Source organism: Trachurus japonicus, chromosome 4, assembly GCF_045865225.1.
Source record: "Trachurus japonicus isolate A0001 chromosome 4, Traja_1.0".
Taxonomy (NCBI): domain Eukaryota; kingdom Metazoa; phylum Chordata; class Actinopteri; order Carangiformes; family Carangidae; genus Trachurus; species Trachurus japonicus.
This window is the reverse complement of record NC_140910.1, coordinates 17,019,763-17,155,958: the sequence shown is the minus strand read 5'-3', so window position 1 is coordinate 17,155,958 and position 136,196 is coordinate 17,019,763. Positions and strand designations below refer to the sequence as shown.

The 136,196-nt window shown below is 41.5% G+C and overlaps 6 protein-coding genes and 1 long non-coding RNA gene across 8 annotated transcripts; 5 read left to right on the top strand and 2 right to left on the bottom strand.

Annotated features, from left to right (window-relative positions):
* The first annotated feature begins 6,055 nt into the window (after positions 1 to 6,055).
* On the top strand, positions 6,056 to 13,546 carry LOC146988762 (uncharacterized). The gene is made up of 3 exons (XR_015035764.1): positions 6,056 to 6,173; positions 6,432 to 6,515; positions 13,473 to 13,546. It is a non-coding gene; the product is annotated as an uncharacterized LOC146988762 (long non-coding RNA).
* Positions 13,547 to 20,812: 7,266 nt separating this feature from the next.
* On the top strand, positions 20,813 to 31,852 carry LOC146988760 (uncharacterized; the record flags this gene model as incomplete). The annotated part of the gene is made up of 7 exons (XM_085775328.1): positions 20,813 to 21,034; positions 26,878 to 27,063; positions 28,924 to 28,980; positions 29,812 to 29,949; positions 30,053 to 30,184; positions 30,294 to 30,336; positions 31,554 to 31,852. Coding segments are annotated over 6 exons (774 nt in total), but the record flags the coding sequence as incomplete, so codon positions are not given.
* On the bottom strand, positions 22,797 to 24,562 carry LOC146988761 (E3 SUMO-protein ligase ZBED1-like). Its single transcript, XM_085775281.1, has 2 exons — positions 23,465 to 24,562; positions 22,797 to 23,258 (listed from the first exon to the last, which is right to left on the bottom strand). Exons 1-2 carry the CDS (start codon positions 24,560 to 24,562, stop codon positions 22,797 to 22,799), a joined length of 1,560 nt encoding a protein of 519 aa, XP_085631407.1.
* A 7,340-nt stretch (positions 31,853 to 39,192) lies between the features above and the next one.
* Positions 39,193 to 59,891, top strand: ccdc50a (coiled-coil domain containing 50a). 2 transcript variants are annotated; one of them, XM_085774415.1, is made up of 12 exons: positions 39,209 to 39,485; positions 44,000 to 44,062; positions 46,716 to 46,845; positions 49,019 to 49,109; positions 49,596 to 49,698; positions 52,323 to 53,207; positions 53,910 to 54,061; positions 55,785 to 55,829; positions 56,147 to 56,290; positions 56,438 to 56,520; positions 56,619 to 56,728; positions 58,026 to 59,891. In XM_085774415.1, the coding sequence occupies exons 1-12, from the start codon at positions 39,431 to 39,433 to the stop codon at positions 58,043 to 58,045; spliced, it is 1,881 nt and encodes a 626-aa protein (XP_085630541.1). In that variant the 5' UTR covers positions 39,209 to 39,430; the 3' UTR covers positions 58,046 to 59,891. The 2 variants fall into 2 exon arrangements, with proteins under 2 accessions (XP_085630542.1, XP_085630541.1); XM_085774416.1 differs by lacking the exon at positions 52,323 to 53,207 and having other exon boundaries at positions 39,193 to 39,485.
* Positions 59,892 to 70,776: 10,885 nt separating this feature from the next.
* On the top strand, positions 70,777 to 72,314 carry LOC146988758 (claudin-19). Its single transcript, XM_085774417.1, has 4 exons — positions 70,777 to 71,076; positions 71,395 to 71,559; positions 71,859 to 71,940; positions 72,052 to 72,314. The coding sequence occupies exons 1-4, from the start codon at positions 70,875 to 70,877 to the stop codon at positions 72,215 to 72,217; spliced, it is 615 nt and encodes a 204-aa protein (XP_085630543.1). The 5' UTR covers positions 70,777 to 70,874; the 3' UTR covers positions 72,218 to 72,314.
* A 3,182-nt stretch (positions 72,315 to 75,496) lies between these two features.
* Positions 75,497 to 131,422, top strand: p3h2 (prolyl 3-hydroxylase 2). Its single transcript, XM_085774414.1, has 15 exons — positions 75,497 to 76,132; positions 115,956 to 116,108; positions 116,979 to 117,168; positions 121,470 to 121,601; positions 123,631 to 123,758; positions 126,786 to 126,875; positions 127,351 to 127,391; positions 127,702 to 127,793; positions 127,944 to 128,071; positions 128,163 to 128,258; positions 128,408 to 128,558; positions 128,801 to 128,918; positions 129,068 to 129,143; positions 129,328 to 129,468; positions 130,086 to 131,422. Exons 1-15 carry the CDS (start codon positions 75,707 to 75,709, stop codon positions 130,176 to 130,178), a joined length of 2,055 nt encoding a protein of 684 aa, XP_085630540.1. The 5' UTR covers positions 75,497 to 75,706; the 3' UTR covers positions 130,179 to 131,422.
* Positions 131,423 to 131,437: 15 nt separating this feature from the next.
* ccdc181 (coiled-coil domain containing 181) lies at positions 131,438 to 135,249 on the bottom strand. The gene is made up of 5 exons (XM_085774413.1): positions 135,145 to 135,249; positions 133,725 to 134,735; positions 133,459 to 133,605; positions 132,693 to 132,856; positions 131,438 to 132,189 (listed from the first exon to the last, which is right to left on the bottom strand). The coding sequence occupies exons 1-5, from the start codon at positions 135,244 to 135,246 to the stop codon at positions 132,018 to 132,020; spliced, it is 1,596 nt and encodes a 531-aa protein (XP_085630539.1). The 5' UTR covers positions 135,247 to 135,249; the 3' UTR covers positions 131,438 to 132,017.
* Positions 135,250 to 136,196: the final 947 nt, after the last annotated feature.

Below are 136,196 nucleotides of genomic sequence, written 5' to 3'. Positions count from 1 at the left end.
TTCATACTGAACCACAGGAAGATGCTTTAGTGTAGAAACATGCACAATAAACTTACATAGATGGGTTTTTTTTTTGGTTTGGTCTCAGTTTTTAGTTTTTAATCTCACTGGTTGTGTTACAACCTCTGGTAGTGGGGCAGGTTGTTGTAACAGTGAAACTTCTTGCATTTGACATTGAATAATGAATTTGTGATATAGTTTGAGAAGTTTAGCTCGTTGCTATTTGTAGCAACAGAAAGAAGAGACTTCATGGTCTTTTACATCTACAGTCGTGTTCAGGAGCTGAGTCTGTGGCGCCACCTGCTGGTCACATGACCTCACTGCAGGAGTGAGTCTGAGTGTGTGTTTCTGTCTGATCTCTTTGATTCAGTTCATTTATATCAGACTAATATAAATTTTAATCAATATTAAAGGGATAGTTCAACATTTTGGCAAATTGGCCCATTGCCATAATCGCTATAGTCATAGCAGTAGGTTCATTACCTTTAATTGTAGGTGTAAGCTGTTTTTAGTACAGCGGAGCGCAGCAGCTGGCTGCTCAGAGCTACGCTATGGAGGCTAAGGGAATTTCTTGGTTTCCCTCATTAAACTCATCAAATTCAACATGACGGAACGATACGAAACGGAGCCGTTTTCGAGGTAAATACAGGGTAAATACGGAGACTGCTTGCTGAAAAACTGTCCCTGAACGCAACGCGCATCAGCGGTTTTGTATGAATTTACCTCGAAAACGGCTCCGTTTCGTATCGTTCCGTCATTATCTCATAGCGTGGTGGTTGTGCAGCTCACAACTTGTCTACAAAAGCGCTGTGGAGTTTTGGGATTTTGTATTTGATGAGTTTAATGAGGGAAACCAAGAAATTCCCTTAGCCTCCATAGCGTAGCTCTGAGCAGCCTGCTGCTGCGCTCCGCTGTACTAAAAACAGCTTACACCTACAATTAAAGGTAACGAACCTACTGCTATGACTATAGCGATTATGGCAATGGGCCAATTTGCCAAAATGTTGAACTATCCCTTTAAACTTGGTTTCATCAGTTTTCACTCATTTGGTGTTGTGTTAAAGTGCTCTGTTGAATATAACGGGATCAGTTGTTACACTGCAAAAACTCAAAATCTTACCAAGAATATTTGTCTTATTTCTAGTCAAAACAAATCTCATTAACTACTTAAAATAAGACTTATCACATTAAAAAGTAGCTTGTTTTTGACACTTGTTACTTCTTTCAAGCATATATTAACTTGAAATCATCTGATAGTGGAGCAAGTTTTTCTTTCTTATTATAAGCACAAAGAACTTGCTTTCCCTGGTAGATTTTTCTACTTATTTCAAGTGAAAATGATCTAAAAACAAGTAAATTTTTGGGTGATGAGTCTTATTTCAAGTGGAAAGAGTTTAGTTTTGACTAGAAATTAGACATTTTGACAAGAAATAAGATAGGCTAAATATTCTTGGAAAGATTTTGAGTTTCTGCAGTGTAAATCTGTTTACACAAAACAGACAGATCATAAAGTTAAAGTTTAATTTGTAAGGAATAAAATTAGTTTGTTCTTTAGATCATAACACATTTAAAATGAATCCAGTTTTAATATCTGAACATTAAACTTTCACTTTTTGTTTTCTTTATATTGGAAATTTCAAAATAAAACCTCATTCTGCAGTTGGGGGGTTTGTTAAAGCTGAAGAACTGGAGTTTCCTTTGATTTTATTTAAAGCAGAAGTAAGCGATATTTTTGTATTAATATAAGTCTTAAATAGTTATATCTTCGGACAGCAATCACTTACATAGAGTGTTTGGACCGAAACACGGGTCTGTCAGTCACTCTGCTCTGCGCCGAGGAGAAAACTTTTCTCGTATCCTACAAGTTTTATCAGAGAACGGCATGCAGGGCTGTGTGTGCAGCCAAGGGATATGCCTGAATGTGGTGACGTAGGGACGAGGACGCTATGGTGTGTTCAAGGCAACTCGTAACTCGTGTTTTTCCAACCTGTGAAGTCGTACCAGTTCGATCTGGTACGAGTTCACGGGTCGGAAGTTACGAGTGGCCGTTATAGTGACTTTCACCGGTAAAACAGGTCGGAGAAACACGAGTGGGTTGCCTGAAACGCTACAAAGTCGTAAGTTGTGACTTGAAGCTGTAATTTACGATTTCAAAAGCCTGCCTGGAACGCAGCATTAGCCAAAACGACCGGATCGCTTACTTCTGCTTTAATCCACATGAGTCGTTTAATGAACTTTTCTTAACTAGTCTTTTCACACATCATTATTAATATTGATTACTGATGATTAGATGATTATGGCTCTTTAGCAGCCAATCACAGCCGTTGTTAATGGGGCAGTGACTTCATCACATGACCTGTGGCGGCTGTGATGTCATTAATCAGTGATGTCGCTGATGAAGTGTCGACGGTTTATTGATGACTGCTCACGAGGATTACTGGTCGTTGATTTATTAAAAGAACAGAAACTGCAGCTGGTTAATGGACGTGATTCAGATCTTTAAGGTTTTTTCAACAGCAGATTAAAGTTTTATCACATCGTCGACTTCAAAGGTTTTAACGACTTCACTTAACTGAAATAAACTAAACTAAATGAGAAACAGAGAAGTAAACTCAGAGTTTAAAGGGTGAAGCTTTGTTGTCTTGTTTTTTCCTTTCTTCCTTCTTTTTCTTTTTCATTGTGTTATTTGCTTGTTTCTTTCCCTTTTCTGCTTTTTCCCCCTCTTTTCTCTTCCTGTTGTTTGATTTGTTTTGGTGATTTTTATATTAAAGGGGAGGATTTTATATTCTTTTCCTCTCCTGTACAGTTATTTGCCTTTTGTACTATGAAATATAGTGTTTGTTTTTATCATTGTTCATATAAATGAATACATGGATGAATAAAATGGTCTTATATTCAAACAATGCAGATGTTAAATGAATAAGTCAAAGTTTTAAGCAGCCACACAATTACATGACAATGACATTTTCAGGTGTATCTAATAATCAGTCTAAGAGGTTTTAATGTTTATAATTAAAGTCAAAGTTGCTTTTCAGGAATAACACTTTAGTTGAACCGGTTTGAATGAATAAAATTAAAGTAAAGTCGAATAAAAAGTTTAACAGGTTTAAGTTGAATCAAGTTTAAAATGTAATGTTAATTCAAACTCAAACTTAAACTTAACCAACAAACTGAATCCACACACTGATGGCACCTCTGACTTTACAATCCACACATCAGTGTGTGTGTGTGTGAGTGTGAGAGTGTGTGTGTGTGTGTGTGTGTGTGTGTGTGTGTGTGTGTGTGGTGAGTCTGCAGTCTTTCCTGCAGCTCCGTTTGCTCTGCAGCTTCATTAACAGTTGTGATGTCGTTTACATCTTCATCAGCTCCTCCCTCACTTTTTTGTTTACAAAAGACAAACAGCAGCTCACACCGGCCGTGATGATGAAGGATCAGACCGGTAAAGAAACGTGTTTCTAATTAATTTCCTTGTGCTAATTAATCACTTGATGAACGAATCAACTCATCTTCATGATGGACGGTTGGGTGGTGGGGAGTGGGGGGGGGGGGGGGGGGCGAAGGCGGCTTCACACCTGGACCGTTGAGCTCCTGCTGCTCCGGTCAGTGACTGAATGAGTCAATGAAGTGACTTGATGTGATGGAAACGACCTCTGACCCGGTCTGTCAGTTTAATATGGTCACAGGCCACAGTCACCACGGCGACAGTGATGAACACTTTGATGTCATAGTGAAGTTGACCTTTGACTTTTCAGATGTTGCCACCTCATCCTCTTATTCTATTGGATATTATTGTTGAATTGAGTCTTGAAAAATTATATCTTAAGCTTATTTTAACTTCACTTAATTTATCTCATACTCATTTAATTTTACTTATTTTAACTTAACTTGTGCCAAAAACACATTATTACGAGTTAAATGAACTAAAATCCCAATGGCAGAGGTAGAAGAATCAGATTAAAGCAGAAGTAAGTGATATATTTGTGTTAATATAAGTCTTAAATAGTTATATCTTCCGACAGCAATCACTTACATAGAGTGTTTGGTCTGAAACACGGGTCTCTCAGTCCCTCTGCGCTGCTCTGAGCCGAAGAGAAAACATTTATCGTATCCTACAGTTTTTATCCAATGAGGAGAGAGAACGGCATGCAGGGCTGTGTGTGCAGCCAAGGGACGCCGTGAATGTGGTGACGTAGGGACGAGGACTGTTATGGTGCGTTCAAGGAAACTCGTATTTTTCCGACCGTGAAGTGGTATCAGTTCGATCTGGTACGAGTTCACCGGTCGGAAGTTACGAGTGGCCATTATACTGACTTTCACCGGTAAAACAGGTCGGAAAAACACTAGTGGGTTGCCTGAAACGCTACAAAGTCGTAAGTTGTGACTTGAAGCTGTAATTTACGATTTCAAAAGCCTGCCTGGAACGCAGCATTAGCGAAAACGACCGGACCACTTACTTCTGCTTTAAATATGTAATTATTAGTAATAAATACTCAAAGATCACTGGGTAAATACATTTCAATTTATTTTGCTTTTCAAAAAGCAGAAACCCAGGTGGTCTAACAGCGTTATAAAATAACGGCGCTACTTTTTTCAGTGACGAGTACCGTAATCAAAAAAGTTACTGTGTTCCCCGTTATAACGGCGTTACCGTTACTGACGATAAAATCAAATGAAAGAAGTCCCATCACAAAATAATAATACAATTGTTAAAGTGTAGTACGTTGTATAGCCCAGTGATTCTCAAACTTTTTTACATCAAAGACCCCTGAATTGACACAAATTAGACCACGGGCCGACACTGGACAAAATTTTAAAGCAAACACCAGAATTTGCTCTGAGACTGAAGAACGTTACTTTTTTAGTGTACCTTCAAATTCAAAATTAGGGCCAATAGCGTGAAGAATTTCTGGAAAAAAACTGATACAATTTTTCCAAAGACGTTTAAACATTTCTAGAAAAAAGTGGTAAGAAAAAGAAAAAGTCACAGTTAAAATTTTTTATCAAAAACAAGTTTTTCAAAAATGCTAGAAGAAACTGGTAGAATTTCTCAAAGAAAAAGTTAAAAAAAAAGAAGAAATTCTGAAAATAGTGGTAAAATTTCCAAAAAAATAAAAATAAAAATAAAAATAGGGGAAGAAAATCTAGAAAAAAGTAGTAAATATTTTAAGAAAAGGTTGGGGACCCCCTTGAACCCTCTCAATGACCCCTGGGGGTCCCCGGACCACACTTTGGGAACCTACTACACATTTTTTTTTAGTCCATCAACAGTGCAGTTAATATTTGAGAATAATAATGGAGTAATTCAGTTACTAACTCAGTTACTTTTTGGGGACAGTAACTGGTAACTATAACTAGTAATTACGTTTTTAAAGTAAAATGCCCACTGGTCTCTACTGAAGGAATGAAAAACCATAAAGAGCCTTGTTCCAGATAAACGGGAGGTTAGGGGGCATAGTCCAAGTCATTTGACATATTTGAGAATAATAATGGAGAAATTCAGTTGCTAACTCAGTTACTTTTTGGGGACAGTAACGGGTAACTACTTTTTCATTCAGAAATTTTATTTAATAGGATAAACCATAGCATAGACTGTAAAAAAAAAGAGAGGGATAAACCCCTTGAGAGGAATCCTCTCGTTTTCGAGGGGGTCCTAATATACATTACAAACCAGAAAGAGACAAGACACAATCAACAATCTACAAACATACAACAACAAAGACAAAAGACATCAACACAGACATAAAAGAAATGAGTACAAAAATGGACACAACCTCTCGATGGCCGCAAATGGCCATAGCAATAGCCTAAATAAACTAAGAGAAATGTAAAATAATAACATAATATTCAAATTGAAATTGAAATTACAGTGTGTTAAAAAAAACAACTAATTAGCCTACTGAAGGATTGAAAAACCATAAAAAGCAGAACAGAAACCGAGGACACTGGGTGCAGGAGGGAGCTTTTATTTTGAAAGATCCCTCCCAGCCCCACCGGAAGTTGTCTCTTGATATCAGAAGGCACGCAGCTTGATTCGAGTGAGTCACGTGACTGTCGGTGACCGTTATGGCGGTTAAATTGTTTACCTGTCAGGTGTTTGTGTAACCTGTAACGGAAGGACGGCGGCCATGACAGACCCGGTGGAGAGCGGAGCAGTAGACGGAGCTGTGGAGCCGGTACGTTACGTTACGGTTAACGTTAACGGTTTACGGTGCTGCTATCTGTGTTAACGGAAGAGAGAAAAAAAGAGAAAAAACACGAGAGAAAGTGGACACACGTCTGTTAGCTTAGCTTTAGCTTCACCGAGCTAGAGCTACACACGTGTAAAGCTAACGGACGACTTAAATAACGTCGCCGAGGGGAGGTAACGGTAGCTTTAGCTTTAGCTTTAGCTTGTTGGCGGCTAACTGAACTCTCTCTCCCCCCGGCGGCAGGTGGAGGAGTCCGGACCGGAAACCTCCGAAAAACGGGAGACCTCCCTGGAGGAAACGTTTGATAGCGCCTTGGATATTTCACAGGTGAGTTTCTGAACCGTCATAATTGTTCACGCACTGCTGCATGAATTAATTTTCCCGGGCTCAGTGGATGTTGTTTTTGTTTAGCTGCTACCCTAATAGCAAAGTTCCTTTGGCTTGGATGTGGCCCAAATAAACAGCAAAGATCTGGCCCACTTACGGAAGTGAATGACGGCCCATATCTGGCCCAAGTATATGAAAGCTATGCTTAACCATAACATAACCAGACCTCTACCAGAACTGCACCAACTACATATGGCTTATAGCTGGGCTTCATAGGGCCTGCCTGTATGGCTGTGATCAGGTAAAGCCTACTGGCTCTTATGTGGCCCCCATGTGGCTGACAGACCAAAATCCAGATTTTACCCAGAACCTAAACTAATATACACCAAACCTTTCATCTGGCCCACTTTTGGAAGTGAATGATGGGCCACATCTGGCCCTAAGGTATATAAGCCCAAACTGAACCATAACAAAACCAGACTTCTACCAGGAGTAAACTAAATTCAAATAATTATATGGCTCATGGGTCACATACAGAATACGTGTGGCTCAGTTCTGTTGAATCATTGTGGCCCACATGTGGTTGACAGAATAAAACTGGTACTTTTTTTTCATCAGATCTATAACACACCTTCCATCTGCCCCACATTATTAAATTAAAATTAAAAAATGATAATTTTAGTGCAATAGCAGTCCTGATTAAGTTGTTCGATACCTATATAGATCACAAAATCAATATGAGAAATTAAGAAACACACAAGTTTCCCTTTAAAATTGTATTTTTTCATACTTCAAAATTGCCTTCAATGAACTGTACAGAACATGTAGAAATTACATCCATATAAAAACAGAATCAGCAAAAAACTGATCAAATAGGCTACAGTAATACTGTACAAAAATACAAGAACAGTGTAGAAATATTAGAAATGAAGAAAGTTTAATTTGTGCATCAAAACTGTCTGTCTTAACTGTCAGTTTCAGCTTGTATTTTTTGTCTCTCTTCACACCAAGGCCCAGTTTCCCATCACCTCCACCTCCTTGTCTGAAACAGCTGCAGTCAGGGTTTCGTCTACGGCACCTTGAGAACACAGGACATTTTGAAATAGTAGTGTTAAGGCTGTCAAACAATTAAAATTTTAAATCGCGATTAATCTCAAAATTTCATCGTGATTAATCGCATTGTTTTCTTTTTTGCTTGAAATCACAGCAATAATGGATAAGAAACATAAAAATCATAAGAAAAGAAATATCTGGATGTTTCTTATGCTTTCCATTCATGGTATTTAAAAATCAGCTGTCAGAGAGAGAGAGCAGCCTTGTTTGGTGATAAGAAGAACAAGTTCTCTAGTCAACATGCAGCTTTTCTGTAACATTACAAGACGGCAACGTCAATGTCACAGCGTTAACTTAATCGTGCATTTTCTTTTTTCGTGTTATTTTTTTCTTAAAATAAAATTTAAAATTAAAAAAAAAATAGTGCCGTTAAAATCATTTTTGCGTTAACGCGTTTATAAAAAACATTGTGTGAAGTTCCGGTGAATCAAATTAAAATAAATCAGACATTGGAGTAACTTAAATCAAGCTTTTTCATCCCAGGAGCAGTAGCAGTAGGGTTAGCAAAGCTGCTAAAGCTGCTAACACAGTCATAGCCTGTCTCTTTCCACCATGGGCTTCAAACACACGCTTTATTAAATTAAAACCGAGTTCTGTTCGGCTAACTTAGCTTTCTCCTCTAAAGATGTAGGTCTAGTGTGTGCCATTAATTATCAGTAGTTCAACAAAAATGTAAAATGTTTAAAATTCACTTACCCAAAGCAGCAGCCAGTCCAGAAACTGAGTGAGAGAAAATGAAAATGTCCGGAGGGTGTCGCAGAATAAACTCCACCCATGGCCACTTGTGCCAGTTGCATGCCAACTGTAGCCCAAAAGCTAACATCTATCATCTGGGAGAGTGCCTTATTTCAGAACTGTGCCAGAAGAAAAATTCCCTCCAATTTTGAAGGTCTGGCAAAACCAACGTGGTTATGATGTGGACCTCATGTGTTTTGCCATTTTGTCAGTTACATAGGGCCAGGTGCTTCTATTACAGAACTGCCCCAGAAGAGATATTCCCTCCAATTTTACCAGTCACATACCACATGCGGCCCAAAAGAATATTCTATTATCTGGGCCAAGTGCCTCAGTTAAATAAGTGTACCAGAAGAATAATTCCCTCCAAATTTTAATATATGGCAATGCGTATGTGGTTATGATTTGGTCCTCATACATTTTGCCATACCACATTTCAACCAGAGGTGCCAGCTAAATGCCACATGTGGCCCAAAAGTCAATGCTATTGGGGAAATAACTGAACTGAACTGATGTGGGTTTTTTTGGGTTTTTTTTTTCTTTTATTCAAAACTGTGATTCACAATACAAAAACAGTTTTTCATGGTAAAATGCAATTAATAAAGCACATTTATATTATACGCCAGGGGGAATTTATAAGTTTACAACAAAATTTTCAAGTTTTCACATATATTGATAGTCTTAATCGCTTTCTGGTTGTTTGAAAATTTGATGGAGGTTATGTATTGCTTGAGCTCACGGTTAAAAGCAGTAAAGGAAGGTTTTTTTTGAATGAACTTACATTTGTGAATATGAAATTTTGCCATTAAAATAATAAGGTTGATAATAAAAGTTATGTTAGCTTTTTCCTTGTTTTTTTTCAGGTCAGGGAGCCCAAACAGAACATTCCTCAATTTCAATTTTCAATTTTAATTTATTTAAAAGGGACAATGTACAGTTAAAACATAAATGTTGCCATTTGATGCACTATACCAGATTATAGCTTTAAGCTAATTTGCATCTGTAGTCCCTTGGCAGGTCACAAAAATACAACACAGTAACAAGACAGATTAAACAGTATACAGGGATAAAACACCACAACAACATGGCTACACACGTCTGCGTGCAACCCCCCCCCCACCTCCCTCATCCCACCTACGCCCACACACACACACACACACACACACACACACAAATAAACAAAACAAAATAAAATCACCATCAACATTGATAGCAACAAAATTACAAATATCACTCAATAGTTTTTGCACAGTAGGGCAGAGCCAAAACAAATGGGTCACAGTTTCAGCATGTACAGAACAGAAAGTACAATTCACATCAATGTCTTTTTTAAATCTTTAACTGAACTGATGTGTCCAACTGCTTGTTCTTCGGCTGTTACTACGTCACTGAGCTCACATTACAACGGCAGAATAGTGACGTCAATGTTCCAAACGTGGAAACCGAAAATCTAAAAGCTGCAAACTAACTATTGATTATGTATTTGTTGTACATCAATCAGCCATGAGTGTCTTTTAATTAATCACAACAACACAGCGGCTTTTCCCGGTGCGTCAGATTGCTTCACTATGAGGTCCTCTGTTTCACATGGGATAATGCTGCGTTCGACACAACTCGGAACTCGGGATTTTCCGACTTCCCACTTGGAAAACGTGCAATTGAATATGGATAACTTTATTAATCCCCAAAGGGAAATTCATGTCGGAGGGAAAAAAAATCTATCAATTGTCTGGCTTCACACAACAATCTGCAGCTGTGCAGAACAGAACTGTCAATGGTAAAATGTGGATTACAATGCCAAAATACATTAAAAATGTGTTGTTATTTCGCTTTGATTTTAAATAATCTGTTTTACTGTTTTAAATGCTTCTTATGTAATTGTTTTTGTGCCCTTTGTAATTTTTTTTATGCATTTCTAAGAGTGTCTGGTCTGCCATGTTTTCAACTGGGAAATACCAATTTATCTCAGGGTTTTTCCTGGCCAAAATTTAGGCTGAGGCGGTGGCGGGGGGGAGTGGAGTGGAGTGGAGTGGAGTCCCATATTGCTGCGTGACAATGCTTATACAGTAGTTCATGGGATTAAAATTAAATAAAATCACTGGCTCTACAGGAATCACATTATATTCCTCTTAACTGGCCTGTTGCTCACATGTAATTTTGGTATATGAGTTGGTGTGTGAATATCTCACATACACTAGTGTCAAAAAAACAAAAAACTCGGAGCGCTGATCGTGAGAGGAGAGTGTTCAGGGAGCGACAAACTGACAAACCTCTGTTAGATGATTGAACCATGTTGTGCGCTCACTGTCCCGTCATTTTCCAAGAGAACATAACCTGCTCCGGACCAGGTTAGTCGTTCAGCATGTTACCATGGAGATTTATCCCGGTAAGAAGTGAACCACCGTCGTAGTACAGAAGACCCAGAGTTAACCCTTAAGTTACCTGGATAAGCTCAAATCCTGCTTCGTAGCCTCTGTCTTTGACACACAAGCCGTTCAACTTCATACCTCGGATATTTGGGACCGGCGGTAAATTGTGAGTCGGCTTTTACGGGTACCGAGTCCTGTCACCAAGCTGCAAAGGACGTCACCGCTTCACGCTCTGTGCCGGTGTGGTGCGTTCACGCTCAGCACAATGTGTGAACGGAGCGGAGCCCCAATCAGCCCCGCCCCCGCGGGCACACAAGCAGCGCGTCAACGTAACCTTGCGGCCCGGCCCGGAGTTTAAATCAAACGCACCCCTTCTGCTGCGGTCGAGTTGAACCGAGTTGAAAACAGCGCCACTGAGCTTCCATAGAACTACATTGATTTTCAATCAAGATTCAGGCGCGCGGCCGCCTCAAAATTTATAATGCAGAAAAAACCCTGCATATCGCTGGGGGCAGGGTTCAAACTTAACTTTTTTGCTCACTGGCCAACTGGCTAGTAAGCTTTAAAAATCTACTGGCCAGAAAGATTTTTTACTGGCCAAAAATTATGTAGGCCTATAGCTGTTTTGTATATTTTTCATTGTGTTGAACTGTTATAATACACTCATAAGCATTTTTAACACATATCATAGCTATTAGCATATTTTTGTGTGGAATAAAGGAGTCAAGTTTGCCTTTTTTCCCTAAAAGGTTTATTTTAGGGATGCACATGGTCAACCGTTTTACCGTTTAACCATTAACCTATAACAAGAACTTGACCGAATAATACTATCAGTTATTTATATATATTTATTTATTAGCTCCTTATGTCGTCAACTCATGGGGGCGTGTCGACATGTGCAGACTTCCACTGCCTTCAGTCATATTATTTAGTAGGGCCCGACCGATATGGATTTTTTGGGGCCGATGCCGATTATTAGGGGGAAAAAAATCCGATAACCGATTAATCGGCCGATTATTTTTTTTTTATATAAAGTTTTAAAATTTTCTTAATTTAAGTAATATATCTACATATATTATATAATATATAAATTAGGGCTGCCAAATTTTCATTGGTCAATTGGTTGCAGGAAAAAACAACAACATTTGGAGTACTGTCTTGTCAAAATTAAGTCAAAATCAATGACTGAACTGTGAAAGGCTATAGGGCTTTTATTTTGAAGGGCCAGATACAGGAAGTCATGACACGTGACACTTTTTTGTTGTTGTTGTTGTTTTTTTTTTTTTTTGTTTTTTTTTTCGGCTTTTTGCCTTTTTTATTTGATAGTGATGACAGTAGAGATAGACAGGAAATGGGGAGGCAGAGAGAGGGGGAATGACACGCAGGAAAGGTCTGCCCGACGCGGGATTCGAACCGGGGACGCCTGCGGCGAGGACTGTAGCCTCTACATGGGGCGGCCGCTCTACCCACTGCGCCACACACCGCCCCGTTGTTGTTTTTACACGGCACGGCGGTCTCTCTCTCTCTCTCGCTCTCTTTTTTTTTTTTTTTGAAAAGCGACTTTTTCCAGTGTTGTTCCAGACGTTTCTGGTTTGTTGAACTCGACGTGGAAGCACGTATCACCGCTGTTTTCAATGTTTAGCGGGTGCTGCCGCGAGCCCTGGTCCCACAGCGCTCAGTGTGTCACGGAGCAGAGACATGATTGTCCCGCTGCAGTCAGAGACCCGCACCGCCACCCCCCCGCCCCCCACACAGCCTGAGCTCAGTCACTCACCCTCCTCATCCACTGTGTTTATTGATAAACGGGCGTACTGTAGCTACTGTACTGCCGGTAATAACTGTAAAACCCGACCGGCTTGTTGAATCTCGGACCCAACACGGCCGGAGTCACGAGCATTAATTAATTAATTCACAACCCGACCACGGTGTAAAAAAAAGAAAAAAAAGAAAGCAGCAACACTGGTTTTGAGACAGTTAACAGTTAATCAAGTTGTTAATAAGCTGTGTGATGTGTGTGAGTGACAATTACTATTATTTAGTAGCTAAAAGTTTCACAGGAGGACTGACTGTGCACCATGAAGGAAGATCAGACAATAAATGTAGCCTACACGGACATAGATGTGCATCAGCGCACATGTTTATTTAACGGCAAAAAAAGAAAAGAAAATTGGAGCGATGTTTTTTGTGTTCAATGCCACATCCATTGTGCTCTGTCTCTGCTGATCGCGCTCATATGGAACTTTTCTTATTGAAAGTGCAGCCAAACACCAGACTGAAGAGAGAGGAAAACACACGTGCGCCGCGAGCGTTGTAATCGGTCACAAATCATTGCTATACGGCATGTTGTGTGTGTTGTGAGCTTTAAGATCTGCACGACACCGGCTCACAACCCAAGTGTCACGCCGGCTCGGGAGGAACAGTAACAACGAAGTAGTTGGATTTTTTTTCACTCGCCAGAGTGGCCAGTCAGCCGGCTTCCTTTACTCGCCAAAGTATCAAAGTTAGTCGCCACTGGCGACTGGCGACCGCTAATTTTGAACCCTGGCTGGGGGCGGCACAAAATAAGGTGGAGGCGGCCGCCACGCAATTTTGAACGCAGGAAAAACCCCAATCTTGAATGCAGCGTAAGAACTGAACATTGAGGCTGATATCAGAGCTTCATTCAGGTCAGCTCGTATCAGTGTTTAGCTGCTAACTGAACTGGTGTGTGTGTGTGTCTGTGTGTGTGCAGGATGTACAGGATGTGGAGGCAGCAAAGACAGCAGACGGAGCAACGGAGAAGCCATCTGCACCTGCAACCTCCACCACTGAGCCGAAGGTAACGACTCTCAGTCAGGGCAAACTGAACCAGGACCAGTGACCCGGTTCTTTGGTTTAGATCGTGGGTCCATGAGGTCTGTAATAGAACTAGGTCACCTGGAGCGCTGCCGTTAACTTCACTTGAGTGCGGTTTTGAAACTCCCTCCCAGTTTGTTTATTTGACTGCGATGGACCGTCGTAAACCGGAGATATAGAGGGATTATCAGTCTACGCCACTGACGTTGTACTGCACATGTCGCCTGCAGAAAGAGAGCAGTGAGAGCCACGATCATGTCTTATTAGACTTCAGACACTTTATTGTCATTTCACACAAATGTACAAAATACATCGGCTGAAACGAAATATCGTTTCTCACCAGCTACTACTAGCAGTGCTTTATTAAAAAAAAAAAAAAATTAAAACGAGTTAAAATCATATTACATCGTATAAAAATGTAAGAAAAAAAACAACAAAACAAACAAGAATAAAAACCATGGCAATCGTACAGCTGCAGCAGTTTTGGAACGTGTCCATAATAAAGTGCTATAGATGCGGGGTGACTGACCTACTGGGTGTGAGGGTTAGTTGTTCATTGTTTTGACTTTTTCATTCATTTGCAAGTGAAGAAACGTCGCTAGGCATTTACGTCGTCACGGAGCAGAAAGAACGAAACCAGACGACATTCAGTTTCACCGTTTACATGATAGAATTTTTACTTTCTTTCGGTTTAAGAAAATGTTTGTTCCACCTCTCTGGAGCCAAATGCAATTACATTCAGTTTATTCTAGTTGAGCTGTTTATATTGAGCATTTTCATTTAGTTTGAACTCTAAACTGATGCTCTAATTGGAACATTTGACTCCATGTATAAACGTAACGACTGATGAAAAGACCAGAGACGTCTGATGTGGAAAAGGAGGTTCTTTTTTATTTTTTCATTTCGGATTTGATGATTTCTCTGTGTTTTGGGGGCCTCATGTGTTAATAAATTAGGTTAAAGTGAAAAAATAGTTATCAGATCATATAGATGAAGATTTTTCAACATTATTTTTAAAGAACTAATCAATTAATCGTTAGTTGCGGCCCTAGAACAAACAATAACGATACCTGGTTTGAAATGGGGTTGAGTCTAGTGCTGCAAGATTAATCTAATCGCAATCACAATCACGATGTCACGATGTCACGCCGTGCGATTGCGCAATCGCACGAAAGAGTGTGATTGGCGATTTAAAGTACATAAATGTGCGACCGCGTGAGCCTGTAAACGGGACTTTATCTCCTGTAGTGTGTGGAGGAGCCGCTAATGTGTGTTAAGGCTGTCGACGAATATTCTAAATTCGAATATATATTCGAATATTTAAAAAAAACCGAGATTCGAATGTGAAAATTAATATTCGAATATTACATAAACAGTGGGAAAAAAACTGAGTTGGGAAAAAAACGGAAAAAAAAAAAGCCTAAATAAAACAGCGGGTGCACTGTATGATGGCCGGGTTCATCGCTCATTATTTATAATAGCCGACTGCACAACTGAAAATATTGTAGCGACCCCGCAGTAATGTTGTTGTTATGATGTTATGATGTTGATTTCTGACTGACTGTGAATGTGTACGGGCAGGTAGCGTATGGTTGGATGAGGAACGGGGCTGGGGTGAGTGTGAGGAGGACAGAGTCCTGTGTGTGTGTGTGTGTGAGGAGGAGCAGAGGAAGAAGTGAGAGCTGTCAGATAAGTTTGTGTTACGTTGTTGTAGTTACGTCGGGTCGGACGCTACAATATCAATAAAAACGTGTGCTTAACATCGACGTCGGACGCGGAATGGCCACGGAGCGGAGCAGTTTCCTTTCGGTCCCGTTCACCGATTGTGTCAGATGCGCCAGCGCGCACCTCTGTGCCAGGCTCGCGTGGCGATTTGTGTTTATTCATCTTAAACGAGCACGCAAGGGTTACACACATTCACATAGGCTACGCACACAGGAGCTACCCACAGACACACAGCTGAGTGGCCGAGGCGCCCCCCCCCCAGTGGGTGCTCAACCTGGTCAGTGAGTGCTCGTCCACCGGAGCGCCCACGGAATCGGCGCCGCTTCAATCACTGAATGAAGCCTGTCTATACGGACAAGAGTCGGGACCTTTAATTGCTCACACAAGTTAGGGGGGACGGGTGGGCGGGAGAGCAGCGAGCCAGTTCATTTTGTAATGTCCTGGGGTCTCATTTATAAAACTGCGCGTGGGATCGTTACTAAAAGTGTACGTACGCCCAAAAGCCAAGTTTTGCGTGCGCCAGTAAATATTCAGACTTATAAAACTCTGCGTACGCACACTTCTAAGCAAACTTCCCTTTATAAATCCCAGAGTTCCTACGAGTGTGCGCAGCTGAATCCACTTCACGTTCCGCCCTGTACACGCCCTGTTTTAACCCTAGATGGTCAATGCAAACCACCACATGAATGTGATCTGCATGTCAATGAGCCTGACGTGCTCTTGTTCTGTCGCTGTTGAATTAGCTGCAGGTGTGAAAGTGGTGACATGATGTGTTGCCGCAGCTGTTAACGGCGTCAGCGGCTCAGAGCGCACGCGGTGTTGTTTTGGTGTGCTGCCCTCTCTAATGCTGGACCCGGTTCGGCACATAGTTACAACAGTGACAACAGTTCTAATCTGAAACGAGTTATTAACCATTCATCATGGTCTCCCTCTCCCTCCTTTCTCCTCCAGCGGTGCCGTGGTGCAGAATTACGCACGGGGCTCACCGCTGTATATTTACAGTAATTAGACTGATCGATAAAACTTTGAATAATTAGCGGAATCAGTTACATTCTGAGGAACGATCAAACATGACACTTCTCTTGATAACAAGAAAACAGAATGTAACAATTGTGCGAACGATTACTGGATTTTTTTCCCCAGGGTTTGAGAATTAATTGACTCTCGATCATACAGTATGTTCACACAGTATCATAGGAACATATAGTTATTTACACCATGTATTTATCCCATGCAGCCGCACCGTCCTCTCCTCCTCCTGCGCTCTGGGAGTGGACAATATGACGGAGAGATGGTGGTGATTAAATATAGAGAAGAAATTTTGATTTTAAGTTAGATTCTAAGAAGATGTTTCTGAAACATCAGTCCGATGCAAAGTAAGGGCGCTGTTGAATTAAATCACCGTGGCAACATGGATCTAAGGCATACGGGTTGAAATAATGTGTGACGGCCGATAATAAAAACATAATTGTTCTTCTCAATCATCATTTCCTGAGTCTGACTTCAGTTCACCACCACACCGTCTGTGTCGCCAATTCCCCTTTTCCTCCAAACCATGCGTACGCATGGCTCAGAGTTTGCTTAGAGCTGCGCACATTCTCCCGTCAAGTTTGTTTTTTATACATCACAACCTTGGTGTGAAAAGTCACGTACGCCACTTTCAGCCCCGTTTTGTGCGTACGCAACGGTTATAAATGAGACCCCTGGGCATTGTCAAAGATGTTAAAATTGGAAGAAAAAAAAAACCTATACAAGTAGTACTAGTTTGTCCTCCTGTTGGCATAATGCGCAATTACAGTGGGGCAAAAAAGTATTTAGTCAGCCACCAATTGTGCAAGTTCTCCCACTTAAAAAGATGAGAGAGGCCTGTAATTTTCATCATAGGTATACCTCAGCTATGAGAGACAAAATGAGAAAAAAAAATCCAGAAAATCACATTGTCTTCTTCTTCTTCTTCTTCCAAGGAAGTCATACTTCTATATTTTTGATTAAGCAAAAATTGAGCCTACAGTGCATGAAAACGTTTGACTGTAAACATATACCATCAAATTCTTGCTAAATACATTTTCAAACTTCCTGAAAAAAATGACAATATTTTGGAGTCATGGTTGATGAAGTTTAGCAAATATCAGAATTTTAATCCAAAAACTTAATTTTCTAGAACATTTTGAATTCTGCTCTCATGGGAACAACTGCAGTCAATGTGAGACTGGAATTTATAAACATCATATTTTCTCTTATGAAGCAAAACACTTATCGTTAAAAACAAATCACCAACATTTCCATGCTGTCAAGATGCAATTTATGTATTATCAGATTTTTGTTTAGATGACTGAATTTCTGACATTTTGAGCATTTCATCACAACAGCTGCCCGGGCACTGACTCACCTGAGTGGATAAATGAAGCTACACAGCAGGTCTCACTAACGGCCAATTAGCTCAGCGAGTTAAGAGTTGGTTCTTGGTGTCAGAGATTGTGAGTTCGAGACCCAGCAATGGTGATGATGATGATGACAGATCAAAATGTCAGATGTCCTCAAGCTGTTTTGCTGTCTAAATGCAATTTTATGTATTAACAGATTTTTGTTTAGATAACAGAATTTCTGACTTTTTGACCATTTTTGAAATCTGCGTTCACAACTGCTGCCCGGACACTGACTCCCTGAGTCTATTTGAGAAGACACACACCATGTCTCATTTCCAGATAATTAGCTCACTCAGTTAAGCGCTGGTTTGTGGTGCGAGGGGATGTGGGTTCAAGACCCAGCAAGGGTGATGATGATGATGACGATGACAGATCAAAATGTCAGTTGTCCTCAACACGAAACACAAGACAGTTGTCCTAATGGTGGCATCACAGCAAGCTTCTAAATTTAAAAATCCAAATAGCTTGGACTGGACCATATGCGAAGGCTCCTAACATCTTAGAGTCACAGTAGATGTTTAACAAATACATATCATTACCTCAAAAACTGATTTTTCTTTTTACTGTGGTTTCAAATCTGCCTACACGACAGTGAATGGCTTACTCAATTTGTGAAGCCACTGTCGAACCGCCACTTGTCAATTAGCTCAGTGCGATAGACAACGGTCTTTGGTTCCAGAGGTCGTGGGTTCAATCCTCAACTGATGCAAATTGGACATTATAAGGACAACTGTCTTGTCTTCCTATTCTCCTGTTTGTTGCTCAGAATTGCCTAAATTTGCCCAAAAGTGGCCCGGACCCGACCCATCGCTGCGCAGCAGCTATAATTTTTATTTATTTTGCTCCGAGATTTTTTACATCTGGAGTCACGTGCACATGACGTACCACGCTCTTTTTCCGGTCAGTCATCATGGAAACGTGACACTCACGGATCTACTAGAACAAACGTGTGTGATCGCGAACTTTACGAGCTGAAAAATGAAACAATGGATCATTTTCACATCAGGGGAAAGCCCCGTGGCTCACAGGAGTCCGGAGCTCTGACGCTGCAGGGGGCGACGTGCTAACAGCTAACAGCTACCAGCTGCTGATTGAGCCTCTGAAGCTGCGGCTCCGCTCACTACACGTTAACGTCGACTCGGTGCGTTCCTCTCGGTCAGCTGGTGAAGCAGCGGTCTGATGCTGTCTATTGTCTGATGAGCATGATGTCCGTGACGTGTCCTGTTATGTGCGACGAAGTTGTAACGTTGTCAGGTGATGAAAAGACACCTGATCACATGTTTATTGAGTATAAAAACTGATTTAAAAAAATGAACAAACGATGTTTAGCCTGGCGGGGGTCAAGTAAGGCCTGGTGGGCCTTACTTGAGCCGGCGATAAACCTCTAAAAACCTGCTGATAAGTTTTCTTAGTCGTTTTCTCCCCCAATGACGGAGGTTGACCGGCCCGTGAGCTGCTGCAGACGGCTACAGACTGTGGGAAGCACCGCTCCTGCTGCTCGCTGCTACCACATTAGCTCCAAAAACGTCTGAGAAAATCTCCCAACAGGCGATATGTGGATAAACTGACTACAGACTGGGGATCTAAACTGTGACTTTCTCGCATGAAAAAATATTAAAACTTTAAAAAGTGACGTGTTAACAGCGCGGCAGCAAGAATTACGGTAAAATATCTTTTAGCTGCTTAGCTTTACAGCTAGTAGTGTTATCACGATACCAACATTTTGGTACCGGTATCGGTACCAACATGTTTTTCGATACTTTTCGGTACTTTTCCAAATAAAAAGAGAACACAAAAAATGTCATTATTGACTTTATTTTAATAGAAAATCTTAGAACTATAACATATGTATCAGTAATCAGTAAATCAGTAAACAGTTACTGCTGCTGCAGGATTAAATTTCCATCTATATTAATCTGAACTCTTCCTAAATTAAAACATTAGTGGTCTGTTTAAAAATGAATATCAACTTGTTTTCTTTGCATTATTTGAGGTCTGAAAACACTGCATCTTTTTTTGTTTTTTTGACCAGTTGTAATTTTTGGGAGAAATTGTTATCAGTAGTTTATAGAATGAAACACAAACATTCATGTTACTCAAACACACACCTATTGTTTCCCATATGTAGACCAAATTGATTCTGCTCCCCCCCCTCCCCCATCAACGCAATATCGTTCCGTTAATTCATCTCCGCGTAGCGCTGCTTCGCTGTGTTCACTCACTCACAGAGAGAGAGAGAGACAGAGAGAGCATGCCAGTGGTGATCCGCGGTAAAAACGAAACTTATTAACGAGTCTGTGGCGGCCCGTCTCTCTCGCGCGTGCGGCGCACACACACAGATACACACACAAACACAGGCACAGGCACATGGACAGGTGGCGCTGTAACGGTAATAATAAAAGCACCTTGCTTCGTTTGTGGCTCACTCACTCGCCTCGGATCAAATTACAATGCGGCAACTTAACGCGGCGACGTCACCGCTGCCGGCGGCGCAAAATGAAAGTACCGGTCCCATCTAAGCGCAGTATGGTACAGTTTTAAATGCGTCAGTACCCCGGTACCACTCTAGTACCGGTATACCGAACAACCCTAACAGCTAGCGCTGCCGGTTGCTGCCAAATGCATTCTGGGAAACAAAGATCCTGGATGACTGAAAAGAGGGTTCACTCCTTTCATTCTGCTATGAAACAAACGGCCCAGGTGCTGAGACCGATGCACAGAGTGAAGCCTCTTGTCATCCAGCCTGGTTGGAGGCGAGAGACCAGGAAAACAAATACGTGCATGCACATGGCAATTTATCGAGGCCGGAAAAACTATCGAGTTCATTGTCATTAATCGTGTGATTAATTGATTTATTGATTATCGTCCCAGGCCTATTATTTGAGAAATACACTCCTAAAATATGGTTATTTCCTGTGCTGTGCTTGATAATCAAGCAAATAGACTCCTTACAGCATTAATTTACAATATCGTAATCGCAATCGCAATATTTTCCACCATAATCACAATCGCACATTTTTATCAAATCGTGCAGCACTATTTGAGTCTTAATGTGGTCGACTGGCGGCTGCTCTCTGCTCTCTGATTGGCTGTGTGTCAGTGGGAGGTGGGGGCTCGGTGTCGCGCCGTGTGGTCAGAAGACGGGCAGCGGTACCCGGCCACCGTGCTGTGTGTGGACGGGCAGCGCTGCAGAGTCCGCTTCGATCGCTACGGCAACGAGGAGGACGTGGAGCTGAGCGCGCTGCAGAGGCCGACGACACCGCTGCTGCCGCTGCCGCTGCCGGCCTCTGCCACGCCGCAGAGACGGAGCGCCCAGGTAACGATCATGGTTCCCACGGCAACAGAAACACTTACACCTCGTCCTGACATACGGCGAACAAGCGAAGCGGCAACAAAAACTCGTGTGGGGGTGTCCTGATATGCAGCGTGACGATTTTGTCGCAAGTATATTCAATGGGCTCTATGCACAGCTCCACCCACTTCCTGAATTTAAGGCAAGTCCTTCATTTCCTGTCTTACATTATTGGACAAACGGATTAATCCAGGTGTGTCTGAGTAGTCACAATTGTCAGACACACCTGGATTAATCAGTTTGTCCAATAATGTAAGACAGGAAATGAAGGACCTGCCTTAAATTCAGGAAGTGGTGGAGCTGTGCATAGAGCCCATTGGTTAAGAATTCAAACCAATCAAATTATCGAGGGACGTACACAAACTTGCGGCGCTATTTTGAGATTCCTGACATTTCCTGGGGCCTGTTGTTCGAAACCTAGATAATAGGGGTGTGTATTGGCAAGAATCTGGCGATACGATACGTATCACGATACAGGGGCAACGATACGATATATTGCGATATATTGCGATATATTGCGATACTGTAGGAACAACGATATACTGAGTTTCTTTGAAAGAGTTACTTTAATTGTAAGAAAACTGTAGCACATAGCACACACAATGCTGTTACATGCTTAGCATCAACTTGCTGAAGAAATACAAGCAAGGATTTTTGGATAAACAAATGAAAAAAATAAGTTAACAGAGCAGGTTCAAATTTCTTAAGTTGAAAAAGAAAATGCAAAGTCACTGCAACATCTGATCTGCTCTTTATGTGCAGGCTGAAGAAATTAATATCTGCCTTTCAGTAAAAGTCTGAAATACTTACAAATATATGCAGTCCCTGTGTATAATCTAACATAACAATACTTTTTCCGCTATATCAACAGTCATTAGCTTAACATGAAGAAAAAAAATGTAAACAATGTTACATTAAAGGTGTAGATATTTTAAGATATCTGCTTAGAGTTTAACAACCTGTGAGAGGAGTTTTTGATTTCAAAGTTCAAATGTCATAACACTTTTTCTGGCTGTTACCACAAAGAAATTAACATATACTCTCTCTATAATCAAATATGAAAGTGCTTGTAGGATTAAAATATTAACAAAAAATGTAAACTGTTATTGACAAAAATAAAGTACAAAGCCCTGCAACATCCACTTTTTCAGTGTAATCTCAATAAAGGAATTTACCCATCTGCCTGAATAAAAGCTTGCAGGACTCAACAAAATTAAATATGGTAAACAGTCTCAGATACTGGATTGTATGCAGTCCCTGTATAATCTATCATAACTATACTTTTTCTGCTATATCAACAGTCATTAGCTTAACATGAAGAAAAAATATGTAAACAATTTTACATTAAAGCTGTAGATATTTTAAGATATCTGCATAGAGGTTCACAACCAGGAGTTTTTGATTTCAAAGTAGCTATCAAAAGAAAATATGGTCTCTATACCTTCAAACGTCATAACACTTTTTCTGGCTGTTACCACAAATTTCTCTGTAATCAAAAATGAAAGTGCTTGTAGGGTTCTTAAAATATTAACAAAAAATGTAAACTGTCATTGACAAAAATAAAGTACAAAGCCCTGCAACGTCCACTTTTTCAGTGTAATCTCAATAAAAGGAATTTACCCATCTGCCTAAATAAATATAAGCTTGCAGGACTCAACAAAATTAAATATGGTAAACAGTCTCAGATACTGGGTTTTACATGTTGTTCCAGTTTGTATGTCAGTGCTTATTTTTTAATCTCAAGGTTTTTGTGGAGGAATACAAGCTGGTCCACATGCCCAGCTTTCAGGACGCTTCTCTGTGCATTGACAATGTCTCCTGCGGAAGAGAAAACTCTCTCTGCAGAGACGCTTGTTCCAGGAATACACAGGAAACATTTTGCTACTCTGAATAGCTGAGGGTACTCCTGTTCGTGGTCCCTCCACCAACTCAGAGGATTTCCTGTGAGAGGCAAAGGGGTCTCATCTTTAAACCTCTTTATCTCAGCTGCAGCAGCATCATCTGCTGATTTTGGTGCTGTATTGTCACCAGCAGTGGCATATGTTGCACCAAGCAAGTCTGCCAATGCACATGAGGTCCTTGGTCTCTTTTGGGGTGGCTGAGGGGTGGAAGCAGGGCTGTCCTCAAATGGTGGGTGATCAACTTCCTCTGGGACATTCTCCCCTTGTTTGTCAGTGTCCTCTTGCAGCTGAAAAACATCAAATCCAACTAGTATTAATGTCACCGAAAGCCAAAATTCAAATCCTAGATTCATCCTATTCCATACTTATATTTAATACATAATTATCAAAGTGCAACTTAACCATATGTCATTACTTCATTTACTCAGATTTGCACTTAGTTATAACTGCTGTGTATTTTTTCCAACTGTAATATATTAATTTATTTACTTACATTCTGTTGCTTCTTCATCACAGCCACCACAGCGTTGGTCAGTCTGGAGTAGATCTCACTGGCCTCTGCTTCAGACAGGAAGGGAAGATCCTTAAACCTGGGATCAACAGCTGATACCATGTGCAGCACCTCCCTCTCATTGTATCTCTTTCCCAGATCTTGTGCTATAGCAGCCTTGATGTCCTTTACAGTCTGTGTGTCATCAGGGTTTTCTTCTGCACCCATCACAAGCTTGGCATGAAGAGGAGCGATGAGGGACAGTGTTGGCATGCTCTCCTCAGACATAACCAGGGTGGCATCCTTCATGGGCTTGAGTGCACTGAGCACTTCTTCTGCACACGTGATATCAGACTCGCTTAATGTGAAGATATCTTTTTCACTCCTCCTGACCTCTGCTGAAAGCAGAGCTGCGTAGATGGCTGGTTGCTGTTCTAAGAATCGTTCTATCATTTCATAAGAGCTGTTCCATCTTGTAATAACGTCTGTTATCAGCCTATGACTTGGCAGCTGGAGTAGGCGCTGTTTTTGCTTTAACTGTTCACTGGCTAGTGTGCTGCGCCTAAAAAAGGTTGTTACACGTCTGACCCTGCCGAGAAGTCGCGCCACTGACTGTATTTTCAGTGCTCTCTGTGACGCCAGATTGAGGCTGTGTGCAAAGCACTGTATGTGCGTCAAGCCTGCGAGTCTCGCCGCGACAGTCATATTCGAGGCATTATCTGTAACAACAACGGGATCTTTTCCATCCATTCTCCATTCGGTCACAGCCTCATTCAATAACGCTGCTATGTGTTCCCCCGTGTGACTGTCACTCATGGCTCGGGTTTGCAGTACATGGGACTTGAGGTTCCACTGGTCATCTATGTGATGTGCTGTAAGAGTTACATACGATTCAGTGGCCCTCGAAGTCCAAGCGTCGCATGTCATAGCGACTCTCTCCGCTGAGCTGAGCGAGTCCAGCACCGTCGCTTTGACTTTTCTGTACAACTTCGGGAGAGCGATGTCCGTGATGTGTTGTCGGGAAGGGATGGTGTAACGGGGCTCCAGTGTTGTCATCATATTACGGAATCCCTCATTCTCCACAACACTCAGAGGGCGCATGTCTTTACAAATAAAAGAAAGTACTGACTGTGTTATCTTGGTTGCGCGAGTTGAGGTCGCTGGTAGTTTCGAAAAGTTAACATCTTGAATAGTTCGTTGAGCAGGATCCACTCGTTTCACGTTAGCCTGTAATGCTACATTGTCATGGTGTCTCGCCACATGTGCTCGCAAATTTGTAGTATTGCCCGAGTACTTGACTTTGGCGTTGCAGAGTTTACAGACCGCATGGCTCTTGTCGTAGTCGTAACTGCCGTCCTTTGTTTTGAAACCAAAATATGCCCAAACATCAGCTTTAAAAGCTGTGGAGCTGGCTGTAGCCTCTCGTCCTCAGCCATCGCCGGTGAACTGTGCTAAGTTAGCAGTTAGCATGCAGTTTGCCACAGACTAGCACTCTAGCGGGATCTCGGGATCTCGTGGGATTTCATTGTTCCTTTGGCGCGGAGGACATACTGACTGCTGCCAACTAGTGGCCGGAGGTTTAATTGCAACACAAAAATGAACAAACGCCGTGAATATTTGCATGTTAATTGTTAATTAAAAAATCGATACAGTGCCGTTGAGTATCGATACGGTATCGTCAAATAAAATATCGCGATATTTGAGTGTATCGATATTTTCTTACACCCCTACTAGATAAGGGATTAAGCCGGGATATGTTGGTTATCCTGGCTGAATTTAGCCTCAAGTCGGTTGTTCGAAAGCTGGATACCTTTATCCTGTTCAAGTTACTATGGTGATTTATTCTCTGCAGCTAGCCTGCTCCAGACCAGGCTAACAGCCAGGCATAGTTGATTCTGTTGTCTTTATCTGTGAAGTCAGCAGTCACTCTGATCAGAAATCAATGTTTTATACAGTTATTCCATGTTCTTATGTACATATTGGCCTGATTTCTAAACAAACTAAATTCATTTACAATAATCAAAAAACATGAAACATTTACAATATTTATTAGGTTATTTTTCTTTTCTTTTTTTCATAATTAGGCCTATTCATGTGCTTCTCACACTGAGTTGCATCTGCCAGCGCTGCCTGCTTCTTCAAATGCAGGGCATAAAGATGTCTGACAGTTTGTGAAATCTGTAAAACATATTAGAACAGAATTGTGCACACTGTTCTTCAGTCAATACTCACTATTTTATTATCTGTGACCCATCTATGATATTTTCCATGACCACTGGTACTACATGGCTTCTCATAAAAAGCAATGGAGCAAAAATAGCAATAGATTTATTTTTATAAAATATGTTACAAAATACAGTATATTGGCCTAAATATTGGTTGAGGGAAGAAAACAAGAATACAATTGTTTGAGCAGGCACCTACCAAATAATTTATACACCTCATTTGAACATTGTTATTGGCAATTTATTGAAGCACCAGACTGCATAATGTTCTTATATTTAATTAATTTTCACCTGTTGCACTTTTGGCCACTTCTATTTGTGCTGTATGAACTTTACTTTAGATGATAAGAGATTTGTACAATGTATCAACTTCCACTGCTCATCATTAAGGCAAAGTGCACAGCTGTTAATTTGTGAAAGGAACTTAAATTGTGATTATAATTTTGGATTAGGCTACTTCCACATTCAATCAGTCCGCAGTTGTCCGCTCTCTCTGAGCTTTACGACAGCAGCGGTGCTTTTTTTTTTCTTTTTTTCTAAGAGGTGTGTCACCTTACGTCAAGATCCGCTGTTGATTGGAGGAAAGTAGCCACACCTGTCCTCTCATCGGTGAATCTGTGATCAATCTCTGTGGTCTACTGACGAGAGAATTAGTTACACCTGGCTTGACAAAGCCGCTCCTCCTCAGCCTGGCTCAGCAATCGAACAATTAAGCCAGGATGAACTTGGGAGACTTTGTCCAACCTGGCTTTTCCACTTATCCTGGATATCTTTATTCTACTTTCGAACAACAGGCCCTTGCCGTTTTTCACATCTTTGAGTGTTTTTTCCTGTCATGTTCTCCTCTCTCTGATAACTTGCTTGTCAACAGAAAGCAGCGTGTACTTATCAACCAATAAGAAGTGTTTAGGGGCGGGACACCGCCGCGAAATGTCAGATGCCAGATAGAGACAACGCAAGCGATAATTTCAGGGTTGACATCGCTGGACGGCCCGACGTTGCTCGCGGCACGTTAATACAGGCTGATGTATGAATTCTAATCACTTTTCCTCGCTCGCATCGCTGTTGCATCGCTGTCGCATCGCTGTTGCATCGCTGTTGCATCGCTGTTGCATCGCTGTATGTCAGGACGGGGTGTTATAATAAACCCAAAGCTCAGATGTCTCCTCTGACCTCTGACCCGTGTCTCAGGACTGGAGCCCCGGCGCTCGCTGTCGGGCCGTCTACTCGGAGGACGGTCTGGTTTACCCCGCCGTGGTTCTGTGGGTCAAAGGTCAACGGTGCCGCGTCCGATTCGACAACTACAACAACGAGGAGGAGCTGGACGTCAGCGGCCTGCTGCACACGGACGAGCTGCTGGGAGCCGGCAGAGCCAAGGTGAGAGACTGGACCAGGACCAGGACTAGGGACGTGCACGGTTACCCGAGTACCCGGGTACCCGAGTAGGCAATCTGCTATCCAGTTATGAATTTATTATCCGGTTAACCTAGGATTAAAAAAACGGCACGTTAGAGCACAGTCTAGCGTTGGTTCAAACTACATTATCATGCCATGGTTCGGCTTTTTGTAGTGTTAAACAGTTTCGGATCAAGCAACGTGATTTTCCGCTGTGTAAAAGCGTTTTGGATCGAGCCTCTGACTTTTGAAACCTTTTACAAGAATCTGTGGTGGTTCCCTCGGCGTAAACCGTCGGGAGGGAGATGACAGGTGTCATCAAGTCTGTTAGAAAATATGCTTTCAGTTTACAAACATTCTGAAACCTTCCCAGTTATTTTCTGAGACAATGCGAGGCAGAGAGGACCGAAGGCACCAAAATGTAGTGTGGACTAATAAATAAGCACCGCTAATGATTTTTTTAAAAAGAAAAAAAAGTTTTCTCCTCCGAGGCAGCCGCGGCATAAAGATGCACATCTGCCCCATATGTGCAACTTAAACTCCAGTCTTTACTCCTATTATCCACCTGATATTTTGTCTGACGACGCTGTGTGTCAGTAATGCGCTCTGTCTGACGGACAGACTGCATTTATGCACCGGCTGCGCTCTGTCCGTCAGACATGATGTAATTTTATTTTTTATTACAGTATTCGGTTACCCGGGTACGACAAGGTTAGGATACTCGGTTAGAAAATTATTCAAAATGCCCATCCCTAACCAGGACTAGGACAAGTCTGGACCGGTTCTGGTCCCGGTGGCTGAGTTACTGGGTCCAGGTTCTGGTGTAAACCTTCGGTCCAGTTTGTGTTTGTTGTTTGATGTTTGACGCTCGGTTTAGACAGAGTTCAGCTCACTCATCTTTAACAGCCTGGTTCAGGTGTCTCAGATCGGATGTGGGACATGAACGTGTCAGATTCGTCTGCAGTCTAAACAGACAGATCGGATCTTTTACTGGCAATTTGTGTCCTATGTTATCAATAATAATATTAGCGTTTCATTTTCCTTGTGTCTGCGCGTCAGTTTTTTTATCCTCACTAGTTCTTGTTTTAATATAGAATTCATTTATATGAGAAACACCAGATTTCACGTTTTCCTATAGGCTATGGCAAAAACTGAAACGAGACAATTAGAAATCAAGAGAGGAAAAACAAACAATGTCCACGAGGCTTTGTGAGGATCGGGCGGTGGCACAACTTCACCGTCACCGCCAGCTGCTCATCGCACAACAGCTCCTTTCAAAATAAAGTTAGTGAAATGGAGCGGACAGACTAGACGTTGACTTTGTAAACAGAGACATGTTGGATATAAACTCTGAGCACCAGACTCACCTTTGTTTATAGTTACTATGGAATTATAACGTGACCTAATAAATCTCCTGTCTTTAAAAAAAAACATTCACCAGTTTATTTCCTCCTCAGCTTCAGGTTGTTTCAGGTGTAAACGCAGAAATCAGATCTGGATCACTTTTCATAGAGCATCAAGGGCCTTTAGTGTAAAAACAGACTTGTGAATACTGAGGTGCCTTGAACGCCTCGTCACTCAGAAACTCACAACACAACATCTGTTTCAAATATTTTTATTTTGAAGCAGACAGTATATCAAATATATACATCCATCTTGGTTTATGCAATGCTTCAATATTTTGTAATATAAGTGACAAAGGTGTCCTACGAATAAGTAAATAAATGAAAAACAATAGATGGGAGAAAAATTTGAAAAATATACAAAAAATAAGTAAATAAATACATTTATTGAAATACAACACAACATCTGGACTGACCCACATCGCATCACATCCTGCAGGGCAACAGCTGGAAGACCTTTGACCTGCGGAGAGGGAGGAGAGAGGAGGAGAGGAAGGTGAGTGAGTCACTCATAGACCAGAGGCCGGTTGTTCAAAAGGTTTAATCTGATTTAGATTTAGGATCATTGATCGGATCAAATCTTGAAAATGTGTTCAAAACTAAAACCAGATTCTGAGACCAGATTAGATCACGTGATTCAGTCTTGGTTTTAATCCGGATCAAACCCTCAGTTTGTGTTGTTCAGAACTTTTTAGTCGGATCAGGAAAACTTTGATCCAGAACATCAGGATTATTCTGATCTCAGCCAGCAGTTTGGTGGATTCAGGAACAACATGGGATTTAAATTAAATTCAAACCGGTCAAATAAACAATATTTATAATGTAGTATAGTATATACATTTATTGATTTACTTATAGCACCTGATTTTTAAACCATAGTGATAAAGTCTGAGATCAGCCCGAACTGTAAGCACTTTTAAATCCAGGTTAAAAACATTTTTCTTTTCATGTGCTTATAGCTGAGCTTTTTTTAAGTACTTTAAACTTTATCTATTTTCTTTTATTTTACTTTTTTGCTCCTGCTTTTAACTCTGTGTTTATTTGTTTTTATGCTGTTCTTTTTTCTTGTTTTCAAGTATTGTCTTTATGTAAAGCACATTAAGTTCCCTTGGTATGAAATGCGCTATATAAATAAAGATGCTTTGCCTAATGTAAATAAAGTTAAGTTGATTATTCCACAGTGAAGAACTTTTCCCCAACTATCCAATCAATGATCCAAGAATCCGATCAGATTAAACCTTTGAACAACTGGAACTCGGAGGTCATTGATCAATCTATCGATTGTTATTGTTGTGATGTCATAATGATGTGGTCATGATGTCAGCAGGTGAAGGAGCGGCCGATCAAAGAGAGGGAGGAGCAGCGGCGAGGACACCTGCAGAGAGACGAGGCGGCGGAGAAACCGACCAATCACAGCTTCTCGCTCTTCCCCCCGTTCCCCCCTCCCCCTCAGTCCAGCTCCGGGGTGAGACCGCCGACCCGTTAATAAGTGAACGAGCTGTTGTTCATGATGATGATGATGATGATGATGATGTCATGAGTGTGACGGCGTGTGTGTGTGTCTCCAGGACCCGCTGTCCTTCATCACCACCCCTCCTCCTCCTCCTCCTCTCTGGATGTTTGGAGGGAAAGAGTCCGACTCCGCCTCCAGCATGTTGATGCTCTGGTACATGTGCGGCTTCCACACCGGCAGCTTCATGGTCAGTGTGACGTCATCGCACACACACACACACACACACACACACACAGAGTTGTTCAGTTATTTGTTTGTCACAAAGTTGTTGTTTTTTTTGTGTGTGTGTGTTTCAGGCTCAGCAGCTGTCCAGGCCGTCAACCACTAAAGACTGATGAGGTGAGACCAGACCATACACAAGACTATTGTCTCAAACTATTTGATATTTTTTTAATTGAACGACTATTCGAAAGTCATTGTCCATCCCCTTTTAATACGATTATGAAATTAAAGGAGAATTACGGTCATTTTCTAAGTAACGCTGTACCTGAGTGCGACCATAGGAAAAAAATCTGAGAAAAATATGTGCAGACCGGACCTAGCTCTCCTAGTGCTAGTTGCACTACACTTTTTAGATGGGGAAAAAAGCATCAATATGAATACAACTGCTTTTTCCCCATCCAAAATCATTGTTTTCTTCCTGAGAGATGAGATTGTACAGCAGCTAAAAACCCACACAATCCAGCCTCGCTTTCAATAACGCAAACATTCTATAATTGTGATCAGTGAAATATATGAAAACAATATAAAACACAATTTAAAAACAACAGTTGTTGTTGCTCTAGTTTATTTAGCTTAAATGGATGCAGCTTCATATTTAAAAGTAGCTCAATGTTCGGCTGTCAGAAATTAAAAGCAGCCTCCTCTCGTCATATTTGCAGCAACACTGTTGCTTCAGGCTTTTTTGTATCGCTCATACTCTCTCCATTAAAACAACCTGCTCCTCTTGGCTGAAATCAGAGGCCTGTGATTGGTCCATTTTGGCCTCCTTTGATGTGAACACACGGAGAACAAAGCTGAGAGCCGACTGAACAAACCAAGTTGATAACCACCCTCGTAGTACCGTGTTAAGTTGAGCTGAAACATGAACACGAAGCCTGGATCTGTTGAGCCTCCTTTGTGATGATGTCATGAACATTAATTAGATTACATTAGAAAAACTTTATTGTCGGGGCGGTGCGTGGCGCAGTGGTTAAAGCGGCCGTCCCATGTAGAGGCTACAGTCCTCACCGCAGACGTCCCCGGTTCGAATCCCGCATCGGGCAGACCTTTCCTGCATGTCATTCCCCCTCTCTCTGCCTCCCCCTTTCCTGTCTATCTCACTGTGCTATCGAATAAAAGGCCAAAAAGCCAAAAAATATATATATAAAAAAAAAAAGAAAAACTTTATTGTCCCGCCAAGGCAGGAAATTCATCTTTGGTCACATTTACATAAGAAAAACAGACGCTTGCCAGCAAGACTTACATGAGACAAAACAAATCAACAATGATCACATGATAAAAATACATACATACCATACATACAGGTTACAATGTTTGTTCACTTCCTGTTTCAGAGCCAGAGAGGATCATGGGAGGAGACGCTGCTAGACCTTCATCGTTTTCATCTTCCTCCTCAGTGAACTTTTTGTTGGAATCTTTTTTGTTTTGTTTGTTTTGTTTATTTGTTTGTGACGTTTCTGAAGCGAAATGATTGTTTATTCTGAGTTGAATGTTTCCATGGCGACACTGTAGCCGGGTGCAACAGTTTGTTGTTGTTTTTGTTTTGTTTTGTTTTCGTGCGGATCAGTGACGCTGTGATGTCAGAGGAGATGAGATTATTGTTAATAAAGAACAGAGTTTGTCTCAACACGTATCAATAGTTGTATTGATTTGTTTTCTTCCTGAAACACTTTAATTTGATCTCACACGTGTTATTGATAGTAAATGAGTTTGTTGCATCGCTGCGTCACTTCCTGTCTGAAAGGCCGAGGCTCCTCCCCCTCCTGTAATATGAAATGTGTCAATATCTACAGACACACAGACTCACCGGGAGGAGACAAACACCTTTACTTGTTGCCTTGGTAACCAACACTCAATTTACTGACACATTTTAATTCTGTATTACAAGATATTCATGTTTAATGTGACTCAGTCTTTAACAGTTGCTGCTGAGCCACACGTGACTTCGCCCCCTCGCACCAAACACCTGCAGCAAAGGTTTAAACAATATGTAGCTACACCGGTTCAACAAAAGGCCACGCTTCATACTGATGTCTTGATTTTCATTCTTTTATTCTCCTTCTCCACCGACGTTGGTAAAATCATAGAACACCGTGAAAGCAGGAATATTTAGCATTTCACTCAAAACCTCTGTTGCTTACTAGTTAAGCTCTTTCAACCTTTAAAATGTTCATACAGTTGAAGGTTGGTACTCTCAAATCAAAAGATACACTATATTACCAAAAGTATTCGCTCACCTGCCTTTACTCATTCTATGAACTGAAGTGCCATCCCATTCCTAACTCATAGAATTCAATATGATGTCGGTCCACCTTTTGTAGCTATTACAGCTTCAACTCTTCTGGGAAGACTGTCCACAAGGTTGAGGAGAGTGTTTATAGGAATTTTTGACCATTCTTCCAAAAGCGCATTGGTGAGGTCACACACTGATGTTGGTCGAGAAGGCCTGGCTCTCAGTCTCCGCTCTAATTCATCCCAAAGGTGTTCTATCGGGTTCAGGTCAGGACTCTGTGCAGGCCAGTCAAGTTCATCCACACCAGACTCTGTCATCCACGTCTTTATGGACCTTGCTTTGTGCACTGGTGCACAGTCATGTTGGAAGAGGAAGGGGCCCGCTCCAAACTGTTCCCACAAGGTTGGGAGCATGGAATTGTCCAAAATGTTTTGGTATCCTGAAGCATTCAAAGTTCCTTTCACTGGAACTAAGGGGCCAAGCCCAGCTCCTGAAAAACAACCCCATACCATAATTCCTCCTCCACCAAATTTCACAGTCGGCCAAGTGATTAGGACACCTGATTCTGATCATTTGAATGGGTGAGCGAATACTTTTGGTAATATAGTGTATATTGCAGAACTGCTCTGCCTGAAGGCTGGAGACCATGCCAGCTGAAGCCAGGTAAGGATATATGAAGAGCTGTAGCACTCGCTGGTAAACGCTGCCCTGGCATCACCCTGACCCCGAGTACAACTGCGAGGAACCTTGGAGTCATTTTTGACCAGGACCTTTCCTTTAGCTCCCACATAAAACACGTGACTAGGACCGCCTTCTTCCATCTGCGCAGCATCACTAAGATTAGGAATATCCTCTCCCAGAGTGATGCTGAGAAACTAGTACATGCATTTATCACTTCTAGGTTAGACTACTGCAACTCTCCCCTGTCAGGATGTCCGAAAAACTCTCTAAAGAGTCTCCAGCTGGTCCAGAATGCCGCAGCGAGGGTTTTGACAGGAGTTAGGAAGAGAGAGCACATCTCTCCCACCTTAGCTTCTCTCCACTGGCTTCCTGTAGGATTTAGAATAGACTTCAAAATCCTTCTGCTGACTTATAAGGCTCTTAATGATAAAGCTCCAACCTATCTGAAAGAACTAATCATTCCTTACTGTCCTACCAGAGCACTCCGCTCCCAAAACGCAGGTCTGTTAGTGACTCCCAGTATCTCTAAAAACAGACTGGGAGGTAGAGCCTTCAGTTACCGGGCTCCTTTACTGTGGAACCAGCTCTCTCCGTGGGTCAAAGAGGCAGACACTCTAACTACATTTAAGTCTAGACTTAAGACCTTCCTTTATGACAGGGCTTTTAGTTAGGGCTGGTTCAGGTAGCTCTGAACCATTTTATAGCCACGCTGCTATAGGCTTAGACTGCTGGGGACACATCTGGTTACACAGAGCCCTCTCCTTTCCTCTCCCCAACCCTCCTCTCCTCTCCTCCTCTTCCCTCCTCTCCTCTCCTCTCCTCCCCTCTCAACTCCTCTCCTCCCCTCTCAACTCCTCTCCACTCCTCTCCCCAACCCTCCTCTCCTCTCCTCAGTATATTTTTGAACTGTCATTTTCTGTTGTACTTTGTAGTTTGGCCTTGGTGTCTCGCACTCTCTCTGTGTCCGCAGATCCACCGGAGCTCCATCTCTCTGCACCAGCCGCCGCCTGCATCGCCCACCCTTTCCCCTGCTGTTAGACTGGCCTCCCCTTCCTTCCCATGGACCAGTCTGCCACCCAGTCCTCCCATCGAGCTGGCCAGCTCTCCCTGCCCCCCCCCCCCCTCACCAGAGGCTGCCTTCATCAACTCCTGCTAACATTTCCATATTTCGCACATTCTGTGACATAAACTGTAAACTGTTTTCTTGTCTGTAACAACATCTATTGCACGTCTGTCCGTCCTGGGTGAGGGATCCCTCCTCTGTTGCTCACCCTGAGGTTTCTCCGATTTTTCCCTGGTAAAAGGGTTTTCCATGGAGTTTTTCCTCAGTCGATGTGAGGGTCTAAGGACAGAGGATGTTGTTACGATGCCATGTAAAGCCCTTTGAGACAAACTGTTTGTAAAAACGGGCTATACAAATAAAATTGCCTTGCCCTGCCCTCTGTTGGTGAAGTTGCGGTACTTCGCCGTCGACAACGCCGCGGTGCTGCGGTGGCTGACGCTGCCGTCCTCTCTCTCTCTGCAAGCCGTGTTGAAGTCGCGATACTCCGCGGTAGACGCTCTCTCTCTCTAGTCGGCTCCTGGACGTTCCACTCAATGTAAACAAACACATGAAGTGTCCACTGTATGCTCAAAGCATTTTGTACAAAACCACAAATAAAATACATATGACACCAAACCATAATTACCGTTTGCGCCTCTTGAACGCAGTGTACTTATCTCTGAGTGTTCAGTGGCATGACTTCCTGCCTCCATTCTCTGTGGTCCCGCACTTTACTTCTGACCCACGATCCCACAGTTCACCCTCACAACAGACCAGGGGTCATGTGACCACACACTTTCAAAATAAAATGTCCTCGCATGAAGGTTTTTTAAATATCACAACTTTTTATCAACTTATTTATAAACGTAAGCTCTTTTTAACTCTCTTATTATCATGAATTTATATGTCTATTTATTAATCTTTTTAAACACTTCATTAACTTCATGAAATACTGTCTCCAACAGTTACACAATAGTTTAAACATTTTCTTTAGTTTTTATTAGTGTCACTGTCAGTACACTTCCTCCAGCTCTGCTGCTAATTATAAAGAGAATGGGATGTTGTGTAGATGCAGGAGACGTTAAACACGAAGCTGAATATGAATCCAAGTCAAGACAACATTTTATTATGTTGATGACAAACGGGAACGAATGTACATTCAGCTTCTGTGATGAAGTGACACGTTAATACATTTTAGATAATTTCATGTGAACAGATACAAACTTTTTACATCTGTAATTAAACAAGAATCACTTTTCAACTTTTCATGTTTGACATTTTTTCATCTGGAGAAGAACTCCAGATCTTCTGGAGAATCAAAGAATCTAATTAGATTAGATTAGAAAACTTTATTGATCCCCAAGGGGAAACTGCTTTGCCACCAAATAAAAACACATACATCCACTTAACAAACAATACAAACATTTCATTATATATATATTTTTTTATTTTATTTTATTTTAATTTTTTAAGGTAAAAGGGGTAGGGGTATATAAGCTTTGGCTTCAACCTACACCCTTTCGGTTATATAAGCTTGATATACCGAAATAAATAAATTCATTCATTCATTCATTCATTCATTTCCATACCATTGCACAGAACTTATCAACATGATTGAAATATTCAGTAACTGAGTGATAAGAGTGAAAATATTTTAACAAATGAAGAGTAGATACAAAGGAAAAGTGTAATAATGAGGCAGCAGGAGGACAGGTGAAGTTTATCAGGTTCAATTCACTAACTTTTCCCTTTAAGAAATAAACAACATTATGAATATGATCATCCTCTTTATCTCTAACTGCTCTGCTCCACTGTCACTGACACCTTCACTGGCAATAGCTTCACTGGGAGGTTTCTAACAGTGGCAATGAATGGAAACATATTCTGAGTGAAAGTGTGTGTGAGGGTGTGTATGTGTGTGTTAGTATCAGGATCAGAGAACGACAGTTTTCCTCTGTTCAAGTCCAGATTCACTCTGATCCTCTGGAGCTGATGGTGAAACTACTCCATATTCACCTTCATTAAACCCTATTCCCCATAATCCAGACAGTATCTTGTCTCCCTTCCTCAGTTCCCAGTCTGTACTGTCTCCTACCTCGACATCCCAGCTGTGAGTCCCTGAGTTAAAACCCTCAGAGCCCAGGACAGAGCAGAAATAATCAAACCTCTCTGGATTGTCAGGAAGCTGAGACTGTTCATCTCTGTCCCTCACACTGGTCAGATCTTCAGACAGGATGAGATCTGGATGAGCAGTGTTTGGGTCCAGAACCACAGGAATGTAGGAGACCATGTCCAGATGTTGAAGGTCAGGTTGCCCAGGTGTTTGGCCTGGTCTATCAGAGCTCCTGAGTCCAGCTGTGGATCCTCCAGCAGGGGGCGCTGCTGGACTCTTTCCACTGCAGCCTTGTAGCTGAGCAGGGATGAGAAGTCTTCAGCTCTCAGCTCGTCCTCTGTGGCTCTGACTGTGTGTGAAAGAGCTGCTATCTCTCTGCTCAGAGCCTCCATCTTCTCCTTCATCCTCTGGCTCTTCTGCTCCTCTTCCTCTTGTAGAAACTGGTGAAGCTTCTTAAACTGCTCCTTAATCTGCCCCTCTGTGTGTCGGGCCTGGACCTTAATGTGTTCTGCTGTTTGACCAAACTTCACCTGAACTTCTTCAAAACCCTTTAACTTCTTCTTTGAGGGCTCCAGAGTTACCTCAAATTCTTTCCTGAGTTTCGAAGCAGCTTCATCGATGGGTTTGAATCTGTGGTTGGTGTGTTTGTCTGAATCTCTGCAGATGAGACACACTGGCTGCTGATGGTCCCTAGGCTAGCCTACTGCATTTTATGTCCACACTATCAAATAAGGGAAATGGGGGGAAATAATAATAATAGACACAATTTCACTGCACCAGACAATTTATCTACACTAGCCTACACAAGTGTTGTCTACAAGTAAATTATTAGTAATCTGTTAGTATTCTCTAGAAATCATTGTTTCCTTTCATGTCTTGTAAAATAGAACCTTATAATTCCAAGCCGATTTTGAGTTCTTTAGAGTTATAGGTTCTATCTGCATTTAACCTGTTTGAAAAAACACCATTTCCAATTTTTTTTTTTAATATTTTACATTTAGAATACACTTCAGGTGTCTATAATTCCAGTATATAAAACAAACTTGTTCCACATATCAGTTTTGCTATTTAGTATGCAAAAACTTTAAACCTCTATATCTCAAATCTGGTCAGAGTGCAGATAGAACCTTATAATTCCAAGGGGACGTGTTCTTCTTGCACTTAGTTTAAAACAAACAAACGGGGAAAAGAAAGTCATTTGGAGCATGGTGTGGCAGAGATATGCAGGTTGAAATTCTGGACACTAGAGGGCACAGTGATATTATCATAAAACAGATACCAGCTGCTGTCAGATCAGATCACATGACACAGGAGCATTTGTTGTAGTAAATGACAGAGACAGAAGGAGAGAAATAGAGAGAGAGACATAGAAAAAAAGAGAGAGATAGAGATCTGTCCCCTTCATTCAAACCGTCTATGATTCAAACACACAGACGTGTCCTCAGTCGTACTGCTCTGTGTTGAAACTGCAGCTCTGATAATCACTATTCTTTTGGGTGATAGATTTTGATGATCCGAGCAGGTGTGTTCCCTTTCGCCTCGTGGTGCAGACTTCTTGCAGCTGCAGATGTCTACAGTCAGTCACTGACCCTTGCGCAGGGCCGGGTCAAGTTACCCACATGTAGCTAGAGTTATACCGGAAGTTTGATGATTCGGCCTTCAAAATTAAAGTTGAAAGTTGGAGGCCGTTTAACGTGTCATTACAGCTAAACTGGGAGTTATACACTATGCGTATTATGAATATGCATTAAGTTTTTGATGGTAGCCTACTGTTTGGAGTTGCACTTTAAATTCCACTGTATTTGTTTGTATAATAAGAAAAGACTTTGTATTTACATTTATATCGATGTTACCTGTACTGGAGAATAGGCTACTTTCTTCTTTCAAGACCGCAATAAGGGAGTCATAGAAACAATGCATTTTTTTCAATGTCATTAACATCCTAATAAATGTAATTGGAGTCTTATATTTTTCCTTGAGTAGCCTATCTCAATTCTCTCCTAGCTACAGTAGGCTATAAGTGCTGAATTTCAGTTAATTATTTCCATAATTATAAATTTAAACCTTTGATGCTTCATTGCAATATATTACAATGAAGTGGCATCATTAAGTTGGATTTAGCAATATTTACTTATCCCCTGTGAATCATCTCAAGTGAAACCACCCACACAGTCCTTGAAGCAGTTTTTAATAAATCCTATGTTTTGACTGAGTGTTTTTGTTTCAGTTAGGCTATTGGTCAGGCTATGAAGATAGATAGATAGATAGATAGATAGATAGATAGATAGATAGATAGATAGATAGATAGATAGATAGATAGATAGATAGATAGATCAAGAGGGAAATTAAGAAATCCGGTAGCAATAATAGTTGTTATAATAATAATAATAAGTAACTTTTTATTATTATTATTATTATTATTATTATTATTATTGTTTTTCTGCCTGATAAAATCAAATCATTTAATAAATCCTATGTTTTTACTGAGTGTTTTTGTTTCAGTTAGGCTATTGGTCAGGCTATGAATTCTTGATTGATAGATAGATAGATAGATAGATAGATAGATAGATAGATAGATAGATAGATAGATAGATAGATAGATAGATAGATAGATAGATAGATAGATAGATCAAGAGGGAAATTAAGAAATCCGGTAGCAATAATAGTTGTTATAATAATAATAATAATAAGTAACTTTTTCTTATTATTATTATTATTATTATTATTATTATTATTGTTTTTCTGCCTGATAAAATCAAATCATCCATGCGGTGGTTAGGACAAGCTTTTATTTTGCCGTGCCTGGCCGGAAAGCCGTGTGTACTGTGTATGTGTGTGTGTGTTAGCGGGCTGGTTGTAGGGAGGGCCGGGGGAGGGAAGGAGGGGACGGACGCTTGTAGACGGTCTGACGCTAGCTTCAGTAGAGTAGCAACCAGGCAATTACAGCGGCGACGTATCGAGGGAGAGGGAGGCAACCGAAACTAATCAAAAGGACCGTCCAGCACCTGAACCATCAGTCGGGTTTCTGGGTACAGGCGATCAATCAGTCAGCCTGCCGTTAACCCTCGGAGGAAGCGTAATTCAACGTCGGCTTTTTTCCCTTCACCCCTCTTTTTCTTTTTGACTTATTATCGGTGACAACATGGCTGAATGTAACATTAGCATCGACCAGAAAAAACTACCTGGAGTGAAAGAGGGTAATGTCCATGTCACGTCTGGTCGCTAATTGTGAAGCATGCTAGCTGTTTAGCATTGTGAATGTAGCCCGACGTTGAGTGAGTGAACACAGGTGTGTGTTTGTTTGTGTGTGTTTGGTTTCATTACCCCACGGTTATGATGGTTATTAGCACAGCTTGCTAGGAGATGCTAGTAACACTAACGTTGCTCCTGAAGGCTGCTCAGTCACACACCTTAGCCTGGGTACAGGTGTCGTGCCAGATATTGTAGCCTACAGTACACCTGTCTAAATCCCTGCTCTGCCAGTGGGGAAATGTTACACCATCGTAGAAGGCATAATATGGCTGTTTTCATGTGTCATTTGGATTATGGTTAAATGCTGATGTTGTATGTATACTTTGGCATCACACCGATGTGGGTAAATACAGCGTCACAGTAGTCAGGTGACTTGTCAACCTCAATATTGATCACATTGAAGGTGTTACCTGAAGGTACAGTTAGGTATGTGGTTCAGCCAGAGCTAGTAAGTACAAGATGCCTTTGTTTTGCAATGCAGTGGACTGGACGTGTCTAGTTTCATATTTGACATATCTGATTACACAATGCTTTAGGTTGTGAAAAAAAAGTGCTTACTGCTCTGAAACATTACCCTTAGAGACTGGACTACATCGCCAACCTCATCCCATATAACTTTTCTGCACACCCACAACTTTGTGATTGTTGTTACTGGTGTAAAGGTAGGAGGAGAGTTGGACTTTCACATCAAAACAGACTGGTCTGCCATGCTGGTGAAAAGGAGCCGTCCTGTTAGTGTGAAGCAGCTGCTCAGCAGGATGCTTGTTATTCTGGTCAGAGAGAGAGGAGGAACGTGCATCCCCACTGCTTGGCTAGTCTGCAGAGGGAAAGACTGAGAAAGCTGCTGGACAAGTTGCAGATTTGTATTTTTAAAAAAATAGTAGCTATTGTGAGCTGTGTTACGTTTTACTCTGCTGTTACAGAAGGAATGAGCTTCTATTTTGGATATTTCCCTTTTGCACGTGAAACATAGAGACTCGACTCCTGACATCTTTGTGCACTGTGGTGTGAGGTTAAGCTTCTTTGCTGATTCCAGCTCGAAATGATTGAATGTTGGTGAGATTTTAAACCACAACTTGCAGAATACAACGGCTGTGTATTTGCTTGTCGCTTGGTGTGGTTGATTAAAACACAGTTTTACACAGTTAAATACTGCATTTTATGTTGCTTTTACAAGCTATTAAGTCACACTGGCTCAAAGTGCTTGACGAGGAAAAACAAAACAACCAGTGCGTATAGCCATACCAGCCACTATAAATCTAGAGTTTCTTTGCTAAGAAGATTAGGCATATGGTTGAAAAATGGTCTGTGTTAATTTAATCCTATGGGCGATTCCACCAAAAGAGTGCCATTTCTGTCCCCAGCATATTACATGTATAAAAACATGTAATAATATAATATAAATTGCATTTAATTAATAAACAAAGCACCATACACATGAATCACTGTAGAAATTAAAGATATATAATTTTTAATTGCTATAAAAAGGCTTTCAAAGCACTGAAACATAGCCTTTGTTGCATGTCCCCAGAGCCAAACGCTATAGTTTACCACAATGCATTATGAATAAAATCCTTCTAAAATCTCATTGTTTTTGCATATTAGTGTGACTTAATATTATATCTACACTTATATAACATTTTTTAAATTAAAACCTAATTATATTTTGGTTAAAATTCACATTTTAGTCCCGTCCCCAGGTTTTCACTCAGTGCTGTTACCCGGACACATTCTACACTCTAAAAGTTTTGGACCATCCCACCAGTGACATGTTCTGCTGGAAGTGACATCATTTAGGTCTTCTGAAAGTCATGGGAAGACCAACATTAAATTCTGTAATTTATTTTTCCTGAAATTGAATGATATTGTAGCTATGTCAGGGTCCGTCACTCTTAAAACTCATTCCTGTTACCTAAATTATCTCTAGACAGTGTTTGTTGATATCAAAAGTGAAATATTCAGTTAAATCCTCAGAATGTGCTCTGTGTGCTCAGGCTATTAGTAGAGATGCTATTTGGCTAGATTTCACACAATTGCTGATTTTATGCTAAAAACTCATTGCTGTTACCCTCATTGCTGTTACTTTTTCTTCAAAAATGCAATGATAAAAGCAGCAATAAATTAAATAAAGTAGCCTGAGATTGACCAGTACTCATTTTGAATGAGTAAATGTGTATATTAAAAAATTCTATACTGAAATAGGATGAAAAATGAAGTTTAATTTTTAAGAGTTACAATGAGCAAATGGCACTCTTTTGGCGGAATGACCCCTATGCTGATCTGAGGGAGTCGAGAGGGTAGGGGGATAGATGGAGGTCTTGCCCTCCTCTTTCCATCATCAGTTCATTGCATACACTCAGTCTGGCACACACACATGCACACACACTCCCCTTACTTTACAACAAGCAGACAATCTGGACCACCCATTTGTGGTTTGTTTGGGTCCCTGTATGTGTTGTGTTGTCAATACTACGAGAAAGTAGCAGATTTTTTTCCCCTCAGCACTGTCTCCGCTGCACGCCAACTCAGTCATAGTGGATATTAATTTTTTATGTGGATGAAGTCATGTTTGTGAGCAGATGATGGGTGGTGAGTCTGGCAGTGTGAGGTTATTGAGTTTGGCTCGGTTCTGTAAAGACAGCTGTGAGGATGAGAGCTTTTAATATAAGTTGTGTCAAAGAATGGATCGATGAGACTTGATTAAACATCACAATAAGACCAAATGTACAGGATGCATAATATTAGTAATTCTCATTGTAAAACAAATGCTCAAGCGAGTATTTTTTTCTTTATTCTGGTCCTCTCTGAATAGAGCCACCTCTAACTGCAGAGTGGTGCTGCATGGCTTCTTGCAGGATGATATCATGGTTTAAATTAAATTTTCTATGTTTGATGATGTTGTTTGGAAATCTTTGCAGTTGTGTGCTAAACAGGAGGAAGTTGACTGAACTGTAGAAGCAGAGGTTGCACTGTAAGTAAGCAAATACTCTACATCGGATATGCTATAAGTTCCTCATCCATAATTAGCTGAGGTTGTGAGAAAGGCCTGACATGTCCCCATACAGTAGCTTCTACTGTTTCCTACACAGGATGCTTTGAGCTTCTGAAGCCAGGAAGATCCCATATGTTCTAGGGGACAAAAAGAAAGAAGCCGACCGTGTCTCATTTCAGACCACTTAGATGGAAGCATGGCGAGATGGGGTTGGGTTTTTTTTTTTATAAGGGAAAACTTCCCCTCCTACAATGAACTTTACAATAGTTTCCAGAATAAGTGCTCACAAAATTTTGGCATCCGTAATATTGAAACCAAGAGTGGAAACTGCTGCTTACTTGAAATGTGTCCTAAAGATATCTGTGCAACATTCAAAAGGAGGTGTTAGTTGGGCACATGATGGAGATGGATCTAACTGAAATCTTTGTTGTTTCTGTCTACAAGATCTGTTATTGTCAGTGTGAATCATTGAGAAACATGTTCAGATGATTATCAGGCTCTTTCAAGATCTTTGTGCCATCTGTTGGTTTATGTTGTAGCGTCATTGTTGCCTGTTTTGAAGAGTCGAGCTTTAAGATGATTTTGGAAGTACAGCACTCAGGGAACATCACACGATTAAAACGCATATTTCTGTCTCTCAATCTGCGCCTTCCAGAAAACAAAATGTTGTTGGGAGTTTCACTCGTCTACTCATCACATTTTGTCAGCCAGTTCAGACTGACTTGCAACACTTCTAACTCAAAGAAAGATCCTCTTAAATTTAAATAAAAGATGCTCACCAGTTCCTACATCTGTGTTTTTTCCGTCTCCTTTATTGTGCTTTTTGTTGCTTGAATGTGAGCAATAGTTCCTCATTCACAGTTTCACTTCTTGTCTGTGCTGCCAAAAAAGAACCCAAGATAGATAGCCAAGCTGATAAAAACAGAGTGACCCAGTTTCTAATCTGTCACAATATAGACGTACAAGTTGAAATCTTCAGTCATCTTAAACTAGTCATAAATTAGACACAAAAAAAAAGATTATGTTTTTCCTTGTTTTTTCACTAATTTTGCTCTAAATTGTCATATCATAAAGAGCCACAATGTAAAATAATAAGTAATAAATATATATAATGCATTCTCACCTGAATTGCATTGATATCACACTTGATCATCATTTTATGCACTCTATTTAAGCTGTTAAACTTCCTGTCCTTGATTGTTGGTCAGTTTTTGAATATTGTGTCTTTTATAGTGCGTGTGTGTGTGGGCACAGATGGGCCGGATGTTAAAACACCTGCATGAAACCCTGAATGTCATATCTAAACATCTCAACTGCTTCTAGTTTGATTTGTTAGAGCTACAAAGCTCAGTGATTGAATGTACAAAAACAAAAACCTCCAGATGTTGTAGCTAATTTTGATCTTTGCTTTTTTTTGCACAGGCTACAGTTTTTTTCATTGTAATCTGCTTTGTTTTTTTTTTCCAGTGTGCCGAGACTTTGCTGTGCTGGAGGACCACTGCCTGGCCTATAACCTACAAGAGCAAGAAAGTAAGAGACGATAAATTCTCATTTTGAAATATTTGTTCCCCTTAGTCCCCATGTTTTTGTTTGACGGCAGCAGGGACATGTAACTCCTACTTATTTCAAACATCTGCTTTCCTGCTTTTCTGCTTTCACTGCCTTTGATGGTAGAACTGATCTGTGAAGCTCAGCTGCGTTTGAAGGGTCCTGTTCTTTCATAACATGAAAAAAATCCAGGAAGTTCATGCAAAAACGTCCCTTCTCCCTTTCTGGAGTCTGTTTAAATACTTAAGTACTTTATTATTGTGCTATTTTTTTGCATAAATCTGTTCACTTGCAGTCCTTGTAAAGCATTAGAAGCTGAAGATGCTTTAAGATTTTAACATTAAAAAAAACAACTGCACTCCACAATACTCATCTTCTCCGTTTTGGGGCATTTGTCAAGTCGAACAGGCTAAACTGCAGTGTCAGTGGCTGCAGCCTGATTAAGCCTACATAAACCCTGCTTTAGCCACACAGTTCACCGTGTGAATGGTGCAGGATGCCACAACAATACTCTATCACAGCAGGGCTGTGGCAGAGAATACAACGGCCCGGCGTGTGTGTGTGTGATCTGTCTGGATCACATTAATTGTGTGTGCTGCAGCTGTAGCACACAGAGACTCTGCATCTGGAGGTAGACAGTGCAACCAGCTTAGCAAGGGCTTTTATATGAAACACTGTGAGATGCTATTGTCTCTCATTGTGTTGAATGAGTGTGTGTATTTGTAAAGGATTGTGTGTGTACACGATGTACAAATGCACACACTCTCTCTAACTCTTGTTAGCTATGTGTTTGTCCTTGCATGCCTCGTTAGATTAGCTGGTGCTTTCATGTGAGCTCATATGTGTGTAATTAGCCGGCATCTTTTTCACATGATTTTAAGAGGCACTTTGGAGACTCACTGGAGAAGCTTTGTTCCCCTGCTGCACGTCTTTCACCGAGTGCATTCAGACAAATTGTTGGAAACTCATGATGATGACTATTACTGTAAATGTTGAAACTTTTCTCTTATCAAAAGCTTTATTTTGCTTCAGTGTCTTAGTAGAGGTGCTGGTCCTTCGCTGTAGTTTAAGCTCTCTCCTGCTGACTTAGGCTCCAAGGACCTTTTCTGCCAAGGCAGACTCACAAATACAGGCCCAGACATAATAAGCCTGTCTTTTCATCAGACTCAAATGAATGTCTTTTAGAAGGCCAATTGCCACCACACCCCTCATATCACCTGCACTTATACCTAAAGACGTGACAGGAACCAACAGGAGGCTACTGCTCTTGTGTTTAGATTTCTTTTTCTTGGTGAGTTTTTGTTTTGAAGGGATGGATACAGTTGATTATTGGTGAATTTAACCAGCTCTGCCAGATAGAAGGCCAGATGTCACCCAGCCATACGTTAAGTACAGATTAGGGTCTGTTTTATCTGTGTAATGTGGTTTTGGCTGACCTGTCCTTGTGTTGTCATTAACCCTTTAAAAGCCTTAGTGATCCATAGCCTAATGCTCTTCTGCCTTTGCTCCCTTTGTTGTCTCACTAACTGATCTGGTTTGAGCGGGTGAAATGTTTGTTCCACCTTCGACCCTGGAGGTCATCGAGGTGAATGCCGTTCTCTAAATATGCAGTGTCCCTTTTATTTCCTGGTTCACATCGACAGATGGCCATCCCAAACGTGCCTTTTTAGCACATTCACCTCCATGTTAATGTGCAGTTACAGCTGCCTTTTATTCCCATTCAAAATGTTGAGCATGCAAAACGCTGAGGCATTCAAATGTACTATAGCTTGGAAAACATTTCTTTATGGCTATGTCAGCACTTGGCGTCTTTTGTGCCTCAGTTCTGTTTTCTCTGTTCCAGTGAACGGCTCCCCACTGACATATCTGAGGTTCACATAGTGCAGCCCCAAACTCCTTCTTTCTGAATGACCTGGGACCTTCAAGATTCAAGAGTTTGTTGAATGTGTCACAATGCTGGGTCTTTTTTTTTTCTTTAATAATAGAAATCAATGTTCAAGTAGAAAAACGTCACTGTGGATAAATGATAGTATTATTTGGTGCTCTGACATCAGTTTTGCCATCAAATATTTCACATATTTGATCAGCGACATACAAAAAAAAAACAATGTCAGCCTTTTGACTTCAACGTCACCAGTCAAAAAGCAGAAACTTTATAGAGTCTCTCACGGACAAATTGCCAAACGTGATGTGGTCCTTTTCACATGAAAGCTGGCAACAGATCGATAGGTGGGTAACAGAGCTGAACTAGTGAGTGATGCTCTTCATGCTTACAAAGCGCATGGAGTGCGTCAGCAAGCAGGATTAATCATCAGTTAGGGCCCACAACGTGCCATCACACAACCTTGGGATGATAGCCCAGAAGGGAACATTCGTTTCTCAGAGAGCCTGTGTTTGTTACCAAACTGAGGTGTCTGTCCCCTCAACATTGATGTTGTCCTCTGCAGACTGTCTAAACAATGCTACCGCAGCTCAGAGAGGAGATTATCGAGAACGTGTGGATCTGTAAATAAACTCCCCAGCGCTCTACTGTTCCATCTAATTCCTCAGCGGTAGCGCGGCCCAGCCAGCTGACCTACTCTGGTTTGTGTGTACACAGTTTTAAGAGCAGTGCTTATGTGTTTTGTGTCTACAGTTGAGAGCCACTTGGCGTCCAACGTCCATAAGAGCCGTCTGGTGCAGAAGGACCTGCAGGTGGCCAAGAAGCTGCAGGAGGAGGAGGATAAGAGGGCCAAGATCCAAAGCCACAAACAGCATGGTGACCTGTGGGTGTCTCTCTCTTTCCCTATCTCACACACACCATTTGTATAGTCTGTATCTACAGGTGCATCTCAATAAGTTAGAATATCATGGAAAAGTTCATTTATTTCAATAGTAAATAATAAAAAGTAAAAATTGCATATGGAAAAATAAACAATAACACTACACACAAATGTAGACTGACCTGTATGGGAATCTAAATTAGTGCATTGCTTATATGTGTCAGACACATAAAATTACACAGTAAATGACACAAGGTCCAGTGCAAAGACTTATGATCTGAAGTGTGTGGGTTTAATTGTGTCTTAAATGCTGTTTCCCCCTCACATCTTCATGAAGTCATCACATAATTTGCAAATAGCTCTGTTGATATCATCTGTTTCAGATTAGTGTAATGTAGTGTAATTATTTCCAAACCCTTTTACTTAAAAATAGATTTAAGCTTGTCTAGTGCGGCGATCCAGCAGTTTCACCATGTATGTCTCAAAGTACATTTAACATTCATTGAAGGATTAGCCTTTTTTATTTTTAAATAGTAGGTCATGCCATGCATCCATTACCACAAGTAAGCCTGTTTATTCTCTTTCATTCAGTTTGTCCTGACGAGAGTGATGACAGATCACTAGGTCAGAAATAATATACGCCTTCACTCCGCGAAAAACCCACACTGGTAAAAGCTTCGCTAAATGACAAATGTATCTAACTAACATTAATATAAAGGAAGAGATTATCTAGCCAGTTTGATACATATTGTTTTTATTATCAACAATTGTCCCTACCATCTGTAACATGTAGGACAAAACAATAGCAGCCCTAAACGGATCATTCACAACTATTGTGGTCACTGCAGTACGATCCATAGACCTGATGTATAAATATAATTCTTCAGGGGTTTGGGTCAGCTCCAGCTGCACATCCAAAACTATGCAGCATCCACGTGTACTGATCCACAATGGGCTGATGCAGGGACACAAATCAAGCTTCAGTAACTTTACTAAAGATAGCAAGACAGTGTTCTGTGGCCTCTGCTTCGGTCCAGACCAGGAGCTGCAATAGAGCATGCAGTGAGGCACTTTGATTTAAACTACCAGTATCTCAATTTGATCTGCTCTGCAATTTTTTTTCTTACTAAAATCAAAGTGCTGACTCACAGCTCAATGAGGTCGCTGTTTCAAGCACACACAGAAATGAGAGTTTACAGCAGTGGGATTGCACCCACAGGGAGAGGCCAGATGCTCCACCAAGGATGTAGGTGGGCCAATACTGCTTGTCATGCTGGGAGCTCACATTGCCATCCACACTGTTCTTGCCAGTGACACCTCACATACACACGCACTCTCACATTTGACTAAACGCAGGGACACAGGGGAATGCAGCACCCCTTTGCTTCTTAGGGTGCACTGACGAAGGTGCGTACTCGGGTGCTTCTCCTAAGCTGTCAGCTGCTGGGGTCAAATACAGGTGAAGCAAGAGGTATTCAAGCTACAGTCCCTTTTTTTTTTACGTAAAACAATACACATAATTATATTATGTACACCCATCAACAGAGAAATCTGATGATCTTTGCATACCAGCCCTCTAGGCAGATGGTGTTGTTGTCGTTTAAAAATGTGAGCGGACCAAAGTGAGCTGGCGAGCTCAACGTCACAACGGGCGAGAATGCTCCAGTTCTCGCCCGGAGCAGACACTCTATCTCTCCCAGCATGCTGGACAGGTTCAAAGCTGGGCTCTTTGTGTGTTTGCCTTGTTACGTAATGGAACCATTTAATCATAGATGGCACTGTGTGATAAGTCCATGATTAAATTAGGTATTTTCTTGGCAGTGTTGAGGTAGGTGTTTGTATTTACATTTCTTTTGAAAGCCTCTGTTTGCCATCAGTACCGGTCGTGTGAGTTGAGGCAAATTAATCTCCAGCAAATGGTAACAGATGAGTCAGCTGAAAGCACTTGCAAATGTGTGGTATTGAACTATTTTGAATATGGGAATAAATCTTGTTTGTTGTGTCAGAAAACGTGTTTTTATTCAGTGATTCACGAGTGATTTTCAGAGGAACAACACCCTGGTCTTTATCCTCATCCTTACCATTTACAAGTTTTATTACCTGTTATTAATATTTATTTTTGTATTTTTGTCCTGCTCCTTCCCCACATGCACATTACGCTACATGGGAACGTCAGTGAGCGCCAAGACGTTGAGATCGCTCATGAGATACAGGAACAACTGGTCCGACAGGCAGAGCAACAGCGACAGCAAGAAGAAAAGGATGCGGTAAGCACACATGACACACAGACACGAGGTCTGTGTGTCCGAGGTCCGTCAATGACTTGGTATCTGGTACTGATGCACTGTCATGGGTGGGTCGTTCAGTATGAGTTGTTTGAATCATATCCACCTTGTGACAGAGCGTGTGTTTTTTTTCTTAAGTCAGAATCGCAATGTTTAGTATACAACCTATATAAAGAGCAGAGTTTGGGATATTTTTGTAAATGTTTTGTCATGATCTTGTTGATGTGGTCTCATTGCTCTGTGGTACTATGAAAAATGTATTCACTATGCCAAACAACACTTGCGTAACTTATGTGATTTATCTAAAGCATCAGGGACTGATATGTTTTGAAACTGCAATAACTAGTGTAAGGAAAAAACAAAACTCCTTCTCAAAACAAAGTGACATATTTGTTACAGACAAACAGGGACTTTGTCGTATTCATTAATGTGGGACGACATGTTTACTCCTGCCTTGTTTGTTTGTAGGCCATCGCTCGTAAGCTGCAGGAGAAGGAGATGAAGGAGGAGAGGAGGAGACAGAAGCAGCTGGAAGCAAACTTTGAGGAGGAGTACTTTGAGGATCATGGAGGTAGGAGAGAATACAGGCTCATATTAATGCGTGGCTGTTTCCTTGTCTGTGTATATGTCATACAGTATGTATATGTTTCCTATCTGAGCTTTGTTGGCGGTAAAGGACATTGGATATGACGTGATTCTCTTTTTGTGTACTGGAATGTGTTTTTTTTTTTTGGTTTTTTTTTCCAGCTCTGGATTTGTGAGGATGTGCTTTTGATGCTACACTGCTCTGGAGATTGTTGCTGACTTGAGGCAAAGATTTTAGAATGCATTCATAAGCACATAATTAGGCTTGAAGGGAGGCTTACATGTTCCTACAGAGAAAATAATTTGTCATCCCGCTCCCATTGAAGAGCAAACACCACTGCAAATGGGTGCTCCAGTTTTTAAAATGCAGCTTAAATGTGCTTTGATTCTAGATTTAACCTCGGATGTAAAATGAATCTCCAGTCAGTGGGCATCGAATGCATTAACAAAAACATTTATTTAGATGGTTTTAAATACCTTCTTATAACATTTGTTTTATGTGGGTATGCTTTTATACATTCATGCTTTTATAACTAAATCATTTCAAGTATTTTCATGCCAACATCACACTGGAAGGGTGTTCATTTCCTGCTGAAAAAGAGACAGTGACTCAGTCATTTTAATCTTCCTTTTTTATTTTCCTGTTTAAAAAGAACACTTGCTGTCTGTTAAATAACCTGTGAAAGGTTGACCCATACATCTAAGTAATGCAGGGTCAGTGCAGGCTCTCGGTTCATCAGCGTGAAAAGCTTTTCTGCTGAAATGTTGTGTCCATTTCTAATAGTACAGCCACATCTGACTGATCTGAGTAGTAGATCTTAAGCCACAGGTGTGACCTATTAGTTTTCCTGTCTGATCTCACTGTCATGTTGTATGTGGATGACTTTAAGGATCCACTACCACCACACATGCCCCCCTTAACGTTGAGCAGAAAGCAATTTTATATTATATTATATATGATATTTCGTAACGCATATCAGTCCGTCTCTGCCTTCTCTATTCATGATATCTGTATTTCCATTAGACATATACATATATAAGTAACACAAGTGATGCAAACCAGGATAGAGGGAGGTGCTGGCTGTGAACAGAGGCCACAAGAGTAGATTTCCCTGGTGCAGTTTGAAGTGTACACACCGTTCCTCTTTGTTGACATAAACAGCACTGGGCAATTGTCTTCAGCTGCCGGTCGACCTGTCCTGTTGTGTCTGTATGGATCGCTATCTGCCGCTGTTCTTTACATGGCAGGTGGTCAGGACGAAGACACGTTCTTGCTGACTGTGCCACTCTGCCCCGCTCTCCTTTTTATACTAGAATATTTGTGCCACTGCCAGGCTCACTGTGTTTGATATAAAACCTTGTAAGTTACATAACCGCACACCTCTGAAGTACAAGCTTAGAGTGCAAGTGTGTGTTTACCTCCTCCACTTAATACGGCACTGGAATAACATAACAGTTTGTAATCAGGGGCATTTCATACAGGCCACAAGGTTGTCAAAGGTTTTTAGTTTTGAGACTCAATCTTTGAGCATTTTCACCATCTTGCACTTGCATGTGAACTCTTCACAGCAGTGTTACATTTGAAATCTCCATTCCAGTATATTTTTTTGGTATACAGACATTCGCACTAGTCTAATATCATGTAGTTTCTCATTGGGCCATGTAATTGTAATTCTCCTCGCAGGAAATGAGAAGCTGCTGGCTGTGTTTGTCTTAATCCAGTGGATTACAGTTGCACATGAACCCATGTGGGCCCAAAACCTGTCTCCACTTGACAGATACAGAACTCAAGAAAAAGATGGGGGAAGCAGATGGAGAATTTAAAAACTCAGAAGAGAGCAAACACTTTAACCAGCTACGTCATTGAGGCACATATGAAGTAGGCTGTCGTTTGTACTTCCTCTTTGTTTTTTAAGTTTGAAAGTCAACAAAAGTCGCTGAGACGCTGAGCAGCAGGTTAAATAGCTGGAATTCCATCGGGCTGGCTCTCAGGGCAGAGAGGACTTGCCTCTACTGCATGCTTTCCCACTCATTTGTTTTCATTTAAAATGTTGTCAGTCACAGGCCAACTCCCACTAGGATAGTTCAAGTTCAGCTTTTCGGTTTAGGTTAGTCATGCACTGTTTACACTATGGTATTTGCTTGGTTGTCAAGTCTGCCACATTGATTTCCAGCTGTGTCTCTCAGGCAACGCACAACATATTCCAAGGTGTTAATCGCACATAATTGAATGTTTGTTATGTCACATCGAAAGTCTGTGTTGAAAGATTTTCTGTTCTGTAGGACTGCTCTGCATTCATAAAAGTTTTATTTCATTTACATTGCATTCACTAATTGCCACTGACCTCACCAAATTTTTTTTTCCATGTTTCTGGACATTCTGAGTGTAGCCAAGAACCATATTCTTTACAATTATTGCACAAACTATAATTGTAAAGACTGTGAGCATCACTCTCCTCACCGGTGCTGTGTTTTGTTCAGTGCTTACTAACCATCTCAGCTTCTATCATTCTTGTCTGTTATTTTTCACCTCATGCTCTCACCAACCATCGTCATTCTCTCCACTCTGGCCTCCTCACACCCTCGCTCCTTCATCTCTACTCGGCTCAGCTGCAAGACGACCTCTTGATCTGGACAGACAAACTCGTCATAAATCAACCTCCCCGAGCCGATATGATCCACACGCCCCAGTGAGCTCACACCGTGATCACTCCCCAGAGTATAGCTCAACAGAGCCAAAAAGGAGCAGGTATCCAAGACAGGACCCAGCAGCACCCAACAGCCGCTCCAGATACCCCGAGCACTACCTGGCGGCGGAGGGAGGGCGAAGCAGGCATGCCGATCCATACCCAGAGCACCTGCTGCCCTCCAGAGGCAAGCACGGGGACAGGTACCCAGAGTATGAGCCCACAGAGACGGGCAGGGCCACAGGCCACGGAGGGGTGGACACAGAGAGAGTGGTGAGGAGGAAGGAGAGACCAACCAGGCCACCTCCACCACATTTTCCCATAGAGAGAGACAAGGCCCGGGACAGAGAAAGAGACAGGCAACGTGACCGAGACAGGGGCAGGGACCTGGAATGGGAGAGGCATATGGGGAAAGACCAGAGGAGAGACAGGGGTCCGGATGTCAGAGGGGCAAGAGCAGCGGGAAGAGACAGGGAAAGATCCAGAGATAGAGGACAAACCGGGGACAGGCACAGGGAGAGAGACAGGCAGAGACAGAAGGACAAGGACAGATCACAAGCGAGAACCAGGAGCCGGGAGAGAGGACTCGATGAGGACTGGTCGAGGGAGGGCAAGGCTTCCTGGGAGGAGGAAGAGGATGATGGTGAGAGGGAGAGGAGAGCCAGGGGCCGGCAGCGTGTCCACTCTGCCTACGATGACGTGTTTGATGAGCCCAGGAGCGGCGAAGGGAGAGGGGAATTCTGGGACCCTCAGCAGGGCGAGGGTCTTGGCAGGGAACACATTCATACGCAAGCCAACGGAGAGACAGGTACCACCCTGAGCCCCCCTCTGGGCTCCGCGGCGGTGTGTGTGTGGTGTGCTGGAGTTGCTTTTTTTTCGCCGTGGCAATCTCAGGTGGTGGGTTGATCTTCTGTAACATGGCAATCACTAAAGAAGACTCTAATTATCTCTCCTCTTTTGATGACAGCAAGGATTTCATTGTAATTTTGATGACTGATGTGATTCCGATTTCAATGGTTTGAAGTGATTGGTATTGTTGCTGTTGTGCTGTGGGGGTCGCTCAGTCTTGCGTTGTCTCCTGTGTTGAGCGAAGCACCGATGAAGACTGAAATGTGTGCTGTGATTTTCTAGTAGAGTAGCTCCATGGATTTTTTGTTTGGCTAAAATGTTGGCATTCACAAAGGGCTGCACAGCTGAGCTGGTTTTATCCTAAAGATGTGAAGGGCAAAAAACGAAACATAGTGATAAACCCCAGTGATGCACCGCAGCCCTTTTTGGGTGCCTCATGGCTTCAATCTAACTACAGCTGTATCTATTGCAGTCCTGTAATGAGTTACCTGATTGTTGATAAAAAAAATAATTTTGATAATTAATTTTGTGTTAAATTGTACATTGGCTAATTGTGATAATAATTTTGATCTAAGAAAGAAGGAATCAACTATTCCATAATGAAAAGAATTGTTAATTTACTGTTGCAAATCGTTGTTAAACAATGTGTTGACATCCACAGGTCGTATTGTGCACCGAGGGAGTGGCTCAGTTGTTGCAGAAACTGAGTATGGGCTGAGCGAGGCCACCAAGGGGTTGACAAAGCTGGATATCCGAGAGCAGGAGCTAAAGGACATGGAGGTGGCCAGGAAACTGCAGGAGGAGGAGCTCAAGGTGAGGAAGGAAGCTAAAAAAAGGAATTGTCTGTGCACACAGGGGGACCAGTGAACAGTTTTATGTGCAAGATGAAAAGGGAATCAAAGCGTAAACTGATGAAACATGAGTTGAGGGGATCAGATTTTTGTAATGCATGGTTAAAAGAACAGACATTAAGGACCTGGGGTCTCATTTATAAAACTGTGCGTGGGATCTTTACTAAAAGTGTACGTACGCCCAAAAGCCAAGTTTTGCGTGCACCAGTAAATATTCAGACTTATAAAACCCTGCGTACGCACACTTGCAAGCAAACTTCCCTTTATAAATCACAGAGTTCCTACAAGTGTGCGCAGCTGAATCCGCTTCACGTTCCGCTCTGTACACGCCCTGTTTTAACCGTAGATGGTCAATGCAAACCACCACATGAATGCGATCTGCATGTCAATGAGCCTGACGTGCTCTTGTTCTGTCGGTGTTGTGAATTAGCTGCAGGTGTGAAAGTGGCGACGTACCGTGTTGCTGCAGCTGTTAACGGCGGCAGCGGCTCAGAGCGCACGCGGTGTTGTTTTGGTGCGCTGCCTCTAATGCTGGACCCGGTTCGGCACATAGTTACAACAATGACAACAGTTCTAATCTGAAACGTGTTATTAACCATTCATCATGGTCTCCCTCTCCCTCCTTTCTCCTCCAGCGGTGCCGTGGTGCAGAATTACGCACGGGGCTCACCACTGTATTTATACATTACAGTAGACTGATCGATAAAACTTTGAATAATTAGCGGAATCAGTTAGATTCTGAGGAACGATCAAACATGACACTTCTGTTGATAACAAGAAAACAGACTGTAACAATTGTGCGAACGAATACTGGATTTTTTTTTCCAGGGTTTGAGATTTAATTGACTCTCGATCATATGTTCACACAGTATCATAGGAACATATAGTTATTTACACCATGTATTTATCCCATGCAGCCGCACCGTCCTCTCCTCCTCCTGCACTCTGCGAGTGGACAATATGACGGAGAGACGGTGGTGATTAAATATAGATAGGAATTTTTAACCCGTATGTGTTAGATCCATGTTGCCACGGTGATTTAATTAAAATTAAATATGTGACGGCCGATAATAAAAACATAATCGTTCTTCTCAATCATCATTTCCTGAGTCTGACTTCAGTTCACCACCACACCGTCTGTGTCGCCAATTCCCCTTTTCCTCCAAACCAGCGTACGCATGGGTCAGAGTTTGCTTAGGGCTGCGCACATTCTCCTGTCAAGTTTGTTTTTTATAGATTACAACCTTGGCGTGGAAAGTCACGTACGCCACTTTCAGGCCCCGTTTTGTGCGTACACAACGGTTATAAATGAGACCCCTGGTCATAAACACTGTAAGAATCTTTCAATCATTAGTAACAGCTACAAAGAGCAAGAACTAAATAGAAACACTCAGCTACTGGATAACAGTTGCTTGTGAAGTCAGGTCAGATATACAAAGTCAGATTTTGAGCTTATAATAAACCCAATATCAGAAGAGTAGGCATATAATAGGCCCAGTGTAATTCAGTATAGTACAATGTCAATTCTTCACGCCTGCGGAGTTGGTATTTTAGAGACTATTCAGTTTTCTATAAGATTAGGTTTTTTGGCCCCAAGCTCAGTCATTTCCTATGTTATATAAGTGTCAGAACAATGTGCTCCACTGTGGGGAAAATATGACTTTTTGATTGTTTTCTGGTTTCAGGCAAGCAAAGGGCATGTACGTGCAGCTCAAGTGGCACAGGATGAGGTGAGTGGGCATTAAGACTGGAAACTTTTCTTCTGCTGTCTCTCCTCTTTGAATATCAGTCCATTTCCTGAGCCAGTTGAATCAGCTTTGTCATGTAATCTTGTGTGGGTAAAACCATGTCTAAACTAGGCATTATGGAAAAGGAAAAAAAACATGGGGTATCCTCTGATTACTGTTTGAATCCCATAATAGGAATACAACAGAATAGGTGAAACACAATAAGCGTGTTGCCCACACATCCTATCTTGTAGGATATGGAAGTTTTCCTGTGTCTGTGTATATTAACCAGTTGATGTGGACACGTCTCGCTCTGGCAGGAAATCGCCCGACTGCTGATGGAGCAAGAGAAAAAGGAGTACAGGAAGAATAAAGAACGGGAGAAAGACAAGGAGCGGGAGAGGGAGAGGTTGGCCATGGAAAAAATGGCAATGGAGAGAAGGAGGCAAGAGGGAGACTTCAGGGTAAATTTCTGTTAATATACAGTACTCATCTTTGAAGCCTGGGATGACATATCTTTGTAGGCTTTTTGTTTTTTAATAGAAAGTAGAGTTTCCACTGTGGTGCAAGAACCATAATTTCAGGCGCCATAATTTTAATTGGTTTTCCAGCCAAATTCAGAGGAAGTTGTCCGGCCCAGAACACGTGATGAGTATGAACACCAGAGGCAGAGGAACCAGAACAAGCCTGCCAGGTACAAGACTCATTACTTCTCAAGACCAAATGTTTCCAGCCAGCTAGGAAAGAGAAACTCAATCCTCACATTTTGTTTTCTGTCTTGGTTTGTCTCAGGCCTCCTCAGCCTCGTCCCCACGACTATGAGAATGTGAATCCTGCCTACGGCTACTCGGACCACCCTGCCCCCCCTCGTGCTCCCACAAGACCTGAGGCTGCTTACAAAGGTACAGTATGATCTCCCATCCTAACATAGGGTCTTATTAAATAAGGACATGAACTGTGTTAAAGGAGAACACTGGTGATTTTTCAATATTGGTTGTTGACCACAAATTGCATAATGCTAACATGACTGCTTGTTACATTTCTGTACCTCGTTTTACCTTGTTCTATATTGTACATCTTAATTTTTTAAACATTTTATCATCTCTATCCTCACCCTGTTCAATTCCCTTTGAACACACTTTTTTGTACACCTTGCATATTCTTCATTAAGTCTTTCGTTGGATAACTATTGAACACATAATAAGTTGGAAAACAGACAACATTTTCACTGCTGCTTTTCATAACACTGTCTCAACATGGTGCCTGAATCTTTAGTGGCTGATGTGAAGATGCAGTGGATAAACAAATAAACATATATTGTAATTCCTATGTTTTCTGCTTCCCCCAGACACTCTCTCCTCTCTCACTGTAGCTACTATACACATTGATCCCTTCTGCCACATACATACAGTGGCAACAAGCAGTTCATTTTTTTTCATGCTGCACCAAGTTCTGCCTCACCAGGGAGGTTCACACTTTGAAAACCACAGTTCTATACAATAATACGTGTTTTTTTAGTTGGACTTTTTATAGCTTGATGTGAATCTTTGCTCTTGTTGGTGCGAGTGATAGGAAGTGTTGCTGAGAGAAGTCTCTAACAAAGAGGTGCAACAAGAACTAAGAAGAAATTCTCATACTTGAGAGGATGATAACTGCAAATGTTTAGTCATCTTGCCAGGAGAAAAAAATCTTAAACATTTAATTCATTAGTAAGTTTAGTTTAGTCCATCCTGTGATTCATCCTCTAATGGACTTATCTATTAATTGTTGCAGGGCTACTGTAAAAGTGCCCACCACTGCTTCAATGAACTCGGCGTCTATATTTAGCACCTGATGTTGGGTTTTCTTTAGAAATGACAATTGGCGCACAGGAAGTGATTAACTACACTTTGTGTAGCTCATTAATGAGTCAGCAGTGGAGACATAACAGGAAATCAAAGGAGAAAGAGATGATTGGGAAGATTGTGGTTTGTGGTCTGCGTCTCAACCCCGAGGCGACCAGGATGTCCGGGGAACTGCTGTATCTCACTGAAGCGTAAATAGCACTAGTTTAACAAAGTAGCAGCAGAAACCAGACGGCAGAAATGAATCCCAGATCCTAAAGAAGAGAAGATAGTCTCCGAAAAGTTCTGTACAAAAACACTTCAGATACAATACATCGTGGAGCTGATGGATCTCTGTGTCTTCCGTCTTTTCCAGGTGCCTATTACAAGCGGTGACTCAGGCTCTTTGCCATGTCCAGACATACTGTCAGTCGTCCTTCGTCTTCTTTGATTTTTTTTATTCATCTTTGCTCTCAGCCATTCACACTCTGTTGACCAAAAGCCTTGGGACGATCGAATGAGTTCGAAATGGTATTTTTTTTTATTTTTGATAGTACCCTCCAAAGTTGGCCCAGAGTTGAGAAAGTGGGTCTGTGAGTGCTGGAACCATACTCACCTTTTCCTTTTCTTTTTTTTATTTGTAAATTATGAATATTTCTTTTAACAGACTTGACATCAAGACAAGCCAAAAGAGCAGCCTTGTGACTTACACCCCCATGATTCTTAGCTGTCGAGGAACCGGCTCCTCATTCGCTGTGCTCTTCACTTGCTGATGTTCGTCCCATCTGTGGACCATGCCATCTCAAGGGCTCAAGGCCTGCGCTGGATTACAACCATGCAATCTCAACCTTTCCTCATGACTCTTCATGGGACGTGCCTGTCTGGTCCAACATGGATGCTACAGTGTCTTAGATACCAACATGGCAGCTGCTTTGTATCACCCGTGCTGCGGTTCGGTTCCTGTGTCTTGTCATCCTGTTCAACAAGGTTTCACAGGCTCTATCCATGTGCCACACAGCGTACGACTCTGAAGGGGAACGTTTCTGTTGCTGTTTTCAAACAAAACAAAACAAAAAAAGCCTTTTATCAAGATGCTGGTAGTTTTGGCTTACATTTTCCACCTTGTTCCAGTGCAGAGCAGGTGGAGCTTTGTGATGATCCATGGACATGTAATTCGCTGTAGGCTGTGTCTTCTGCTTGTGAGGGGCACTTTTGTTTTTTGTTTTTTAACCGTGTCACCCTTCAGCTGAAAGTGAATGGATGATAATTCTGTGTATGACTTACTGTTTATATGTGCATGCTTACTGAAAGTGTACAACTGTGTACATGCATTTCAGCTCTATCTATATTAAATTCTGTGGCTCTCCCTATTCTTTTTTTTTAGAAAGGGCTAAAGCCACAAAAAGCCAATAATCTTCTCTTTTGTGAATGAACAAAATATGTGCTAGCTCATATACTGATGTTCAAACTATCACTTTTCTATTTCATATCAGCTTAACATTTACAAACCAAAACTGGCTCATGAAAGAACCAGAAATGAAATGCATGTACATTGCTTGTCTGTGTCAAACCTGAATTCATGCTTGTGCTTACCGCACAGACATTGTGCAATTGAATATCAGCTTGTTTTATTTAAATGTAAATATACGTCCTTTTTGTCTTTTTTTTTTTTTTTTTAAAGCTTGTGTTACCAAATTATGTCTTCTGGAAAATACAAGATCTTCGCTTCAGTCCTGGTAAAGGGAGCCTCATGTTTTATTTTTCCCACAGTATTTTTTTGGTCTTTCCTCAGATTGTTCCCTTACTTTCTATTCCCTTCCAAACTTCCCCACTGTCAGTTCCAGTCCTCTTTTCTTTGTCTCAAACTCAAAGGCAGGCATCACTTCCTGCCTGCAGAAAAGGCAAACATCCCCACAATACAAGTGCATCTGGATGGAGGGAAATTAAGTCACAGGATTAGCTGGAAAAACTAACACACACAAACATGTATAACTGCTCAAAGGGACCTATTTTACTGTTTTTACTGCTGCAGAATCCATTGTTTTCTGTTCATATTGAATAAGAATGATGTGGAAAATGAAGAGCACACTTAAGCTTTTGAGTTTACCGAAATGTTTATATTATGGAAACAAACTGATTGAGTCTTTGAACATTAAGGTGGACTTGGCTGGCCTCAGTGCTACTTCCATGTGTTCACGTTGTAATAAATGTTGCTGGAGTAATAAGTCAGCCTCCAAACTGATTCCCTCCCTGTTCAGAGAAAATGTCTTTCTTTGACTAAGTGTGAGATGTTTGTATTGCTGAGGACAAGCAGCAATACACGTAGGTGTAATGAATTTATAATGTGCTAATGGCTGTTAACAGAGCGGGATTTGTGCCATATGTTTGTAATTATTTTCAGGGACTTGGAAAGGGGGAAAAGCTACAGGTTGTTGTGGTTGTAGCAGAACTGCCACACCCACTGGGGTGAGACTCCTAATTTATTCTGTGATGACAGTACCACCTTGTGGACTTGTTGGGAATTTAAAAAAAAAAAAATTACAAAGTGAATTTAATCAGGATGCGTCTTTGATTGTGTAATTGTGGATGTTGTGCATCAGACTTATGGATTCGAGTGCTGTCTACATCAAACATTGAGTGTTATGTTTTAAATTTTGTCTTTAATCCGGGGCTTGTATGCAATCTACCAATCATGAATCAACACTTATGTGTTGGCACTTGCTGTAACAGATTTTTTTTTTTTTTTTTTTTTTTTAGTAAAATTAATTAACCAGTTGCTTTTACTTATAGCATTTCAAAATGTAATAAACTGTATCAGCATTTACACTGTTTATGAATGTGACTCCGTCATTAAGTCACAGTTATTGCAGATATTGCGGATTGCAGGCCTCGTAGAACCTTAAAAAAATTGTTACCCTCTTTCCAGCGTGGCCCAAACATGTCGTCTACCCTGCAGTACAGGGTTTAATCCTCCCCACGACAGCCAGGAAAAGATGAGTTATGCCGCCTCTAAAGTTCCATGCTCTACCTCCAGATCGTTATGTAATGTCTTGCTCTTAAAAACACCTATTGACACAGGTAATCCTGGTCAGTGTTAGCACACTGTAGCACATCAGCACAGTCTGAAGAAACCTGTTTCGACTGTGTGCAGACCTCCAGCTATTTACACACTTGAATATTAGCTGCGCTCATTCACGATAAAGGCCATTAAAAAAGAAAACTATATCCAATATACAGTAGTAACTGCTGAACAAGCATTTGTTTTTCATGTTTATTTATGAAGGAGCAGATACACAAGCATGACGTCACTCTGCACAATCTCATTTGCAAAATTGTTCCTGGAAGGGATTTTTTAATAAACAAAAAACTTAAATCTCGGATCAATCCTTTTTTCTTAGGCTTCTTGCCTAAAATCAATCATCTGCTCAGTTTTTACTGTTTCCTCATACAAACAGCTTTGAGCTGTCAGTGTGAGGTGGCCTTTAATCATCAGCATTTTTTAATAAATCATACCACTCTAATGGAAAGTACAGAGTTACACCCATCATTGGCTGAGCGGAGCTGGTTCACCAACATACCTGTCATACTGATGCTTCATCTGCATGTGGTAACACCACTGCCATGCCCTCAAAGGGCTATGTCACAACCAAATTACTGAAAGCTACATCTCCAAAACCAGAAAAGTGGCTGCTGTTGCTGGGAGATGAAAAGAGTTTCACAATCAGACACTATATTTGTTCCACTCCCAGTGTCTTTAGCATGTCAGGAAATTTGATACCGTCTTCTAAAATGCTGACTAGATAAGAGCTTGCTTAAACACTTGATGTAATTAAAGGACATTTAAACATAAAGGCAACCAACAGTTGGCTTGTAGCAGCTAAATCCCAGTGTTGCTTTTTCTCTTTCGCCAGTTTCTACAATAATGAAGCAGATCTTGGGTCTGCTCTCTGGACAGCAGCGCTCGGCAGTGTTTCAGGCTGTCATCCATTTATCTGTCAGTTTTTATGAACATCAGACATATTTCAAAACCAGACTTCAATTTTGCACGTAATCCTTAAATCTTACAGTGAACCCCCTCCCAAAAAAAACCACCAAAGAAAATTCATCTGTAACTCCACTGTTTGGCTCTTGGTTGCACATTACACACACGACCAGAAACAATGACTGAAATTTGTGAGCACAGAAATTCCCAGGCAAAGTTTCCAGCTGTGCGGGCAACAGAACTGCTGTGAAATTACCCTGTGAAGAGAAACAAGGAGTTATTGTTTTGTACGTCACATGTTGAAAATGTGTCATTGGTGCATCTGTGATCCTGCTCTTCCTACTGTATGCCTTCCTGCTGCATCTCAAAATACAAATAATGCAGGAAGGAACCCAAGCAAATATTTATTCATGCTCAGGCTCAGACTGGTTTGATATGTCCATAGATTCATTTTCAACTCCGAAACTATCGCACTACCAGCAGAGTCACAGATCAGCCACAACAGGTGTTTGCATTGAAAAGAAGAACTGGTGACATGCATTATAATTAGTGGACCTTTCTGTTTGTTTACTGTGTTACACCGCTGCTATAACACAACATCTACAACAGTATATATCCAAGTAATTGTGTGTACTCACCTGTCCAGCCCCATGTCATCCAGTCATTCAAGAGGCCTGAAAATGATGAACTAGCTGCTGTGACCTATTCGCAGAGTGTGCTCTGTGTCTCACCTGGCAGGTAAAGAGACGAGCGCAGCTGTCTATGAACTGTAGCTCACCGTGTCGAGACATGAAGACACACCCACTTGTTTGAGAGAGAGAGAGAGAGAGAGAGAGAGAGCGGGTTAGAGAGAGAGAGTGCCAACTACCCTCCATATGTTTCTCTCTATCCAGGTTCAAACTTGATCTAAATGTAAATCCTACTGAGGGAAAATAAAACTCAGACTTTGAGAAAGAAAGTGCAACAGTCATCTTTAATCAGACACATTTCACGTTTTTTTTATTTTTTTATCTCACTCCCTCTTTCTCTCTCTTTCTCTCTCCCTCAGCTCGATAAAGCCCGGGGCGCATCTTCAGGAAAAACCGGTAGAGGTAGTCAGTGAACTATTTTGTCAGAAACTAAACTGATCCAACCTTCAACAGAGAAAAAGCAGGCTCTGTCTTCACTTTAATGGAGGGAATCATTACAGCCGTTACAAATTACTATACAGTATGTAACTGATTAAAGAATGAGAGAGCAAGGTGCTATAAACTACCTTTGGCTTGATGTGTGTAAGCATTAAGACCACATTTCCAGTTTTGCTGTGTAATCTGCAGCACCTACACTAATGCTCACTTTGTATGCCAGGAACTAATCCTGCACTGACAGGAGCTGCCACTTTTACCACACCTTCAGTCAGACACCGTCCTCTGAAAAATCAGAGCTCACTCTTCATTTATTTAACCAAACTCAAATTGTATCCAGCTTGCTTTTGCAGAAAGTGAATTCAGATCATTTCATATCAGGTGGAAATTCATTATCAGATCATAAGAGACATGGCATTCACATTTAATTCATATGTGAGGTCATGTGTACAGACGACATCTTATTTATTCTTCTTTTTATTCACCCTGCGTCAAAAGTTCCTATATGAACTTATAAAGATGAAGAACCGGACTTTCTCAGCCCTTTAGTGTGTGACTGTCGCACTTTAAAGGTTAAAGAGGAGCTGCAAAAGGTGACAGCCACTGAATCTTGGCATGTGGACAAAGGCAAACATTCTCATCGTGGGGTGTAAAAATTAAACAGGCCGTTTGGCCCGAGGAGCTCTGTGCTGTGCCTGATGCAGGAATGACATCAGACTGGTTTGGAGCAGCACCTCGGCCCATGAGTGCAGGGAGTCACCTTTTGTATGTGTGCCAAGGCCGTCCTCGGGTGCTTTTGTTTGAGCTTGCACAAAAGGACTGAGTGCTACTGAATTTACTACACTGAATTTCCTCCACAACCCCACAACCCTAACCCTAACCCTGGAAGTTGTAGTTAAAAAGTGGCAACAGAAAGTGCATCATACACCCTCAAAAATCAAGATAGTGTACATATATCGAACATTATGACTCTCAAATGCTAATATAGGTATGGTGCATTGTAGCTATTTTGTGATACACAACCGATGTACAATCAGCAGATCTGACATCCTATCTGCAGCTTTCTTGATTTCACCCACTTACAGTTGCATCTATAACAACATTTTGACAGGAAAAATACAGGTGTAAATTAAAAAAAGAAAACTTATTGATTGAAGTTATATAGCTTTAGTTTGAGCATGCAGGTATTGTAGTAACATATAGTATAGTAACACTCGTACTTTTCCCACTGCCCTGCCTTCTGAATAACCTTTCAGTAATCAGTTGGTGTATAAGAGTGTTGTTGCATCATCTTGTCTGAGTTTAGCAGTGGTTCAGAGATCTCAGGAGCACCTGCACATGTGGTGTGAATATAGTCTAGAGCATCCTGAGCAGTCCGGCCATATTGCAGCATTACACCGAGTAGAACTCCAGAAAACATTCACATGTCTGATTTTACATATTGTTTTTGTTCATTGCTTTTTTTCCCCAAAACACTTTTCTCTGTCAGAATCCATCATGATGATTGGCCCTTTCCTTATCGATCTGTTTTAAGAAGACTGACAGATTGCTCAGTCAGTACAGTCACTGCAGAGTGAGCTTAATCACCAAAAATCAAAAACGGACAATGGAAAAATGAATGAAATGTTTATGACACATCCTAAAGATAAGAGATTTGTGGCCAACTTCAGTTAATGACTATGATTAACTAGCTATAAACTACTTACAGAAAGTCATAAACATGCACACACACATGATCATGCAGGGAAAGCACATAACAAGAATGGCTTTGTAACATAAGAAGTTGCTGAACCTTTGATAATGAGTTGGTACAGTATGCACATTGCACACCTAAAGGAATGTATCTGTAATTAATGCGTCTTACACCTTTGTTTGACAAGTCAAACCATCTGAATGTGGGAAAGGCTTACCAGCAGACGATCCCCAGTGGGTTTTTTAAATTGATCATTCTTTTTTTTCTTTTCCTTTTCTTTTTTTTGGTAGAGTACTGTATAAAGATTTACAATATAAATTTTTGATTAACAAAGTAATAACTTTGCGCAAAAAGCAGTAAACGGTAGGCTAAGTAAGCAAGTAAAAAGTAGTTTATTAATCCCTTAGAGGTGAAATTGAATGTCACCACAACACAGAGCAGTCAACAACATGTTCTTTAAAAAAAAAGTCCTTCCTACTCTCTCCTCCATGACCACCTCTAGTGAGTCAGGAGGCAAACCAATGATGGATCCTCCAACCCCCATCCCCAGCAGACAAAAAGCATTAAAAAAGCACACTGGCTATACGACTTTGATAAAACTCATTCAAGAGTGACCAACAGACAAATGACCAAAGCTTCCTGAGGAAAAACAGCCTGGACTGGGCCCAAAAGCGGTTTAAAAAAGTGACAGTAATATTGATTAAATATTGAAACAGTTACAAATGGAGAATATCAAATACTAAACAAGACAACAAAAAAAGTAAAATAACAATAAGAGTAAAAAATAAATATAAAATCATCTGTATATGATTACTGACCCTCGTTATGTTATGTTATGTTATGTTATGTTATGTTATGTTATGTTATGTTATGTTATGTTATAGACCTCAGATTCTATACTTTCATTAACTGACTTTGCGTAGATTCGCAAAGATACAGCATGCCATACTATCTGTATATAAATTACATAATTTGCCTGTGATCATGGCTGGATTGTTACCTATAAACTATGCACTCTATATACTCTCAAAACCCGCAAATTAATGGGATGCTAAACTGTGAAGTGTATTAAGTGAAGCCATGTTGTGGTTGTGGCCGTGTGCAGTCAGCTATTATAGGACCTTTAATAAGTGTCTGAGTGTGTCTTCATTGACTTCTGCTGCTGGTGACTGCCTGGCTCAGTGTGGCCACTAGATGTCGTCTTGCTCACATGTTTAACACTATCAGATCAGATTTTTTTAATAGGCCTGTTGACTAAACTAATGTTGCAGCATTAGTAGATGTTCGCTGCAGCACCTTTTGACAAATTTCATACCTTTTTTTCCTGCTGCGTAAAACAGTCTAACCTTTTGTCACAGATATTATATAAAAGCACATGACTTTAACCTACTTTCAACTCCCTCCTGTCTACTTAGCACTGTGGCTAAATAAATATTTGGGTGTAATTAACTCCAGTGGCTCGCCCCTATTCCCAGAACGGAGATTAGACTGTAGCTCCTCCACTATGGGTGCTTCCTTCTTTTGTGTGATGATGGAGAGCGTCAGGCAGCACTTGCAGGAAACCATGTGGCCTACTGAGTTCCTGACAGGGCAGGGAGTTACAGGGCCTCAATTTTAGTCTCTGGTGGCATGACACGTCATTGAATTATGATAAGGACACATATTTACCGTAAATTAGTCAGGGCTGTTATTCTAAAATGAAGCCTATTTCAGTTAAACTAGCGACAACTGCGCTGTGGACCCACTGGCCTCTATTTATAAGTTAGCAACCCTTTTTCTATCTTTGTGTTCACTGTGCCTATTACCATCATCCATTTTTGCTGAATATATCAAAGCATTTTTCTGTAAACAATATGAATGTTTCACAAAAACACAACACCCATAAATGGACAGTCATGCTCCAATTCCCTAAATGGCAACTCAACTCCACAAGCAGAGTCTGAGAACAAGAGTGTATCTGTGTTGATATTTTACTTCCTGTATGGATGATAGAGTAGATATAACCTAAGAGGGAAAACTGGTTTGGTCGGCCATGCAATAAAATAAAAAGACCATTCAGTCTGCAGACACACAAGAGACGTCAAAACATTTCACAGCTCAGTGCAGAAAAATAATCAAACCTAACATATTCTGTGGAGCATGTACATCTCTTGCTTCAATATAACCCCACTGCATAAAAAAGCAATGCACTAGCCTAAAAGATTTAATATTAAACTGAAATAGTTGACCTCTAATCCCTCCTCTGTTGCTCACCCTGAGCTTTCTCCAATATTTTCCCGGTTGAAACGGTTTTCTTGGGAGTTTTTCCTCAGTTGATGTGAGGTTCTAAGGGCGGAGGATGTTGTAATGATGCTATGTAAAAAGCCCTTTGAGACAAACTGTTTGTAAATATGGGCTATACAAATAAAGTTGCCTTGCCTTGCCTCAGCACTTCTAGCTCTGGATCTGCTGGCAAAAAAAACTACAAAATAGAAATAGCACAACAGGAATAATAAGAATTCAAATTAATTATTATCAATGAAATTACCCAGTCCACTTTTATCCTTGTTCTAAGCAAAAAAGATTTCATCATTATAAGATGTGTAGCTTATCACACCACATGCAATACTACTGCACTCTTACAGCCAGATGTGTTATTAGAAATGGACTATGAAATCTATTATTAGTATCCTGCGATCCTTGGTGAGTGTGTTTGGGTGTTAACGTTTGAGTTTTTCCCAGATGTATTCATCTCAGACTTTAAGGGAGTGGGTGTATCTGCTGAACAACCATCAGAATCACTGTCACATCCGCTATCTCGCCCATAATCTGACCTTTCACACACAGTGGCTCCTCCCCTGTTTTGAATCACACAATCCATGTGTCCTAAATGTTACGGACTGATTTGGACATCCAACACCTACGCTTTGTGGCCTCTTCCCCTTTTGAGAGCACATGATCTATTCTAAGGATCGCAGGAGTCTGCTTTTTCTGGCAGCTAAAAGGGAAGTGTGAAGACTTTATTTCCGGTTGCAAATGGTGAAACATTTAATGCCCATCACATGATTGCTCAAAATAAAACAAAGCAGTTTCCATTATGATGAGTGAGAGCATCTTGAATTATTTGGACACTAGTGATCCTTGAAGGCAAAGCTGGTCCCATCTACTATACTGGTCCTACATGTACGTAACATCAACAGTGATTTATTTAACAAACAATATTCAACCTGGGTAATTAGACACCAGAAAAGTATTGGTAAGACTAGGCTGTTGTGTTCAATGAGTAAATATGACATGATTTATTGAAGTGCAGACAAACAGAATAGAAAAACCATGTAGTGCATCACTTCATCTGTGCACTGTTGGTTAACATGATAAAGGCCCTGAGTTCAGATCCAGTGAGTCAGATGTTTTGGCAGGACTAATCTGGTCTGTTTGTGTAGCAATTTTGGTAAACTCCTGATTAAGTGAGTGTAAATGGTTGTTTATTTATATTTTTAAGCCCTGTGACAGTAGGCTACCCCTTATCCAGTGTGTGAGCTGAGGTAGGTTCAAGATCCTCTAACCCTACAAAAGAAAGGCAGGCAGAAGTCATTATTGTAAAATAAATAAATAACATTAAATGATAAACAGCAATTAAATCATAAAATAATGAATAAATAATAACTAATGAAAACTAGATTTCCTGCCCAGCAGTTCTATTGCATGCTCCAACTGAGGTATATTGGCCTTTAACCATTTGCATAATGTGTTTCTTCATTTTTCATCTAGATATTTGTGTAAAATTGTGTGTTGCAATACACCAAACTCTTCCAAGTTCCTTGAATCTAAGTGAACGTTTGTATAAAATCTGAATACACCTTCTCCAGGTGGCAATTGGATATCACATTCGAGAAATTATTCAAAAAAATTGATTTTTGGATCATGGATAGAGAATTTGGCCATGACTGTTTTTTGCAAAGTAGAAAATCACACGAGACTGTCTACTACTAAAGAAAAAAGTTTGATTGATTGATTGATTGATTGAAGTGTTTATTTCGAATATGAAAATAAAAAAGAGAATAAGACAAAACATTTAAACATGAAATATAGAATACATATTCGAAAAGGAGTGAGAAGAAGTCAAACTTATAAACTCCCACCCCCTCTCCTTATATATGACTAGCTAAGATCCTTGTCTAAACATATCTTATGTTACAAAATCATGAATATAATTTATTTATAATTTACTTTACGTTTTTTTTACTTTACGTTTTAATTTAATTTACGTTTACTTATAATTTACTTATACACACTAATTATACATACATACTAATTATACAAACATACATACAGTCCACATACAGATACATACACAAACACACGCGCACATACATGCAAAAGGAAAAAACATCTACCCAACATCTTCCTCGTCCCTGTACCTCTGAAAAATAGACTCTTTGTACCTCATTTTAAACTGTTTCATGCTTGGACACTGCTTCAACTCCATAGTGAACTTGTTCCATAGTCTCACCCCGCTGACTGAAACCCAAAAACCTTTCCCGTTTGTCCGAATTAACGTTAACTTAAAGTTACTTTTACCCCTTAAATTATAACTCCCCTCATGAATACTAAATAATTTTTGTATATTTGCTGGTAATAGATTATTTTTTGCTTTGAACATGACTTGAGCTGTTTGATAGCCCACGATGTCTGTAAGTTTTAGTACTTTGGACTGTAAGAATAGTGAGTTTGCGTGTTCCTGATAGCCAGCGTAAAAAAGTTCTAACCCAAAACCTTAAGACCAAGTCTTCATCCTCAAAGAGCCGTCTAACTAACTAGTGTTTGTTTCTACGCTGATCCTGTTACACATGTTGATCGATCACACACAGATGCATCACAACTGTTTTACCATCTTTGTCACAGTTTTCCCACCAAATCCTCCCCAGGAGGTGAATCAGTTCTTACGTGTGTAGGGGAGGAGACAGTACTCACTGCTGATTTACAATCACAGTATAGTTTCTGTGGGAGGACGGATTGTCATTGTCATTGAGAGATGACACATTTTTCACCAACATATTCCTCCAGCACTGACCATGATGTATGAGGAAATGCATTTCTAATAAGACCAAGGCCATGTGATGTAATGACCTTTTATTGCACATGTCTGTTTAGATGTGTTGTGTTGTTGTTGTTGTTGTTGTGAACCATCTGCCTGCAGGCTGCAAACACACAACGGGAATTCCTTGAAGTTTAACCTGGGCAGACCAGACAGTGATTGTTAAATAAATGAACAAAATGCATGTGAATGGTGTAAATGAAGGAACACCAAACAACTTTCTTGTGGTAAACTCAGAAAGCAGCTTGTTACTTTAATCGCAACAAAATATTTTGGTTGTGGCTTAGTTCAGGAAAAGGGTGGACACTGATCCAATCTATCAGTTAAATGTGTTTATAAACTGGCATCCCCTTCACCAAATAAGGTCAAATAATTTGGTAATTGTCTGGGTAAAATGAGCACTGTTTGTTCACATAAACACAAGCTTGCTGTTGTAAATTGCTGGGGAATGGCATCACAATGAGCATGTTAAACATCACTCTGTTGGGTGAAAGACCTCCTCTTAGTCTGATCCTTTTGTCCCTTTGCCTCTTGTTTTTGCGGTTGTCGTTTCTTTATGTGTTGCTTTTACTGAGTGACTATTTAGAAAAATATCCAGATTTAGTTGTCCAACTGCACTGTAATGGCAGACATCTAGGACTCTTTTATAGCAATGTGCCCATCAGTTCCACATGTGTCTTAATGGCTTGTGGGTCACAAATGGAGCTGAGCCGGGCTATGAGATGGAGTCATGCAGAAACCGTTTACAAGACAGAGTCATGCAAGAACCACTGAGGCATTTTTATGAAGGGAACATTTATTAAGAAATTAACTTTTAAAGCCAGATTATCACTAACCCACATGGAGAAATGTACCGGCTTGATTTTAATTGGTTTTTATACAATTCTGTAAGTTTAATCAAACACTAGCAGCTTAGTGAATTGTATACTTGTTGCTTTCTTTAAATCATAAGGTTCATTTTTAAAAGATTGTCTCTTCAACTGAAATGCATTAATTTTGAGGATTAACATTACATTATTTTGCAAGTGTTGCACTCAACCTAACTTATCTTGCATCCAAGTTGATTTTTCTTCAAATGGGTCTGTGGCCGTTTTTATTATCATTCATCAATTAGTCCGATGAGACTTCCTCGAAGACATTTCCCCATCATTAGCCCACAGTAAGGTGTGGGAGTGGGACCTCTGGTGCGTCACGCCCCCAGTGCTTTAAATAGAGGCAGCAGCTGAGAGCACGTATAACGGTCTGTAAAGGAGATCTCTTCACTTACACTTCAGGATCACTATTACTGCCCCGCAAAGTTATAGTTACTCCATTTTCTCCGACGTCCAGTCTGCTGTTGTTTGGATACGATGTCGGGCTCGGGATTGCAGATGATCGGATTCGTCCTCTCTCTGGCAGGTCTTGGTGCCATTGTTGCCGCTACTTTTATGGTTGAATGGAAGCAGCAGATGCAGGGCCACACGCACTACGTCTATGACGGCTTGTGGATGGTTTGTAGCGGCAGCGAGAGAGTGACCTGCGAAATACACGAATCTCTCCTGGAGCTGCCAGGTAGGTTTGAGCGCATCTCCATCTCCACCTCCACCTTCTCCGCTCTGATGTCTTCCTCTGAATAAGTTACTTTCATCAGTCTGACGTGCATCTCTGCCACATAGACTCTCCTCATCTGCTTCATGGCATCAGCTTGATGCTCATATAAAGAATGTGGATTTTTATAGTGTTTTTGAGTTTGCAGTCCATCTATTTGCTTTGTTATTATTTTGTGTTGACAAGGGCTAACTATTTACTGTCTAGATGTCAATGTGATGTGAACACAACACTGCATCATGCAGGTCACTGTACCGACATGTCCCACTTCTCTTCCACTAGCTGAAGTCCAGGCCACCAGGGCAGTGATGCTGGTCAGCATCTTCCTCTCCACCGTGGCAGTGCTAGTCTCCACAGTGGGAATGAAGTGCACACGCTTCATGGACGGCAGACCCGAGAGCAAATCCACAACAGCCATGATCGGAGGAATCATATTCATGATTTCAGGTATAGGTTCAAGGCTGTAGCAGGATCTGGCAGGCTTTCACAAACACAAGACTTTAGACTGACTAGTCAGTTAAGAGATTGATTGATCAATTGTAAAAAGTAAAAAAAAATTGATCAACATCAATTACTTATGTCTTATGTGATAATATCTTTACCCTTAAAGTGTTGGTTGGATAAAAATTAAGACCATCATCCTGAGCTTTAAGAAAAAACATTGAGGCATTTATGGTGGAAATAGCCAATAGATTTTTAACAGAATTTAAATGAGAACAACTGTGATGAGCAGTTTTTTGTTCCAGGTTTTTGTGCCATCGTCATCACCTCCTGGTATGTCAAGATGATCGTCCAGTCCTTCTATGACTCCCATCACCATCTGCAAAGGTACAGTGTACACACACACACACACACACACACACACACACACACACACACACACACACACATTGATCTTGTTAATGTATCTAAATGTGTGTATATCTGTTATCCTGGCAGGTCTGAGTTTGGTAGGGCAGTGTTTGTCAGCTGGGCCGGTGGCCTCCTCAGTGTGGCTGGCGGTGCCTTCCTGAGCTGTCGGAGATGCTCGCGGTCCGAATCGTCCGAATCCATAAGCTCCAATCACCTCCTGTCCACCACCAAAGCCAAGTCCAACTACGTCTAGTCAATGGGCCGAGAGAGGGGCTGAAACAGTCCGTCCAGAGGTCGACTTCTAGGAGGGGGAAACTTACCACTGTGAGATTGTTGTAAATATACTACCTACATCAGAACTACTCACAGGATCAGTCTGTATGACACGACTTTTTCCCCTGCTGTCAGGTGTAAGAATGTGAAATAACAAAATATGATTGGTGTGTTTTTTTTCTTTTGTATTTCCATGTCCAGTTTAAACACAATAAATTGTATGTATATGTGTAGAATCAGTTTATCTTCACCACTGACGAACACCTGTCTGAAAGGTTTACAGTGTGGCTGTAAAGTTTAAAAAAAAAATCTTTTTACCTCTTTCACACTGGTCTTAATATTTGTTTGTTATATTATATGATTTAAGTTTTAAATTTGAAGTGTTTTAATGCCATAGGTTATTATTATTATTATTGTAGTTGTTTATGCATTATATCTTATGCCAATTTAAAAGTACATTGTACATTTTCAGAAAAAAATGTAATATTGCTCAACTTGTGTTCTGTTAAATTGCAAATAAATCTTAATTGTTTTTGTATATAACTTTCAATTTATAATTTCAAACTAATGGTTACAAATAAAAAATGAGAAAAACAGACAAGAATTTCATTTCATCATTTTAAACAAAAGTTTTATCCAGCTCAAACAATATTTCCAAGATTTACTATGGTTTAAAAAAAAACTCCAGCAGTTGAGTTTCAGCAAAACTTCAATGCATTATCACATTTTATATCAGTCCCACAATTCATTTTAATTGTTTTCACTTTAAATTATAAGACGTTTCAATTTTCCATGATGTTGCCATGAAAAGGCCTGCGGTGCTCTGTTAATGAGAGCTTTCCTGGAACTGAAACAGTTTCCTTCCTGTCATATCTACTGTAATTCTTTAAGTACTGTTGGCAGTAGTGGCATGGGCAATTAGTACCATGGAGAGTACATCATTCATTGGAAAAAGGAGGGAGCATTTATGCATAAACCCTGATGTTTTTCTGATATCCTGGAGCAGAGAGACAGTGTTAATAGGAAACAAGACATTATATTGAATACCACCTGCACAGCAGGGGGATACTGCTGAAAAATACAAGGTGTAGTAAAACTCAGTGTTTTGGTGCTTAAAAACTGATGAATAAGGAGATAACATTTTGTCCCACTGACCAGTATACAAATGACATTTTATAAACACTGTGCCTACAGATCTTAGAGTCAGGACTACAAAACCCATCCCATCATCAAGTTTGTATCAAGTGACAACCGCAGTCTGCTGCAATCTCATTAAACTGAGTCAAAGAGTGTACAGTATGACACCGTGATTGACAAAAACCTGACAGAGCCAAAATCAAGATGAAATCAGAGATTTCCTCACTTGCTATGTACTTGTTGGAACACAACAAGTAGCAGGAGCTGAGTTGAGCCCTCAGCATTTCCTGAACTAAGACAAAAAGTGAAAGTAAATAAGATAATGGTCGGCTGCTTGATGAAAGAGACAGTGGTAATATGCAGACAAACCAGTGAAACAGCAGGTTTTGATTGTTGTTGTTGTCATACTGGCAGTAGGCCTACTTTACATTTAAAAAAAACAAACAAACATTTGAATTAACTTTTAATGTTTTGTCACATTTTTGTGGATCAGAAAAGTTGGGCTTTGTTGACTGGCTATATAGTTTCATCATCCGTGTAATGATGAAAACTTTTGGTGAAATGAATGTGTGTCTGTCTTGTAGTAAAACCATCACACCAACAGGTGATGCTGTAATTCAGTCCAGTCAAATGACCCCACAATAACAGATAGTGCTGTGAATCTCAAAGTGAGTTGTTGATTGGAGTCTTTGGTCATTTTTGAGCTGCTAGTATCTTGTGTTTGTTGTGTTGTATACAGTAGTATAAAGTTTGCTTTCTCAGTTTCCTTTGTACAAAAAACAGAAATGTTAATGTTAAGTTTGTCTGGCATGATGTTGCTTTTGCTTAATGTTCATTGTATCCTACTCTTTTTGAAGTGAATTAATTACACACAACAGAGAGAGAAGGGGAAAAACAAACAGGGTATCACTTATCTAGGATACGAGTAAAGTGTATTTTCTCAGTTTGTTTTTAGATTACATTGTTATGATATTAATTGATATGATATCCATGTAAATGTGTCTGCACTCACTGTTGAACAGATGTTAAGTGTTTCCAGTGTATGTTAGAAGTGCTTTCACCTGCTTGATCATACCTGTGGTCTCTGTAGACACAGTTGCTAAACTGGTTAATGTTGTAGGTAGTTTTTAATCAAATGTATTTTAAGACTCACACTTAGGCTAAGTTAAGCGTTAAACTATCAAATTTACCAATAGTCTATAGAGAACATTATCTAAAAATATTAGTCCACTTAATTCAAAAAATAAATAATAAAAAAAAGAAATATAAAAGAATATCAAGTTTAAACAATAAATTAAATTTAAAAGTTGAGTAAAGCTTATATTCAGGAATCAGGTGCATTCACATGTGTAAATGGTCCAGTTGAACCAAGTGTGCCTTTATTTTTGTTTTGTTTTTAGTTCAGTGATCAAAGTGCTTGTGCTTGAAATGTCCTCAAGAGGGAGACTCTCCCCTGTAGGCGGACACACTATCAGAGACTGTGTCGCCACTTTAAACCTCCTACGAAAAAAAACTTCTAGAGGACAAGGCTGCCTGTGTATGTTACTAATCCCTTTAAATGATACATAAAGGCATCATGAGTTATAAGTAGGCTAATATTATAATTGACTATAAAGTATGGGATTATATATTAAGGGCTTCTTTTTAGACACAGACAGATTGATTGATTAGAAAAAGAAATCCATTAAAATAAATGAATAAACACATTTTACTTTAATGTAGCCTATTTATTACTGGGCTACTAGGCTACTTAATTTTTGTGTTTAATGCTGGTCGCTCATTACAGGCACTTTCCTTATTTCAGATATTTCTGTGGTCACTTTATCAAAGTGGAACCAAAAGAACCCACAAAGTTTTCAAAGTTTCCTCCGTCCGGGACATTTCAACATCCAAACACTGTAAAGTGAAATTATTTCAAACGAGAAACACAACTGGAAATTTTGAATTTAAATGCGTGTGTTGAGCAAATACAGTGAGATAAAGAAGTGTGTGTGTGTGTGTGTGTGTGTGTGTGTGTGTGTGTGTGTGTGTGTGTGTGTGTGTGTGTGTGTGTGTGTGTGTGTGTGTGCAGCAGCTACGGGGTTCCCTGCATTGATTGTGTTGTGGCCATTCATTCCTTGGAGGGGAGGAGTCACCGGAGCCGGAGAGGGGTCTTAACAAAAATGTGTGTCCCCGACTAAAGCAACATTATTTCCGCCCTGCTCCGGTGCCGTCCTGAGTGTCTCTGTGAGGAAACTTTTTATTTTTTTAATTTTTTAAATGGACTGTGAAGCGAGTGTGTGACTGACAGCCGCTCTCTGCTCCCCCGGGTCCGAACCGAAGCAGCCAGAGGATGGATGCAATGAACTTCCCCCCGGCTGCTGCTGTCCTCAGAGCGCTGCTGCTCACCGTCCTGTCGCTGTCTCCCTCGGCCGCTTCCCTGCAGCCCTTCGACCTCCTGTATGAGGACGCGGTGCAGGCGTTTTACAGCAGCGACTACGGCGGCGTGGTGAGCTACATGGAGGGAGCGCTCAGCAGCTACACCGAGGTCCGCCGCGCCAAGGTCCGGTGCCGGCTGAGGTGCCAGGACCAGCATCCGTTTGATGAGACCTTCACGGACCTGCGCTTCTTTGACGTGGTCCTGCGGAGAGCGGCGTGTATGGACAAGTGCATCGAGGAGAAAGTGGGCACCCAGTCTGTGCACAAAGTCAGCCAGGATGTAGTGCAGGACTTCCACAGGAGGATCCCCTACAACTATCTGCAGCTGGCTTATCAGAAGGTAAGGTTGGTTGGGGGGTGGGGAAGCTTGGACGTGGTGTGAGTGTTGTTGCTGCTGCTGCTGCTGCTCTGGTCCACCTAATCTACATTCTCCATCAGCTGCGTGGCTGCTGCCCAGCAACGTGATGCAGAGAGATGCAGGGTAATGGGAGGGGAGGTCAGCACATGAGCAGGCTGCTGGACAGGCCTGGAGGAAAACTGCACTCACATCTGTGGACTCACTGGTGTTTCCACTTTAGTAGAAGACCTCATCTTCTAGGCTACTATGAAAATATGAAACTTCAGTCACGTTGGCTGACATTCAACCACACTCTAATTGCGGGACCGATCAGTTTTTCCTTAATGAATTAATGAGGTAGCAAAAATCAAGCAATGTCGTTTTCAAATTTAGGGTGACACATGTTGATCTTTTAACCCCTCAAAGCTGTGTATCTTAGGTCTCAAGTTGATATGCAACAGTGTGATGCACCACTCACATATCAGAGGCAGCACAGACGTGCAGATTCACTCTACAGATGTCCGTGCACTTGTTTGACTACCGTTTTGTTTTATGGCTCCTCTGTGAATATATAGTACTTTTAAGCGGCTTCAGCTTTTTTGCTTCCTCCTGTCCCACATCCCACATCCACAGTGGCAAAAAGCAGATCCTGCTCACTCCAGAGGAGACTGCATATCTAGATTCTGTGACTTTTGCCAGTCTCTACACATGATAATATATTTTATTCACTCTACATCCATCCAAAAACACAGTTTCCCATGAGATCTGTCTTCTAGCTGGGTCGCTGTGGAGGGGTAGGCGTGGGAACAATCCAAGAGACAGATAAAACAGGAGAGCTGGGAACAAAGTGTAATTGCTTAGTCAGACTCTGTGTGACTCTGTGCTGTGTAAGTCCCAGAGGAGCAAGAAACTTTGATGTGTCTGTGGTATTCTAAGGATATTTTCCATGAGGTTTGCATACAGTATGGTGATGAACATCACTCATTGGAGGGATGTTTTTATTTCAAACTCCTTATTTAGAAAGAGTTGGAACCTCCCCCTTGTTGTGCATTGATCTATTCAACAGCGGTTTGTTTGTGTGTTTTGTGTGTAAGGAAGAGTGTCTCCCAGCCTCTTTGTGTGCATACTATATCATTTCAGACTTCCAGCAGATGAAAAGAATGGGAACTTGAGCTTTTCAAATAACACATTCAACAATAAGATGTGTGAGTGCAACAATGATACAGTGGTTCCTGCGGGGGGAAACTGCATCTGCATTTGTCTCTCAACAGCACAGTCAGGGTCAACCTCAGGACACCTCAGGGGGGCGGACACTTGCAGTTTCGGCGGCTTGAAGTGTAGCTACCATACAGCAGTTGACTCTGTGTTGGTATTTACCAAGAATTCGCTCATGTGCTTGAGTTTTATTCATCTTTTCGCCCTTGTGTGAATAAGGAAGTGACATTTTAACCCAGGTGGAGCTCTGGCTGGTAAGCTGGCACCATCTCCTCACATGAACCTGAGACCCAGTCGAATTCCACTGCCGGCTGACTGCAGACCAGCTCCAAAATGCCGGGGTGATGACACACAGCTTCCACCACTCAGAAGTGGTGGGAAGTTAATCGGGGCTGTTACTGTCTGCGGGCAAATGGTTCCTCCTTTTTTTTTTTTTTTTTTTCTGAATCGACAGAAAAAGACTAAAGGCTTCATGTTATCCTCTCATAAAAATGCACGCTGGTGTCTAGACACGGCCTCACACAAAGAACCTCGCCCAGCTGTAAAAATATTACTCATCTTTTATGCAAATAGTTTGCGTTTCTCTAACATCTGGAGATAAAAAAAAAAAAAAAGTGGCACAATGTGTTTTTGGCCTCCCCCTAGTTTCCTGGCATGTTCATTTCTTTATGAACCGAGCACACTGGCAACACAAGGATGAGAGCTCTGGGGCGTCGTGTGGTGCAGTGGATTGAGCAGGCGCCCTGAATGCAGAGGCTATAGTCCTCGCTGCAGTCGGTCCCGGTTCGAATCCCACATCAGGTGGCCCTTTACTGCATGTCATCCCCCCTCTCTCTGCCTCCCCATTTCCTGTCACTCTCAACTATACTGTCAAATAAAGGCCAAAAAAATATACTTAAAAAAAAAGGATGAGAGCTTTAATGTTGACCTTAGCTCAGGTAAGGAGAGTCGGAGCCGGAGCGCTGATGATGAGGGCACATCAAACCGGTCAGTGTGTTCACATGTGTATTAGTATCTGGATCGTGTGTGTGTATACATTTGCTGGCAGCCTAACATGTGTGTTGATATGGGAGTGCTTGGTGGTGTTTGTGAAAATAAATAACATTCCTGCAGTATTTAACATACCAGCGTCACACAGCCTCCTCCTGACAGCTTCTGGCATAAAGCTGCCATTGGGTCTGTTAGAAGAGGCTCCACAGTCACCAACTGTTCTCCTCACCGAGGCTGCCGCCGCTGCTGCGTATGTCCCCGGGTCGGCCATCATTTAACCTGGCAAATATTTTATTTTCCTGTTGTGGTCTGTTTGCTTTTCTAAAAAAAGGAGAGACACACCACCTTTTTTTTTCCTGCAGGTATTAAATGGAGACTTTTGTAGCTGCCAGTGGGGCCCGACCCCGATGGCTTTCACCGACCTCTCCCACTGTCCACATTGCTCTCACTACAGTTGCACAACTGCAGAGCAAATCAAAGGCTGTGAACTGCCAACAGGGGAAAGAAGAGATTGTATCTTCTCCAGCTGCTGTATTCTTAATCAGATGGTTCGCACAGTACTGCTGTTCCAAGAAGTGGAAGTAGGGTTCATTACCCTGAGCTCAACAGTCTGTGAATTTATCAGTGTTTATTTTTGATTATGTAAAAGTGAATGAATATAAGATATGAATCTCTAGGTACAAATTTGTTATTAAAAACAAAATACAATTTTAATGGCAAACACTAACCTACTTTTTCCTAAATTTATTTAAAAAAAAGAAAAGAATTTTAACTGAGATTTTTCTATTGTAAGAGGATCCTTTGGGTGCATGGAAACATTACATCTGTTTAATTTGTCACATCCTTGTACAAATCTGGTTTTTGGTATAAGAAAGGCAACACAATACAGAGGCATGAGGTTAACCTCTCCAGTGGCGCTGACACTCTGCTGCCAAACATTCTTCAATCCCACAAAGCTTTATAATAATTCCTAGCTGAGGTCCCTACATTTCCAAAGATGCCAAATATGCCAGAGTGAATTTTGTGTGCGTATTCATTATGGAGTCTTGGGCTTGAATATTTTACTGAATATAACCATCAGTATAGTTTCATTGAAGGTCTGGAACAGCATGAGGCAAACCTAAAGTTTCTCAATGTCAAATTAAACATAGCTTGATTATAAACATGTACACTTCAAAGTGTTTACAAAGCAGGCAGTGTGCCTCCACCCTGATTCAGACTTCATCCACTATGTCAAAATAAAATTCCTTTCTTGGGTGTGGGATGATATTCTGCAGGTAATTATCCATTATTAATCCTTAATTAACAGCTGTCAATCTGCTGTACCCCATGCAGACTAGATAACATACTGCTGTATGTGAGTGAGTGAGTACATGCATGCTCATCTCATGATAGGTTACATCTCATATGCCTGACAGTGAAAATATCATTTGATATTTGATAGTTGTGAGAGCTATAGGGAACAGCAGTTACCGATAATGAAGAGATTTGACGGTGCTCAGTAATGACCCTGACAGGCTCATCTTTTGTGGACAGGTTAACCCCAGTTCTGGAGTCATCCACTTACATGTGGTGTCAGTGTTGAGGCTCCATGACCATGTCATGTGGGGGATTTGGCAGCGGGTCATACAGCGAATGCGAGCCGACGATGATTTGACACACTCAAGTCTTTTCTCCTAATTGCACTGACATGACAGGAGAGAGGAGCAGCTTTCTCACGAGCTGATTTGCCTTGGGAAGCGAGAGGTGTGATCCAATAACAATCCCATCATCTCTTTGTTTTGAGAACTTCCCAGCACGATGCTGAAAGGTGACGGCAGGTCAGGACGCTCTCTGAAGCCCGCTGGTGTTATGAGCCCTCTCTGGAATTTTCTCCTTTAAAGCCGGACTCATTCATGATTCCCTCTCCTTTGTGATTATGATGATTCGAGCACAGCGGGCGGCTTGTGGGTCACGTACAGCCGCACTCATCTTGGATGGCCACATGGTTCACTGAGATCTGTAGTTGTGATTAGAAGTTCGGTGTGCTGTAATGATCACGATGCTTTGGTGCATTCCCCCTGTGATTTGTTTAATCTTCCCCCTTTCAGCTTATTGACACAATTAGCCAAACATCACAGGCTTTTTTTTTTTTTAATTCTTGCTCCCACATCAGCATGAACCTCAGTGAGGAATGTTGGACGTAATGAACACTGGAGTGAAAAATGAACAGAGTTCGTAGCAGTGCAGATGATGTTATTGTCATCTGCAGCTGATAATCAGGGGATCGAAGGGTCCAGACGCAGGGAGAGCGAGCTCTGTCTTTATTGGATTGATTAGAGCGAGCAGAAACGCTGCCATTTACTCCCAGGCAGGTTGTTTGCTGCCAAGTCAGATTTTATGCGTTCGATGTATCTGCAGGGTCGTTCTGCGGCTATCCTATTTGCAAAGTGGCTGAGACTCTGGAAGTGGTGCAGAAGTAGATGACAGTAGAAATCAGCTCCCCACCCCGCTTGTCAGTCAGACTGGTTATACTGAAAAGGCCCATTTAGAGTTTGAGACGGGGTGAAGTAGCTCAGCCTAAGAGACATTCAAGACGAAAAATTATTCAAGAACAGTAGCCTATACCCTCAGTAGGATTAGCTTCTGGCTAGCGACCCCTTGTGCAAACCCTGGAACAACTACAGCAGATGTAAAAACCTCAGTGCAATAACAATCACATTTGCAACAGTTGTCCTTGTGAAAAGTGTGTCCATTTTTGTAGCAGAAGTAGAGCAGCTCAGTGGCAGGTGCAGAGGTGCAGACCACTTGGTCAACGTTAGTTAATTACATCTGCCTTCCAATGTGTTCAGGACTCCCTAGTGTCCCCCTGGTGCCCCCCCAGGGAGCCCTGGCTCCACCTAAGAACCACTGCTCTAAAGTCTCCAGACACCAAAACACAACATACTGTTTGTTGTTGTTGTTTTAGGTTTTTGCATGGATGTTGGATACATTATGCTGCTGCTGTAGCTTTATATTTAATGTCCAGACGTGATATTGATAGCAATCTTCTCATATAACTCCAAGAAAGCGAATAAACATATTTCCCAAATTGCTGAACTAGTCCTTTAATAAACAGTTTAACTGACTTAATTATTTTTGTACAATAGAAGTAACATACAGTAAGAGTCTTTGGGGCCATTAAGTATCTGGCTTTGATACCAGTGTTTCTGATGATGAGGAGTTGACTGACACTAATTATTGGGAACAGATTGGAAACATAAAGCCCTGTCACTCAGATGACTATTATAGAAACATCTGTTTATTTAGCCACTCAGGCCTGAAATAGAAACTGGAAAAACGATTTCCTAGAAGAGATTCAGTTACCTCCATGGCTACCTAGAAATATAACTCATATTGATGATGGAAAATTGATACAGAGAAGTATTGCACCTCTGGATTTAATAAATATCAAGAAAAAAATCTCCATCCCTTTTTCCTTTGCACACACCTGTAGTGCCATTCAGCTGCTCTCACCCAGCCTGCACCACTGTGCTTTGCCCAGACGGCCAGACATTGTGGCACTTGGCTGTGCCAAAGGTCTTCTGCGTGACTGGATTTGAGCGGATAACGCACCACAGGAATGTGGGGGCATGCTGTGGCGAAACACACCAATATTGTTCTCGCCCTGATTAACAATTAAACAGCTACAGGAGAAGAGGAGGAGGAAGAGATGATGATGATGAGGAGGAGGAGGAGGAGGAAGCAGGCGGCTGCTGGAGGGATCAGTCCTCCTGAGAACAGTGCAGTGGTTTGTGAGCAGGGATGAGACGGCAGCAGGTTGGCTCTGAGGTGACTTTGTCAAGCGCTGGCATCTGTGAAAGTGTAGCTGAATCCAAACAGAACAGCAGACAGCCCAGAAGCAGGAGCTGACAGCAATCACAACGATTTTGATTCGACTCCCAAAACTTCACTGTTGATTAATTGAGACATTTATCACAGTGACTGCGTTCTGACTACAGTGTTTTTTCAATTAATATGGAAGATCACAATATCCCCAGTCGCAAAGAAGAAAGCTTTGGACCAAGAGTCGCTCTCGAGATCCAACCAGCTGGAGAACAGCATTATATACTGTACATACGTGTCTGTGGATTCTTTTGTTTTCGTTTCGTAGTATCAGATTAATCGCGTGTGCGTGTATGCGTGTGTGTTTGGGGGTTATCAGTCTGGCCAAAGACTCCAGGGTGCCTGTGTGGAGAGATGAGGACTGAGATGGAAAAACAAGAGTTTGCCAGGCATCTGTTCAGCTTCACTAGTGACTTGAACTATGCGTTGGCTGCTGCGGGGGTGCAAACAGAGAAACCACCTCTGTCCTTCACGTTATCTTTTTCTAAAGTTTCTCTTTGTCTTTTTTAAAACACAAGGAACAGTTATTTCAGCTCAATGTGAGACCCACACCTTGCACAGATTAATTAATGTGTCTCTGCATGCACTTTTCCTGTGTCTGACGAATGTGTAGACTCTCCAAGAAAAACACTTAGGTCAACTTTGGACATGCTGCTTTGGACAGAACATGTATTGACAAACAGTTTCCTGTAAACCCTGCTGTGGTTGCATCAGAGAGAAGCAGCCTCACATGGACTCTGGGATGATGCTGATGAGGTTGAGCATACATTGATCTCTGTGTTATTCATACACTCATGGTTGCGCTATTCACCGAAAACCCAGCTGTTAAAATAGAAGAGTTGGAAAGAGTACACTGATGTATCTGATGTAGTGTAGGATTCATACTAAGTAGCTTAGTGTCCTTAGACTAAACATATAGGCTACAGTATTTGGCTGCGACTGGGCTGCTGGCACAGATTTAAGCCAACCTTTTAGTCCACACAAAGAGCAAAATGTTCCTCAGGTTTTTGAGGTGTCCTGTATCCACCTCACAGCTTGTTCCGCACAACCGTGAGCTATAAATTGTGCAAAGGTTCTCAAGTTGCTTCTGTCCTCAGCAGCTCATTTCTAAGAAGTGGAGAGCTGTGAGCTCTGGGGGAGGAACCCACAAAGAGGGTAGAGGGTACAGGAAGTCAGATCTGCTGTGGAAAACACTGGAAAATGAAACAGTTTTCTTTTCACTTCACTTGCACTCGGTCAGTTTTTTTACACAGTTCCCAGTGACGCAGTGTTTGTATCTTTTAATCTCTGATTCCAAATGGTGTATTGAACTGAGAGCTCCTCTGGTATACTCGGTGCAGTTTCACTGAAGTCCTCTGTAGAAGAACATCTGTGGTATCTGGTGCATGGTCCCAAGCAGGCAGCCTGCCTCACATGATTGGAACAGAGACACAACAAGGTCTCTCTTTTTTTTATTATTCCACTGGTTTAGTGAGTGAACCACATTTTAGCCATGGCCTGCCACAATGTGATTGTGTGTATTTCCACTGCACCCTCACTGCAGCGGGTAAATGATATTGTTCTGGTATCGTAGTCGTGCTTGAGAGAAGGGCCAAAACAGTGACGGTCTCCACCTCCTCTACCAAACTGTGTTTGCTCTGAGTCTGGATCAGCTCGAGTCTGAATTGGACCACAATCCAGCTGAGGGAAAGCAGACCTGGAAGAACCAGGGTGGAGGATAAATGTTGATATTACTCTTCTTCTGTTCTTGTTTGTCATATTTTCTAATGTTTTTCAGCAAGAGTGGAATTCAACATTTCGTCACCAGCACAGAGGATTTATGTCTTGGTTATAGACAAAACAGGATCTCGCAGTTTAAAGCTGGTTGTGAAGCCTGTTGCATGGCAGGTTCACATAAGGTCGTGCAGTCATGAGGTAGCTACAGACTGCAAGTAGTAATAATTTTGATAATCTAGGCATCATCATCATAATCATAAATCATTTTCAAGCAAAAAAAAACCAAACAAAAACAAATATTATCTGAGTCTGTTTCGCAACTGTGATTTACTGTAGATTTTTAGACAAATATGTTTTAGCTGTCAGACTGACTGAACAAAACAATCTATTTATAACTCAGCAAGGCTTCCAGGAAACTGTGATGGGCATTGTCTACTATTTTCATAATCATGCTAAACTGGGTAAACTGTAATGTTGTAACCCTTGATGGGTGTTGTTTTGTCTCTCCACATTTCTTATAATTAAGATCATCAATTAACGCGGAGACTGATACTTTTCCATCATAGTTATGTTAATGAATATGCTTTGTCTGGGAAATACATGAATAACTAAGTAAATGATAGTGAAGTAAACCAAATCTTTTTTGAAGAAAGAACAAGATCTGGATTGTGGATGCTCTGTGAAACCCTCCGGTGTTTGTCGGAATATTTCAAGGGCATTTTCTTTGCCTGCTTGACCCCACAGCTGCTTCCTGTAAAATTCAATTAGAAGTGTAGATTGTTTATCCAGCCTCGCTCCTGCTGTCGTCAGCCTGCGGGCCGATGGTGCCGCGGTGACTCTGTGGTGAATGTGCGCTCTTGTGGCGCTGTGTACGTCTGTCCGCTGCAGCGTTGAAAAGACGGAGACTAGGTGGGTGAGTTATTTGAATATGTCTGACATCAAAGGGTCAACAAAGTCAGGCCGGAGTCGCTCTTCAGCCACATCCTGCGTGTCCTCTTTTAGAAATGCTCCGGTACAGATGTCTTTATTTCACACCATGAAAAGACAACATCACAGTTCCCTGAATCCACCCCACGCACCTAGTTAAGTTAGACAGCTGGCACAGAGCAGAGGACTATTTCCAATTTACACACCCCCCTCTTCCTCCCTCTGACTGCCAAAGAATAATTCAAATCAGCAGTGCACAACGCCAGGATTTCCAACTATTATCCCCGCTTGTGACCTGCTTATCTTGGTCGTTAGATCTCAGCATCTCCTCTCCCCAAGAGCTTTTTTTCCCTGCAGGGAAACAGGTAGTATTACACCTATTTAGGGAACGGGAGAGAGTGGTTTGCCTGATCCCATGCTGACCTGACCCCTGGCCGACACTGACCCCTTGCAGCGTGTCCACATCTGGTTCAGATCTCTGTGAATTGCAGCTAATAATGGTGCTAAACAGTGTTGGGCACAAGAAACCAAAGACAGGCCTGTGCTTTACTCTAAGTGGTGTGACAATAAAGGGAGAAAGTGAAGTTTGAGGTGGAATGTGTACAGAAGTACTTATTTCTGTGGTAGCAGCACTTACGTCATCTCCAGCCAGTAGGAGGTCCTTCTCAGAGCCTCAGGTGATGAGACGGTGAGGTCAGACATCAATACACTGCTGCTCTCAATTTTGCAAGAATGCCCTTTGTCAGATTTATTAATGACTTAACCAAACACAGCGTCCTTTATTTGACAGTCGCTTTATAGCCTCAACCTGCCTCTTGATTGTTTACACAGTTAACCACGCGCTTAAATCGAATTGAGGTAATTATTTAGAAAAAAAGACTTAATTTGTTTCTAAAATAAATCTGTCAAAAAGCCGAAAGTAATTTTGGACTCCCAACATTTGCTTGGCTCATATGCATCTGATAGCTTCCAGCGAGTGGTGATATAACAGGATAAAACACAGAACTGTGTAGGTGTTGATCTTCCCTCATGTCTATCTGGCGCCAAATGTCCCCCAAGTACCTTTTCAGTAAATTCAGGATTTTCCCCCAGAGCAGCAGGAACTTATCATCTGCTAAAAGTTAAAGTGAGGTCAGTTTTGCATCATCTCCAGCTGGCTCCTGCCCTGTTTTACAGATTAGCTGCACTGATTAATACGCAGGGTGAAAAGAGACACAAGGAGTTACTCCCGATGGAAAGTGTTTGACAGCAGCCCCTTGGTTTTCAGTTAAAAGCAAATGAATCAACTCTATCATCTGCTGAAAGTGTGGTTACATCAACATCATAAGTAATTCCAACTATGATAGCAAGCTCAGACCTGCAGTACCTGATGGTAACTGATTTTCTGGCCACTTTTGGAGCAGTGAAAACATGTTGAGAACATGATTTATATCGTGAAACTTGTCAGCAAACATTGATTTAGTTATACATTCAGTAGTTACATAGTCATTTGTTATTTTTGGCACCTGGCGGATCAAATTCCTATTAGCCTGTAGTCATGTGATCTGTTGATATGTCAGACAGGTGATTGAAAGAACTGCATCAAGGGGAGCACCATGCTACCAAATGCATTCAGCATTCAAATGAAGGTAAAGTATTATTTTCCTCTTGACTGTGGCAGCACAGGGCTATTTTGTGTTCACTGCTCTGCCCAGAGTTGTAAAAGTTATACACAGCTCAGTTCCCAGAATGCCATGCGTATTTTTAAGTGTTTGTGACAGTGTGAAGCCTAGAGAATGCTGTGATGACTATGCAGAGACAAAACAAACCTGTGGCATCAGGATTACATGCCATACTGAAATTTCAGAATCATTGTTGTATGGCTTCTGAGTAGTAAAAATTATTTGTTTTGTACATAATCTTTTACAAGAGCTACACCCTACTCTAGGGCCTGGACATCATCACTCTGCTGTGCTGGTTGTTTGCTTTATCTGTCCAACATTTCAATGTAGCCTAGATGTAGATTAATTTCATTTGGCAGAGTTGGGTGTCTTATGATCAGAATGTTTTTTGCATCCAACTCTATTAAATTCCTGATAAAACCCTGAGCCAACATGGCAGAAGTAAAACATTCATTTCCAAAGAAAAGACACAAGTGCCTTCTTTCATGACCCAACCCCAACAGTGGGACCAGAGCCTAAAATCGTGGATTAGCATGAGTAACTGACTGGCTGGGAGAGTGATCATAGTTATTGATCAGAATATCATAATCATGAGTAGTCTATTAGAAGAAGAAGTTTAGAACAACTTTGACAGAACAAAAACATTCCTAACAACTCCAGTTTTTTTTACACAAGTCTATGAAACTGGGTTTATTCTCTGTCTACACCCTAAGACATGCTGGATAATGTAAAACCATTCCTTATCAAGACCCACTCCCGGTCAGATGCTACTCAGCTGATACTAATGTCTAGAGTTGAGTTTATTTTACAGTTTACTACAGTTTGCCTTTGCTCGAGGCTTGTGTTTATGTTCAGCTCTATTTGCCAGTATAGTAGTGAGTCGTTAAAGGGCAGATTTGGAAGATCAGCTATGTGAAGCATTCACAGGAGTGTTATGTCTCCCAGGGGGAGAGCCCTGCATAGAGAATATAAACTTTGTTGGCTCCAGTTGTGATTGTGAGGGAAAACAAACTCGGATCTGCCACTTCAATACGATGTATTACCCTCTTACCGCATGCACCCAATAAAAGGGAAGACATCAGTCTTCTTGAATGTCTACAGGCAGAAGTAATCGTTTAAGTTGTGGAGACAGGGGCATATACGAAAATAAACGCTTCCTTCTGCTGTGATCATAAACACTAGGACACAACCAAGGCCAGAGACATGCTCAGTTCAAAATAAAAAGAGACTTGCTAGAAAGTTCACAGGCTGATTTGAGTGTATCCAGTGTCGCCATGAACATGTCTGCTTTGTATAATGTGGTGGCATGTTTACAGTCATTTATTGTTTTATCCTTGAAGCTGTTTTGTTGGACTGCCTCTGGTTCGTTGCTATCATTTTTTGTTGATTTTTGTTGTTATTGTTATGGATATTCACTCTGTTCACTGAAGAGACCCTCAGAAAGAAAGGGATGGGAAATATATGTGTGTAGATGATGCAAAATATAAACCAAAAGTAAAATAATTAATTATTTTACTCAAACCCTGTTTTAAGTTTTGTATTAGGTGTATGTTGCCTATAGCCTGAGTTCCCAGTCTCAGTTATTTGGTGTCATCATGAGTCCTATGTCGTGTCCAAGTGGACATAATTGTTGATAACAAGTCCTCCCTTACAATGACCGAGGGTGATGGAAATTGAAGTGGGGGCTAAAGATATTTGGCTGCTGTTCAGGAGAAGAAACTGTTTTGATTTTAATATACTGTAGATTGCTTAAAATAACTAAACTTGACTAGTTCAAACCTAGTGATGGCTGGTTAAGATGTAGATGAAAAGTCTTTTCAAAGTTGTTGGTCCAAGCTGTTCTAAACTTCTTAAAACACCCTCTGATAAACAACTAAAAATCCTGATACTTGGATATTTGGATAAATCAGATAAACAACTATGGCCACTCAGTCAGTCACTTGAATTTGTGATAGAGTTAGGGGTAGGGTTAGGGGTCGGCTCTGACCACCCTGCTGTGATCATAAACCCAGAAGAAGGGGCTCTTTTCCTTAGGGAGGAAAATGAATGTTTCTGCCATGACAGCTCAGATTTTTTAGGAATTTAATAGAAACAGGATTATCCTCCGGTTTTGTTGTCTGGTGTGGAAATATGAGCAGTAAAGTAGGCTTCCACAGGCTTCTTAACTCTTAATTTAGCAGGTAAAATACTTAGGGTGCTTTGGGCCCTCTCAGAGGCATTTGCAGAATGTGAGTTCAAGGCCGTCCTACACAACCCTCCTACCCTGACCAGTTTGAGCTCTTACCAGGTCTTCGCTGGGAAGAGGGCCACGGTTTGCTTTTGTATCAGAAGTCCTTGATCATGTTCAAGATGGAATATCTTTTGTAGTAGCTGCCCTTGCTGCCTCTTGCACTGATATACTTCACTTCATTGGCCATTCATTGATCATTAAGGTTTAGGATTCAATATCTACTAAGCTACTACTCTATGGTTTATTATATTTTTGTGAGGTAATGTTTATACGTAGTGCTGGGAGTGGTGACTGTGTTTATGGTTGCTAAGTTGCAATCATAGCTGCAAGTAAACAGTTGATACCAAGTGTATTATTGAAACACAGGCCAAGTTGATACTAAAATGCAATGACTCAATAATAAAAACCCACTCAATTTAACAGTTCAAACATGTGTTATCTTGTAATAAAAATGAATCCACCAAATACCAAAGTGACAATGAACTTTTAAGTATATTTACAGTCACAGGCTCCACGGCAACATGCTGCCGGCAAGATCCACCTCTGTGTCTTCCAGTTGAAAGTTGGCACTATTGTGTAACAGTGCTGTCAAGTGAGGCAGCAGATAGAAGGGTGGATAAAGAGGCCATGCTGCTGAGTGTCATGGCCGTATCGGCCCCTGTCAGAACATCTGTAAAACACCCTTCTCTTTCTCCCTGCGTCATGCATCCTGCTGTTCTCTGTGTGTAGATGAGTCCAAAGAGTTTTCAGACCAAAGGAAACATAAAAAAAACCCCAAAGCAGTTTCCTCCCCTCATCGCAGATACTGAGGTGAAATACATTAAGCTTTAGATGACCTCCTCTGAGGACTGGACAATTTTTTTTTTCCCTGTGGCGCCCTAAACTGCTGACGTTATTAGACATCCACAGGATTCGGATACCTCCTTTCATGTTCTTTTACTGGCAAACCCCAAACTCTTGTAAAGTAAGGCTCAACATGTTTGCATTTAATGGTCTAAATAAGGCTGCCCATGGTAGTTAAAGTGGTTTTAGTTAATTATAGGTGCTAAACCCTGAGAATATCTACCATGCTTATGGCATATGCTTGCAAGAGTGTGAAGTTTTGGGTCCTTTAGCACAGCTGAAATAAATCAAGAGTTGTGTCTTGTAATTAACTGAATTCCTCATTTTAACTCTGGATTACACAATGTGAACCACATCTCATTAAGATGCTGAGGGTCAGCTGAGCAAAATGCTGTTGTTTTGTTGCTACCTTCCAGAAAAAGGGGGCTACTAATTAATGAAATCCAGTGCAGTAGCTCACCTTGTGGGCTGGTTTCTAAGCAACAACGGGGATACAAACATAACCAATGAGAGGGTTGCTGCTCTGTGGTGTGGTGACTTACAGCATCTCTTCATCATAGAGGAATTTTTACATGGTTTGGGAAGAAAACTGAATTTCAGAGACTGTGTCATTCTGAAGGAAATGAGCGGTTAATTCCCCAGGAGGGTCTGTAATATGGACTGAGATTGGGATGACAGAGGGGAGTGTGACTTTCTGTACAGTAGGACCATTGTAGAGCTGTGCAGAAATGACTTCATGACATCATGTAGATGTTGGACAGTAAACAATCATCCTTTGTTATACATAGTTTGAGTGGGAAAATCTTCCGATGAGTTATTAGAATTCCTAGTTTGACTCGAGTGAGGTTCTGTTGGTTTTACGAGTGGCAGTATGTCACCTTATCTTGACAGATTTTAATATACTGTACATCAGGTCTCTTCTGGCACGAGTTTGGCCTGCTGTCATTAAAAACAGAAACACACAACTCCTTTTTTTTTTATTAAGGATCTCTTTAAATAGCTCACCAGTGCATTTAAATAACCCTTTTCACCCAGGATGCTCTCAGTATGAAGCAGCTCCTCGTCCTCTCTGTCCTCACTCTTTAACTCCTGTGTGGGCCTGCGCTCTCAGCCGCCCTCTCACAGCCAACAATAACACAGATCTCTTTGGCTTCTCACTCGCTGGTCGCAGTGTGGTTTTCGGGAACGTGTAAGCATGTCATACATACAGTGAAGCCTCCGCGTTTCATGTTTTCCATGCCTCTACTGTACAGAGCGACTGCGGTTTATGGCCGAGGCAGTGAGGTTTTAGTGCACCGTCAGCCCCGTAGGAGGCTCCAGCTTGGGCTGCATGTGTGGTGTGAGAGGCATAGCAGAGAGGCTCAGTAATGGGATGCACAGGCGCTGACTTGGCCTCAGACATCGTATCATTGCCAGGGCAGGATGAGCTCATGTGAATTAGTGGTGCTACAATAGAATTTCAATGTGGAATGAATGATGAATATAATGCAATCATAGTTTTTCCAACATGGATGGTGTCCATGATCAATGCTCCACATATTCCTATAAGAGCCACATTCACACCAAACATGTTAAGATTATTCAAACGCTGGAGCAGTTCTTTCTTTTTAGTTTATGAACACAAAACTAATGAAGCATCGAACTACATCAAAATGTGTAACCTCCTCACTCTGCAGACAAAAGTGTAAAGAACCAAGTACATGATTTCCCAGTAGGTTGTAGATATCAAAACTGTGATGTAATGTGAACTATGCTATACTTTCAAAATCATTATAGGATATAGATTATAATATATCAGGATATAATAATACATTTACATATAAGTATTTGATCCCCTGCTGATTTTTACCTTTGTTTCACTTGATCAAATGTAAATAATTTGTAATCATTATACGATGATATATTTCTGGATGTTTTGTTGATATTCTTTCTGTTAAAGGGATAGATCAACATTTTGGCAAATTGGCCCATTGCCATAATCCCTATAGTTTTAGCAGTAGGTTCGTTACCTTTAATTGTCGGTGCAAGCTATTTTTAGAACGGCGGAGCTGAGCCGCGAGCTGCTGAGAGCTACGCTACGGAGGCTGATGGGATTTCTTGGTTTCCCTCATCAAATACACAATCCAACAACTCCAAAACGCTCTGGTGGACAAGTTGTGACCTGCACATTCACCACGCTATGAGATAATAACAGAATGTTACCAGACAGAGTTGTTTTAGAGGTAAATGCAGAGACCGCTTGCCGAAAAATTGCCCCCAACGGGAACGGGCATCAGCGGTTTTGCATGAATTTACCTCGAAAACAACTCTGTCTCATATTGTTCTGTTATTATCTCATAGCGTGGTGAATGTGCAGGTCACAACTTGTCCACCAGAGCGTTGTGGAGTTGTTGGATTGTGTATTTGATGAGGGAAACCAAGAAATCCCATGAGCCTCCGCAGCGTAGCTCTGAGCAACTTGCGGGTCTGCTCCGCCGTTCTAAAAAGCGCTTGCACTGACAATTAAAGGTAACGAACCTGCTCCTAAGACTATAGGGATTATGGCAATTGCCAAAATGGTGAACTTCCCCTTTAAAGTAAACTTAGCATAAAAACTATAGACCGTCAATTTCTTTGTGGGGGAGCAAACTTGGATCAAAAACTTATATTCCCCACTGCACATAGATATCCATCCATCAATCCATTCATACATTGGCTAAAAAATGCCTATCTATGCAGGATCGTGGGGGGGCCAAGGGCCAATCCCAGCTGTCACTGGTCCAGAGCAAGGTAGACCATGGACAGTTCATCACTCTATCACAGGTACCAAGAGAGAACTCATGCAGGCACAGGGAGAGCAGGCAAACTCCACACAGAAAGTCCCTGAGGTTTTGAACTTGCAGCTGTCAGGCCACAGTGCTAACCACTGCGCCACCTTGCCTTGTATTGCATAGCAACACTCACTGTTTCTAAATTACCTTAACACATCTGTCACTTGTTGGCACTACATACACACTAAGACCATCCACGGTATCTGTAATAAGCTAATGTTCGCCAGTAGAATGCAAAGTATATCTGTCCCGCCACGTTACGGCTCTGACAGAGATGATTGTTGACACTGGATACTGTGTCACAGTGTCCAGCGCCTGAAGATGAGGTACTAGCTCTGGAATGGAGAAGGGCCTCTTGCTGCAGATCCGTCATTGTCTTCTCGGCTGGTGCTCCGAAAGGAAAACCTCTGCCCTGTGTGTTTTCAATCATGGCAGCTCACCCTCACCCTCGGCCTCACCTCTGCTTCAGCTGCTCATCCGTGCTCGGAGGTATACGCACACACAAACACACACAGTGGGGTCATATCGGTTTCGTAACACTACATCATCCTCTGGATAAAGGCTCTGCTGGCTCCCAGAATTACACCTAGGTGGGAGTTGCCGGTGCTCCATGTCAGTAACATATAATCTACATAGGGGAGCGTGTTCAGTCACTTTCCCTCAGTGCTTGAGATTAAAAAGCTCAAGTAGATGTTTCACCTTGTTTGGGAATGTCTTTGGTCTGCTTTTCTTTTGTCAGCCCCCACCCCAAACACACACACACACACACACACACACACACACACACACACACACACACACACACACACACACACACACACTCGCCCACTTACAGCTGTCATGGCTTAGTGTATAAATTTACACTCAAAGCAATCCTTCATCCTTGGTCTACAGTAGGTGTAATTATCTGCTTTACAGGTGGCTTATTGCAACACTTGTGGCATGCAAATATGGGGGCATAACTTTGTGGATAGCTTAGTGAAAGTTTGGGTGCATACTTGTCACTCCCTGCTTTGTAATTTAGGGATTGTGTTTTGAAAATGACCCCTATTTTGTAAGCAGGTTATTAGAACAGTATAGCCTCCATGGCTCCTTTAGGCAGCCACAACCATCAGGTGAGTCCATCTTTTCCGATGACGCGAACTTCCAAGTTTTTACGAGGTTTTATGTGATTATTTCATTTTCCTGCCACAATAAAACCCAAACAAAGGAGCAGTCATTTGAGTATCGTGTCCATGGGTTGTGGTCAGCAGCTAATGGAGCTCTAATGGAATCTGCAGTTGCGACTGGAGGCTGCGTGTTCGGATGTCACATCTTCATCGCAGATGAAAGGAGGCAGGGAGACGAGGCAAGCATAGACACGTCTGGTCTCACTCTCAGGGTCTCGGTGTGAGCCAGCTGTGAACAGAGAGGAAATGAGGTCAGGCTCATTTTTTGGTCCGCCCACTCCCCACACACATACACACATCGCAAATGAAAATGATGCATATCTTCAGCTCTTTTCATCATCTTATCATCATCATCTTCTGGAAATAAATCTTTTAAGAGATGTTTGTGGAGCTGAAATGCCACCTGGTTCAACTCTTGTTGTGACTGTGCTGGGCTCAGCCTCTCCAGAAAGCTTTGTTTTGGGAGGTCTGGTGCTGTTTTTCCCCTCCAGATTGCTGGGGATTTCCTCTCCTCCCCTGGGGACATCCTGTTATCTGAGCTGTGACTCAGTGGAAAGAGCTCATTCCAGTGACTGGACCTTTTCTTCCCCAGTAGATTACTACATTTGATTGATGCGGACAGTTTTTCTAATCTGCAACCCCACATGAAATACCTTTTGGTTCCATTGTGCAGCATCGGTGTAGTGTTTCATTAGGTTACAGGCCAGACTATTAGGGTTATTCAGTTGCCAGTTTGGCAAAACGAAAAGAATAGGAAGTGTAAATCAATCACCCTGTCCTATAGCTCTAGCAGCTGTGTGTGTGGGATGACTCGGCTCTGGACAAGAGGAAATTAACTCACCAGCTCTTAGTCTAAAATGTATTTTTAGGGAAGGAGAACTGAGCCCATTGTTAGAAAAGATGGTCAAACTTCACCTCTTCAGACCTGATGCTTTGTATTGTTATCAACAACGTAAGGAGACTTCAACTCAGTTTAAGTGACAACACTCAATGATTTGGCACTGAACTGAAAAACAAACACCAAAGTGGACAGAATCAGCTCAACATTTAGAGAAGAAATATCATGGAAAGTGTTGGAGAGATTAGGGTAACATTCAAACATTCCTTTGATTTTTTTAACACAACATACTCACACATCGTACACTGTCTAGACACACACACACACACAACACACACAGAAAAAATCTAATCGTTCAAACTTCACTTTTTCCAGCCAACCTCCAGAGCTAATTCTTGTTAAATGAATTCCTGTCAGGCTCAGCTGTACTTGGACAGAATCGCTCATTTCCTCTCTGGCTTCTTAGATACTAGCAAACTCATGCTTCTTAACCTTTGGATGAGCTCTGATTTTGGTATGTAAAAGTGTAAATACACTACAGTCACCTCTTTGATCCCCCACCCCCGTCTTACCAGGAACGACTGGTAAAGACGCCTCCATTACCTTTTAATTAACCAAAGTAAATCAAACTGTCTGCTGGTGTTTGTGAACTGTGGACATGTTTGTTCATGCTCTGCTCAGACACTAAATCAGATGGTTATTACACAGGCCTGACAATCTAAACTGAGACCTTTCCTGAATGATGTCATGCTGTTAAAAACCCGTCCCCTGGGATTCCTCATGTGTTTCACCTTAAGCACGCCCCAGTGAACCACTCTGACCTCAGCTCAATGTAAAGCTCTGTTCACCCTCAGCTTCTACCTCTTGGACTAATTAATAAGACATCATGACAAAAGTTTTGGTCAAGCCAGCTCTGTGTCACACCGGGTCTCTCTAAAGAGTAATTAACATTACTACGTGCTGTGAAGAGGGAGAGAGACTGATAGAAATATAGGCCAGCTGTGCCCAGGGGCCTCTTGTTAAACAGCTGGGTGGGGTGAACTCTGGCCTCTACGGCCCCTACTTTGGTGAACATGTCAGTTTGTCATTTTCTTCTCCTCCCTTATTAGTGCTATTTCTGCAGAGTTACGCCCAAAACTTGAGTTTAGATTTAGTGAAGTGAAAAAAGATGCAGCAGGAGATAAAACTGTTACTTTTGTCCCCCCAAAAAAACAACCTCTTGTGTTATGGGTAAATGTGTTTTCCCGGATCTCCTGACTCACAGTTTGAGTCCTGCCCAAGTTTGATATCAGACATTTTCCCCTCTTCATTTCCTCTTCGATTTAGACTCAGCACAGTGATCTCATTTCTATGTCTGCGCTAAAGGAAGTGTTAGAGGGGCAGCAGGTCCTCAGGTCTGGACCAGGATGTTGAGGTCAGCATGTGTGTGTGAAGAATGTGAGCCTGGATTTCACAAATTAATCCATATCAAGCTTCAAAAGACACATACTTATCCAATCAGCTTGAGAATTTTCTGAAGTCATGCAAACATGGATGATTTCTTCTTCTCTCAACATGTAGTCTGTTCTCTTCACATTGGTTGTTAACTCAGCTGCATATAACCCTACTGTCTGTCAGTCTGCCCCAGCTGCCATCTGAAAGGACTGAACAACATTAATTGTCCTGGATGCTCACATGTTGTGTTGTGCTTTTACTCCCTCGCAAGTGCAACTTTTTTTTTATATCTAAAGCAGATGTTTGACCCCACTTTCATAGCCATAAGGCCTCATTTTCAAGTCTGTCTGAAGAGTTCATGCAAGTTAAAAGGATACTAAAATATTTTACCGGTCATAAAATATAATACTCTTGTAGTTTTTGTTTTTCTTATTTCTTTGGTTGTTAAAGTGAGACAAAACGTTGGACCAATCTGAAATTGTCCCATGGAAAACTAATTTTCAAAAAGTTCAACAAGTTTGACCAAATCTATAAACCTGAGGAGCTGAAAATGCAGTTGAACTGAATAAACCTCAAATAGAAAGACAGCAGTCCTGAACAGAGAGCGACACCAAATACTAAGCAGCTGTGGGAAACAAAGGAGCAACCTCAGTTTTCAGACTTGACACCTGTACTGTAATGCGCCTAATCAGACTGAATAGAATTTTTTTGGATCAAGTCTGGCTTGGCGACAGAGAATTTAAAACCAAATGGACCAGTGGAGACTAAAATCCATTACTTCATCCGTAGTTGAACTTCAATAGAGAGGAAGGAAAAATCTTTTATGTGGGTTTTTTTATGTATTTGGATGTTATTGCTTTGAACGTTTCAGTGGCTGACCAAATAGGCCAAGTGTAATTTGAAGTAGTTTAATGTTTACCACACTTATTTTCACCATATGCTGCTGTATATCCTGTGGATTAATTAAGCAATTGTGCAGGCTTTAGTTTGTCTATTGTAATCCTGCCTCTGGATGTGTAGTTAACAGGTGGATTTTTCTGCAATGAAGCACTAATTTCATCCTGGATTTCATTGGCCCATGTGCTGCATTCATGAGATGTGGTTGCTAAATAATGAGACCACTGCTGGTTTGTCTTGCATAATCCCTCTGTCATTGCCACACCTCATAGAGTTTTTGAGATATTTATCTGTTTAGTGCTTTCTTTCCTGCCCAAACAGATCAGCTGTGTTTTCAGATTATTTCTTAATTCCATTTTTGGGATGGAGGTGTTTGTGTGAATTCACAGTTAGATGCGAGCGGGGCTCTCTTGACCGCAGTCTGCCAGCCTCGAGCTGGGTTTCTCTGCAGAAGCGAAGCAGGCTTCGTATAATGAACAGATGTCTAATTCCAGACCTCCTGTGCCTCCTTCGCTGCCAAACCACTTCCTCAGCGTAACAGCAGAGAGTCTAGGCCTGAAACTGAGAGCTCTCAGCCCCTCACCTCTGTAGCTACAGGTGACAAATGTCTCAAAATATACTCACCAGGGTTTAATAGTCACTCAAGTCCAGAAGCCGAGTCTCTGGTAACTACTTTAAATGGCAGCTGGCATTGTTTCCTGCCAGAGTCACAGTACTGAAAATAGGTTTATAAGTAGAGCAGAGTGCGTCTGAGCTGCCAGAGTCTGAATGTTGAGGATTCTTGGAAAAAGAGATCCTCTTAGCTTGTGTTGTGGTGCTTGGCAGAAGAAAACCAGGACTCTGAGTCTTTGTGTCTCTGTCTGCTTTTATACATTGCTCAGCAACACGAGGGGAGGATGTGCGTAAATTAAGAGAGCATCTGCCCCCTCCTCCCAAGGGTCAATACTTAACATCATTATTCACCCCCTCCGCTCACCTCACCCCTCACCCCTCACCCCTCACCCTCACCCTGCTCGCCGAGATTGCAAAACACGTGGGTGGACTTGCGGATACACACAGGAGGGGGTGTGCACTTGGGACGAATCAACAAGCAATAACTCAACACATGCATCCTCCTCCTGCCTACACTCATCCCTTCCACCTTTCTCCAATCCAAACTGATCTCTCAGTGACTCCAGCTTAACCTCCATAGGTAACCTTAGCACATGTTTCTATTTCATGTGCTGTTTTGGGAGGAAGGGGCCGGTGTTCGATGGTACAGTAGAATGAGAGATTGTTGATTTTATCGCCTGTGACCCAGCATGACCGCGGGAGAAACCATTGCCAGGTGAGCCGCTCTGCCAGGCAGACTGAGGGGTGCCGATGGATATCTCCGTCTCTAAGTGTTTCAGGATGGTCGATGCTGAGGCATTAGCCGCTGTCAGTCATTCACTGTCACAGGCGGCGCTCGGGGAAAACAACACATGCAGAAACACTTTTAACAAATGGAGGCTGGTGCTGCCGGTGGTTTGTTACTCTCGGGATTAAATGTGTGCTGTCGTTCAGTCAGCAGGCAGTCAGCCAGGCAGCCTGTCCATCAGTCAGCCACAGACACACACAGCATGCTCATTTCAATATGGCCAAGTTCAATATGCATATTGCAGGAGAGGCAAAAAAATTGTTGTTTTTTCTTCAATAAAGGAAAAATGTGTTATGCATCGTTGCACCAGAACATTGTGGTGCTACAGAGACACCTTTTGGTACAAAACAAATCACAATACTTTTTCACCTTTTTTCTGAAAAAAAGAAATTTCATTCACAATACCTGCCAAAATAATTGCAATATGATTTTTTGCATATATATATATATTGTGCACCCTACCCTAAACCACTTGATGTGAGGCACAAACAATCTTTGCTTTATTTAGTACATATTACTGTAAGTATGTGTAACTTATGTGGTGAAATGTCAAAATTAGAAAACTTTACATTTATAACTTAGTCAGTCAGCCATGTAACCCATTTGAGTCTGATCAAGACTCTATCACCACAGGATTTGAGATCTTTTCCACAAAGATGGAGGTGATTATCTCCATCTCTCACGGGGCTGTCCTCTGATCATAGTCTTGGGTGCTGATGTTTGAAGTTGTTGTTGTTGAAGTTTGGGCTGGCAAGTTGTTGTTTTTTAAAACAGTGACCTGACAGTTTTAGTAGTGTTTTGCGCTGCCTTTGTGATTTATAACCTCTAAGAAAAGCAACTAAAATTGTCCCTATTTTCAAAGTAAAATCAGCCCTGGTTATTTTGGTCTAGAAGGAATTGTCCTTATTTTTTTCATGCTTGCCTCATCTTCAAATTGACATTCTTCCTGTGTCTCACTGATAAAATTGCAACATGTTGAGTCTACAGTGTGGAGCATATGTCAAGCATTTTCTCTCGTTACTGATGATCTGACACAGGGAGACAGATGAGGAGACTGTGGGACCCTCAGTGTGTGGCCACACTGGATGTGCTACAACAGGAAATGGAATGTAAATGATGTTATCAACAGATAAACAAATAGTATAAGATTGTAAACAAACTGCCCACATCTGGGCCAGCTCTCGCTCTCTCTCCCCTGCGTCCCTCCCTCTCCCACCGTGGATAATTCAGACTTGGACTTAGTTTCTCTGGCTTATGAGAGCTCAGTTTCTCTAAATAGGCCTAATCATAGAGACACAGACTTTTATTCTTTTTTTAAATTGGGCATGGAATAAAAACCAAATGGACGGACTTGGATTCAAGCTGGGGTCAATTGGTTTCCATTAGCCTTTCCATCGCTAGTGGGTCCCATGCCCCCAACAGTAGAGGCATGTAAGGGCTGCCCTTTTAACAAAGAACAATGAAAGACAGAAGTAAAGTGGAAGCAGCTTTTCATAATGAAGGATGGAAATCCTAGCGGGGACCGTGTGTAAATCCTGATGGAAAAGACACATGGAGCATATTATTGCCAGGTCTGAATTTATGATTGTAGGAGATTAGCATGGCTTTAGTATTGTATGTTTTTATTTCTAGGTAAGATTTTGACGGAGGTGTTCCCTGAGTCGACATCGGTTCACTTAAGTAAGGTTCCCATAGGAACACTGCACGTGCACTGACATTACAAGCAGGATCCAACTTTAGCGCTGTTTCATTCATGTTGTACAAAACCACAGCCTTGATTACAGGGTGCAGTCAAGCAGGCCTACCCAGCCCTCACTTTCCCTTACAGTACAACACAGTCTTGTTTGTGAGGCCACGCAGAGCCATCGCAACTCGTGCCTTACACCGCACTTTGAGCCTGGTGAGGCTTTCGATAACATCTCCTCCACATCCAGGTTTCCATATAGTGGGGTAAAAACCCACCAGGGCTTTAACAGGAGAGGCAAATGAAAGAAGGATTAGTTTTCCACAGTTCAGATCCAGTCTGCTCTGCAGGAGTCTGAGGCTTTGAGACCTTTAGGTTTTTCACTGTTAAAGAGTCTGCGAGTGAGAAGCTTGTCCGTGGTGAAATTTTGCTGCCATGCTGACTGGTCCTTTTAAAATAAAAACATTTGAATGCCTTGGTTAGTCTTTGATCGTCAGTCTCAAACTCCCTGCCTGTACTCTGTACTTGCTCATTCAAATAAAAGAAAAACAATGACTGTCGATCACACGCTCGTGACTGGCTGCCAGTTACACTACTCCAGACATAATAGCAGCATCTAAACTCAACTGTGGTCACCCAACCAAAATGAGGCTAAGATAAAATGAAAAACCAAAACACAGGAAAGAGTCAGCAGATTTAAAACTTAAATTCCAAATCAATGAACATCATTTTATTATGGCTAGAACTGACATTGTGTTCACACAGTAAACAGCACTGACCAGTTCTTAGAACACGTCTTTGCTCACTGACCCTGGTTGACTACACACAAAGACTTTTCCTGTTGCTCCTGTTGCTTCTGTTGCTCTGAAGCAATAATCCCTGAATTGACACATCAGAGTTCCTTTTCATGTCATGCAGCACTGAGGTGGCCCCCACAAGTGTGTGTGTGTGTGTGTATGTGTGTGTGTGTGTGTCTTGTCTGAGCTCCACGGCTCCTCCGTCACTGCTTGGGAATGTGAGAAATGCTGGTTCCTGAGACGTCTCACCGGCCCGCCGGCCATCATCCTGGCACCGACGTGACCCCTGACCTCAGCACTGTCCAGCCACTCACAGACAAGTCACATCAAAGGGAGAGAGCAGAGTGGGGAGTCCCTGCATGTGCTTGTGAGTGTAGCTAAGAGGTGGACAGGCGCAAACTTGCTTGCTTACATACTTCGCTTACTTATTTCTTTTAGACCCTTGTTTATCCCTTCTGTTAAATGAGAGCAAATAACATTTCTCAGGAAGCAAACACAGCACTAACTGATCATTTGGACTTTACTGTGGTGGAAAACATCTGCTTATGGATTGACTCACACATCGTACACTGTTTAGAGTAGAGACATGCACACACATACACACGAGTCCCAAAACTCTCAATCTAGTAGGATATGTGTGAGAATCAATATCATGTGATTTTGTGTGTGTGTGTGTGTTATTCGGGCAGTTTGGCCTGAATTCCAGTCACCATGCTGTGTGTCAAGAATGCTAGATCTGTGTAATGTGACAGCAGCAACAGGAGCATGTCGTGTTATGAAGGGAGTGCAAATCTCTTTAGAGGCCTGCAAAGAGATTTACCTCAGTGTTTGGTTCCCAATCTCCACCAAGGAAGCTGAAAACAAGGTGACGCTGTTTTTTAGTCAAATGCAGAGGGGGGAAAAAAACGTATTTGAGGATCCCCCTGTACTTAACTGGGCTTTAGAAATTCAAGTTACAATGATCAATCCCTCTGTAGAACTGATTTATCTTTGCATCAGGAAACGCTGGGCTACTAATACTTCATCATATCTCAATTAGCCAATAAGCAAAGGAAAGAGTGCATTAAGTGTCATTTAGCCTGTTTCCAGATCAGCTGTGGGATGATGACGATGATGTCATCTTGTATTTTATTATATTGTGATTTTCTTTCAAATCGAACAATAAACCAAGATTGATCAATTATGAATACAATAATTAGTTATAGGCCTAACTATTGTGTGGTTTTATTGTCCCTATTCTTTATGGGGCAACCAGAAACGAGTGTTACATGTGAGGTATATCCCCAGATGGAGAGGGCAGCTTGCATGAATGTGCAATGAATATAAAAATCCAATTACAATTGAATCTCCACCAGCTCTAGTTAGATTTTCCATAACCAACAGTTTCATCGGGGTCAATGATGACTCAAGCTGGATATCTGCCTCTTTCAGGTTGTACTTTCCTGAGGACCTCTTAACAAACTGTGGGATTCCTCCCTGAAATTACAGAATTGGACTTTGAAGATCTCTTTCTTTTTTATTATATTATATCCAATTAATTTCTCACCTTTTTCACTTTTTCCCCATTTAAATTTCTACCTAGCACATGGCAGCAGTGTCACTCACTAATTGGTGTCTCTGCAGTAAATGATTGACTCATATAGAAGAGTTATGGCCGCTCACTCACACGCCAGCTGACATGGCCTCTCACACATGCAAACACAGTCACAAGTTTGAATTTTCTCGCACTTATGTCCACACACAGTAAGTGTGTGGACATAAGTGCGAGAAAGTAAGTGTGTGTGTGTGTGTGTGTGGACATAAGTGCGAGAAATACACACACACAGTAAGTGTGTGTGTATGTAAATAGCCAGAAGAAATGTGGTGGTATGTCGACCCCCTGACACGGCGGCTTGGTCAGGTTTTGAGATACAGCCCCCAAGAGGGATAGGATGATGGACTGAGAAAATGTCTAAACTGAGGTGTTGTCAGCTTTTCTTCCAACACTTCCACTGGAGATTTATTTCCCATCAGTATCGTCTCAAAACGTACAGAGCGTATTTATGACAGTGAAAACACATGCAATAAATTTAAGTTGTTATTTTTGTCGCATGTGCGCAGCCTGTGCCAAGAACTCCTAGGGTGAATGTGACAGTGTGCGTCAGGGTGTGAGTGTCTGTGCACATATCCATGCGCATTTCCTCAGAGTTCAAACATGAAACATCTCTCAGTTGTGAGTTTGGGTTCCAGCTATGTCAAGAATTTCTTCTATCCACAATAATGGTTTCAGCCTGACGGTACAATTTACACCAACTCTAAGTTCCTCTGTTATATGAAGGATTTCATTCTTAGATGGCCTTTCAGAATTTATTGCTCCAGGATTTATTCATTCCCGTAACAAACACTATTTTATTCCTCTATAAGTTTGATACTGCTTTCAGTGTTGTTATAGTTTTGTAATTTAGTCTTTTCTTTGATGTGCAGTGCAATACAAGAAGTCTCCTGCTGTTCTCCCATATTCAAGAGAAGCCAGTAGAGACCAGGCTTGACGAGGTGTGAGATTTTCTCTGAAGTTAAAGTCACTAGATAAATAATCTCAACTGATGATGGATGGCACCCTTCACAACAGGGGGAGACTGAAAACAACCTGGAGATGCGGGTATGGAGCGGTCTACAATCATAAAGATAAGATAAAACATGAGCAACAGTGTCTTTCCTTTTGCTGGGACAGGGCTGGTTAAAGAAGACAGAAAAGGAAGAAACGCTAAATCAAAGGAAACATTAAGTTTATCCCCTCGCTAGTACAGCCAAAAGTCATGCTGCTTATATTTTCAGAATCTGTCTTCTGCCTCCTGCTGAGTGTTTACATGACCAGCCTGGGTCTGCATTTCCATCCTCCCTTTTTCTGTTTTCAGCCTCTGGACATTTTTGCAGCTGAGGAGGACTAAGCTCATAAAATCTGACTGTTCATCCCTGGAGGGAATATATTCTGGATCTGGTTGCATCCTCTATGTAGCAGTGGTCTCTGCTGGAAAGTCACAACTGTGTAACTCCAAAGTGACAGATACTTACTCTACATCTACACCTTTTCACCTGTTTAATGCATTGGGATATTTTTTTTTTCATGATCGGCTTTGAATCTGGATGGCTCAGTTTCAGCTCACATACAACCAGCAGCTTTAAGGAGAAGAAGATACATTCCTCTCTCCCTCTGGTAATCCTTAAATCATGCAGGCGTCACTGTTGTTGCTTATGTTCCCGGCCATTTCTTCTCCTTTTACATGCAATTGTCTGAAGTATGCCTGGAGAGGTTTTCTTTTTCCAAGGGTCAGAGGGTGCTGGTTTGATTGATGGGCTGCATTTGTGATTAAATACAGTACAGGACCACAAATGTCGCTGTTTGATTTAGCCTCATAGATGAAGGGTGGATCCATTACCTCATCAGAGAGCGAGGCTGAACCAGGTTCGAAGCTTGAACCAGGAAATGCTCCTTCAGGGCACTTGAACCTGTCATGCTGTAATCTGCTGACACTCAGCCCGTTAAGACTCTTAAAATGATGTTTCTGTGTTGACAGTCGACTGATTAACATTCTTCAGTGACATGGGAAGTTGCTCTTGAGTGCGCACTTCGCTTTGAAGGAAAAGCTTGTGTAAATTTGTGTCAAATCAGATGAAAACATTTGACAAATCCCAATGATTTTCAAATGTACATCCCTGCTGTTAAACTTTGACATATTAATCAAGGACCTATGGATCCAGCCTCAGACTTGGGCCTCGGATGGATTTCAATCTCTCACCAACTGAGGTTGACTGTTCGGGGCATTGTGTCGTGCCCTTTGTCTGCTCATTGCTACAACACCAGATTGATTTCAACATGAGCAAATATATTTTATATTTCTCTGGGGCATGTAGGGGCCTCAGAGGGTGAGAACCAAGCGGCTGGATGAATGCTTGCATTGTCTACTGGGCCGCACATACTCACTGCTTCACACACACCTACACATGCACACAGCTACATACAGTTTCTCCTCCCTGCTCTGCTTCTCTTGAAGACCTTGTTGTGTGCGAACTAAACAGCTGTCTGCTTTAGATTTAACACTTAAACACCACATCATGCGCACCTTGTTTTATTTTTCCAGCCTGCTGCCTTTACAGGCACAGTGGAAAAGCTTGAGTGCGCCCACGCTCATGCGAAAGGATGACCTTTGACCCCTGACTCTGAGTGGCGTGCCTGTAAATGTTTCCTTCAAATGTGCTGATGGGAAATCCCCTCATCTTTGGAGCTTTATGGGGAAATGGAGTGAAAGGTCTACAAAATTTGCTGAAGTGGTTAGTGTCATGTTCTGTCCTTTGAGATAGTAGTGGATTCTGAGCTGCTTCTCTTTCTTTCTTGACCGTTTTAGAGGAGTTTTAAGTTTGACATTTGGGGGAATTAGCTCATGCACTTTCTTGCAGAGGGTCAAGCTGAAGTGATGCTTCTCTGGACTGCGTCACTCAGACATGCGTGAGTTTGAGGGCGTAACATGGGCCTACATGTCCGCCAGGGAGCAGTTTCACCTTAACTTACAAGTTAAAAAATATGTAGAAGGAAACTGTTCAAACCATGACATATTTGAAACAAACATGGATACATTTTGATCGAATAAATGGATGTGACAATAACAAGACGTATAAACTGCTTGAAGAATAATTAATTTTCTCTCTCTATCACCTGAAGCACTATTCTCAATTCAAGGCCAAAATCTGACAGAAACAAATAGAAACTGTTGGACCAACTAGAGATCAAGTTTGCCTACTGCAAACTTCTCTAGTTGTAGCGACTTCAGTACAGACAGCCAGCTGGCAAAATTGTAGCCAAGAGCCAAAAAGCTACTCATGTTTGATGCTTCGTATCATGTGCTGGGACCATAGGGCTGGGACCCTATTTGTAGCCTTCTGTTGACCAAGTGTGATGCTGTTCTGTGCATTATTTGTGCCCATGAGTGGCTTTTTTGATGGCGGTTGGCTCATGGCTACAAAAACAACAGTACCGTATTTTGCTATCTGGCTGTCTGTACTGAAGTCGCTACGACTAGAGAAGTTGCTTTTGGCAAACTTGATATCTCGTGGGGGTGTTTTACTCGGTCTCATGGGCATTCTTGACCCGCAGCATGGGTTAAATTTACGCTGGAGTATCCCTTTAATGTTCACATCTTTTGTATTGTTACTTAATGAGTTTTTGAAGTGCTGCTAGACCTTCAGACGGAGCAAGACTAGCTGTTTCCCGACATCCTAATCTTTTTTCTATGCTAAGCTAACAGGCTAATTCGACTAGTGGAACGTGAGAGTAGCTATCGCTCAACTCAGAAAAAAAACAACTTTATTGTCCATTAGTCTTACATGACATGGAAAAAAACATTTCTTTGGCTGGAAAAAACAACAAACAATAAAAACAACAGACAAAACTCACTCAAGACACTGACAGAAAAACAGAAAATTCATGTGTGAATATATAAAATAAATGCATAACAATGCCAGTATTCTGCTTTGTGTGCGTGTAGGTTAAAATAGATAAAACATTCCTGTATTAATTCGTTTAGTCTAACTCTTGGCAAGAAGGCAGGTAATATGATGTCCCCAATTCCTATTCCTCAAACCTGCAGCACAGTAGAGGTTTCTGAGCAGAGCCTGACTGTTAGTATGTGTGGTATCCCATGCTTGGGCTCTAGTTCCAGTCTGTATACTCTTTGGATACACACACCACATCCTTGACCAAAGGCAAAGTGAGAGAGACAAAACACAACTGTGAGCCACATTTCAGTTCTGTGGGACCAGTCAGTGTGAATGTGTTTTTTCCAGTCCAGAAGAAGGTACCTTTATGTGAATGGAAACATGGCGGGGAGTGAGATCAGAGGATAGTGGAGTAAAAATAAAACGTCAGCTAACCAGGTCTGTTTTTAGAAACTTGAAGGAGAAAGGGTGCATGTGTGTTACTGTATTTTAGGCAGGAGTGAACGTGACAGAGCAGGAGGAGGAGGAGGAGAGGGAGGAGGAAGACATTAAAGGTGATTTTCCACCCCGTCTGCACTACTTAAAATGTACACACCTTGTGTTTTTGAGGTTTCCACACAAAGGTGGCCTTGTGTGTCCTGAAGCCGCCCAGGAAGCGAGATCAGACATGGGAAAGAGAGCGTGATGGTCGACTAAGGATACAGTAGCTGATGGGGTGTCGGGTGGCCTCAGGATAGTTTAGAGGAGAAGGTTGTGTTGTCTCTCAGTGTTAAGTCCCACAAAGCTTAACTGGACTGTCGCTGGAGATGGAGGAGATAATAGAAGCAGTCATTTCCCTCTACAGCCAAATGATGTCAGCCACAGGGCAGACACAGCTACAGATGTACAAACAATCAAGTCGGTTCAAGTTGCCTGATCCAGATTAGCTCATAAATGACAAGAACTGTGTTTTGATAGCTAATAGATTCTGGATCACCAGCGTCTGTTCCACATTTTGGGTTCCCACTGAGTTCATGCCACCGTGGTCAAGTACATTCTCTCGTTTTTCCACCTAATCAAAGCCAGCAGCTTTAAAAACACACAGCCCGGGCATGCAACACAAGGCCGAAGTCATAGAGTTTTCTCCTGTGCACAGTGGCATTATTATTCTTTGACTGTTTTGTTTTCAATGTACAGTCTCTGTGAGGGATTTTTAGGAAAGTTTGAAGGACATGAGCCCGATGAAGGAAGGGGCGGTGGCCGTCTTTCCTGCCTCGTCATGCCTCCTGTGTCTTCGCGGGGGTAGTGAAAGAGGCTTTTTAGCAGAGACAGAGCGTTGAGGCTTTTTCAGGCATTCCTTTGACGTGACCTTATAGGAGGAACATGCTCTGGCCCAGGGTGGGGTGAGGATGAGCAGAAAGAGGCCACTGTGCAGAGCTGTCAGCAGGACCGGACAGATGAGGGAAGGACGGGTGGTGCGATGGGGAGAGTGTGGAAGAGAGGGAGGGAGGACACCAAGGTACAACTTTTACCCATGACATCACTGAGAGGAAACGCTCCCCTCACCCAGCTTTTTTTTTTTTTTTTTCACAGCATGTGCTTCACATGTTAGCCATGTTGTATGTAATTTACACCTTGACCGGCTGGCAGGCTTCCTGACTAACATGGACTCACTATCCAGATCTTGTGTGAATGTGTTATTTGATTTAGCAGCAGAGCAAAAACAAACCCTGTCTGCTTCATTTAGCTGAGATTATAAAGCGACTTATTCATGCCTTCAGTGTACAGTAAAGACATTATGTGGCCTGTGTGTACAGTAAGCATGTGCTGAAGCAGCTTTCTGTCCATCAAAGCTGCCGAGTTAATGAAATGAAAGACTTACAGGGGCATGATGGAAAGGTTCATTTGTAGAGGCTGTAATGTTTTTCTGTCCAATTAGTGCCACACATACATCACGAGCACGAATATTGTTTGTGTGTGAATAGGTGTGTCCAATCAAATGGTTCATCTCCATCTTATCATTGAATAGTCTGGTTTGATTCTTCTACATATTGTCTTACACTGAGGGATCTTCCAGTGTTAACACTGTGAAACAGACATAAGTTGTTTTCCAGACTTCCAGGAATTTCTGAAGTTCCTTGAATCGTCAATCAAAGTGCTCACTGTTCGGCTTTGAAACGATCCAGAGTGGAAGGAAGTGGGAGGGCTTGCTTCATGGGAAGGTAATCAGCCATTTTCACAAACTTTCCTATAGCAAGTTCCTTATGCCAGGCAATGATGCCAACATCTTGACACAGCATAGCTGCTACAGCTATCACCAGCAACTAAGAGCTGTGTTTTACTAGAGTTAGTAGGTGTATGCAGACTTCCTTAGCATGTAAAATCCCAATCTACCCCCATTTGTTTATGATTTGCAACTAGTATTGTGAAATGGTCTCAAGCCTCTTTCCAACCAGATGTTCACATCCTGGTGCCAGCCTGTTGACATGCCACATGTTTTCTCACATGAATTAATGGACCTCTCACAAACCAGAACGAATTTATGAATTAATTGGTCATCAGAAAACAAAAACTCCCATCACAGGTTTAAGTCATTGTATCTCTTCTGTTGTCCAACCCACAATACAAAACCCCCAACTATTTAATTTACTATGCCATAACACCATGAAAAGCAACCAGTCCTCATATTTGAGCATCTTCAGAATAGTCCATTATGTCTTCACTTTTGGTCTCCTAATCAAATAATTGATTTATTGTTGTTGTCTAATCAATACAATACATGAGTTCTGGTTCTAAGAACAAAACAAAGCTTACAAGACATAAAATCATTATTTTCTTAAAACATAAGCCGCCATATGTAACCAATATAAAATTTCATGTAAACAGGTACACATGTACAATTATGATTTAAATCTGGAACTGTAAAAGTATATGGTAACAGTATGAATCAGACCATAATATACTTGGTTGGTGATACTCCGTGCTGTGGACATGTTTCATTTGATACCAATGAAGTGTTGACAGTTTTTTCCATCCCCAATAATAAATATGCATGTGCAGTTCTTCTGTGCTGTGCCAGCGACAGCTGTGATCAGAGTTGTAATGTTTTCATGTTGCCGTCCATCCATCTGATGAGCGTGATATCTCAGGAATGCCTTAAGGATTTTTTTTTTCAAATTTGGCACAAACTCAAGGACGAACTGATTCCCAAAGGCCGAGGGCACTGTGACCACCCAAGACTCCAGGAATTCACTCATTACTTATGCAATAATTCTGATCTCGTCTTTCACTTCATGTTGTGTCTGAACTTCTGAAATGTTTGTCTTTGTTTGGTCTTTAAAACCACCACTAAGCTCAAAATGTGCTGCCGAATGAAAAAGATAACTTGTGCTTTAATTGCTTGTTTGGGGGATAAATACATGGGGAAGAATATGTTCCAAACTCTCCACCTAAGGAGACAAATATTGATTTAGTGACAGTAAACTTTCTATGGGTCTGGTCAGCCTCATGACTAGTGTGTTCATAGAGGAGTGAATATTCTCCCCATTAAAACACTCCCTGAGTAGGTAAATACACAGTCGGTGCTCCTCAGACAGATGGCTGGAATATTTTGGTCCCAGCTGTGCAGCAAAAAAATGTTTTCTCTTACGTTTATTGGTACATAGTTTTAGGAGTTTTTGGCAGTTGAACCTTTTCTGTCTTCTCTTTAATACAGATGAGAGTTCCCACTTTAATGTGAATCAAGGACAAGCTTTATTTTCTTTCCATTCCCATCTTCCAAAAGTTTTTTTACAAGCTCAGCTTAAGTTGAAAGCATATTTTTTTTGTTGCCAATGACTTGGTCTGGTTGTTTATGTCTGGTGACATGAGCACCTTCTCAACATCATCAGGCCGTAATGAGATGGTTTGTATCAATGCGACAGCGCATTCCTAAACGATCGTATCAGATTGACCTTCGGAAGCAGACGCAACTTCTCTCCTTCGCCGGCCTCAAAATCATTACTGGCTGCATAAGGACACTGTTATCACGCTCGCAGATGTTCCTGCTGGAATGTGTTCAATGTAAAGAGCTGTGAGGCCGTACTGTACTGTGTTTCTCAGGAAGGGACAGTCATGAGTTAGCAGGAAAATGGGCGTTCAACTGCAAGATACGTTTTTTCAGGTGATTAGCACTTTACTGGAGTTCAGACGGAAAATAGGTATTGTTACAAGCACCAGTGAAAAGGTGAAATATGATCTAGGAAGTCCACTCTGTGTGATACGTAACAGTTTTAAGGCTTGTTGGCATTTTATATAATCACGAGACAGGATTTCGGCAACTTGCTGACAGAGGAGATGGTTCTGTGTGATTGATTTGTGGAGTTGCATTTGGTCTTAAGCTGAACAGTAACCTATGTCTGCTCTGTTAGAGTTTCCTCGCCTCTTGAAAACTGTAGAAACTCTTTCAAACAGTTGCCTCCCGAGTGTTCAGCTCTGCGGTTGCCAGATTTGCCTGCTTGTTGCCAACTCCTCAGTTATTTTTTGGGTGATACATTCTGCCTCTGACAAGCCATCTGTGCAACTCCTTCCACGCCTGTTTGTGGCATCAGGATACGTGCTTTCTTTCACAACATCATCTCTGCATCTGTGGCGCCAGCCCAGGCTTATTAACATACCTGTGAATCAGGCAGGGGGCCCAGAGGAGAAAGGCATGCAAGTGTACATTTTCCTTGGCACTAAACTGTACCCACATCAAGGGCACCTCTCTCAGAGTGGCAGGGCGGTCCGGCAGCTCCAACACAGGTTGCTCTTTAGTGAGGAGGGCAAACCGAGGGCTCAGACTGAGTGGTAGTTATTCACCCCTGCAGGTGCTCCTCTGATATTCATATGGTAGGAGACGTTTTCTCATGTGGTACAAGATGTACGCCTCTTACATTCAAAGATTTTAAAGGTAGAGATTAACAGTGCTGTGGTTTTAAATCCCACGGTGATTAATGTCCAAATTAACTGGCAGAGTGGACTTTTAATATTTATGTAAATCATGCTCATGAGTTATTTTTCCTGTGTCTGAATTTGGTGGAAAAGGAACTTAAAATCTCTTAGAAAGCCTTACATTAACAGCGTAGTTTAATTTGTGTAACTACTGTAAAAGTGTCACATTAATTGTATAACTACCAATTCTCAGTCCAATCTTTTCTTAGTACACGTGCACAATCCCAGAAAAAAAACATGCCATGTCAATGTGACAATAAGAAGAACCAAAGAAAATGTTTCTGGCACAACAATTTATTTTCCAAGTGCACTGAGAAAAGAAAAAGAGGTAAAAACTGAAATGTGAAAGTTGATTTGACAGAGGTTGTATGATATCACAATGTACTGCTTCTATACGGCTCAGTTTTATAAACCATGATGGAGACTTCTATCCCAGTGGTTGATGATGTACAGACTGTGGTGTTTGGGGCTTTTCTTGGAAAATGACTCACGTTCATAGGACCCCTTTTTTTCCTCTGCAGCAGACACGGGAGAGACAAATTTTGATTTACCCACACGTGTCTGTTTCTAGTTTGTGCTCTGTTTTTCCATTACACTATTCAATATAATGGCAATCTCACTTTAAGCCCTATGATTGATCTCCACCGTGTCATCCTTAGGGGGTGTTTTAACCTTTAACTCTTCTCATTTTGATATATGAGCCTGTGTTTTTTTTTTCATTCACAATCTCCAAGCTTGGACCTGTCTGAGTTTCTGTCACTTTGATACATCACTCTGACTCCCAGTAACCGTCCATGCTGAATTATCTGTTTCCATAATGTACCGTACGACTGACTACCTGACTAACTGTAAATCTGATACTGCTATCATGTGAAATTAAGTGGTGAAGCAGATCTGTTTTCATTCCGACTCTGCTGTTTCTTAACAAATGATCCTTCTTAAAGCTTCCTCTTGCTACAGTACGTCTCTTATAGAAATTAGTGCCGGCCCACGATGAAACGAAGGAGGAAAAGTACAGGGAGTCTCCCATGTTCAAGGCTTCCCCGGGTTGTGGTCCGTCTAGTCTCAGGACAATAGATTTGGCAGTAGCTGACCACAGCTGTGTTTGTGCTGGTTTGATGTAGTGGAGTAATTCCCCCCTTCCTCCAGCTGACCCTCTGGACTGAGCCAGGTCGTCCCTGAGGGGCTGAGGGCAGCCAGGGCCAGAGGAGGGGTGGGTGGAGGCGGAGGCAGGTGAGTGCAGACTAGAGTGCAAACTTCCCCCCTCACCTCCTTCCTCCTTAGCCTGTGCGATCTTTGCTGTTTAGTCTGAAGGAGTCTGGATGAAAAAAAATTCAACTGGTGTTTATCAGATCGAGCAAAGCCAAGTCTACAATAGCATCTTAGTAGGATGTTCTCCTCCAGTTATCTTGGGAGGAGAACTTGTGGGGAATTCAGCGGCCGAGGCAGCGACAGATAGAGCAGCGTTGTGTTCTCGAGGTTGCGCCATCAGTTAGAGAAAAAAATCCACCCTCAGATACACTTTCACTGATTTCATCAATTTTAATTCAGTCCAGGTTTCACTGCGGGCTCCAGTGTTCCAGTCTAGTTGTCAATGTGCAGCCTATTCCTACATTAGTGAGCAATTTATTCCCACATATTTCACAAGATCTTTGGTGCAGCTGCCAGAAAATTGGTTTTAACTTGTTGCATTTACCTGTGTTTATGTATGCAAGTGCAGTTTTCTGCTATTTGTGTCTGTATATGATTGTCAAAGCACCGTCACTGAGAGATGAATACTGATCAAATGCATTGAAAATATGAAAAAAAGGCTGTGGTTAATTTATGCGAATAGAAAATCCATTAAGCAACATGATGGATCAGGGGTTGCACTTTTCCAAAGGCTAAATTAATTGTATATAAGAAGATGTTTTGCCATTTACACTCAAACTGTGAATTTTCCCACATTTGTACATCTGACTGGCCTGTTTGTATGAAGTGTATTGTCATTCCTTTTATCTTTATCTCCAGCCCCCACAAGCTTTCATGAGTTCCATGTACAGTATTTGATAAACATGTCAAAGAGCACAGAGGAATTGATATGAATACCTAATATGTCCCCTCCACCCCCCCACCCCCACTTGGCCATGGAGGGTATCTCCCAGTGGCTCCAGCCAGGTGATCTGACCAGGAATGCACCTCACTCTTTGGCCTTTCAGGGGTAACCAAGCATGTCCGGCGGGGCTTTTCTTTCCTGCCTCCTCTGCCTCCACATGAAAGAGACCCAATTTTGTCTGCCATGGGAGTCATTCTTCAAAAAGAAGAGGGCTGGTCTGTGTGGGGGAAGAGAATATTTGCTTCTTCTGTCGCAGCGGTTCATTTATGTGTTTTATGACGTGCTCTCTGCAGACTCTGTGAAAATTGTTTTCCTCCCCTGTAAGAAAACACATGGCGCTTTGTTGTTCTGGTGTGTGCAAAATATTATCGACTCTTGAGTTAGAAATTTCCTAAATTTCAGGAGCGTGTGGAAATTCCCAAGTTTTATCTTTCCAACTCATCCCCATGAAAACAATACATAGAAAAGAATAAAGGTTTTTGTTGTATCAAATGTCTGTACTGGCACAAATGAACCAGCGCTGAGTGGCAAAAACAGAGGGGTGAGTGTGCTGAGAAGGTCTCTCAGCTTGTTGTGCTTTTGGCAGCCAGGCGAGTCTAGACTGACCTTCTCAACTGTCAGGAGGAGAGGCTGAGAGACACTGGGATCCGCTTTAAGTTTGCACCTGTTGGGAACGTGAGGGATTTAAACAAATGGAGTCTGATACCCCTGTGATACTGTGACAGAGTTAACACTGAGATATTCAATCCTTCACATGAGTTTCCCTGCTTTCACCTCTTTGTATCTGTTTTTTATTCCATTGTAATCATCCCGTCATCCTCCACTGGTTCCCGCTGAAGTCGTCATCATTCTCTCCCGCATTGTGCCGTGTTTAGTCACCATCAAACACCCTGTAACTGCACGTTTTATCACCTTTTTTATTACTTCTTTGTTTTCTTAGTCACTATACTATAGAAAATGAAGACAGAAAGTGTAAATTGGGAACTGACGTCCCACAAAGGTCACGAGGCAGCAGGTTCAAATCATCAGCTGGCAACAGGCTCAGTTTTATGAGTTTGTGGAGGTGCACAGTGAGCTGGATTCAGTGCGGGCTATTGTGTAACCTGTCCATGTTGAGGCTTGAGCACGATTAGGATCTTATCTGAGTAGAAGCAGGCATGCACACATGGTTGACTTACTTCAATGTTGTTGTTTTTTTAAGGCATTTAAGAGCATCTTGAATTTACAAGACACCAGCTCTCACCACAGATCTGGAACCGACACAGTGGTTGTGTGTTTGTTTAACAGCAGAGAGTGGAAGTTCATATGCGTTTGATGTTTGGAGGGCGTCTTAACTGATTTGCTGTGATGTATAGTAGTGAGGTGTGGTGGTGGTGGTAGATGTGAGGACAGGGGGGTGACTTCTCTCCTTTCAACATATCATTGTTTTGTACTGGAAGCCACCTTTGCTTAATGGAACAGCTGTAGAGGAAAGGTAGAAACCACAGAATGAGATGACAGACATGGACAGTGAACACAGTCTTATGTCTGTTCAATAGGAGTTCAGTTTATGAATATGTTTTAATAAATTAGAAATAGATGAAGATAAAGATGTTTCAAAATAACAATACAGTTCAGACAAGGGAATGATCCAGACCACTTTATATCATAATTGTTTTTTCTTTTTTTTTTTAGATAGACAAATCTGCCATAGCCAAGTAAACTATTGTTCCAAGTTTATCACTACCACATGTGCCCATGTTTTTAACTTTGCGTATTATTTACTTTTAAGGTACCATGCTTGCTTGATGTTTTGTGTATGAAAAGTCTTTGAACATATTGTGTGGTAAATTGTTACAGGAGTGCACTCTTACTGTTTGTGTTAGTTTATCAGTCAACCAGCTGCCAAGACAGAGATACGACAGCTGCCAACTTTCATCCCTCAGACCTTGAAGTCATTCACACAGGCCGTGGTCTGCAGTGTATCAGCAGCACTCACAAACATCATTAGCCAGCACACATCTCATATCTGTACTGCAAGTTTCAACGGAAAACTGTCCTTTTTCTGGTGTATTTATGTCTGACACATTTATCAGGAAGCAGACTGGATTCCTGAGCTGTGTATTTCATTCTAATACACAGAACTCATCTATCATTTTAACTTTAATGAGAACTGTCCCTAATGACAGGATGTGCCTGGGAACAGTCTCTTCCTGTAGATCTACTCTGTTTTTCTCTGGTCTGATGAACCAAACTCAGCAATAACACAATGTTTCAGTCTCATAAGAATTATTTTTAAGAAAGGTCAGAATGGCATACATTTTAGCTTGTTGTTCTTCTTGTAGGAAAAACCTCAGAGAAATGTCTGTCTGTTTTAGAGCAGTTTCATATCTAAGAACGTCTGTGACAAACTGATCACAGTTACATCATTGGTCATTAAAATGACACGTTGACCGAGATGAAGTTTCCTCATTGTTTCTGTTGCTCTATCAAAATTAATTGGTACAATTACAAACTGCTGTCACTAGATTGATAGACCTTCTTTCAAACAAGGCCAAGTATTTTATAATGATGTGTTTCTGTAAAAACTATGAAAATCTCTTATGAAAGATTGACTTTTTTTGTTGGGGTTGCATTGAGGAGATAAGCAATGCCAAGCAAACCCCTTGATCTTGCAGTTACATCACCCTCGTTTTAACTAACTTCATCAGCTTCATCTTTGTGCTTTTAAAGCCTGTATGTGTCAATGGATCAGCTGTACAGTAATCACTATCACAGTGCCAATGTTGGTCCTGGTATTCATTCTAATAAAATCTTTCTTTTCCTTCCCTCTTTCCCTCTCTGTCTCCTTCTCTCTAGCTGAAGCAGCCTGAGAAGGCAGCGGCAGCAGCTCACACCTATTTCCAGGCTAATCCAGAACATGTGGAGATGGGTCAGAACCTGGAGCAGTACAAAGACCTGCAGGGGGTCGAGCAGGACCACTTTGTAGACCGAGAGGCCCGGCCTCACCAGGTAACCCAGGAAGTTTCACTGTGTATCTTTTATTACTTATTTTTCACCAGTCTGTTTTTCAGGCCTTACAGCACCCTGTTTGTGCTACACGTAATGACATGTTGCACACATCTTTTATCAGCCTTTGCCAAACTGTCTGGCCAGTGATTCTAGTTTTTTCTACATCACTTCTTTCCAAAAGAGAAAAGTGCAGATGTTCTTATATATGAGGGGGTCCTTTTGTGTTAATGGCCCTTGCAGTTTAATGACTGGAAACTCTTTAGGCTTTTTAGTTGTGGTTGTGGTGAAGACCCGAATGCCAAATATTTTTGGATCCTTTGTCCTTTGTTCCAGTGTCTGTCGGCTCTTTCTCTCTTCTGTCTTTGTCTCTATATCTTAAAGTGAAAAATATACCTAGTTTAATCTTGTACCTTCAAGACTCACTTATTGCAAATATCCCTTTAACATATTAATTAAAACCCTTCAGCATTGTTGTTTATTAAACGTATTTCTGTCTCTGCACCTTCTCTTATTACTCAGTGTTTCTGTATTTTGTTTTGCAGTCCCAGTCCAGAGCAAATCTCTGGTGACAATGTATTCATTCATGTATATAAAATACATTATTTTCAATGTATCCAAAAAAGAATTGAGAGCAGTACTCCTTTCTGGCAGCCGATTCCTCGGTGTTTATTCTAAACAAATGACCGTTGCTGCTGCAGGAAACTCGATGTGCACCAGTGGGCTTGTAAAAGCTTTTATGAGCTGGCTAAAGGTTTACTTACAGTATTTTAACTCTATTAGAAATCAACTAGCAATGATGTATAAATGTCCATGGTGATCACCAAAGCCGTTTTTCTCATCATCTTCCTTCTCTCCTGTGTCCACATGCAGCAATCGTTCACCGCAGCAGTTAGGTTGTATGACAAAGGTGACTATGAGGGCGCCATCACTCTGTTCGAAGATGCTCTGGTGGAGTACTATAAGGCAGATGTGGAGTGTCGGGCCCTGTGCCAAGGACCACAGAGGTTTGAGGGCCACGATCACCTCCGCTACCGCTACAGCCTCCATGAACTCATATCAGGTAGGAGCCAAGAACTGAAGAGGTTTACTTCAACAGGAAATGGTTTGTTGACTTGCATTTTTCTCAGTAACTCAGAACATGCCTGATTTCTGCGTTCCTCACAATCTAAGATGACCCAAGTGAGTCTAGTTGATATAGGAAGCATTTTATCAACTTATCGTGACTGTTCCACCATCACGCCTGGCTGTGCTGCATGGCCTTTGAGCTGGAGCTGGGATTTGTTGTGCTGAGAGAGCCTGGGGAGGTTTAGGCAAGGCCAAACAGCTCTTCATGCTCACTTGGTGATCAAATCTGCCTGGCAGTGGCTTGGCACTGGGTGGAAGTTGGCTATGGTAGGATGAGAGGAGATGGACAAGGGATAAAAAGTCATGTTCGGACTGGATGATGTACAGAAAATAAGACAGGAATGAGAATTATCATTGCATGCTCTTATATATCCACAACCATTCTGCTGCCCACAGTGCTTGCGACGGAAAAATGCACAACAATTTTATTCATGATCTTGTGTTAGTAAGATAAACCACAGGATTTGTTAGTGGTAGAGGTTCAACAATATTTTAAATGTCCACCTTTTGAAAAATTGAAAAAAAGTTTCATAAGAGAAATATTGACCGTTAATCACACTCGAGCTTCCACTTTGTTTTCATCAGTCTCCAAGCCTTTCCTGGCACTCCACGTGTTGCAATACAGAGATTAATTTGTTAGCGTATTGGCTTGAATTTCTTGGTGATAAAAATGAATAAGTGTCAAACAGTGAAAAGCCTCAGGGCAGATTCAAAATGTGCAAATCTAAGCAGTACAAATACAGTGTAATTTGTGGTTAAAAAATAACTCAGAACCGTTGAGGAGCACAAGTCATAACAGAGACATCAGGTCCCCCACACAGATTTTGAAAGACCATATTCCATGAGTTTTCACTTTATTGTTGATTTACACCACCAGTGACATCTTGGATTGTTAAATTAGCTGAAAAGGAGCATGCAACAAAAGAAGTAAGCAGCTCTCTTGAATTTAGACCCTGAATAGAATCCAAATTTAAAGGTTCATATTTTTTTTGTTTTTTAAATATTTTGGGACAACTGGAGAGAGACAGGAAAAAGGGAGACAAAGGGAGGGGGAATGACATGCAGCAAAGGGCAGGGGGTGGAATCGAACTGGGGCCACTACATTGAGGACTCTACATATGAGGCGCCTGCTCGGCCCACTGAGCTTTTTTTTTTTTTTTTTTTTACAGTTTCACTCATCAAATTCAGCTGATCCTGCTGTCTGTACTGCATGTTCTCACATCGTATTACAGTCTGGTGCCAATAGGATTCAGAAGCCAACTGATCGGACTGCCCATTGATTTTTTGGAAGGATTGTGTTTATTCTTAATGTGAGAGCAAACTCTCCTCTCTAGAGTTCATCACATGCAGATGCAGCTCAGAAACTTTGAAAACAATAAAAAGATAGAAAAGAGGTGAAAGTGAAACAAAGCAGGCCCCAAGTGATGCTGATGTGTTGAGTGATATTCTCTGCTGTTCAAAACCGTTAGCTGAGCTGTATGCAGTTAGCTCTGGGACTTGGTAGACATGCTCTATTACTGTCTTCGTCAATCCAGGAAAACATCCTGAACCAGGGCCAGGAGAACCGCCTGAGTGCAGCGAAATCCCCCGATTCACTATAAGCTTGCCTCTTCTTCTTCTCTCTCTCTGACCTATCTTAACCTTGTTTCCCTTCTACAATATAGCAAATGCAGTGTTTTTTCTCTGCATCTTTTCTTTAACTGATATTTTTGTCTGCTTTAGCTCATTGACTACAAATTACATGGTTACATCAAGTCAGCCCAGTTAAAAATAGTTATGAACATTTTCCAGATTGTTGCATTCACATTCTGCTTCAGAGCCTTGTTGAACCAGAAGCTAAGCTACAGCCAATGTTTACTGCACTCCAAACTACTACTACATATTTTTGTTTTCACAGTGTCTCTGTTTACTTACTGTTTATCTTTTGAGTTTGTTTTTTTGACCAATGCAACACTGAGCTTCTCTCTGGCACCAGAAAGCAACACATTTTCAGCTCGAATGCCGTTTCTAGTCATGCAGGTTGATATAGAGTGTCCATTTTTATTAGGCACACATGCACAGTTAAAGTCATCCAACCAGTTCACCTATATATATATATATATATATATATATATATATATATATATATATATATATATATATATATATATTCCATTTCATATATGTATGACACTGTCACTAAAAACTGAATATTATGAGCTTAAAGAGGTAGAATTTATAGCTTGTTGTATTAGCTTACACCAGTTTATGTACAGGACAGCAGTAGGAGCAGTAGAATAAACTCCCACTGCACCTCTGCCAGTCTCCATGGTCCGGTTTCTCTCTGTCCCTCTGCTGCTGCTGCTGCTGCTGCTGCTGCTGCTGTGTATCCTCGAAAACAACGGAGCAGCTCAACGACAGAGGTCACTGTAAGACAGCTCCAGCTCCAGAGCAGCAACTGGCCTTCATCAAGCATGGAGCTACTGCAATATTTTATCACCAAGTGTTACTCATGCAGTCGTTAGGAGATTCATAAATCACTAACACTAATCTAATCTCTCACATTTCTTGTCATGTGTTACCATTTTATTTCGTTTACAACATGGAGCCAGAGTGGAGCCAGTGCTGTAGGAGTCTGTGTTGGCTTTAACATAGTCAGGCATTTGCTATGTGGAGGGGTGTCTGTGCGTGTGTATGTGTGTGTGTGTGTGTGTGTGTGTATCCACAGCAAAACATGCACCAGATGATAATTACACGATTATACTTACACCAGTTTTTGGTCAGGGATGCTTTTGTTAACACAAGTCAGGCCTTTTTCTCTGGAAGCTGAGGCGAGTTCTCCGCAGTAGCCGCAGCTTAATTGCTGACAAGTGTGCTTTGTCTCAAATATGTATGGCCCGATTTGCAAAAACACAGAAAGGATGGCTAACTAGTTTTGGCTGGATTTTGTTTTCCTTACAATCAGTGGGTTATTTTCCAGTAACGCTGTAGCAGAGACTGTGATTATTATGTTTATTGTGTTAAGATGTATGTATATATTGCTGAGTGTAATATAGTCTGTTTTGTGAATTTTTACATACAGGCTCCACCGACCCAGAACCAGCTTTACATTACACCATGATTATATGCTAACTCAGTTCAGATCCCTTTGCTCCGCTGAGACTCTTGACAACATTGAAACAGGCCACAGCTCTGTTGTCTGAGAGTGAGGAGAAGTTGTGTTGCAGCTGCTCACCAAGTGACCTCACTGAACATACATGCTCACAACACACAAACACGCAAGCATGCTATCATTCACTGTCCTCTCGGGGATTAGACATAAGGAAATGATGTGTAGCGCTGTGTGAAATCTGTCCTCCCTTATGAATCAACAAACATGGGGATCTATCACCACCTGAGGACCAACAAAGACATGAAAGCCCTGTGCTGTTGTGAAGCGGTTATTTGATCTATTTCACAGCAACAAGGAATCACTGGACAACAGGACACGTTTTCCACCGCTGATTAACTTAAAGACTAGCATCTGTTTAATACATAGGCCTTTTTTATTTTCAACAGTAGACTCATTTTGACTTTGCACAAATAACATTTTATCAGCTCTTTGGTGAAACCAGAGAGTTATATGTCATTGGAGTAGATTTTTTTTTCTTTCTCACACTCCATCGATCTTCTTTTCTGATTCTTCAGACACTTAATAAATCTCTTGAGAATTAATGGCTGTGGGTGTGAGACCATAACAGTGACCATATGGCATAATTTCATAAATTAGCCCCAGACCACATTGTGTAAAAGGACTGGCAATAATTTGCTGTTCCGAACAGTCTGGGCCTGAATATAAAAGCCCTGTGTTATTGAATACAAAAAAACACTCAGAATTATTTAACACAATGCCTTTTAGCAGGGACAAAACAACAGTTTCTTTTAGTTAAAAAAGACCACTATTTCAAATGCCTTGTGTAGATAATCTTTGTTTTTAATATACAGTAGTAAAATAGTCTGCTGTGGGTATGTCTATATTTTTGGAATGAATGTGTCAAATTGCTAATATATACTTTATATATATATATATATATAATTTACAATGCTATACATTGATCCACAAAATTAAAAAGACAGCCAGCTCTTGGTGCAGCATTTTCACAAATACAACCTATTTTTAAAGTTGTTAACAGAGTGAAACAGAAATCATCTTATTTCAGGCAGATTGGTGATGGGAGGATGACACTCACCTTAAATCAGAATCCTATTGTGTTGCAGATCACTTCACTCAGGTGCTGCACTGTGAGCACGAATGCGTCAGAGATCTCGCCACCCGACCAGGCCGTCTCTCACCCATGGAGAACTACCTGCCTCTGCACTACGACTACCTTCAGTTTGCCTACTTCCAGGGTGAGTTGTAGGTCTTTAACATTGTTTTATAGGAACACCCCACGAAATGTAATTTGTTTCTCTTCATACTTATGGAAATATTTCAGCTACACTATGTAGTTTGGTATAAACAGAGAAGATGGACACACACCCATAGCTCACACCTCTTCTCATGCTGAGAAGAGGTTCAGACAGGTCGAGTCATTCAATAATAAGTCACACCCAGGTAGTTAGTTTAATATCCAGTATTAGTGATATTAACTTGTGCGTGTGTGTGATATGGGTGTGTACTGTCTGCATCCCAGGCTGGCAGGGCTGTGTGTGTACATGAATGAATGAATAGCCTCAGGTTTTCTTTTGTTGATGTCTTAATGAAAAGCTCTTGGGAAAGAGATCTGGCTCAACACCACAGTGTTGTTGGGAAGGACAGTTGTGCTGTGTCGTTGTGAGATCACCAGATTATACTTAATGACCAATAAGCATGTAGAGAAAAGTGGATCATTGAGTCTGTGCAAACACACCGAAAGTAGGCTGTGATTCCTAACACCCACTGGTGGGTGTGTTTGAGTGGGTGAAGTCTGAAAGGCTTGTTTTCATTTGATAAAATGGTGATGAAATATTTTATAGCATCTTCTTTCATCAATACTAGCCATTCACTACATTTGTTTTCTATTTCTGCTCTATAATGTACTTTTCCACGTGAGATTTTAATTGCAAACGCACGCACAAGGGTTTGTACACAAAATTCTGAAGACATACGTACTTGACCATGAAATCAGAGCATAAATTCAGTATAATCACTTTTAATGACTGTGGCATATTTTGGTCTTTTTATAGTCTCCTTTATCACATAAATGAATTATCTTAGCCCATGGTGTGTTTGAGTTCACTGTAAATAAATGCAACGCTTGTTTTGAAACACAGGTGTTGCTAAATCAGCCAGGAATTAGATTTTAGAGATTATAGGTGTACATTCCTTTGTATTTTGAGTAGGCTATAGAAGTATCTGAAAAATGTTGAAAAAGTGTAAAAGTTACAAAGAGGCTTGCAGAGTGCTCACTGAAGATTTGTATTTTGATGGTGATTCTGACTTAGCAGTTTGACTACTACTGCACAAATACTTGTAAAAAAAAAAAAAAAAAAGATGGACCATTAAATACAATACTTAACTTTCCTCCCCTGCCTTCACCTCTTGAATTTTTTTGTGCATAAAGTTTATTTGAACTTGCTGCAGCGGCCAAACTGCGAAATCTGAGGCGGCTACGATTTGCCAATAATCAGTAACCTGAGTGTTCTTACACCCAGCAGCTCTGCGACCCCGCTGTGTTTTACACTCCTCAGTGGCTCCACACCACTCTGCTGGAGGTTTGCCATCAGCCAGCAGCCTCTCATTGTGCTTTAGCTGCTGAAGTTTCCAAAATAAATCCTCAGTGACGTTTTTTTCTGTTTGACTGAGCTCAAATCTCCAGACTCTTATTGACCTGGTAAAACACAGCTGACAGGAGCAGATATGCTGCCTCGGACCCAGCCAAGACAGGAAGTCTTTGGTTAACCCTGCGCCTTTACAAGCTAATAAAGAATGTGTTTGTGTGTGCACTTAGCAGCAGCAGTGAAGGGCTAAAAGTGTGTACAGGGTTGCGTATGTGTGATCTGCAGGCACACAACGGAGCATTATCCTGATGTATGTTTGTCTCACCTCATTCCCAACATGTTGCAACCCCTGGATCATTTGTGTGTGTATGTGTTGTTTCCACTATGTCAGAGTGCAGCTTTTGCTCCATCGTAGTAATGGCTTTGGAATGTCAGCCGTGATAGATTTCCCATATTTCAGTTATACCGGTCATTCGGTCCATCCAGTCAATAGCTCAGCATCTCTGCAGAAATGAGCAGAAACCCAAGGCAAGGCCAACTGCTCCTGGAAAGAGTGTGTATATTTCTCTGTGTGTGTGTGTGTGTGTGTGTGTGTGTGTGTGATTACAGCTACTTTAATCTGTCCTCATATAAACTTTAAAGAGAAAACAGTCCAACCCTTCTCCCCGTTTCTCTGCAGAGGATATGCTGGAGCAGGCGCTGCAGTGTGCTCAGACCTACCTTTTATTCCACGAGGGAGAAGAGTTCATGACGGACAACGTGGATTACTATAGAGAGATGCTGGGATACGAAGTTGAACCACGAGAGGTCAGTACCGACTCTGGGGGTGTGTGGTGTGAGGTAGATGATCAGAAGTGTGAAGGAGAAAAGTAAAGGACACGTGCCACAGTTGATTTTCACCAGTAACTGGTTGTCAGTCTTACTTCATGCCGGTATCTCTAAAACTTTAAACAAGTATTTTCACCAAGATGGTTGAAGGTAAGTCGGTGTTAAAATTGTGCTAATGAGGGGATAGGCTCTTGCTTAATTGGAGAAAAGTTGGGATCAAAGTGTAATGACAAGAATAAAATCAAAAATCAAAAATGAAAAGAGTGAAATCAAAGACACAGAAAGATGAAGAATTAAAAAGTATCAGACTCCCTGGTATTTAATGTTCTAAATATCTGTGGCTGCAGCTGCTTCAGTGACTTGTCTATTAAGATTAAAGTGAAGTTTCTGGGATGGTAATGTGAATTTGTTCTGATGATCACAAACATGCTTGGTATAATGAGAATTTCAAGAAAAATAAATCAAAAACTAATTTGCACCATATTGGAATAATTTGAGCAGATTTGTTGGATTCCTGTAGCCGAATTTTGAACAAGCCACGGATGACTAATTGGAAACTTAAATGGAGGAAGAGGAAAACTAACTACAGTAATATAACAAGGAATGTGGGGAGAGACTGCAGGGGAAAGGAAGGGGAAGGAAAGAAGACGTGCAAAGAGGAGAGGAGAGGAGAGGAGAGGAGACTGAGGAGGGAAAATGTGGAGACAGGAGGCAGCGAGGCCGTTCGCTGTATTTCTTGGATGAACTCGTGACTAGCCACTTGGCAGCAGCTGCCTCTTAAAGTTTGCTTTTCACTTGTATATGTTCTCCATCCAGCTGGAAGTATTAGGCAAATTCTGTAGCACCAATGTGTTTACAACACTTTTTTCGGGGGCACGCTCAACTTCATTTCCTTGCCCTTTAACGCTCTGTATCATTTAAAGCTGAATAAAGCTTAGAAAATGATATTTGCCAAATCATCAGCTACTTCAGTGCTGAGTATTTCTCCCTTCTAAACTCTGATCAGCAGTGCCTTGTTTAAGTCCCAACCTCCCAACCTCTGTTTCCTAGAAAGCCTGGTACTCATTAGAGAGAGTGAGGCTCCCAGCAGGACCGAGTGCACGTACGAATGTGACTCTGCACATGTGTGTTGGAGCTTAAGAGAGGCTGAGCGCTGACACGTTGGAGCGCATGCTTATGTTTTTTTGCGCGTGACTCACATTTTTCTAGCCCTCGAAACCTCTCCGGTCAGTTTACGGTACAGTGGTTGGCCCGCAGATCCCCTCTGCTCTCCGGGTCCGTTCTCCCGCCAGCCTGGAGGAGCTCATTCAAACAACCCTAGATCTCAGTGCCAGGCCCCTGAGCAGCCTCCCCGCCACAGAATCCTGCCTTTCAGGAAAGCTGGAGGAGGAGGAAGAGTCGTGTCAGAGTGCCCACATGAGTCTCGGGAACAGTTTGGGGTCTGTTTGTATTAAGAGTGATGCAAGAGAAGACCTTTTCTTTTTTTTAAACCACGACAAGAAAAATGCTGTTTGCTGCTCAACATTCATCATGACCTCAAGCCCCTAGTCCAGCTGTGTTCTCTGTAACAGAGACAAGAACAAAAACAGAACATGTCTGTAGTAATGCATGTATATATCCACAAATACCTTTTATCATCATATCATCCACAACTAAGGAGTAGTCATATTCGAATCATTGTGTACATTGGGACACACACTTTCTGACTGCTACCCTTAGGTTGCCTATATGTGTAGATGGAAAGAGTGAGCAAGCAAGAGAGAGAGATTGATTATTCATTTAAATGCTTAACGTAAGACAGGACACCACCATAAAACTCTTCAGCCTACCACATGCACTTCAAAAACCAGCCAACAGGGTAAAAAAAAAACTGAAGCTAAATAACAGGCTACACTATACTATATTATATAGAATATGAATGTCCCAGTAAAAGTCAGCATTAAGCAACGGTTTTCCCTTTTTAGCACCATCATCATCATCATCATCATCATCATAATCAAGAGGACCATAACCCAACCACTATGATAGCAATAACAAGGCAACAGCAAGACCAAGCCAAGTTGCTAAAGTAAACACTCAAAAAACCACAGGAGACAATAAAATGAAATAGTATTTTAAAATCTAATGAAATTGATTCAATGTTTGCTTGTTACATCAAAACCTCGCAGGACAGCCTCCGCATCACTTCTGTTTTGATAGCTGTTCATCACTGCTCCACGTCTGTAGTGTCAAAACAGCAAACATCTGCTTTATCTCCTGCTCTCCTCTTGAATCTAGACTCAACATCAGTAAGTGGATGCAGCCAGAAAATATACATGAAAAATGTTACAGCTGTCCGCACCACTGGTATACAGTGTCAAATATATAAGTAATCCAGATATGGCGTGTGTAATACATAAAATGATGAATGATTATTGTGAGATGTATGATTATTGAATTTTTAAACTGATGCCTCAGTGTTAGTGTTGGCATCAAACATCCTCTATCTGAAAGTAGACACACTTCCTGTCATGTGTCTCTCATGGTCCCTCTTAAGGCAAAGTTAAAAGTAGCAGCCATTGTTGCTGCTGCGTTAATTCAGGTCTGACTAACAGCAGGAAACAGTCGTAAAACTGTCCCTCAGACGGGACAAATATCAAAGAGAGGGGCCATCACACACCATTAAACCTGGCACTGAGGCAACAAGACAAAGAGAAACTCATTACTGTTCTTTGTGTTTGGGCAGTGAAGGTTCAAGACAGGGGATCACTGCACTTTTAGAGTTTGGCCACAAGCTTTGACACATTTAGGATGAATGTTATACCATTTCTTTTGTCTCTACTGTAATTGTGAGTATGAAAATTATGCGAAAATGTGCAGATATGGTAAAATAAATTATTATTGTGTATCATGATATTTTTTCCTCCTGCTAACATCCCTCAAGCAGCGAAGCTTGTATTTTCATTCACCTTAACAACTAATGAAATTGTTAACCTTTGGTGTGTGTGTTTGTGTGTTTGTTCACAGAAAGCTTCATGGTACCTGAGGAGGCACAAACAGGAACTGGAGCTGCTGCTGATTGGCAGCAAAACCATGGGTGTGGAATTTACCGAAGGGGTGAGAATACAACTTAATCTCAGTGTGTTACTGGTCACAGTGCTCATGTGTAACTTTAAACTCAAAGCAGACTGTGTCATTGACGGAGCAGCTCAGCTGGACCCTTTAATCTTCTGTTTTGCCCTGAAATGAAAAGAGATGTGTAATTAAATGGGTGGTTATTGGTAAACCAGTCCACATGTCTCAGATGTGGAACAGATCTTTCTGCTGCCTCATGTGCCCCGTGCTGCCGACTCACTCCAACCAGAGTAACAGGTGTCTGGCACATCTGCCCTGCACCACCGTCCCCCCCCTCATTCAACAGCGACCCCTGCTGATCATATTCAAACATGACATTCCCTTTTATAAAATTACTGGGCACAAGCAATCACTGATAGTGTCAAATCAGCACCTCTGATCTGGTGTGTTATCCATATGATTATTTACTGTTGTTTTTCTCACTTTAGATGTATAAAATCGTTGTCTGTCTTTGTAGAATTACTGGAGCAGCACAGGTGGAAGAGACGACTCAAACAGGTAAATAAAGATCACTTCAGCTGTAAAACTGTGACACAAGCTTCCTCTGGCATTGCTTTTCATCATGGTAAAGGCTATAATCAATACTGTTATAACAACTATAGATAAAATGAGGTCAGGTGGGTAGTTGCTCTGTATCTGCTGGATGTTAACTGTTAATAAGTTCACAGTATCACTCAAAAGGTGATAGGCCTTGTCTCACTAAGTGGCCAAAAAAGTACTGACTGAATATATTTAAAATAGTAAAGATTAAAATCGTGATTGCAGCGCCACACAACATAAGCCTATTTCCTGTTGTCTGCTCTGTCAGGATTCCCTCTGGTACAGACGGATGGATGGAGTACGTCCCCATCTCGGAAAAGAGGAACGTCACTGTTGCTGCTCCACAGCGGCTCAATGAAGGTAAATCCTCGCTGCTGCCAGAGCTTAGCTGACGGGGAATGAGTTAAACTTCTTGTGGTTCAGTCATCAGCATTCATTTCAATCTTCTTTGAACACCCTGGTTGAGATGACACACTGCAGTCTTTACATGCTGCTCTGTGATCTGCGTAGGTGGCCCCTTGGTGTACGAAAACGTACAGCTGGTGCAGAACTCGGCGGCCTTGAACGGGACCCAGAGGGTGTTGTTGGATCATGTTATATCGGAGGACGAGTGCGCTGAGCTCAGACACCTGGCACATGTGAGGCCATTACACATAATTAATAAGACAGATTTAGTTTCGATGAGTTTGTACTCGAAGCTCAACTCTGGCTGTGTTCTTTGTTTTCCAGACTGTCACCATGGCAGGAGACGGCTACAGAGGGAGGATGTCTCCGCACACTCCCAATGAAAAATTTGAAGGAGCCACTGTGCTCAAAACCCTCCAGGTATAAAATTAGATACATTTTAAATGTTAAAAACAAACCTATTATATAGTATCTTTAACAAAATGGGCCTGCAATTCATTAAGAAGTCAGACTGAATGACAGAGATTGTTTGACTGCATGTCAGAGTTTTTCTTTGCTCCTTCCTGCAGTATGGCTATGAGGGCAGAGTGCCAATGAGGAGCGCTCGCCTCTTCTACGATATCAGCGAGCGAGCGAGACGTATCATCGAGTCCTACTTCCTGCTCAACTCCACCCTGCACTTCTCCTATACACACCTGGTCTGCCGGACGGCCATCACAGGTCATTCACACAAACAAACAAACACATTATTTCCATTTGATATAAGGTCTTTATAACACATACTCACAATGAGGTTGACATAGAACAGGCTAATCTGCAGTAAGTAAGTAGTCACAGTTGTAATATATATCCAGGAAGCAGACATGGAAATGTAACAGAATGTTTCCTGTTATTTCAAGTATTATTGGCTGTATAGATATGTATTAATCATTTTTGTGCCTTTTTGGGTTATTTGTTCTCAGGCCAGCAAGACCACAGGAATGACCTGAGCCATCCCATCCATGCTGACAACTGTCTGCTGGACCCCGAGGCCAACGAGTGCTGGAAGGAACCACCAGCTTACACGTATAGAGACTACAGGTACAGGACGTGTCTACTGTTTGGATAACACATGATTAAATGGTGGTTTTGCTGCTGTGTTTTACTGATAAACATGTATATCGGTCACTATCAGATCCCTCCACTTAATGCTGAGTCTGTGCTGACCTTCACTTTTCTTTTGTTTTCAGTGCACTGTTGTATTTAAATGGAGATTTCGAAGGAGGGGAGTTCATATTCACAGAAATGGATGCAAAAACAGTCACAGTAAGCTGCTTTTCATTTACTTCCAAATGAGTTGTATGAAAGTGGCTGTGATTACTGTAGTTCAGGGGTTGGAAATGCAGTACTCTCTATTATATATTTTTTATCATATGGGATGTGACCTTTTAGTGGGACAAACCAGTGCACAAATACCAAAAATAATGCTTGTTGCTTTCATCCTGTCCAGGCATCAGTGAAGCCCAGTTGCGGCAGGATGGTGGGTTTCTCCTCGGGAGGGGAGAATCCACACGGCGTGAAGGCCGTCACCAGCGGGCAGAGGTGTGCTGTGGCCCTGTGGTTCACCCTGGACCCGCTCTTCAGAGAACTGGTACATACATGCTGTCGTCAAAGTACTTTAGCAACAGTGTCTTTGTCTCTGAACGATAACCATTTTTCCTCTAAGTTGTTTTAAATTTAGAATTCAGTTTTGGCTCAAATACAAGTTGTGAATTGTGATGTTAAACATTAAACAAACATTTTAGTGCTATGAGAGCAGTAGTTTCAGCTTGTAGTTCTTAATTTATGTGAGCTATGTAAAAGTTTTCCTCTCAACACTTTAAAGGGGGTGTCGTATCACATCGTATCGTATTGTATTGTATCGTAAAGGAAAGCCGTAAAGCCGTCTGGGCTGCAGTTTTGATCAAGGCAGCTTTAAATCAATCAAAGCTTGTCCAAATCATACACATGGCACACAGGGGATGTATTTCCTTCCTACATAAGAATTCACAGATAAACTGTGACATAACTTATGTCACAGTTTATCTGTGGTTATGTTGTTAGTTGTGAATACTAATGGGAAATCTGAAATTGTTCTTCCATATCACGTTGACTACTTTGGATTTAAGGAGTGCCAAAACTGTTTTCTTTTTCTTTTCTTTTTCCTCTTTATCTTTGGCTACTCCATAATCTCATTTAATTTGTCCCGTCTTCTTTTTTTTTCCCAAGGAGAGACTGCAGGCCGATGAGGTGATCCAGGCATTGGACACACAGTCTGTGTGGGGTCAGGGCCTCAACATCAACCCTAAAGATGAACTGTAGAAGCAGAAAAACAGCTTCGTCCCACCCCACCACCCCCAAATCAAATCCTTCTATATATTTTAATTATTTATTGAATGACCTTTGGAGCAGAACATTTCTATTTTTGTACTGTTTGAAGTGCAAGATCAATAATATTGACATTTTTTGTATGTTGTTTGTTCGTTTTGTTTCGTGTTTCTTTACACACCAGTACTTGAGTTTACCTTTGGTTCTTTGCCTTTCCTTCCGGTGACAGCCTCGGGTTAAGAAAAGGTCAGATTCACTTTGTCTTGTTTTGCACCTGGTGTTTCTCTCTTTCTACCTGTAGTCTCACTGAACTGTGAAGAAGCCAAAGAGAAGAACAGCAGACATGGTTCTGCTTTGGGTTACACTTGTTCTTATTCTGGTCAAAGTATTCAGTGGGAGTTATTTATAACACTATGTAAAGTTATTGAAAATATCTCAACTTCACTGGTCATTAGTTCAAGATAACATTAGATTTCATCTTTACAAATGATACTGTTACGTACGCTTTTATAAATGTTCTTTTCCGTGCCAGTAATAATTGTTTTCAAAAGTAGGCAGTGCACTGTTTTTCTGATTTGGGTAGCTCTAAGTCTCGAATAGCACTCATTTAAAAAACAAAGAGATGTTCTAATATGCTGAATATTTAATGTTCATGCACTCTGTCCTCTATGTGTCAAGTCTGAACTGAAACTGTCTTCTGTCACTACTTTCTTCATCTTTCCTTTTGTTGTGATAAATCACTCATCTCCTTTCTGGGCACACAGAGCAGAATACTGGTTTACGTGTTCACTGACATGAGGACATGGTGCGTGTGTGTGTGCGTGTGTGTGTGTGGGTGCGTGCGTGCGTATGCCTGTGTGTTCATGTTTTACTTTTATTTATGGGTTTGTAATAATAGCTGCAGTTGTAACTGTCTGCATTTAATATGAGGAACTTTTATTCATAAAAGGTGTCAATCATTCCTGTTTCAAGGAATACCTATTTGTAAGGTCTTTCATTGTTTGATATTTGCGTTGATGATACAGATGATAGGCCGAGTCGTGCACTGTAAATCCAATGGCAAGAAACAAAGAGTAGCTTTGTTTTTCTGCATAGATTTAAAATGCTAACCGGAAATTTAATCCTGTCGTTTTATCAGGTTGGCCACTTTTGTTTCACTGATATTTTATTTTGAAATGCTGTAGCAAATAAAACATGTATGTGTACATGCCTATAAATTAAAAAATATTCTAAGTCCATCAACTGTGTTATCGTTTTTCATGTTTTATTGTTCAGCATAACATTGAACTTCATTCATTCAACTAAAAATGCTTTACTGAAACTGAAACCTGAAAAACAGCAGTTTCTCCTTAAATGTATGCATTTAATTCCTTTATCATCACATCAGTTCAAATAACCTCTTACAAAATGTTAAATATCCGTGCTATATCTATGTAACCAAATATTCTCTGATCAAAGGCATATACAGGAAGAAATGGTTCTGCCCTTGTATTAAAGCTGCACCGTACTGCAGTTTGTGAAGAGCTCCATTCAAAGTAAAGTGCACCTGTCTGTGAGTACAAGGAAAAAAACAAATACAAGAATAACAATTCATTTATCACACCTATAATTCATATGGACCCAGGTATGTTCACACTGAGTGGAGGTCACTGTGGTAAGAAAGGTGCTTTAACACAGGAATGTTAAACCCAAGCAACAACTGAAGACACCCTTTTGTTATTATGAGTCACATAAAGTCCAGTCTGTAGTTTAATGACCAAATATGAGACAGACTCTCAGCCAGTTTCAAGTGATTCTGTGTGAACTCAGTTGGTCCTGTTGGGTCTGTTTGGTTCAGAAGCGGTAGGCCAGCTGCTCAGTGAATCTGAATGGCTTCGTTTCATTGACGGTGCACAGCAGGTCTCTCATGCGCCTCGCCTGCCGCTCCTCCAGCACCAACCGGCGCGAGCGTTCTTGAGCCGCCTGCTGCGCCGCTCGTTTCTCCGCCCGCTTTCGCCTCATCCACCTGAGAAAAAATGGTTTTCACATCAAAGTCACCATTAGCATAGCACCCACTGTATCATGTGTTAATTTAGCTTCAATATTTATGCAGATAGAATGGCAAATATTCATTATGAGAAGAGGATCTAATCAGGATCAGGAGCATAAAAAAACATGTTCAGGACCCTTGACTTTTAACTGATCTTTATGACTTTCCAATAATAACTGTTACAAGTAGTTTGCAAGCAGAGCCTCTGGCCCTGTGACCCTGTGACCCTGTGATCGCGTGAGCGGCTGATACGGTTGTTGACTGTTTCTCTATTATTGTCAAAGATGTTTTCTCTCAGTTCTCTGCTATTTCAAAACACCAGCAACTCCCACTACACCTATTGGGATTTTTTTCTACAAGGTCAATGAATGAGACCTTCATTAATATTTGAAAATGTCAAAAGAATGAAATAATACCAAAAAATGCCTGATGGCTTTACTTTATTACTTAGGCCTTGAATGTAACTAAAAGTGACTCACAGCTTGAAGGCACGTTCGCACTCCTCACGGCTGCGTAACAGGTAACTACTGTCTTCCTCCAGCTTCCTCAGCTCCACCAGCTGTCGCTCTTTCTGTTGCTGCTCGTGCTTCCTCTGAAGCCACAGCCTGAAGGCCTCCTCCGAGTCGCTGTGGGAGGAGTCTCTCTGTGGGGAGAAGTAGAGGTGAATGCAGTGGGCTAATAAAATGGAAATGATGGTAAATATCCATTATACAGTGTTTCTGAGTGGCTCTCAGTAGTGGTGTAAATTGCTTTTCCTTGATTTTTCTGGGAAAAAGTTTTGAGTTTCTGTTTATTTGTGGATCTGTTTACAGTTGCTCAGCACAGACACCCGGTTCTTCTTCCTCTTATATAACAAATAACAAATAAACCATTGTCAGTTCCTATTCCTAGTAGTACCTACTATTTATCTCTTTTCTCCCAATGATATTTTCAGTATTTAAATAAAGAAATCTTATTCAATATCTGTTTTGTTATAATGGGTATACAGTTAAATTTTAAACACCCTCTCAATTTAGAATCCAGTGCATCTTGTTACCTCAATAAATTATGAATATCTGTTTTCAGTTTAATATTCTGAAGCAAGGCCTAGACAGGCTGAAAACAACTCTGCCACAGAGGTCGGTTTCTGTTGTAGCCCGCAGTCTGTCGATGATGTTGGTACCATCTCGGAAGCACTTCCTATGGAAAGTGTGTTAGATGTATGTTTATGTTTTAGTGTGCTGGTGTGCCCCCTAGTGGTCATACCTTAGAGTTCATCTTTTCCATCTCCTGAGCTCGTTGAATCCTTTTTTCCTCCTGAACCTGGTCTCTCTTCCTCATCAGCCAGGCCTTGAACGCCAGCTCGTTCTCCTGCTTTTTCTGTTCCTCTTCCTCATGTTTCCTCTGCTCTGCCTGACAAGCACAATTTAAAGGTTGATTTAGGTATATAAATATACAGTTATATAGTTGTTGTTATTTGATGAGAAATGTGCTATCTTTAGCTCATCATAGTTGTATCATTTCTGTCCTACCTCTCTGGCCAGCCTCTCCTTTCTCTCCTGGATCCTGTTTAGCAGCTCTTTCTGCTGGGGGGAAAGTGTGTAAGTGGTCTGGAAAAAAGTCCCTGTAGCTGACTGCACCCGTCTCTTGCTGCCTCTCCTCTGGCTCCCTCTCTGGCTGTGGCTGGCTGAGCTGGGCCTGTGGCGAGACTGCGCTGGAGGTCTGGGGGCCTGGAAGTGATCGTTGTCCTGCCGGAAGGGTAAAGAGCCAGCACGAGAACGAGGAGAGGAGGAGGAAGCGCTGTGGCTCTTACAGGAGTTCATAGTCTGCTCCTGGAGACGTGGGGACAAGTTGGAGAAGTCGCTGTAGCTGTTTCCGATAGGAGGGAGAAGGCCTTGACTCTGGACGTCTTTCAAGCTGACCAGGTCAAACTTACCATCTTTTTCTACAAGGACCTTTCCCTCCTTTACCCCCGCGTCTTCAGTGAATGCCCCTGCTCTGCCAGATCCTCCAGATCCTGCTTTTTCCTGCCGAGGGGAAAGTTTTAGCTCCGAGAGCTTCCCTGACACTTCGGTCTCTGCCTCTATATCCTTTACTCTATCCTTATTCTCCTTTCCACTTTCCATTTCAGTGCTTTTGCCATCTTTCTCAAACTGTAGCGGAGGCACCACCAGGTCCACCAGCGTCTCTTTAAAATGCAGTCGCCTGCGTCTCGTTGTATCCGGAGCTTCCTGGTCTTGCAGCTCCCGGTTTGCCTGCTGGATCTTATCCAGGATGTACTTCTTCTCCTCATCTGTCTGGTCATCCATCCCCGGAGGAGGCGGGACTAAAGGTGATGACTTATTCGGGCTGTCTCTGTCAGAGTCGTACTCCAGGGGCTCCATTGGTGAAGGCCACCTCTCGTCATCTTCATCTAACTCCTGTGTTTTATTGCCTTTCTTCTCCTCTTTGTTGGCTCTCTCCTTTCGTTTCATTCTTTGCTCTTTCTCATCCTCCTCCAGTTCTTTGTCAATGTCTGCCTCGATGTCATCATAGTCAGGACCCTGTGGGGGTTCGAAAAGGCAGAGGGACGCTGCACTCATTGTTTGGATATCAATGAATGAGCAACATCAATACCTAAGCAGGTAATAGGTGTGCTAGTGTGATAACAGCCATGTGTAAGTGTGTTCATCAATATTGCATCCAGCAGTGGCACAGTGAAAGTATGTCACTGTATGTCAACAGAGAAGGTTTCACATGCAAATATGTGCCAGGTCGGGTAATTCAACACTATTCACTGTCACACTTTCACAGAGCAGAGTGAGGCACCCATTCAGCAGCCAGTCTGCAGTAAGTAGATCACATTAAACAAAGATGCAAAGTGTAAAAAAAAGAAGAGTAGAAAGTAGATGTAGAATCAGTCTATGTATGTGGTCTTGTATATCATAGTTTGCACAGTGAGGTCTGACCTACCTGGTCCTCACTCCGGCTCTCCTCACTGATCAGCCAGTCCAGATCTTTCTCAAAGTCGTCCTCATACTCCTCCTGGGTTTTTGTACAAACCACCTCACTCATAATCTACCAAAGGGAAAAGATCAGAGATGAAACGTAGCCTATGCCACAAAAGCTGTTGGATCTAAAAAATGACAACAGCATGAACCAGATCTACTGGTCAGAGAACAAGAAATAAGTTTTGGATATTCAGGCCCCTCAAAGAATGACAGATTCTTAAATAAAAACTATACAATGAATAAAAAGCTTGTTCCACAAACATCTTGTGTACTTAGAGGAACTTCTTATATTCTTATTATCTTGAACATAATGTGCTGGTCATTCTAACCATTCAGCTACTGTGGTTCAAATCAAGAACTTGAATATTCACCCCACTGTGTTTAGTCTCTAAATGTATGGTATATCTAACTGTAACCATAACATTTTAGCACATCCATACATATAATATAATAATATATGTAGCCTATACCACTGACATATTTAAATCCTATCAATGGAGACACTGAACAGAGCTGTGCATATGGCCAAAAAATATCCTCCTTTGTGCTAATGCTGAAACAAATTAGGAATTTACCTATGTAAAAACAATGAAATTAATTATATTGTTGAGGCACATGATATACTTAGTAAGACAATTGTTACAATGAATATTTTGAAGTACATTTCATCCTATTTATCAGCACGTTGAGGGTTAGTAATAGTTGTTTACCACTCCAGGGTGACCTCATTTAATCTAGGTGTAAATAGCATCAGAGGTTAACATATCCAGGACTGTCCACCTAACTCATGTATGTAGGATGAGTGGCAGTATTGGATATCCTATGACCTGTGTAACTGAGAATCTCAACAGACACAGAAAAAACTGCCTACAGAGCAGTATACAGGCCACATATCCCACCACGTTCTCTTTAGTTGGATTATCATAATAATATAACATAAAACCAAATTAGGCTATAGTTATCATGTTATTATACATAGGCCTACTATTATTTTTTATTAGAGTTTACTTTTCA

Coding starts and splice junctions, on each gene's coding strand:
- p3h2 (XM_085774414.1), top strand. CDS start 75,707: ATGGATGCAATGAACTTCCCCCCGGCTGCTGCTGTCCTCAGAGCGCTG. Junction 116,109..116,978: donor GAGAGGCCCGGCCTCACCAG/GTAACCCAGGAA, acceptor GTCCACATGCAG/CAATCGTTCACCGCAGCAGT. Junction 117,169..121,469: donor CCTCCATGAACTCATATCAG/GTAGGAGCCAAG, acceptor ATTGTGTTGCAG/ATCACTTCACTCAGGTGCTG.
- LOC146988761 (XM_085775281.1), bottom strand. CDS start 24,562: ATGCGCCCTCTGAGTGTTGTGGAGAATGAGGGATTCCGTAATATGATG. Junction 23,259..23,464: donor TGATGAAGAAGCAACAGAAT/GTAAGTAAATAA, acceptor GATGTTTTTCAG/CTGCAAGAGGACACTGACAA.
- ccdc50a (XM_085774415.1), top strand. CDS start 39,431: ATGGCTGAATGTAACATTAGCATCGACCAGAAAAAACTACCTGGAGTG. Junction 54,062..55,784: donor TGCAGGAGGAGGAGCTCAAG/GTGAGGAAGGAA, acceptor TTCTGGTTTCAG/GCAAGCAAAGGGCATGTACG. Junction 56,729..58,025: donor ACCTGAGGCTGCTTACAAAG/GTACAGTATGAT, acceptor CGTCTTTTCCAG/GTGCCTATTACAAGCGGTGA.
- ccdc181 (XM_085774413.1), bottom strand. CDS start 135,246: ATGAGTGAGGTGGTTTGTACAAAAACCCAGGAGGAGTATGAGGACGAC. Junction 134,736..135,144: donor AGAGCCGGAGTGAGGACCAG/GTAGGTCAGACC, acceptor GAACCCCCACAG/GGTCCTGACTATGATGACAT. Junction 133,606..133,724: donor AGGAGAGGCTGGCCAGAGAG/GTAGGACAGAAA, acceptor TGTGCTTGTCAG/GCAGAGCAGAGGAAACATGA.
- LOC146988758 (XM_085774417.1), top strand. CDS start 70,875: ATGTCGGGCTCGGGATTGCAGATGATCGGATTCGTCCTCTCTCTGGCA. Junction 71,077..71,394: donor ATCTCTCCTGGAGCTGCCAG/GTAGGTTTGAGC, acceptor CTCTTCCACTAG/CTGAAGTCCAGGCCACCAGG. Junction 71,560..71,858: donor AATCATATTCATGATTTCAG/GTATAGGTTCAA, acceptor TTTTTGTTCCAG/GTTTTTGTGCCATCGTCATC.